General features: G+C 43.0%; 3 protein-coding genes across 3 annotated transcripts in view; all 3 read left to right on the top strand.

Annotated features, from left to right (window-relative positions):
* The first annotated feature begins 38,418 nt into the window (after window positions 1-38,418).
* On the top strand, window positions 38,419-86,584 carry uqcc1 (ubiquinol-cytochrome c reductase complex assembly factor 1). The gene is made up of 9 exons (XM_029695083.1): window positions 38,419-38,629; window positions 43,411-43,518; window positions 47,749-47,859; window positions 56,033-56,105; window positions 56,577-56,634; window positions 61,536-61,644; window positions 73,439-73,516; window positions 73,802-73,915; window positions 83,288-86,584. Exons 1-9 carry the CDS (start codon window positions 38,555-38,557, stop codon window positions 83,420-83,422), a joined length of 861 nt encoding a protein of 286 aa, XP_029550943.1. The 5' UTR covers window positions 38,419-38,554; the 3' UTR covers window positions 83,423-86,584.
* A 6,984-nt stretch (window positions 86,585-93,568) lies between these two features.
* On the top strand, window positions 93,569-101,310 carry fam83c (family with sequence similarity 83 member C). The gene is made up of 4 exons (XM_029695085.1): window positions 93,569-94,370; window positions 95,850-96,017; window positions 96,321-96,445; window positions 99,890-101,310. The coding sequence occupies exons 1-4, from the start codon at window positions 93,861-93,863 to the stop codon at window positions 100,872-100,874; spliced, it is 1,788 nt and encodes a 595-aa protein (XP_029550945.1). The 5' UTR covers window positions 93,569-93,860; the 3' UTR covers window positions 100,875-101,310.
* Window positions 101,311-134,346: 33,036 nt separating this feature from the next.
* Window positions 134,347-144,179, top strand: part of eif6 (eukaryotic translation initiation factor 6) — a 13,366-nt gene continuing 3,533 nt past the window's right edge. Inside the window, exons 1-6 of the mRNA XM_029695086.1 lie at window positions 134,347-134,438; window positions 135,482-135,618; window positions 136,686-136,771; window positions 137,040-137,215; window positions 142,444-142,620; window positions 142,885-143,066. Of these exons, the coding sequence (XP_029550946.1) occupies window positions 135,512-135,618; window positions 136,686-136,771; window positions 137,040-137,215; window positions 142,444-142,620; window positions 142,885-143,066 (728 nt within the window). The 5' untranslated portion in view covers window positions 134,347-134,438; window positions 135,482-135,511. The remainder of the gene's footprint in view (window positions 134,439-135,481; window positions 135,619-136,685; window positions 136,772-137,039; window positions 137,216-142,443; window positions 142,621-142,884; window positions 143,067-144,179) is intronic.

Consider the following 144,179-nt stretch of genomic DNA (forward strand, 5'->3'; position numbering starts at 1 on the left):
CAATTCCTATGGCTTCCACTAGATGTCAACAGACTTTATTTAAGGTTTCAGGCTTGTTTGAAGTCCTGTGTGAATTTAAGTATGCTCTCTCTAACTCTCTCTTTTCTTTCTTTCTTTCTTTCTTTCTTTCTTTCTTTCTTTCTTTCTTTCTCTCTCTCTCTCTCGGAGGACCTGAGCCCTAGGACCATTCCTCATGTCTCCTTGCTGTCCCCAGTCCACCTGGACATGCTGCTGCTCCAGTTTCAACTGTTCTGGCTGCGGCTATGGAACCCTGACCTGTTCAGCGGACATGCTACCTGTCCCAGACCTGCTGTTTTCAATTCTCTGGAGACAGCAGGAGCGGTAGAGATAATCTGAATGATCGGCTATGAAAAGCCAACTGACATTTACTCCTGAGGTGCTGAACTGTTGCACCCTCTACAACCACTGTGATTATTACTATTTGACCCTGCTGGTCTTCTATGAACATTTGAATTTTTTTGCCATGTTCTGTTATAATCTCCACCTGGCACAGCCAGCAGTCCACCCGGCACAGCCAGAAGAGGAATGGCCACCCCTCATAGCCTGGTTCCTCACATTTCTTCCTAGGTTCTGGCCTTTCTAGGGAGTTTTTCCTAGCCTCTCTGCTTCTACACTTGCATTGCTTGCTGTTTGGGGTTTTAGGCTGGGATTCTGTACAGCACTTTGTGACATCAGCTGATGTAAGAAGGGCTTTATAAATACATTTGATTGATTGATTGGTTCTGGGATTGATTTGCACTTTTCGCACCAATGTACATTCAACTGTAGGAGACAGAACGTGTCTCTTTCCTGAGCGGTATGACGGCTGAGTGGTCCCATGGTGTTTGTACTTGCGTACTATTGTTTGTACAGATGAACGTGGAACCTTCAGGTGTTTGGAAATTGCTCCCAAGGATGAACCAGACTTGTGGAGTTCAACAAGGTCTCTTGGCTGATTTCTTTTGATTTTCCCATGATGTCAAACAAAGAGGCACTGAGTCTGAAGGTAGACCTTGAAAGACATCCACAGGTAAACCTCCAATCAGAAGCTTCTAAAGCCATGACATCATTTTCTGGAATTTTCCAAGCTGTTTAAAGGCACAGTCAACTTATTATATGTACACTTCTGACCCACTGGAATTGTGATACAGTGAATTATAAGTTAAATAATCTATCTGTAAACAATTGTTGGAAAATTTACTTGTGTCATGCACAAAGTAGATGTCCTACCTGACTTGCCAAAACTATAGTTCGTTAACAAGAAATTTGTGGATTGGTTGAAAAACAAGTTTTAATGACTCCAACCTAAGTGTATGTAAACTTCTGACTTCAAATGTATATATCACATTTAGATAAGTATTTAGACCCTTTACTCAGTACTTTGTTGAAGCACCTTTGGCAGCGATTACAGCATCAAGTCTTCTTGGGTATGACACAACAAGCTTGGCACACCTGTATTTGGGGAGTTTCTCCCATTCTTCTCTGCAGATCCTCTCAATCTCTGTCAGATTGGATGGGGAGCGTCGATGCACAGCTATTTTCAGGTCTCTCCAGAGATGTTTGATCGGGTTCAAGTGCGGGCTCTGGTGGGGTCACTCAAAGCCATTCAGAAAAGCCACTCCTGCCTTGTCTTGGCTGTGTGCTTAGGCTCGTTGTCCTGTTGGAAGGTGAACCTGCGCCCCAGTCTGAGGCCCTGAGCACTCTGGAGCAGGTTTTCATCAAGGATCTCTCTACTTTGCTCCGTTTATCTTTCCTTCGATCCTGACTAGTGTCCCTGCCGCTGAAAAACATCCCCACAGCATGATGCTGCCACCACCATGATTAACCGTAGGGAATGTGCCAGGTTTCCTCCAGACGTGACGCTTGGCATTCAGGCCAAAGAGTTCAATCTTGGTTTCATCAGACCAGAGAATCTAGTTTCTTATGGTCTGAGAGTCTTTAGGTGCCTTTTAGCAAACTCAAAGCTGGCTGTCATGTGTCTTTTACTGAGGAGTGGCTTCCGTCTGAACACTCTACTATAAAGTCCTGATTGCTGGAGTGCTGCAGAGATGGCTGTTTTCCTGGAAGGTTCTCCCATCTCCACAGAGGAACTCTGGAGCTCTGTTAGAGCAGGGCTGGGGCAAATACATTGAGCACAACCCCAATAACTTCGCCACCGACAAGAGCAGCATGGATTTTGTTGTTTCTCTACTCACAGGCAAAGCCCTGGATTGGGCCACCGCCATATGGACTGCCGACAGCACAGAACTCAGATCCGAGACCCATTTCCACACCCTCTTCAAAGAGATATTCGATCACTCTCCTTCCGGTCATCCTATAGGAGACCTCCTCATAGAACTTCAACAAGGACTCAATTCAGCTGCCGAGTATGCCCTCGAGTTCCGCACCATGGCTGCAGGGAGTGGATGGAGTGAGGCTGCTTTACTTACCGTCAACCAAAGAGGGCTCAACAGGGAACTTCAAGCGGAGCTGGCCTGTAGAAGTGACCTTCAGGATTTAAATCAATACATTCATCTGTCCATCTCCCATCGACAACCTCATCGACCGACTGCCGAAGAACTCTGCCACCCAAGAACCCGAAACCTCTTTCCATGATTCTGTCATCCCATCCGAGTCTTCCAGAGCCCATGTAGTTGCGCCATGCTCCTCTCCCGTGTATCGAACGTCAAAGGCGGATCCAAGAAAGGCTCTGTCTATACTGTGGAGGGAAAGATCATCTACTCAGCCATTGCACTGTTCGCCCCCTACGGAGAGATGAGAAGGGTCCCTCCGCTGCCATGCAGATGGGCGTGTCCTTAATTCTAAATATCTCCCAGAAGCAATTCTCCTTCCCAGTATTGATAACCGCGAAGGGGGTTACTAAGCACATAGTGCTTGATAGATTCGGGAGCAGCAGATCATTTTATCGATCACCAGCTAGTACAAAAGCTTGACATTGATCTAACACCTGTCACCCCTCCCTTAACGATTAACACCCTGGACAGGCAGCCATTGGGGACAGGCTTCATTACGCACCTGACAACGAGCGTCACCCTCCAGATTGGAGTCTTCCACACTGAAACCATTCAACTAATGGAACACTCATCCCCCCAATAGCCACTCATCCTCGGACACCTTTGTCGTCGACAGCTTTGTCGTCACGACCCTGCCATCTCAAAACTCAACTTGCGAAGTGCATATAACCTTGTCCGTATACGTGAAGGCGATGAATGGAAGACTGCCTTTATCACAGCACGAAGGCACTACGAATCACTGGTCATGCCCTACGGCCTTACTAACGCCCCCGAAGTCTTCCAATCCTTTATGAACAAAGTTTTCCAGGATATGATCAACCGCTTTCTCATTGTCTACATTGATGACATTCTGATTTACTCCTACTCCCTGAACGATCACATACAGCATGTGCAAAAGGTTCTTCAACGGCTCCTTGACCATAACCTTTATGTGAAGACTGAAAATAGCACCTTCCATTTAACCTCTGTAAACTTCCTTGGTTTCGTACTGACACCTGGAGGGGTCAGCATGGATGAGAACACCGCTGTCAGTAACTGGCCCAAACCGACCAACGTTAACCTGTTTAGGATAGGGGGCAGTATTTTCACGGCCGGATAAAAAACGTACCCGATTTAATCTGGTTATTACTCCTGCCCAGAAACTAGAATATGCATATAATTGTTTGATTTGGATAGAAAACACTCTAAAGTTTCTAAAACTGTTTGAATGGTGTCTGTGAGTATAACAGAACTCATATGGCAGGCCAAAACCTGAGAAGATTCTATACAGGAAGTGCCCTCTCTGACCATTTCTTGGCCTTCTATAGCCTCTTTATCAAAAACAGAGGATCTCTGCTGTAACGTGACATTTTCTAAGGCTCCCATAGGCTCTCAGAAGGCGCCAGAATGGGGAATGATGACTCTGCAGTCCCTGGGCGAAAAACAGTAGCACATTTGGATAGTGGTCGATCTGAGAACAATGAGACGGGTGCGCGCATGCACATGAAGAGTCCATTTTACATTTTCAGTCTTTGAACGAAAACAACGTCTCCCGGTCAGAATATTATCGCTATTTTACGAGAAAAATCACATAAAAATTTATTTTAAACAGCGTTTGACATGCTTCGAAGTAAGGTAATGGAATATTTTGAAATTCTTTGTCACGATATGTGCCGGCGCGTCACCCTTCGGATAGTGTCTTGAACGCACGAACAAAACGCCGCTATTTGGATATAACTATGGATTATTTGGAACCAAACCAACATTTGTTGTTGAAGTAGAAGTCCTGGGAGTGCATTCTGACGAAGAACAGCAAAGGTAATCCAATTTTTCTTATAGTAAATCTGAGTTTGGTGAGTGCCAAACTTGGTGGGTGTCAAAATAGCTAGCCATGATGGCCGGGCTATCTACTCAGAATATTGCAAAATGTGCTTTCACCGAAAAGCTATTTTAAAATCTGACACCGCGATTGCATAAAGGAGTTCTGTATCTATAATTCTTAAAATAATTGTTATGTTTTTTGTGAACGTTTATCGTGAGTAATTTAGTAAATTCACCGGAAGTTTGCGGTGGGTATGCTAGTTCTGAACGTCACATGCTAATGTAAAAAGCTGGTTTTTGATATAAATATGAACTTGATTGAACAAAACATGCATGTATTGTATAACATAATGTCCTAGGAGTGTCATCTGATGAAGATCATCATAGGTTAGTGCTGCATTTAGCTGTGGTTTTGGTTTTTGTGACATTATATGCTAGCTTGAAAAATGGGTGTCTGATTATTTCTGGCTGGGTACTCTGCTGACATAATCTAATGTTTTGCTTTCGTTGTAAAGCCTTTTTGAAATCGGACAGTGTGGTTAGATTAACGAGAGTCTTGTCTTTAAATAGCTGTAAAATAGTCATATGTTTGAGAAATTGAAGTAATAGCATTTCAAAGGTATTTGAATATCGCACCACAGGATTCAACTGGCTATTACGTAGGTGGGACGAATTCGTCCCGCCGGTCCTAGAGAGGTTAACCTGTTGAGGACAGACGTTCCGCTAGCGTAAACCCGTTCCGCCTGCGGAACCCCTAGCCAACAGCCAATGGCATCGCACGGCACGAAATACAAAACCAACTAAAATACCACAATTCAATATTCTCAAACAATCAACTATTTTACACCATTTTAAAGATAAGACTCTCGTTAATCGAACCACATTGTCCGATTTCAAAAAGGCTTTACAGCAAAAGCCAAACATTAGATTATGTTAGGAGAGTACATAGACACAAATAATCACACAGCCATTTTCCAAGCAAGCATATATGTCACATAAACCCAAACCACAGCTAAATGCAGCACTAACCTTTGATGATCTTCATCAGATGACACTCTTAGGACATTATGTTATACAATACATGAATGTTTTATTCAATCAAGTTCATATTTATATCAAAAAACAGTTTTTTCCTTAGCATGTGATGTTCAGAACTAGCATACCCACCGAAAACTTCCGGTGAATTTACTAAATTACTCATGATAAACATTGACAAAATACATAACAATTATTTTAAGATGCAACAGAAGGACAACAAATTGTCAGACAGGGCACTTCCTGTATGGAATCTTCTCAGGTTTTGGCCTGCCATATGAGTTCTGTTATACTCACAGACACCATTCAAACAGTTTTAGAAACTTTAGAGTGTTTTCTATCCAAATCTACTAGGTATATGACATTCTAGTTTCTGGGCAGGAGTAGTAACCAGATTAAATCGGGTAAGTTTTTTATCCGGCCGTGAAAATACTGCCCCCTATCCCAAAGAAGTTAACGGAACACTAGTCACTTTAATAATGTTTAAATAATGCTTACATACTACTCATCTCATATGTACAGTTGAAGTCGGAAGTTTACATACACTTAGGTTGGAGTCATTAAAACTCGTTTTTCAACCACTCCACAAATTTCTTGTTAACAAACTACAGTTTTGGCAAGTCGGTTAGGACATCTACTTTGTGCATGACACAAGTAATTTTTCCAACAATTGATTACAGATAGATTATTTCACTTATAATTCACTGTATCACAATTCCAGTGGGTCAGAAGTTTAAATACACTAAATTGACAGTGCCTTTAAACAACTTGGAAAATTCCAGAAAATGATGTCATGGCTTTAGAAGCTTCTGATCGACTGATTGACATCATTTGAGTCAATTGGAGGTGTACCTGTGGATGTATTTCAAGGCCTACCTTCAAACTCATTGCCTCTTTGCTTGACATCATAGAGAAATCTAAAGGAATCAGCCAAGACGACAAAAAAATAATTGTACACCTCTCCACAAGTCTGGTTCATCATTGGGAGCAATTTCCAAATGCCTGAAGGTACCACGTTCATCTGTACAAAGAATAGTACGCAAGTATAAACACCATGGGACCACGCAGCCCTCATACCGTTGTTACGGCTTGGTAGAGCTCAGTTGGTAGAGCATGGTGTTTGCAACACCAGGGTTGTGGGTTCGATTCCCACGGGGGGCCAGCACAGGAAAAAAAAAAAAAAAAATGTATGAAATTGTATGAAATGTATGCATTCACTACTGTAAGTCGCTCTGGATAAGAGCGTCTGCTAAATGACTAAAATGTAAATGTAAATGTAGTCGTGGAGGAGGAATGAGGCGCAGGAAGCAGCGAACACAGGGTAGTGGTGTTTTTAATATACACTCACACAAAAAACAAATGTTCCCACACACAGGGGAGAAAGAACATACGGCGTCAAAACAACGTCGACACGAACATAAGCCGTCTGTCAAAGAAACAATCATTAATCCCGCACGAACAGGAGCGGGCAAGCTAAACTAAATAGCCCCTCTAATGGCTAATTGACCACAGGTGTCACAAAATAAAAAAAGGGAAAAGCAAAAGGGAATCGGTGGCAGCTAATAGGCCGGTGACGACGACCGCCGAGCGCCACCCGAGCAGGAGGGGGCGCCACCGTCGGTGGGAATCGTGACAGTACCCCCCTCCTGACGCGCGGCTCCCGCAGCGCGCCGACACCGGCCTCGAGGTCGACCCGGAGGGCGAGGCGCAGGGCGATCCGGACGGAGGTGGTGGAACTCCCTCAACATAGATGGGTCCAGGACGTCTGCCGCCGGCACCCAGCACCTCTCCTCCGGGCCGTACCCCTCCCAGTCAACGAGGTACTGTAGGCCCCTCGCCCGGCGTCTCGAGTCCAGTATGGCCCGTATGCTGTACGCTGGGGACCCCCCGATGTCCAGAGGGGGCGGAGGGACCTCCGGCACCTCATCTTCGTGAAGGGGAACAGCTACCACCGGCCTGAGGAGAGACACATGAAACGAGGGGTTAATACGGTAATAGGAAGGGAGTTGCAACCGATAACACACCTCGTTTATCCTCCTCAGGACTTTGAAGGGCCCCACACACTGCGGCCCCAGCTTCCGGCAGGGCACGCGGAGGGGCAGGTTCCGGGTCGAGAGCCAGACCCTGTCTCCCGGTGCGAACACGGGCGCCTCACTGCGGTGGCGGTCAGCACTCCTCTTCTGCCGCGCACTGGCCTCCTTTAGTGAGTCCTGGACGGCTCTCCAGGTCTCCTTGGAGTGCTGGACCCAGTCCTCCACCGCAGGAGCCTCGGTCTGACTCCGGTGCCATGGTGCCAGGACCGGCTGGTAACCTAACACACACTGAAAGGGTGATATGTTAGCAGAGGAGTGGCGAAGTGAGTTCTGGGCTAACTCAGCCCAGGGAATATACCTCGCCCACTCCCCTGGCCGGTCCTGGCAATACGACCTCAGGAACCTGCCCACCTCCTGGTTCACCCTCTCCGCCTGCCCATTGCTCTCGGGGTGATAACCGGAGGTCAAACTGACCGAGACCCCCAGCCACTCCATAAACGCTTTCCAGACCTTGGATGTGAATTGGGAACCTCGATCAGAGACAATGTCCTCCGGCACCCCGTAGTGCCGGAAGACGTGGGTAAATAGGGCCTCCGCAGTCTGCAGGGCCGTAGGGAGACCGGGCAATGGGAGGAGACGGCAGGACTTAGAGAACCGATCCACAACCACCAGAATCGCCGTGTTCCCCTGAGAGGGGGGAAGATCTGTCAGGAAGTCGATGGACAGGTGCGACCATGGTCGTTGTGGAACGGGGAGGGGCTGTAACTTCCCTCTTGGTAGATGCCTAGGAGCCTTACTCTGGGCACACACCGAACAGGAAGAGACATAGGACCTCACGTCCTTAGCTAAGGTGGGCCACCAGTACTTCCCCCTTAGACTCCGCACTGTCCTCGCCTCACCAGGATGACCCGCAGTGGGTAGCGTGTGCGCCCACCGAATCAAACGATCACGAACACCGAGCGGCACATACATGCGCCCCAAGGGCACCTGCGCAGGCGCAGGTTCTAACACCAATGCCCGCTCGATGTCCGCGTCCACCTCCCATACCACAGGGGCCACCAGCCTAGACGCTGGAATGATGGGAGTTGGATCAATGGGCCGGTCCTCCGTGTCATAGAGACAGGACAGCGCGTCGGCCCTAGTATTCAGGGAACCCGGTCTATAGGAGATGGTAAACCTAAACCGGGCGAAGAACATGGCCCACCTCGCCTGACGTGGATTCAGTCTCCTCGCTGCCCGGATGTACTCCAGGTTTCGGTGGTCGGTCCAGATGAGAAAGGGGTGTTTAGCCCCCTCAAGCCAGTGCCGCCACACCCTCAGAGCTTTAACCACTGCTAGCAACTCCCTGTCCCCCACATCGTAGTTACGCTCCGCCGAACTGAGCTTCTTCGAAAAGAAAGCGCAGGGGCGGAGTTTCAATGGCACACCCGAGCGCTGTGATAGCACGGCACCCACCCCAGCCTCGGACGCGTCCACCTCCACTACGAACGCTAAAGACGGGTCCGGGTGCGCCAACACGGGTGCGTCGGTGAACAGCGTCTTCAACTTCTTGAAGGCTCCGTCCGCCTCCGTCGACCATCGCAAACGCACCGGCCCCCCCTTCAGCAGTGAGGTAATGGGAGCCGCTACCTGGCCAAAACCCCGGATAAACCTCCGGTAGTAATTGGCAAAGCCTAAAAACCGCTGCACATCCTTCACCGTGGTTGGAGTCGGCCAATTACGCACGGCCTTAACGCGGTCACACTCCATCACCACCCCCGTGGTGGAAATGCGCTAACCCAGAAAGGAGACGGCTCGTTTGGAAAACTCACACTTCTCAGCCTTAACGTATAAGTCATGCTCCAGCAGTCTACCAAGCACCTTGCGCACCAGGGACACATGCGCGGAGCGGGTGGCGGAATATATCAGGATGTCATCGATATAGACTATCACGCCCTGCCCGTGCAGGTCCCTGAGAATCTCGTCAACAAAGGATTGAAAGACGGCTGGAGCATTTTTCAACCCATACGGCATGACGAGGTACTCATAATGGCCTGATGTGGTACTAAAGGCGGTTTTCCACTCGTCTCCCTTCTTGATACGCACCAGATTATACGCGCTCCTGAGATCCAGTTTTGTGAAGAACTGTGCTCCGTGAAATGATTCCACCGCCGTAGCGATGAGAGGTAGTGGGTAACTAAACCCCACCGTAATAGCGTTTAGACCTCGGTAATCAATGCACGGACGCAGACCTCCCTCCTTTTTCTTCACAAAAAAGAAACTCGAGGAAGCGGGTGAGATGGAGGGCCGAATGTACCCCTGTCCCAGGGATTCCGTGACATATGTCTCCATAGCCGCAGTCTCCTCCTGTGACAAGGGGTACACGTGACTCCTGGGAAGCGCAGCATCAACCTGGAGATCTATCGCACAATCCCCCTGTCGATGAGGTGGTAATTTAGTCGCCCTCTTTTTACAAAAAGCGATCGCCAAATCGGCGTATTCAGGGGAATGCGCACGGTGGACACCTGGTCTGGACTCTCCACCGACGTGGCACCTATGGAAACTCCTAGACACCTACCTGAACACTCCTCTGACCACCCCTGGAGAACCCCCTGTTTCCACAAAATACGGGGATTGTGACCAGCCAGCCAGGGGACCCCCAGCACCACCGGAAACGCAGGCGAATCAATAAGGAAAAAACTAATGCGTTCCTTATGATTCCCCTGCGTTACCATGTCCAGTGGCACCGTAGACTCCCTGACTAACCCTGACCCTAATGGCCGGCTATCTAGGGAGTGCACAGGGAAAGGGGAATCTATCGGCACCCGCGGAATGCCCAGCTTAATGGCAAGTCCACGGTCCATAAAATTCCCAGCTGCACCTGAATCGACTAGCGCCCTATGCTGGGAAGAGGGAAAAAATTTAGTAAACAAAACAGGTAAAAACACATGACCAACAGGGGGTTCTGGGTGAATCTGGTGCTGACTCACCTGAGGTGACCGAGAAGTGTTCTGCCTGCCATCTCGACTCCCAGACTGGCTCCTCCTGCACCGGTCGGCCGTGTGTCCTCTCCGACCACAGCGGGTGCAGGAGGAGCCACCTCCTCCGGTGCCCCTTTGCACGGCCCCCCCTACCTCCATAGGGGTAGGGGCGGGGGTGCACGGGGGTGGAACGGGCAGGACCCTCTCCGAACGCCCGCGGGCTGCCAGCAAATTGTCCAGTCGTATGGACATATCTATGAGCTCGTCCAGGGACAGAGCTGTGTCCCGACAGGCCAGCTCCCTGCGGACGTCCGCCCGGAGACTGCAGCGGTAGTGGTCTATGAGGGCCCTGTCGTTCCACCCCGCCCCAGCAGCCAAGGTCCTGAACTCCAGCGCGAAGTCCTGGGCACTCCTCGTCTCCTGCCTGAGGTGGAACAGCCGTTCACCCGCCGCTCTTCCTTCCGGAGGGTGGTCGAACACGGCCCGAAAGCGGCGGGTGAACTCTGGGTAGTGGTCCCTCGCCGAGTCTGGACCGTTCCAGACCGCATTAGCCCACTCCAGAGCTCGGCCCGTCAGGCAGGAAACGAGGGCACTCACGCTCTCCTCCCCCGTGGGAGCAGGTCTGACGGTGGCCAGGTACAGCTCAAGCTGGAGCAAAAATCCCTGGCACCCAGCCGCCGCCCCATCGTACTCCCTCGGGAGCGCCAAACGAAGCGCGCCAGAGCCAGACGTCATGGGGGGCGAAGATGGCTGTATCGGGGGAAGTGGAGGTGGAGAGAGGATACCACTTCTCTCCCATCGGTCCATCCTCTCCATCATCTGGTCCATTGCCGATCCGATGCGATGGAGGACTGTCGTGTGGTGGAGTACGCATTCCTCCATCGAGGGCAGAGGAGTGGCCGCTGCTCCCGCTGATTCCATGCCTTTTATCTCGGTGCGGGATTCTGTTACGGCTTGGTAGTCGTGGAGGAGGAATGAGGCGCAGGAAGCAGCGAACACAGGGTAGTGGTGTTTTTAATATACACTCACACAAAAAACAAATGTTCCCACACACAGGGGAGAAAGTACATACGGCGTCAAAACAACGTCGACACGAACATAAGCCGTCTGTCAAAGAAACAATCATTAATCCCGCACGAACAGGAGCGGGCAAGCTAAACTAAATAGCCCCTCTAATGGCTAATTGACCACAGGTGTCACAAAATAAAAAAAGGGAAAAGCAAAAGGGAATTGGTGGCAGCTAATAGGCTGGTGACGACGACCGCCGAGCGCCACCCGAGCAGGAGGGGGTGCCACCGTCGGTGGGAATCGTGACAACCGTTCAGGAAGGAGATGCGTTCTGTCTCCTAGAGATTAACGTACTTTGATGCGAGAAGTGCAAATCAATCCCAGAACAACAGCAAATGATATTGTGAAGATGCTGGAGGAACAGGTACAAAAGTATCTATATCCACAGTAAAACGAGTCTTATATCAACATAACCTGAAAGGCCGCTCAGCAAGGAAGAGGCCACTGCTATGAAACCGCCATAACAAAGCCAGACTACGGTTTGCAACTGCACATGGGGACAAAGATCGTACTTTTTGGAGAAATGTCCTCTGGTCTGATGAAACAAAAGTAGAACTGTTTGGTCATAATGACCATCGTTATGTTTGGAGGAAAAATGGAGCGGCTTGCATCCCGAAGAACACCATCCCAACCGTGAAGCATGGGGTGGCAGCATCATGTTGTGGGGGTGCTTGCTGCAGGAGGGACTGGTGCACTTCACAAAATAGATGGCATCATGAGGCATGAAAAGGATGTGAATATATTGAAGCAACATCTCATGACATCAGTCAGGAAGTTAAAGCTTCGTCGCAAATGGGTCTTCCAAATGGACAATGACCCAAAGCATACTTCCAAAGTTGTGGCAAAATGGTTTAAGCACAACAAAGTCAAGGTATTGGAGTGGCCATCACAACGCCCTGACCTCAATCCCATAGAAAATGTGTTGGCAGAACTGAAAAAGTATGTGCGAGCAAAGAAGCCTACAAACCTGACTCAGTTACATCAGCTCTGTCGGGAGGAATGGGCCAAAATTCACCCAACGTATTGTGGGAAGCTTGTGGAAGGCTACCCACAACGTTTGACCCAAGTTAAACACTTTAAAGGCAATGCTACCAAATACTAATTGAGTGTATGTAAACTTCTGACCCACTGGGAATGTGATGAAAGAAATCAAAGCTGAAATAAATCATTCACTCTACTATTATTCTGACATTTCACCTTCTTAAAATGAAGTGGTGATCCTAACTGACCTAAGACAGGGAATTTTTACTAAGATTAAATGTCAGAAATTGTGAAAAACTTAGTTAAAATGTATTTGGCTAAGGTGTATGTAAACTTCCGTCTTCAACTGTAGTGTATTCTTTTCTACTGTATTTTAGTCAGTGCAACGCCGACATTCCTCAAGCTAATATTTATATATTTCTTACATATTCCATTACTTTACTTTTAGATTAGTGTGTATTGTTGTGAACTGTTAGATACTACTGCACTGTTGGAGCTAGGAACACAAGCATTTCGATACACCTGTAATGACATCTCCTAAACATGTGTATTTGACCAATAAAATTATTGATTTAATGTGCTTAATTTTAAGAAGTTATTTGGCCACTTTAGTTGTGATACAAACCTTATCAAAACATACAGGCCTATGGGCTGGGCTACATGAAGTTTGCAACTCTGATACATAAAATAAGGCATTGTTTCTTGCCTTAAAACCTCCTTGGGCTAGGGGGCAGTATTTTCACGTCCGGATGAAAAGCGTGCCCAACGTAAACTGCCTGCTACTCAGGCCCAGAAGCTAGGATATGCATAGTATTAGTAGATTTGGATACAAAACACTCTGAAGTTCCTAAAACTTTTTGAATAATGTCTGTGAGTATAACAGAACTGATTTTGCAGTTAAAACCCCGAGCACAATCCATCCAGGGAAAACATTTTTTGAGCACAATCTGTTTTCCATTAGATTTCTATGGCAATCCCTTTTTAATAGAAATATGCTTGCAGTTCCTATGGCTTCCACTAGATGTCAACAGTCTTTAGAAATTGTTTGATGTTTTTCCTTTGAGAAATGAAGAAGTATCCCTTTCCTTTCTGAGTGTCAAGCCAAGTGTACTTTTCGCTCCACTTTAATTTTATCCGCTATTGAACATAGTATATTCCGTCTTAAATTTTAACGATTATTTACGTTTTAAAATACCTAAAGTTGGATTAGGAAGGTTGTTTGGACAAAGTTTACAGGTAACTTATTAGATACTTTGTAGCCATGTTGGGCGAGTTGGAACCGGTGTTTTTCTGAATCAAACGCACCAAATAAATGGACATTTTGGGGATATAAAGAAGGGATTTATCGAACAAAAGGACCATTTGTGATGTTTATGGGACATTTTGGAGTGCCAACAGAAGAAGATCATCAAAGGTAAGGCATGAATTATATCGTTATTTCTGACTTTTGTGTAGCACCTGCCTGGTTGAAATCTGATTGTCATGTGTTGGTATGCTGGGCGCTGTCCTCAAATAATCGCATGGTCTGCTTTCGCCGTAAAGCCTTTTTGAAATCTGACACTGTGGCTGGATTAACAAGAAGTTCGTCTTTAAACCGATGTATAACACTAGTATGTTTTATGAATTCTTATTATGAGTATTTCTGTTTTTGAATTTGGCGCACTGCAATTTCACTGGGTGTTGTCAAATCGATCCCACTAAAGGGATTGGCGCGCGAAGGGACTTAAGCTGGGCATCATTCACAAGTGATAATATGTAATTCACAAGTGATAAGCTATAGTCACCCATCAGACAGATCTTGTCTTTACATATACTAAATAATATATGTGTGAAATTCGTTTTGATTTAGAATGGACCATTATCATGCACCTGTCTCAAAACAGGGGCAGGGGAAAACATTTATTTAATCTCTGCACTTAAATAGCGAATGGAGTATGCTTTTCCTGTGGTTCATTTCATCAACGAATTTTCCTATTGTAAAGATAAGCAATGTGCTTAATATTTGCTTAATATTAGGAAAGTTCCGAAATAAATATAGTAGGCCTAGCCTATAGAAAGCTGACGGGATCCTCCTCTTTTTCATAGAGGCCATCCCTCTGTTTTCTCGCACAATTTTATAGCCTATAGAAATGTTGAGCAACATGAGCTCATGGAATTGTTTGTTTCGATTTTTGATTACATTTATATTGATGTAAATGAGTGATTAGAGGGACAATAGAGTGCTGTTAGAAAGTTTGGTAGGCTACTAATGACCATCAGCAGCATCAGAGCTTGGAGAAGCCTAATTACGGGTGGAATTTGACTGCCTTCATGACTTGTGACCGCCGGTGTGGCGGTAATATGGTCACTGCAACAGCCCTATGTTAGTGAGACCACCGGGTTCTTGGTCAACCATGGGTCATTATAGACAAGTGGGTTCCTTTTCAAATCTTGTCCAATCAATTTAATTTACCACATGTGGACTAAAAATCAAGTTGTAGAAACATCTGAAGGATGATCAATTGAAACAGGATGCCCCTGAGCTCAATTTCAAATCTCATAGCAAAGTGTCTGAATACTTATGTACTTATGTAAATAAGGTATTTCTGTTTATATTTTTTATACATTTGCAAAAAATTAGAACCTGTTTTCGCTTTGTCATTATGGGATATTGTGTGCAGATTGATGAGGGAAAAAATGAATTTAATACATTTTAGAATAAGGCTGCAACATAACAGAATTGAAAAAAGTCAAGGTGTCTGAATACTTTCCAAATGCACTGTATACTGAACAAAAATATGAACGCAACATGTAAAGTGTTGGTCTCCTGTTTCATGAGCTGAAATAAAAGATTCCAGAAATGTTCAATACGTACAAAAAGCTTATTTCTCACAACTTTTGTGTTCAAATTTGTTTACATCCCTCTTAGTGAGCATTTATCCTTTGGCAAGATAATCCATCCACCTGACAGGTGTGGCATATCAAGAAGCTGATTAAACAGCATGATCATTACACAGGTGCACCTTGTGCTGGGGACAATACAAGGCCACTTTAAAATGTGCAGTTTTGTCACACAACACAATGCCACAGACATCTCAAGTTTTGATGGAGCGTGCAATTGGCATGCTTACTGCAGGAATGTCCACCAGAGCTGTTGACAAAGAATTGAATGTTAATTTATCTACCATTAGCCGCCTCCAATGTAGTTTTAGAGAATTTGGCAGTACGTCCAACCGGCTTCACAACCGCAGACCACTTGTAACCACCAAAGCCCAGGACCTCCACATCTGGCTTCTTTACCTATGAGATCATCTGAGGGAGGGGGGGGATGGTGGGTGCTAGATTCTGAGGTGTATTTGTGTCTGTAATAAAGCACTTTTGTGGGGAAAAACTATGGGCCTGAAATCCATAGATTAGGGCTTAATGAATGTATTTCAATTGACTGATTTCCTCACATGAACTGTATCTCAGTAAAATTGTTGCGTATATATTTTTGTTCAGTTCATTTTGTGTTTAATGTGTATTTTATATTGTATTTCAAACTGCGTAGTTTGAGCCCTGAATTCTGACTGGCTGAAAGCCATGCTATATCAAACTGTATACCACAGGTATGACAAAACATTTAGTTTTACTGCTCTAATTACGTTGGTAACCAGTTTATAATAGCAATAAGGCTCCTCTGAGGTTTGTGATATATGGCCAATATACCACGGCTAAGGGCTGTATCCAGGCATCCGCATTGCGTTGTATGTAAGAACAGCCCTTAGCCGTGGTATATTGGCCATGGGGTGGCAGGTTGCCTACCAGGTGCGTTCATTTCCTGAGTGAGCTTTCGAGACTTAATGTTTGTTGTTTATTCAAGTGTACTATGATCCTGCGGCTACCGTTTCTCAGTAAAGTATTATGTTTATCCTTAACCACTGATTCCTAGTCTGCTCTCTTCTCTTCTCTGCACCTGGATCCAACATTACACCCTCAGCGAAGGAGAACGCTGATCTCATGATTACCCATGTCTTTCGACTACACAGACTTCCCCAGGACATCGTGGGACCCAGTTTGTCGTACGGTATTGGAAAGCCTTCTGCTCCCTGTTGGAGGCGTTGGTGAGTCTCTCCTCAGGATTCCACCCACAGTCGAATGGGCAAATGGAACGGGCCAACCAGGAGCTGGAGAAGTTCCTTCGCTGTTTCGTCTCCACCCAGTCCAGCAACTGGAGCAAGTTCCTCGTCTGGGCAGAGTATGCTCACAACACACAAGCTGAACTCATCCATTGGACTGTTATCGTTCTAGCTCAGTTCGGGTGGGGGTGCCATCAGCCGAGGCGTTCATTTAACGATGTCGGTGCACCTTGTTGAATAAAGAGAAACAATACCTTAAAAATGTACGCCTCGGCTGATAGCATCCCCGCTTCAGCCTTTATTGTGCAATTTATATAGTCTACATTGAGGTTTTTCATTCATTATTTTAGGCTATCTGGTATTAGTGCATAAACCTAAGCTTTAGGGCTTGACTGTACACGTGCCAAATTGCCTACACAGCCAATCACCAAATAATGCTTTAGGGAACGGGCGGAAAGGGTTAACATCAATCCAGGGAAGCAAAAAGGACATTGTCGAAGTTTAATTCAATAAGACAAAAGCTTTGAAAGAAGAGTTGAAAATAAAGAGAAGGGAGGGCCAGAAAAGTAATGTTTGGAAAATATTTTGTGAAGTGGTAAAAGAGGATGATGGCAGTGCTGGCTATGTTATGTGTGATGAGGCGCTATACAAATTTGACAGTCACAAAACGGGACTTCAAATAGGCCTATGGCATGTCAAGGGAACTGTATTCTACTTTTTAGATGGGTTAACTGGAAATCTGTACGTCTAACCAGAATAACCTACTGTTTTTTGGCAAACTCCAAAGTCCTATAATAATACTAGTCCCGTGCAAATTGATATCCCTGTGTTTTGAGAGAAATGTCTGAGTTTTTTACAGGTGTTGCTTGGAATTTGAGCAAGAAAACAATAACTGATTCGATAAATTGAACGAAGTGCTACACATAGCATATATATATATATATATGAAGGACTTACATTGTATCAACTTTCACAGTGAATGCTTTTGTTTATACGTTTTCCAGCTAGAAATGAGGAATCGACCCAGAAGCATCCCTCTTCCGGGGGGCCGGAACTGATTGAATCGGCCCGGAATCGGGTGTCAGACTCGGCCCGGAATCAAAATGAATGACTTCACAGAATCAGCCCAATTACATCGGGCCGATTCCGTCTACCAGAATTCAGCCGACTTTGCCGGCATCTTACCAGATTCCCCCCAGAAGCAGCCCGATGCAAATTTAAATAAATGTATCCAAAATTACCCAATTTAGTCATTTTAAATATTACTATTATACTTACAAATTATACCCATCCAAAGTTTAATGCTGATCAATTGTCTTGCACAACGTATCAAAATACTAAAATACCACTTAAACAGGAAAGACTCTTAAAGAATTTAATTTAAATGTTAATTTAATTTTTTATTCACAGAAACAATGAAGTAGTTTGATTCTATCTATTTAAGCTTTCTATTTAAGCTCTGGTAGGCATCCAGTTTTCTCCATCACTTCTCCAAGGTCCAATCACTCACTCGCTCTCTCCTTTTTTTGTCAGGGGCCAGCTTCATCCATTGTTTTATGTATCTCCACATCAGGAACTTCAGAAAGAGAGAAAATAGAACACTTATTGAAATACTCCCTGAAATATGACTCATAGTTTATGCAACTCTCCTATATCTACAAAATTGTTTTATCAAAGGCTTTTTGTAAAATATTTCCAGTTCATTATATTCTTCCTGCCTTGAATACTGTTGTAACAATGAACTTCCCTACTGACAAACAAATTGACATGCTGGCCTGTTTTATTTAATGAATCGCTTCTGTGACATTATGCCTCTCTGCCCCATGCAGTGGCCTTGAAAGCAAACTTACTGATAACAACACTTTTTAAGGCAAGAGGTTCAAAAGCCTGTTTCCCAAATATATGGTCTGAAAAACAAAAACTTGTATATAATGAATATAATACTAATTTGAAGAAAGCTGGAATGGTACTCTGGGTCAGATTGTGGCTTGGTTGATTACTTTTCAGCAACACATATAATGATACATTATCTTGTCATACCAGGTTATTTTTTTAAGTCTTGATCTGAAAGTTGGCCGTCAACTCTCCTCAAGTCTTCCAGCGAGGACATTGGAAGTTGAAGGTCTGTCAAATCTGGAACCTCATCCAGGTTTATCTGCTCGCCTGGAGCTTTTGCAATTATTTCTATAGAGGTTAAGATCTCACAAAGAAATGCTGCAAAAATACAAAACAGAACACAGTTGTTTTTTATCCCTCACATTCTTTCAGTAATTAAAGCTATAAAGGATAATACATATAAACAACAAAGTCAATGCAATCACATAATAGATCAGGAATGGGCAACGTTGATGTTGGTGGGGGCCACAATACGTACCTTACATGTAACACTTACGATCACACACTGGCTGCTGCTGTTGTTGAATGTTTGGCTCAATCCTTGTTGGCCTATCAGAATTCCCAGGTGTCTTTCTTCTGTCCTCTGGTAGGTCTGATAACTTCTGCAGGTGGCAAACCATTAGAGGTGTTTGACTGGCCCTTGTGTGGAAACTTTTCCTTTGGCTCCTCATCCTCACTTTTAGTATCACTGAATATTTGCATATTTGTGCCCCTGATGTTAAAAAATATGAGGATATTAAACTCATAAGAACGACCAGTGAAGTTAACATATGTTGGATATTTAGGCCATCCACTGAGAAATGTTTTTTTTTTTAATCATATTTGTTATAGTTGTTATACCTTCCTTTTCTATATGCGGGGAGGTCATCATCCTCCTCAGTCTGAAGATCAGATTGGACAACAGCCATAGGAAGCTTATGGCGAGCCTCTTCATGTGTCTGTAAGGGAATATTAATGTATTGTGTTTAGATTGCAGATACACATTGTTGTCTCAGGATGTTGATGTCAGTTATAAATAGTTGACTGCAAATATAACATTAACTCACCTCTAGTATACCTGATGTTCACATCAAACAAACAAACATGTTTCGACAGGTGCTTCTTGAAAAAAATTTAAAAATTATTTTATTTTATTTCACCTTTATTTAACCAGGTAGGCAAGTTGAGAACAAGTTCTCATTTACAATTGCGACCTGGCCAAGATAAAGCAAAGCAGTTCGACACATACAACAACACAGAGTTACACATGGAGTAAAACAAGCATATAGTCAATAATACAGTAGAAAAATAAGTCTATATACAATGTGAGGAAATGAGGTGAGATAAGGGAGGTAAAGGCAAAAAAGGCCATGGTGGCAAAGTAAATACAATATAGCAAGTAAAACACTGGAATGGTAGATTTGTAGTGGAAGAAATAGAAATAATGATGTGCAAAGGAGCAAAATAAATAAATAAATAAATACAGTAGGGGAAGAGGTAGTTGTTTGGGCTAAATTATAGATGGGCTATGTACAGGTGCAGTGATCTGTGAGCTGCTCTGACAGCTGGTGCTTAAAGCTAGTGAGAGAGATAAGTGTTTCCAGTTTCAGAGATTTTTGTAGTTCGTTCCAGTCATTGGCAGCAGAGAACTGGAAGGAGAGACGGCCAAAGGAGGAATTGGCTTTGGGGGTATACCAGCTGGAGCGTGTGCTACAGGTGGGTGCTGCTATAGTGACCAGTGAGTGGAGATAAGGGGGGACTTTACCTAGCAGGGTCTTGTTGATGACTTGGAGCCAGTGGGTTTGGCGACAAGTATGAAGCGAGGGCCAGCCAACGAGAGCGTACAGGTCGCGGTGGTGGGTAGTATATGGGGCTTTGGTGACAAAACGGATGGCATTGTGATAGACTGCATCCAGTTTATTGAGTAGGGTATTGGAGGCTATTTTGTAAAGGACATCGCCGAAGTCGAGGATGGGTAGGATGGTCAGTTTTACGAGGGTATGTTTGGCAGCATGAGTGAAGGAGGCTTTGTTGCGAAATAGGAAGCCATTTCTAGATTTAACTTTGGATTGGAGATGTTTGATGTGAGTCTGGAAGGAGAGTTTACAGTCTAACCAGACACCTAGGTATTTGTAGTTGTCCACATATTCTAAGTCAGAACCGTCCAGAGTAGTGATGCTGGACAGGCGGGCAGGTGCAGGCAGTGATCGGTTGAAGAGCATGCATTTAGTTTTACTTGTATTTAAGAGCAGTTGGAGGCCACGGAAGGAGAGTTGTATGGCATTGAAGCTCGTCTGGAGGGTTGTTAACACAGTGTCCAAAGAAGGGCCAGAAGTATACAGAATGGTGTCGTCTGCGTAGAGGTGGATCAGAGACTCACCAGCAGCAAGAGTGACATCATTGATGTATACAGAGAAAAGAGTTGGCCCAAGAATTGAACCCTGTGGCACCCCCATAGAGACTGCTAGAGGCCTGGACAACAGGCCATCCAATTTGGCACATTGAACTCTATCAGAGAAGTAGTTGGTAAACCAGGCGAGGCAATCATTTGAGAAACCAAACCTATTGAGTCTGCCGATGAGAATGTGGTGATTGACAAAGTCGAAAGCCTTGGCCAGGTCAATGAATAGGGCAGCACAGTATTGTTTCTAATCGATGGTGGTTACGATATCGTTTAGGACCTTGAGCATGGCTGAGGTGCACCCATGACCAGCTCTGAAACCAGATTGCATAGCGGAGAAGGTGCGGTGGGTTTCGAAATGGTCGGTAATCTGTTTGTTGACTTGGCTTTCGAAGACCTTAGAAAGGCAGTGTAGGATAGATATAGGTCCGTAGCAGTTTGGGTCAAGAGTGTCCCCCCCTTTGAAGAGGGGGATGACCGCAGCTGCTTTCCAATCTTTGGGAATCTCAGACGACACAAAAGAGAGGTTGAACAGGCTAGTAATCGAGGTTGCAACAATTTCGGCAGATCATTTTAGAAAGAGAGGGTCCAGATTGTCTAGGCCGGCTGATTTGTAGGGGTCCAGATTTTGCAGCTCTTTCAGAACATCAGCTGACTGGATTTGGGAGAAGGAGAAATGGGGGAATGCTTGGGCGAGTAGCTGTGGGGGGTGCAGTGCTGTTGACCGAGGTAGGGGTAGGCAGGTGGAAAGCATGGCCAGCTGTAGAAAAATGCTTATTGAAATTCTCAATTATAGTGGATTTATCAGTGGTGACAGAGTTAATGAAACATGCATGAGAGCATCAGCTGTTCCGGACGACTGTGTGATCAGGCTCTCCGCAGCCGATGTGAGTAAGACCTTTAAAAACGTCTTTGGGCTAGGGTCCTTTTTTCAGAATTTCCGCCTGACTGACGTGCCCAAAGTAAACTGCCAGTAAATCAGGCCCAGAAGCCAGGATATGCATATGCTGACCAACTGACAAGTCTGAAATGCCAACATGTTTCAAACAGTACAGCATAGTCCCTGTGCCCAAGAACACTAAGGTAACCTGCATAAATGACTACTGACCCGTAACACTCACGTCTGTAGCCATGAAGTGCTTTGAAAGGCTGGTTAAGGCTCACATCAACACCATTATCCCAGAAACACTAGACCCACTCCAATTTGCATACCACACCAACAGATCCACAGATGATGCAATCTCTACTGCACTCCACACTGCCCTTTCACACCTCGACAAAAGGAACACCTACAGTTGAAGTCGGAAGTTTACATACACCTTAGCCAAATACATTTAAACTCAGTTTTCACAATTCCTGACATTTAATCCTAGTAAAAATCGTAGTCTGGCTTTTTTTATGGCTGTTTTGGAGCAGTGGCTTCTTCCTTGCTGAGCGGCCTTTCAGCTTATGGCGATATAGGACTCGTTTTACTGTGGATATAGATACTTTTGTACCTTTTTCCTCCAGCATCTTCACAAGGTCCTTTGCTGTTGTTCTGGGATTGATTTGCACAAAAATCCAACCAGGAAGTGGGAAATCTGAGGTTTGTAGTTTTTCAAGTGATTGCCTATCCAATATACAGTGTACATTTGGTCAGATTGCACTTCCTAAGGCTTCCACTAGATGTCAACAGTCTTTAGAACGTTGTTTCAGGCTTCTATTGTGAAAGGGGACCGGATAAGACCAGTCACAGTAACTGCCTCAGCTGAAAGCCTTTAGTTGTTGATCGTGTGCGGCCGTGAGCGCGAGCTCCGTTCCCTTTCCTTTCTAAAGACAAAGGAATTGTCCGGTTGGAATATTATTGAAGATTTATGATAAAACATCCTAAAGATTGATTATATACATCGTTTGACATGTTTCTACGAACTGTAATGGAACTTTTTTGACTTTTCATCTGGACTTAGTGCCTCCGCCTTGTGCATTTGGAATAGTGAACTAAACGCGCGAACAAAAAGAAGATATTTGGACATGAAGATGAACTTTATCGAACAAAACAAACATTTATTGTGGAACTGGGATGCCTGGGAGTGCATTCTGATGAAGATCATCAAAGGTAAGTGAATATTTATAACACTATTTCTAACTTTTGTTGACTCCACAACATGGCGGGTATCTGTATGGCTTGTTTTGGTGGCTGAGCACTATACTCAGATTATCGCATGGTGTGCTTTCACCGTGAAGTTTTTTTGAAATCTGACACAGCGGTTGCATTAACCTCTCTGGGATATGTGACTAGCGTCCCACCTCGACAACAGCCAGGGAAATTGCAGGACGCCAAATTCAAAACAACAGAAATCTCATAATTAAAATTCCTCAAACATACAAGTTTGAGGAACACCATTTTAAAGCTTAACTTCTTGTTAATCCAGCCACAGTGTCTGATTTCAAAAAGGCTTTACGGCGAAAGCATACCATATGATTATGTTAGGTCAGCGCCTAGTCACAAAAAACCATACAGCCATTTTCCAGCCAAAGAGAGGTGTCACAAAAAGCAGAAATAGAGATAAAATGAATCACTAACCTTTGATGATCTTCATCAGATGGAACTCATAGGACTTCATGTTACACAATACATATATGCTTTGTTCGATAAAGTTCATATTTATATCCAAAAATCTCAGTTTACATTGGCGCGTTATGTTCAGTAATGTCTGCCTCTAAAACATCCAGTGATTTTGCAGGGAGCCACATCAATTTACAGAAATACTCATCATAAATGTTTATATACGATACAAGTGTTTTGTAATTTTGTAATGGGGTGAAGAGAAATAGAGACATTTTAAAATGCATTTTATCCAATTCTACAAATTTTACCATGGGGCAGAGAGAACAAAATGTGTCATTTTACAGCTAATTTCCTGTAATTCTACCCATTTTGCCATGGGTTAAAGATACATGTTTTGCAGTTTTAAACTAAGAGAGGAAATTCACTTTTTTTGCCAGCTTAATGACGATGCCCATGATATATTTGGGCTAGGGCTGTTAATGGTTATGCTTATTGGTCAATAGGTGAATTTGCATAATTTAGTGGAATTAAATTGGCACATGTATTTTCATTAGTTGTCATTAGAGCCTGACTGATTTATTGACTGATATTATTGCCGATATTAGCCTTTTATGGATGTATTTGCATCGGTGTTTAATCCACCTAAAAGGACTGATTTAGAATAGATATATAGAATAACTTTTTTGCATTTCATTATTTGTCCTGAAGAAACTTCTTCTCGGGCCTAACAACACCCATGCCAATATATCCTCCAAACACTGGATTCTCGAGCATTATCACTTAAGAGTGCATTGAATTTAAAATATTCTGCACACCCTAAAACATACACACATATGCGTACCTGCATCCTTCATTTCGCTTGTTCAAGTATCCGTGCCTATCTCCAAAGAGCGCCACTCATCTGGTTACGAAAGACGTGCTCCTCCAAACGTATTCAATTATTCAGTCCTATAATGCAGTATCAACGGTGGGACTAGGCTATATTTTGCTTAATGAGAACATGCCTCACACATACAATACAATTTACAGGCTCCTAGTGTTTTTTATTTTAGGAGAAGTGCCAGAATTTATTAAAATACTGATGGAGAGAATTGCTTCTCACTTTTAAAATGAAAAATGTAGGCTGTAGGAATCAAGAGCCTGATGAATGCTTTTCACACTCTAGTGGACAAAAGTGGTGACGACAGCTAAATATCTTTCAAATTTCAAATGATGTCTTCTTCTCCCTGGCACAAATGGTGAATAGTTCATATTTTTCTAGTGGTGTGATGAACTCAATATGATTCAACTCGTTTATTTTACTAGAAATTATTACGAAAGGTTCTGCACAGAGCACAGAACAACTGCCCCAGAGTGTCCTGGTGCAGGTTTGAATAAAGGTATTAGCAAGGACGTAGGAGCCGGGGAGACTGAGGCCTTTTTATTTTGAAAAGGCCTCTGCTGCTGGAACATGAGTCACTTCCCCCGCCTTCACTGACTGCTTCCTTCTCACTCTCGGTTGTTACAAGCAGTGGTGACAGTGTGTGAGTGAGAGAAAAAGCACTGTGCAGCACAAGCATCATTACTCACCACACAAGGTAAAGTTATTTTTGTTGGCAACAACATAGTACGTTTAAGTAAAAATGTATGAATGTGAATAAAGGTTGATATGTTAGAACGAACGTGAGCAACTATAAACTTTCTCCTGGCTAGTAGCTAGTTAGCTTTACATTTACAGTTTAGTCATTTTTAGCTGTGTCAGGTTTTATCTAACTAGCTAATGCTGGGTAGTTCTGGATGTGTGAAAAACTGATAGTGAATGTTTTGAAGCCAATAATACTTGCTAGCTACAGAATTACTTGCACAATCACTGTCTTAGTCGTCATCATATGGCAGCAAGTTAGCAATGGATGTGCCACCAGTCAGGAAGAGAGAATAAAAAAGCACATAAGAGTTTTATTTCAAATGATTGCAAAGGAGGTTCTTGGCCACTGACTCCACACCACCCCTGGCAAACTAGCTGGCAAATTTGAGCGCTTTCAGCTTAGATGAAGAAATTTAGACATGACATGGGCTCCCGAGTGGTGCAACTGTCTAAGGCACTGCATCCTAGTGCTAGAGGCATCACTACAGACCCTGGTTTGATTCCAAGCTGTTTTACAACCGGCTGTGATTGGGAGTCCCATAGGCCGGCGCACAATTGGCCCAGCGTCGTCTGGGTTAGGGTTTGGCCGGTGTAGGCCGTCATTGTAAATAAGAATTTGTTCTTAACTGATTTGCCTAGTTAGATAACGGTTCAATTATGGATTTGCCTACACCTAGCAACCTGTTTAAATTATATGAGCAAAAAATATAAAATTTTATTTGGAATGGCAAGCCAAACAAAATTATTATTGGATTATTCACTCATGAATGGCTTTGGATCAAAATAAATCAGTACCAACATTCTTTCTGATAGTCTTTAATAAATACATGTTTTGACTGTTTTGACCAGGTTCATCTGCTCATGTTGTGTGTGTTCAATTATTTGTGACGTGGCATTTAAAGCATATTGAAGATAGAAGCCGCCTCAATGTATTTGATGCTTATATACTCTAAAGTTTTACACAGTATCTGTTCATCAACATCTTTATGCTTCGTTAATAAAATAAAAAATACTTTAAAAATGCAGATGTTTATTTCAACTACTGTACAATACATCTCAGCTACATTTTAGTTGCACTTCCCCCGAGCTCCACGACCATGGGTAAAACCTTGCTGAGATGTTTTCAAATACTTGTTTTTCACAAGGGCTATTAGCAGGACAATAGACATGATGTGGTTCTAAAAACATTGAATGTCTCGCCAGCTTTGATCCATGCCTGGGCCTGCAGCACGCAAAGTTTTTTGTTTGTCAGATGAATCATTGGGTTGAAACTACAGAACAGTACAAAACAAGAGAACACACATGGTTAATGTTCTGGAAAAAATAAAATAATTATAATTATACACTACCGTTCAAAAGTTTGGGGTTACTTACAAATGTCCTTGTTTTCCATGAAAACATACATGAAATGAGTTGCAAAATGAATAGGAAATATAGTCAAGGCGTTGACAAGGTTATAAATAATGATTTTTAATTTAAATAATAATTGTCTCCTTCAAACTTTGATTTCGTCAAAGAATCATCCATTTGCAGCAATTACAGCCTTGAGGACATTCTAGTTGTCAATTGTTGAGGTTTTCTGAAGAGATTTTACCCCATGCTTCCTGAAGCACCTCCCACAAGTTGGATTGGCTTAATGGGCACTTCTTACGTACCATACGGTCAAGCTACTCCCACAACAGCTCAATAGGGTTGAGAGCCGGTGAATGTGCTGGCCACTCCATTATAGACAGAATACCAGCTGACAGCTTCTTCCCTAAATAGTTATAGCATAGTTTGGAGCTGTGCTTTGGGTCGTTGTCCTGTTGTTGGAGGAAATTGGCTCCAATTAAGCGCCATCCGAAGGGTATGGCATGGCGTTGCAAAATGGAGAGAAAGCCTTCGTTCTTCAAGATCCCTTTTACCCTATATACATCTCCCATTTTACCACCACCAAAGCACCCCCAGACCATCACATTGCCTCCACCGTTTCTGTATATCGCGAATGTTCTTCTTTGGGATCCGAACACATCAAACTTAGATTTGTCTGTCCATAATAGTTTTTTCCAATCTTCCTCTGTCCAGTGTCTGTGTTCTTTTGCCCATCTTAATCTTTTATTTTTATTGCCCAGTCTGAGATATGGCTTTTTCTTTGCAACTCTGCCTAGAAGGCCAGCATCCCAGAGTCGCCTCTTCACTGTTGACGTTGAGACTGGTGTTTTGCGGGTACTATTTAATGAAGCTGCCAGTTGAGGACGTGTGAGGTGTCTGTTTCTCAAACTAGACACTAATGTACTTGTCCTCTTGCTCAGTTGTGCACCGGAGCCTCCCACTCTTTCTATTCTGGTTAGAGCCAGTTTGCGCTGTTCTGTGAAGGGAGTAGTACACAGTGTTGTATGAGATCTTCAGTTTCTTGTCAAATTCTCGCATGGAATAGCCTTCATTTGTCAGAACAAGAATAGACTGACGAGTTTCAGAAGAAAGTTCTTTGTTTCTGGCCATTTTGAGTGTGTAATCGAACCCACATGCTGATGCTCCAGACACTCAACTAGTCTAAATGTGGTCAGTTTTATTGCTTCTTTAATTGGGGCAGCAGGTAGCCTAGTGGTTAGAGTGTTGGACTAGTAACCGCAAGGTTGCAAGATTGAATCCCTGAGCTGACAAAGTAAAAATCTGTCATTCTGCCCCTGAACAAGGCAGTTAACCCACTGTTCTTAGGCCGTCAGTGAAAATAAGAATTTGTTCTTAAGACTTGCCTAGCTAAATAAAGGCAAGTAATAATCAGCACAACAGTTTTCAGCTGTGCTAACATAATTGCAAAAGGGTTTTCTAATGATCAATTAGCCTTTTAAAATTATAAAGTTGGATTAGCTAACACAACGTGCCATTGGAACACAGGAGTGATGGTTGCTGATAATGGGCCTCTGTACGCCTATGTAAATATTCCATTAAAGATCTGCCATTTCCAGCTACAATAGTCATTTACAACATTAACAATGTCTACACTGTATTTCTGATCAATTTAATGATATTTTAATGGACAAAAAATGTGCTTTTCTTTCAAAAACAAGGACATGTCTAAGTGACCCTAAACTTTTGAATGGTAGTGTATATTCTATATTCTCCACAAGAACATGGAGGAATAGCTGATAGGCAGCGGAGAGGCCAGGTGCGTCATTGTGCATGACATACAGTCAAGACATGAGACACACAGCTCAAAAAGCTCCCTTAATGATCTTGTTTAGGCCATACAAATGTACTTTACAATATAATGGATGACCCTCTTCACATTTCTCAAAATAGTAAAACATATTTTTTTATAGTGATTCATTTAAAGGGAAATTTCACCCTGTCTCTGCCATGACATATACAGCTGAAGTGGGAAGTTTACATACACTTACGTTGGAGTCATTAAAACTAATTTTTCAACCACTCCACAAATTTCTTATTAACAAACTATAGTTTTGGCAAGTCGGTTAGTTGACATCATTTGATTCAATTGAAGGTGTACCTGCAGATGTATTTCAAGGCCAACCTTCAAACTCAGTGCCTCTTTGCTTGACATCATGGGGAAATCAAAAGAAATCAGCCAAGATCTCAGAAAAAGAATTGTAGACCTCCACAAGTCTGATTCATCCTTGGGAGCAATTCCAAAATGCCTGAAGGTACCACGTGTACTATTGTTTGTTCAGATGAACAACTATAAACACCATGGGAACACGCAGCCGTCATACCGCTCAGGAAGGAGATGTGTTCTGTCTCCTAGAGACGAACGTACTTTGGTGCGAAACGTGCAAATCAATCCCAGAACAACAGCAAAGGACCTTGTGAAGATGCTGGAGGAAACAGGTACAAAACGATCTATATCCACAGTAAAGTGAGTCCTATATCGACATACCCTGAAAGGCCGCTCAGCAAGGAAGAAGCCACTGCTCCAAAACCGCCATAAAAAATCAAGACTACGGTTTGCAACTGCACATGGGGACAAAGATTGTACTTTTTGGAGAAATGTCTGATGAAACAAAAATAGAACTGTTTGGCCATAATGACCATCGTTATGTTTGGAGGAAAAAGGGGGAGGCTTGCAAGCTTAACAACACCATCTGAACCGTGAAGCACAGGGGTGACAGCATTATGTTATGGGGGTGCTTTGTTGCAGGAGGGACTGGTGCACTTCACAAAACAGATGGCATCATGAGGAAGAAAATGATGTCGATATATTGAAGCAACATCACAAGACATCAGTCAGGAAGTTAAAGCTTGGTTGCAAATGGGTCTTCCAAATGGACAATGATCCCAAGCATACTTCCAAAGTTGTGGGAAAATGGCTTAAGGACAACAAAGTCAAGGTATTGGAGTGACCATCGCAAAGCCCTGACCTCAATCCTATAGAAAATCTGTGTGCAGAACTGAAAAAGCGTGTACAAGGAAGGAGGCCTACAAACCTGACTCATTTACACCAGCTCTGTCAGGAGGAATGGGCCAAAATTCACCAAACTTATTGTGGGAAACTTGTGGAAGGCTACCCGAAACGTTTGACTAAAGTTAATCAATTTAGCGGCAATGCTACCAAATACTAATTGAGTGTATTTGTGCCACAGTGTCTCCTGACCCCTCCTGTCTCATCCTCCAGTATTTATGCTGCAGTAGTTTATGTGTCGGGGGGCTAGGGTCAGTCTGTTACATCTGGAGTATTTATCTTATCTTATCCGGTGTCCTGTGTGAATTTCTCTCTAATTCTCTCTTTCTCTCTTTCTTTCTCTCTCTCTCAGAGGACCTGAGCCCTAGGACCATGCATCAGGACTACCTGGCATGATGACTCCTTGCTGTCCCCAGTCCACCTGGCCGTGCTGCTGCTCCAGTTTCAACTGTTCTGCCTGCGCCTATGGAACCCTGACCTGTTCACCGGACGTGCTACCTGTCCCAGACCTGCTGTTTTCAACTCTCTAGAGACAGCAGGAGCGGTAAAGATACTCTCAAAGATCGGCTATGAAAAAGCCAACTCACATTTACTCTTGAGTTGCTGACTTGTTGCACCCTCGACAACTACTATGATTATTATTATTTGACCATGCTGGTCATCTATGAACATTTGAACATCTTGGCCATGTTCTGTTATAATCTCCACCCGGCACAGCCAGAAGAGGACTGGCCACCCCTCATAGCCTGGTTCCTCTCTAGGTTTCTTCCTAGGTTTTGGCCTTTCTAGGGAGTTTTTCCTAGCCACCGTGCTTCTACACCTGCATTGCTTGCTGTTTGGGGTTTTAGGCTGGGTTTCTGTACAGCACTTTGAGGTATCCGCTTATGTAAGAAGGGCTTTATAAATACATTTGATTTGATTTTGATTTGAATTGATTTGATTTCTGCTATCAAGAATGATGCTTACAGTGAACAAAGATTATCAGAAGGATTTTCAGGCTGAACTGATGGGGAATCCATTTCGACGACATCTGAGAAATGACGCGATACCATAGATTTTTTCCTTCACAACAAAATGGAATATTCTTGATTAGAGGTAACCTAAAGTTAGCTGGCTTGCTAGCCTAGCTGTACTAGGTATGTTAATGTTACATTAATGTATTAAACTCTGAAAGCCATCAGCTAAATCCTATAGCTAGCTAGCTATCTTTTGGATACACACTTTTGGATATAAACTGCCTTCATTTTGCTGGACCCCAGGAAGAGTAGTAGGCAGCAGCTAATGTGTATCCATAATAAATACAAATACAAAAAATCTATTTTGCCTATGCCATGGTAGTCACTGCCTGACTGGTTGCTACATTTAGCAGAGTAAGCATGTTTGTTCATTCTATCTTTGACTAAAGTTAGTTAGTCCAGCAGCATACCACCCTGCATCCCATTGCTGGCTAGCCTCTGAAGCTAAGCAGGGTTGGTCCTGAATGGGAGGCCAGATGCTGCTGGAAGTTGTGTTGGAGGGCCAGTAGGTGGCACTCTTTACTCTGGTCTAAAATATATATATATATAAATATATATACACTGCTCAAAAAAATAAAGGGAACACTTAAACAACACAATGTAACTCCAAGTCAATCACACTTCTGTGAAATCAAACTGTCCACTTAGGAAGCAACACTGATTGACAATAGATTTCACATGCTGTTGTGCAAATGGAATAGACAACAGGTAGAAATTATAGGCAATTAGCAAGACACCCCCAATAAAGGAGTGGTTCTGCAGGTGGGGACCACAGACAACTTCTCAGTTCCTATGCTTCCTGGCTGATGTTTTGGTCACTTTTGAATGCTGGCGGTGCTGTCACTCTCGTGGTAGCATGAGACGGAGTCTACAACCCACACAAGTGGCTCAGGTAGTGCAGCTCATCCAGGATGGCACATCAATGCGAGCTACGGCAAGAAGGTTTGCTGTGTCTGTCAGCGTAGTGTCCAGAGCATGGAGGCGCTACCAGGAGACAGGCCAGTACATCAGGAGACGTGGAGGAGGCCGTAGGAGGGCAACAACCCAGCAGCGGGACCGCTACATCCGTCTTTGTGCAAGGAGGAGCAGGAGAAGCACTGCCAGAGCCCTGCAAAATGACCTCCAGGAGGCCACAAATGTGCATGTGTCTGCTCAAACGGTCAGAAACAGACTCCATGAGGGTGGTATGAGGGCCCGACGTCCACAGGTGGGGGCTGTGCTTACAGCCCAACACCGTGCAGGACGTTTGGCATTTGCCAGAGAACACCAAGATTGGCAAATTCGCCACTGGAGCCCTGTGCTCTTCACAGATGAAAGCAGGTTCACACTGAGCACATGTGACAGACGTGACAGTCTGGAGATGCCGTGGAGAACGTTCTGCTGCCTGCAACATCCTCCAGCATGACCGGTTTGGCGGTGGGTCAGTCATGGTGTGGGGTGGCATTTCTTTGGGGGGCCGCACAGCCCTCCATGTGCTCGCCAGAGGTAGCCTGACTGCCATTAGGTACCGAGATGAGATCCTCAGACCCCTTGTGAGACCATATGCTGGTGTGGTTGGCCCTGGGTTCCTCCTAATGCAAGACAATGCTAGACCTCATGTGGCTGGAGTGTGTCAGCAGTTCCTGCAAGAGGAAGGCATTGATGCTATGGACTGGCCCGCCCGTTCCCCAGACCTGAATCCAATTGAGCACATCTGGGACATCATGTCTCGCTCCATCCACCAACGCCACGTTGCACCACAGACTGTCCAGGAGTTGGCGGATGCTTTAGTCCAGGTGTGGGAGGAGATCCCTCAGGAGACCATCCGCCACCTCATTAGGAGCATGCCCAGGCGTTGTAGGGAGGTCATACAGGCACGTGGAGGCCACACACACTACTGAGCCTCATTTTGACTTGTTTTAAGGACATTACATCAAAGTTGGATCAGCCTGTAGTGTGTTTTTCCACTTTAATTTTGAGTGTGACTCCAAATCCAGACCTCCATGGGTTGATAAATTGGATTTCCATTGATTATTTTTGTGTGATTTTGTTGTCAGCACATTCAACTATGTAAAGAATAAAGTATTTAATAAGATTATTTATTTCATTCAGATCTAGGATGTGTTGTTTAAGTGTTCCCTTTATTTTTTTGAGCAGCGACATTACCCTCTGTAAGGTGCTGTCTTTTGGATGGGATGTTAAATGGATATCCTGACTCTCTGTGGTCACTAAAGATCTCATGGCACTTATTGTAAGAGTAGGGATGTTAACCTTGGTGTCCCGGCTAAATTCCCAATCTGGCCCTCATACCATCATGGCCACATAATCATCCCCAGCTTCCAATTGGCTCATTCATCCCCTGTAACTATTGGTAGCCATCTACTCCACCCTTGTCTGGAAAATACTCTGTTACATAAATTAGAATTTTTGAGCTAGTTCTGTGTTGGTATGAATGTGTATAAATCGGCTGTAGTTGGTTCTCAGTTGGCTAGAAATCTTGCTCCCAATGTAGCTGCCAATATTTAAGTAATATCTGCTTATTAGATATCTGGGATATGCTGGTTGCTCCTCATTACACACCACGGAACAACACATATTCTTTACATCAACAACATAGGAATCACTACAAACATAATGTATGTCCTCTGATACACTATATTAGGCCCAGCCTTTGGATCTTTGGTTTTCCTAGATATGGCTACTATATTGTGATCACTACATCTGATGGCTTTGATACTTTTCTAAAGCAAATTTCTGCACCATTAGTAAAGATGTAATCAATTCATGTTGATTTCATTCCTGTGCTGTTTGTAACTACCCTAGTAGGTTGACTGATAACCTGATCCAGGTTGCAGGCACTAGTTTCAGTTTGAAGCTTTTTGTGGGCAGTCTGATGAAAGCAAATCTATTTCAATTTCTCAGAAAATATACCAAACTTTTTTTTACTTTCATTTAACCGGGCAAGTCAGTTAAGAACAAATTCTTATCTTCAATGACTGCCTAGGAACAGTGGGTTAACTGCCTTGTTCAGGGGCAGAACAAGAGATCGGTGATCAATCTTGCAACCTTTAGGTTACTAGTCCTACGCTCTAACCACTAGGCTACCTGCCACCTGTTATAGATATCATATACAATTTCAAGTATTTCCAACATGTTATCCACATACTGACTGTTAGCACTTGGTGGTCTATAGCAACTTCCCACCAGAATGGGCTTTAGGTGAGGAAGATGAACCTGTAGCCATATTACTTCAACAGTATTTAACATGAAATCCTGTCTAAGCTTTACAGGAATGTGGTTCTGAATATAAACGGCAACACTTTAACCTTTGGCATTTCTGTATTTTCTGTTGATATTGTAATCATGTATTGCTACCACTGTATTAGCTAAGCGAGTTTCAGAGATATGAATGTCATCTGTTACTACCAAATGACTTATTTCATGAACCTTAAGGTTCTTAAGCTAACAGTCTAGAGTTTGGACACACCTACTCATTCAAGGGTTTTTTCTTTATTTTTACTATTTTCTACATTGTAGAATAATAATGACATCAAGACTATGAAATAACGCGTATGGAATAATGTAGTAATCAAAAACATGTTAAACATATCAAAATATATTTTATATTTGAGATTCTTCAAAGTAGCCACCCTTTGCGTTGACAGCTTTGCACACTCTTGGCATTCTCTCAAACAGCTTCATCTGGAATACTTCTCCAACAGTCTTGAAGGAGTTCCCACATATGCTGAGCACTTGTTGGCTGCTATTCCTTCACTCTGTGGTCCAACTCATTCCAGACCATCTCAATTGGATTGAGGTCATCTGATGCAGCACTCCATCATTCTCCTGCTTGGTCATCTAGGCCTTACACAGCCTGGAGGTGTGTTGTGTAATTGTCCTGTTAAAAAACAAATTATAGTGGGAATAAGAGCAAACCAGATGGGATGGCGTATCACTGCAGAATGCTATTGCAGCCATGCAGGTTGTGTGCCTTGAATTCTAAATAAATCCCTCACAGTATCACCACTAAAGTACCCCTACACCATCACACCTCCTCCATGCTTCACGGTGAGAACCACACATGCGGAGATCATCCATTCACCTACTCTGCATCTCACACGGCTGTTGGAACCAAAAATCTCAAATTTGGACTCATCAGACCGAAGGACAGATTTCCACTGGTCTAATGTCCCTTGCTTGTGTTTGTTGGCCCAAGCAAGTCTCTTCTTATTATTGGTGTCCTTTAGTAGTGTTTTCTTTGCAGCAATTCAACCATGATGGCCTGATTCACGCAGTCTCCTCTGAACAGTGGATGTTGAAATGTGTCTGTTACTTGAACTCTGTGAAGCAGAGGTGCAGTTAACGCGAATGAACTTATCCTCTGCATCAGAGGTAGCTCTGGGTCTTCCTTTCCTGTGGCAGTCCTCAGGAGAGCCTGTTTCATCATAGAAACTTTCAAAGTTCTTGACATTTTCAAGATTGGCTGACGTTCATGTCTTCAAGTAATGATGACTGTAATTTCTCTTTGCTTATTTGAGCTGTTCTTGCCATAATATGGACTTGGTCTTTTACCAAACAGGGCTATCTTCTGTATACCACCCCAACCTGTCACGTGTGCTCCCTTTCTGGCCTCTAGGTCACCAGGCTGCTTGTTATGGCGCACAACTGTCACCATTGTTACGCGCACCTGCACGTCATCAGACTCACCTGGACTCCATCACGTCCCTGATTACCTTCCCTATATATGTCACATCTTTTGGTTCCTTCCATAGGCATTATTGTTTCTGTTTCCTGTCTGTGTGTTGTTCATGTTCATTTGTTTATTAAATTATGCAATCCCTGTACTTGCTTCCTGACTCCCAGCTCACTCGTTACAGAATATCGCCTCACCAAAAGTAAGCATCAGGGGGTGTTTTTTATTTTAGTTTTTTTGTGGGAGGTGATGTCGGGTCTGGGTGTCCAAACCGGAGCTACCTGGGAGGCCTCAGCCAGTTTGTCGGGTTCCCCTGCCTCAGCTGGCTCGACGGGTTTCCATACCTCAGCGGGATCTATAGGTTCCTGTGCCTCAGCTGGCTCGATAGGCTCCCGTGCCTCGACTGAGGCAACCGGGGAGGTCTCAGCCTGCTCATCAGGCTCTCACGTCTCAGCCGGTTTGTCAGGTTTCAGTGTCTCAGCGGAGGTGACCAGTTCACTCCGGATACCCGGGATCATCCCTTTGGTTGGTGTCCTCTGGCTGGAGCCGAACGTGCCGGGAGGGGGGTATCGTCACGTATTCTCTCTCTCCGGCACTCTAGGTTGCCATGCTCCCACGTCTCAGCCGGATTGACAGGTTTCCCGTACCTCAGCAGAAGTGACCGGTCTGCTCCTGATCCCCGGGATCTTAATTTTGGTCGGTGGCTGGAGCCACAAGTCGGGGAGGTGGTACTGTCACGTGTTCTCCCTCTCTGGCCTCTAGGTCACCAGGCTGCTCGTTATGGCGAACAACTGTCACCATCGTTACGCGCACCTGCATGTCATCAAACTCACCTGGACTCCAGCACCTCCCGGATTACTTTCCCTATATATATATATATATATATAGAGTAGGACTATGTACTAGGTAGGGTTAAATAGCAGAATGGGTGGTGTGTTTTTTTTTTGTTGAGAGGGCTAATGGGTGGAAGGGTAATTTTCCTTTTCCCCAATTTTGTATTATTGTACAAAGCGAGAAAAAAGAGGCAAGAGAAGGCAATGGAAATGCAACCAATGGAATAGAAGACAGACTTTAAAGACCACAGTTGCAATGGAGACCTACCTACCAGGCAACACACCACCTCAGTCACCAGAAGACTTGCAGCCAGAACATGAGGCCAACATACCTACCCCTAACTTACCTGCCCCTGATGCAAGTCCTGATACCACTTCCTCATCGTCTGCAACAAGAATGAGAAGTCGAATACTTATTGGAAGGAAAAAGGTTGGAAGAGGTCGCTCAAAAACATACAGAGATCTTTGCATGAAAAATGCCAAACTTGATAAAGCTTTACGGAAAGCTGAGAAATACAAAAAAAGGTCAATTGATGAAGAAAATGGAGAGACAAGATTTGTCACGCCTGCTCCCGCTCCCCTTCCCTGGCACTCGAAGGCGCCAGGCTCCCCAGCATTATGCACTCCTGCCACCATCATTACGCACACCTGCCTCCCCCCCGTCACGCGCATCAGCGATTATTGGACTCACCTGGACTCAATCACCTCTGTCATTACCTCCCCTATATCTGGTTCTCCGCTCTGTTCCCTGCTTCAGAATTAATTGTCGTTTGCCGTTGTTTACCCGTGTGCTGTTCCTGTTTTGTTACCTGTCTGTTCCTGAATAAATGTTGACTCCCCTTACCTGCTTCTCATCTCCAGCGTCGGTCATTACAAGATTCTCCAAAGACAAAACAGCAAATAAAGGGAACTCCGAAGAACTTGAGAAGTATTTTATTGTATCAAAATGCCATCATTGCTGAAAAGTTTTTAAAAAATGTGCAGTGCCAAGGACAAACAAGTGACTTCAAAATTGTTCAGAGGCAACATCCTGAGAAAGTATTGCCTGGTCAAAGCCGCAAACAGAGAATTTGGATTTTCAGCAAAAGCAATGAGGGCAAATCAATACAGGCCAACAAGTCTTCAATACTCCAGGATAAAGCAGTGTAACAGAATTAGCATAGCCACATAAGAGAATATCACTAGATGATATGAACGTGATGACAACAATAGAGCAATAAAAGGGAAAAAGGATACACTAATGAGGAACGAGAAAAAAAAGCAGAAGCGCATCTTGAATGGCACAATTCAGAACCTTTTATCAGAAGTTTAGGAGGGAATATTGAGAGATTGAAATGTCTACTATGAATTCTGCAAAACACGGTCTTTTTTGTTTTGTCAACCCAGCAGTCCAGGATAGGGACACACCCTTTTGCAAATCCTACGCCAACCTCCAGGTCATAGAGGACAAACTAAAATACCACAAACCTTATTGAGTCTTTGTGCTGTGAGAAAAAACAGAAGAGAGAGAGAAGAAAAACAAAGAGGGAAACATGGTGAAGTTCACTGTACAGTAAAATAAAATGTGTGTGTGTGTGGCACACTGCATATTCTACTGGAGGACTTCTCCAAAGGATTGAAAGAGAAGTTGGGTCAACACGTGTACACCATTCGACACAAATACTCCAAACTGAGAGAATTAAAAGGCAGTTCACTTTGGTGATTCTCATAAGCAGGTGACCCTCCACACCTGTGTTGGATATACCACAAAGGATACTGTTTCACTTTGCTCACTGAGCTCTTCTATGCAGATGACCCCTCTACTATAGTATCTGGGCCCATCTCTCAAAAACACTGGCCTACTTCCTTGAGCGCTCTGACCCATCGGCTACTTTTGGAATCTTACTTTGTCTTATGTTAATTACATGTTTAAAAATGGTTGTTGTTCAAAATGTTCGTAATAAAATATTTTTTTCATATTTTTTAACATAGATGTCATTTCCACCAAACCTGGTCATTTCCACCACACCGATATTTTTGAGGTAAATTAGTATATAATTTACATTGATTGATTTGTTTTAGATAAGGAAATTATATGGTTGTTATTATAATCTCACAAAAAGTTAGGTGGAAATATTTTATTTCTCATGATAAATGTTTTCAGTCGTCACGAAGGCAAGTTTATACATTCAGGCATCGTGTTGAGTTATTAATATAAGGAAAACCTTAAAAATCACTTAAAATAATATTCATACACGTTCATGTACACATGTATAAGAAATGTGTTATAAATGAATTGTAAGATGATGTTTAATGCCTTGACAGAAATTACATTTGTCTATGGCTGTCTGAGAGAAATTTGCAAAAATATATACACACCTGAATAGTACGATCGCAGCCATTATCAGATATTGCTTCTAGACAAATCAAAGACAATTATAATACTTGTAAAATTGTGTTTCAATAAGTTTAATTTATGAAAGCCTGCAACGCCAAAGTGCCCGAAGTTGCAGTTACCCAGGTAGGCCGTGAATGGCCTCACACGCCAGTACATTAGGTGGCAGTGTATGCACCTAAAAGTTGGGTGCGATCCACCAACCAAATCCCAAAGAAGAAGGAGGGCCAGTGTTACAAAACGTGAAGATTTAATTGAAAAACAATATTTTTCCTGCTTCTTGGTTTCAATACGTAGGTTAAATATTGTAACTTTTGGCGGAGTCATGTATCGGCGACCATTGCAGTCCGCTGTGAGGAACATAATAAATACGTCAGCATCCAGAGTCACCTTCGGCAAGGTAATTTAAGGCTTGCTCACATGAAGGCTATAGCTAGCTAGCTTAGCTAACTGTCAAGTCGCAACATTTTCTGTATTGGTTGCCAAATAAGGTAACACCCGGGGTCAACCAAATTGTGCGCCCTTGTCGGGTTGGAACATGAATAATAGATCATAGCCTTACTCTATTGAATGTTCCAAAAACATAAGAAAAACATGAGCTAACGTTAGCCAATGTCAGCTAACATTACCTCCAACCCAGGTGAATTTGGGTGTCACTAACTTATTTCAATATTCTTCCTAAATTGTACTCTATCTCCTTGCCTTTCTGTGTAAAACTTCTAGAGATGTACTTGATTACACACTATGACGTGGTAGGCTGCTTCATCTTTTTGCTGCAGTTGAGAACAGTCCGCAGTAACTAACTCTTATACACTTCACAAAACCAGGGGCCAAGTTGGGGTTCTAAGATCACAACGACAGCAATACAAAATGTTATTGGTATACATGTAGCTTAGCTCTCGAGAATCAAATGTGTTGGAGTCAGAAAGGCAATCAGGTAGCCAGGGACGTCACTAGAGATTAATGTATGGGGTCTGGGCATACTCCCCCAGGATTTGTTTTAAAGCCCCCAAAACGTATTTTCATCATGTATTTTTAGAGTAACAACGGGTGTAAAATCGATCAAAATAAGGTTATTTTTCGTCAAGGTTGGCTAAAAGTATACCTGTCTCATAGTTTGTGTTAGACACTGATCTAATATGACTTAAATTCTATCCAAATAAAGAAATTAAAGTCCACTCTGTCCCCATCCATCCAACACCAACAAAAGGCACAAAAATGGCTGTACTATCTAGCCAAAATACTTTTTAGATGTTATTTTGAGAGAGAGAGAGAGAGAGAGAGAGGGAAAAATGTGAAGACATGCAGGTCATATTATACCATTGGAAAAATGTTGTTGCTCAACATTAACCCAATAATTCAGACACGTGGAACATCTTAAACAGTATCATCCACAATGGGGCAAAACTAAATTCAACTAATGAGCTAAATATGATTTTAAAAACTGAAAAATAATTAGGAATAAAATCTGATAAAGTAAGATCCCAAACAAATATTACAGAACTTCTCTCTTTTGATGCTTATTTTGTTGGCGGACACATCAAAGTATACCTCCTATTTTTAAAGGCAGCAGCGTAACCTAGTGTCATTGAAAATAAGAATTTGTTCTTAACTGACTTGCTTAGTAAATAAAATGTATATAACACTATTGTAGCTTAGTGGCCCAAGCACTAAGCTGCTCACAGGAATTGTGAGGGCAACCTGAATGATTTCCTTCAGAGAAGGAAACATATCATCATCCGGGAGGTTATGCACAGCAAGCATATCTTTGGGAGGACATCCAGACTGTTTTTTCCGGGCAAGGAAGTTTCTGGCCACCAACATCTCTTCTGTTTTAACATCAATACCGTAGTGCCTGGCAAACTCAGTTAAGCATGATGTACCTAGGAAGTTTTTTGAATTGGGGCTGCATGCCGGTATGCCTTTTGAGTAGACCTGCATCTACAGTTGAGAATCGCTGGTCAAGCTCACAAACCATCCTGTCCAAGCAGGGGAGCAACAACTCTGTTTTCATTGTATGGGAACATGACAATTCTGTGCCTAAACCCAAGGAGGTCTCCACCACAAAATCTTACATTTTCCTTTGTTTGCGCTTTCTTGCTGCATCTGCCTCTGGAATATTGTGAATTTCACAGGGTGCTTTGGTTCTGTCAATAAGTTCTGTGGCAAATGCATCTGTGTGTTTGCCTATCTGTGTGTCACATGCAGCTTGTTTGCTGAAACAAGCTTCTGCCAGGTTTACAGTCTCTTTCTGGAGGAACTTATGTAGTCCCTCAGTTACAGAAAGAAGGGTCTGACACATCCGTAGCAAATACACAGTGGAGAACTTATGAAGCTTTGCTCTCAGACCAACAGCCATGGGGGATCCAATGGTAGATAGACAATCAATAATAGCAGTTAGTGTCCAGGACTGCATTTATGGACCACAGCTGGCATGCCCAGCGAGTGTTTGAGAGCTGTACAAGTTCAGCTGATGCTATTCCAAGATTGGACTGAGCTTCTTTGAACTTGTGGTGGTTAGGGATTGGAGTGAAATTAGGGATGTACTGAAAAATGAATACGCATTCTCCAAGAAACTAAAAAACTCAGCAGCCTCCAAAACAGCCCTGCAAGTATGACACAACAGCAAATTAAGCTCATGAGCATAGGCAATTTATGTACATTGCTCTGGATGCAGCACTCTGAAATGTGCTTGTGCTCTTTTGGACCCACTCATGACAGCTGCATCATCATTGGTCTGTGCAACGCACTTTAGGCCTGCTACCCCTCTCATTTGTTGTTGCTGTTGCAACTCATTTGCTATCGATTGGACATCAAATGACTTGATTTCTGCTAGTGCTAGTAAACGCTCCTTAACTGTCCCCTCTGTCACATACCTAACACACAGAGCCAACTGTTCAGACTGCCCATCCCTGGCCTCATCTGCCATAATGGCATACATTCCAGATTTTGATATCTCAGAGACCATGGTGTCCATAATCTCTTGAGCACAGCATTCGATCATGTCATTCTGAGATTTTGTAGAGAGAGATGGTGCATTTGATGGAGTATTGTACCTTTGCAGGAAATGGTCAAACTCCTTCAAAAGCTCCATACATTCAAGAAAGTTCCCTCTATTTGTGCTCTCACTAGATTCATCATTGGCACGGAAAGAGTCCTTGTATTCCTAACATTGAGGTGACTGCAACAACTCTCCTCAAATACTCCCTTCTCTCTGCAATATCACTAGCTTGGGCAGATATTAAAATCTGAGCAATGTTCCCATGACTGCTAGTTGCCTGGTAGCTTTGCCATGCCACAAGACTGTCTCTGTGTGTTTGTGCCATTTCATGTTTACCGAAGATAAACAACGTTTTTTCCAATTTTTGCAGCCATTACTGACAAAATAATCAAATGTAATGTTTTTGCCAAAAACTCTACATGGAAAGCAGAAAGCTACGTTTTTGTGGACAGAGTACTTTACCCAATTTGTATTTCTCAAACCAGCAGTGCTGAAATGCCCTTTTCTGTGTACCAAAACTTTAGTGTGGGTAGCTATTCAGCTTCACTTGTCTGGGCCCAGTGTCTTTGTCACCTAAATTGCTCTCATTTCTGGAAGGAGTTGCTGCAGCGGCTTGATTACTTTCTTTCTCTGGATCTGTTTGTTGTCCCTGCCTCGCTGGATCTGTTTGTTGTCCCTCTTTCTCTGGGCATGCTTGCTCTCTCTCACTTATTGGTCTCTGCCTTGCATAGAAGCCTCTCTTTCTGCATGACCCTTTAAGTAAGACATATGCTGTACAAATTTAACTGAAAGCTTAAACATCTACTTGCTTCTTTTTTTTTATCACTAACCGTCATCAGACATGCTCCCTCAGCCCTGTCAGCCTCCAGCTTCTTTCTCTCATTTTTGTCTGCTGTGTTTTGACATGTATTGTTATTAAACTTATATTTACAATAACTGAAGGCTTAATAGGTTATTAATCAGTTTATTATTAATCAGTTTAAGTTTTAATTTGTTTGTTTGAACTGGTAAAATCTTCATTTCTCACCAGATTGGCCTTCGGCAGAGCTGGTGGCTGCCTCTCGAAGAATTTCCGTATATCCATCTAACGTTAGTCGTTAGCTAGCCTACAGTTGAGAAATTGAGGATAATACAATCACATTGTGATCAACAGTGTCACCTTTTCTACACATGACCTACTGATAATTGTTTTGCAATGGCCTACTGAATGAAAGCAATTGAGTATGAAAAGATATGTGCATGATGTTACGTCATCTGTCTCATTTATAGCCTGGCACAGATAGCAAAACTACATTAAATACAACGTTAACTAGATATCATCGCCACATAACTTATGTCGAATTTAAAAGACACCGTTACCGTTAGCTAGCTCGCAGCGTCTGGTACACTGTAACTTACAGGCAGCCTCACATAAAAACGTATTGGTTAACAAAGCTTTGATTATGACAAGTCTATAGTAGTGAATACACTCTCTCTCTCTCTCTCGCTCTCTCTCTCGCTCTCTCTCTCGCTCTCTCTCTCTCTCTCTCGCTCTCTCTCTCGCTCTCTCTCGCTCTCTCTCTCGCTCTCTCTCTCGCTCTCTCTCTCTCTCGCTCTCTCTCTCGCTCTCTCTCTCGCTCTCTCTCTCGCTCTCTCTCTCTCGCTCTCTCTCTCTCGCTCTCTCTCTCGCTCTCTCTCTCTCGCTCTCTCTCTCTCTCTCGCTCTCTCTCTCGCTCTCTCGCTCTCTCGCTCTCGCTCTCGCTCTCTCTCTCGCTCTCTCTGGTCTAACTTACCACAAATTCGCATCGTAGCCTATCTGCATGAATCCGTCCTGTCAGTTTACTGTTAGCTAGCAGTCTCAAGCCACAGCAGTAGCTAACGTTAACCAAAATGTTAGATACAAGTAGACCTAACTGTCACTAGCGCATGCAGCAGCCTCTCCAGCAGCAGCCTTCCCTGAAGCCCCCCTAAAATAGGCCTAGCGATGTCCCTGCAGGTAGCTATGATAGTTAAGCAAAACTTAAAAGCTTTGTGAGAACATTTAGCCTACCATGGACACATGCACATATTTTTCTTTATAAAATGTATATAATTGCATGGTACATCCACTCCCAATATGTTGGTCAGTAGGCCTAACTGCATCCGACAGTACCTTTTATTGGATTTTACCTAATGCCATATTTATTCTGTCATTCTTTTAGGCATTAGAGCAAGAGGCCTGTCTTGGAAGAGCTTTAATTGCTTGCCGGTTGTTAGCCGCAACCTCTCCGTCCCAGACACAATGCCGGACCCTTCACAGCACTTCACAGGTATGTGCTAACCACCATGACTCGCATCAAGGCTGGAACAACAGCAAATGTGCCTTCCCTGATCGTATTTTCAGTCTAGCCAAAGCCTAAGTTAGCCCAATATTGAACTAAAGGAGCCTAATGTAAGGTCCTTGGAATAAGGAGTAAGTCCCGTGTGGCTCAGTTGGTAGAGCATGGTGTTTGCAACGCCAGGGTTGTGGGTTCGATTCCCACGGGGGACCAGTACGGAAAAAATATATGAAATGTATGCATTCACTACTGTAAGTCACTCTGGATAAGAGCGTCTGCTAAATTACTAAAATGTAAATGAGTAACATGTTCTGTTTTAAAAGACGAATTGGCTCTGGGAGGCAAAACGGCCAATACTCCATAAAAACGTGAATCGATTCTCAATTGCGTTACTGTTCAAGAAACATAAATCCCTCTACTTGCATATCATAATCAGTTATTTCACAAAATACACACTACCTGTACACTGTTTTAACTAGGGATTGGAACTGGTTCGGGGAACCGAACTAATAAAAGTGATCCATACTATACTAAAACAGATGTTATTTTAAAAGCATGGGATCCGGTTAATGTTATTTTACGTTCCAGGCATTTTTGTTCTAGTCCCACAAAAAAAACGCAATAAAGCACCTATGCAAAGCCCTCTCTGCCACTCAGAAACATATTCTAGTGTCTGGCTGCAAGCTGAAATCTTTGCCAGCGTGTGTACGTGTTTAGTCTACCTGCCCCTCTTCCCTCCGAAGCATAGGCTACTGTACTGACATTACAAGTGTGATTCAGAAGATAGATTTTTTTTTTATTAACTAGAGAAGAATGGATGAACTTTTTCAATGCTAAACTCCCTTTTTCAGGACCCTGTCTTTCAAAGATAATTCGTAGAAATCCATAACTTCACAGATCTTAATTGTAAAGGGTTTAAACACTTTCCCATGCTTTATGGTTCAATGAACCATAAACAATTAATGAACATGCACCTGTGGAACGGTCGTTAAGACAGTAACAGCTTGCAGACGGTAGGTAATTAAGGTCACAGTTATGAAAAGGACACTAGGACACTAAAGAGGCCTTTCTACTGACTCTGAAAAACACCAAAAGACCAGGGTCCCTGCTCATCTGCGTGAACGTGCCTTAGACATGCTGCAAGGAGGCATGAGGACTGCAGATGTGGCCAGGGAAATAAATTCCAATGTCCTTATTGTGAGACGCCTAAGACAGCGCTACAGGGAGACAGGACGGACAGCTGATCGTCCTCGCAGTGGCAGACCATGGGTAACATCTGCACAGGATCGGTACATCCGAACATCACACCTGCAGGACAGGTACAGGATGGCAACAACAACTGCCTGAGTTACACCAGGAACGCACAATCCCTCCATCAGTTCTGACTGTCCGCAATAGGCTGAGAGAGGCTGGACTGAGGGCTTGTAGGCCTGTTGTAAGGCAGGTCCTCACCAGACATCACTGGCAACAACGTTGCCTATATGCACAAACCCACCGTCGCTGGATCAGACAGGACTGGCAAAAAGTGCTCTTCACTGACGAGTCGCGGTTTTGTCTCTCACCAGGGGTGATGGTCGGAATCGCGTTTATTGTCAAAGGAATGAGCGTTACACCGAGGCCTGTACTCTGGAGCGGGATCGATTTGGAGGTGGAGGGTTTGTCATGGTCTGGGGCGGTGTGTCACAGCATCATTGGACTGAGCTTGTTGTCATTGCAGGCAGGCAATCTCAACGCTGTGCGTTACAGGGAAGACATCCTCCTCCCTCATGTGGTACCCATCCTGCAGGCTCATCCTGACATGACCCTCCAGCATGACAATGCCACCAGCCATACTGCTTGTTCTGTGCGTGATTTCCTGCAAGACAGGAATGTCAGTGTTCTGCCATGGCCAGCGACGAGCCCAGATCTCAATCCCATTGAGCACGTCTGGGACCTGTTGGATTGGAGGGTGAGGGCTAGGGCCATTCCCCCCAGAAATGTCCGGAAACTTGCAGGTGCCTTGGTGGAAGAGTGGGGTAACACATCTTACAGCAAGAACTGGCAAATCTGGTCCATGAGGAGGAGATGCACTGCAGTGCTTAGTATCTGGTGTGGCCACCAGCTGCATTGACTGTTACTTTTGATTTTGACCCCCCCCCCCTTTATTTAGGGACACATTATTTAATTTCTGTTAGTCACATGTCTGTGGAACTTGTTCAGTATGTCTCAGTTGTTGAATCTTATGTTCATACAAATACACTGCTCAAAAAAATAAAGGGAACACTTAAACAACACAATGTAACTCCAAGTCAATCACACTTCTGTGAAATCAAACTGTCCACTTAGGAAGCAACACTGATTGACAATAAATTTCACATGCTGTTGTGCAAATGGAATAGACAACAGGTGGAAATTATAGGCAATTAGCAAGACACCCCCAATAAAGGAGTGGTTCTGCAGGTGGTGACCACAGACCACTTCTCAGTTCCTATGCTTCCTGGCTGATGTTTTGGTCACTTTTGAATGCTGGCGGTGCTTTCACTCTAGTGGTAGCATGAGACGGAGTCTACAACCCACACAAGTGGCTCAGGTAGTGCAGCTCATCCAGGATGGCACATCAATGCGAGCTGTGGCAAGAAGGCTTGCTGTGTCTGTCAGCGTAGTGTCCAGAGCATGGAGGCGCTACCAGGAGACAGGCCAGTACATCAGGAGACGTGGAGGAGGCCGTAGGAGGGCAACAACCCACCAGCAGGACTGCTACCTCTGCCTTTGTGCAAGGAGGAGCAGGAGGAGCACTGCCAGAGCCCTGCAAAATGACCTCCAGCAGGCCACAAATGTGCATGTGTCTGCTCAAACGGTCAGAAACAGACTCCATGAGGGTGGTATGAGGGCCCGACGTCCACAGGTGGGGGTTGTGCTTACAGCCCAACACCGTGCAGGACGTTTGGCATTTGCCAGAGAACACCAAGATTGGCAAATTCGCCACTGGCGCCCTGTGCTCTTCACAGATGAAAGCAGGTTCACACTGAGCACATGTGACAGACGTGACAGAGTCTGGAGACGCCGTGGAGAACGTTCTGCTGCCTGCAACATCCTCCAGCATGACCGGTTTGGCGGTGGGTCAGTCATGGTGTGGGGTGGCATTTCTTTGAGGGTCCGCACAGCCCTCCATGTGCTCGCCAGAGGTAGCCTGACTGCCATTAGGTACCGAGATGAGATCCTCAGACCCCTTGTGAGACCATATGCTGGTGCGGTTGGCCCTGGGTTCCTCCTAATGCAAGACAATGCTAGACCTCATGTGGCTGGAGTGTGTCAGCAGTTCCTGCAAGAGGAAGGCATTGATGCTATGGACTGGCCCGCCCGTTCCCCAGACCTGAATCCAATTGAGCACATCTGGGACATCATGTCTCGCTCCATCCACCAACGCCACGTTGCACCACAGACTGTCCAGGAGTTGGCGGATGCTTTAGTCCAGGTCTGGGAGGAGATCCCTCAGGAGACCATCCGCCACCTCATCAGGAGCATGCCCAGGCATTGTAGGGAGGTCATACAGGCTAGTGGAGGCCACACACACTACTGAGCCTAATTTTGACTTGTTTTAATGACATTACATCAAAGTTGGATCAGCCTGTAGTGTGGCTTTCCACTTTAATTTTGAGTGTGACTCCAAATCCAGACCTCCATGGGTTGATAAATTGGATTTCCATTGATTTATTTTTGTGTGATTTTTGTTGTCAGCACATTCAACTATGTAAAGAAAAAAGTATTTAATAAGATTATTTCATTCATTCAGATCTAGGATGTTTTATTTTAGTGTTCCCTTTATTTTTTTGAGCAGTGTATTTACATATGTTACATTTGCTGAAAATAAATGCTGTTGACAGTGAGGACTTTTTTTTTTGCTGAGTTCATTAGCAGGTTGGAAAAAGTAGCCTATCACTGGTTAGCTGTTAATGCTTAGCCTACATGCTAAAAAACAAGCCATTATTGTTGCATGTTTGACATTTTAAATGTGTTTCTGAGAAATATTTAATCGGTTGCATTTTGAATTTACATGTTGCGGGTCCCTTACTGTATCACGTCAAGACGGGCAGGTGCCGGATCAGTTCTTTTGATATTGCAGATGGTTGTGGTTTTGAAAACCGCTGATCCGCGCATCACTAGTCAGTGTCTGTAGTAGGCTTACTGGGCTACCTTTCAAGCTGATATCATGCGTCAAGGCTCTTCCCTCTCCATTCCCAGCTCTTTAATGTGAAAGAAACCCCACAGATGGCCATGGAAGAGGAGGTGGGGGCCTTCACCAAGCTCATCGAGGCCATGGGCTTCACAGGACCTCTCAAATACAACAAATGGGTAAGTGCCTCTAGCATTCACCAAACCACTCAAATGTCCATCCACTGCAGTTCTTCATACAGCATTACTGTAAGTCTCTCACAAGTAAGGTCTATGATTTATCAGCTCACACTTTAATCTATATGTAGGATGTCATGTTCAATGATCTATTGAGGTTCAGTTGTGAAGGACAGCGTTTCAACCAACATTTACACACAAGATGCATCCAAAAGTATGTGTCCCGAAATGGGAGTTATTGCAACTCTCTCGTTGTTTTAGACCTATCGTTAATTTAGTTCTGATTTTAAAAACAGTGTTGTTTAACAAATGCCTGTGTCACATTGAATGCACACATTCCCATCTCTAAAGACAGGCCTTGCACTTAATTGTCCATCCTGGTTACAGGGGGATATGAGGCTTATGAACCCCAGCAGGGGAGCATTAACCCTGTGGTGAACCAGGAATCTTCCCTGTGGACGAGCCAAGTACCTCCATGGGTTAGGGGTGACAATGCATTCTAAAACCACCCTCTCATGGGTTGGGCCCAGACCTGGGTTCAAATAGCCTACCATTTGAAATCATTATAAATACTTTAGCTGTGCTTGATTGAGCTTCCCTATTGCAATGGAACCGATAGAAAACGACAAACCCCGCCCATCTGGGACTAAAGAAAACACTCAAAATATGTGAAAGGTTTCAAATAAAGCTAGGTCTGGTTCCTAATGTTGTTAACTCTGGGCTGGGCCCTAGATTTTAAATGGGTCCCTGAGATGTTTTTCTGGCCAGGTTACAAGGACAGAAAAGCGTATCTGACTAGGTATAGCCTTAGCAATTAGAGGTCGACCGATTATGATTTTTCAACGCTGATACCGATTTTATTGGAGGACCAAAAAATGCCGATACCGATTAATCAGCCGTTTTTTAATTTTTTTAAAATTATTATTAATTTTTTTGTAATAATGACAATTACAACAATACTGAATGAACACTTATTTTAACTTAATATAATACATAAATACTATCAATTTAGCCTCAAATAAATAATGAAACATGTTCAATTTGGTTTAAATAATGCAAAAACAAAGTGTTGGAGAAGAAAGTAAAAGTGCAATATGTGCCATGTAAAAAAGGTAACGTTTAAGTTCCTTGCTCAGAACATATGAAAGCTGGTGGTTCCTTTTAACATGAGTCTTCAATATTCCCAGGTAAGAAGTTTTAGGTTGTAGTTATTATAGGACTATTTCTCTCTCTACGATTTGTATTTCATATACCTTTGACTATTGGATGTTCTTACAGGCACTTTAGTATTGCCAGTAGCTCGAACCAGGGACACATCGACAACAGCCACCCTCGAAGCAGCGTTACCCATGTAGAGCAAGGGGAACAACCACTCCCAAGTCTCAGAGCGAGTGACGTTTGAAACGCTATTAGCGCGCACCCGGCTAACTAGCTAGCCTTTTTCACATCGGTTACACAAGCCTAATCTCGGGGGTTGATAGGCTTGAAGTCATAAACAGCGCAATGCTTGAAGAATTGCGAAGAGCTGCTGGAAAACACGAAGGTGCTGTTTGAATGAATGCTTACGAGCCTGCTGCTGCCTACCATTGCTCAGTCAGACTGCTTTATCAAATATCAAATCATAGACTTAATTATAATATAATAACACACAGAAATACGAGCCTTTGGTTATTACTATGGTTGAATCCGGAAACTAGCATTTCGAAAACTAAACCTTTATTATTTCAGTGAAATACAGAACCGTTCCGTATTTTATCTAACGGGTGGCATCCCTAAGTCTAAATATTCCTGTTACATTACACAACCTTCAATGTTATGTCATAATTATGTACAATTCTGGCAAATTATTTACAGCCTTTGTTAGGAATAAATGGAGTTCGCAGTGAGCCAGGCGGCCCAAACTGCTGTATATACCCTGACTGCTTGCACGGAACGCAAGAGAAGTGACACAACTCCCCTAGTTATAAGAAATTCATGTTAGCAGGCAATATTAACTAAACATGCAGGTTTAAAAATATATACTTGTGTATTGATTTTAAAGAAAGGCATTGATGTTTATGGTTAGGTACATTGGTGCAACGACAGTGCTTTTTTCGCAAATGCGCTTGTTAAATCATCACCCGTTTGTCGAAGTAGGCTGTGATTCGATGAGAAATTAACAGGCACCGCATCGATTATATGCAACGCAGGACACGTTAGATAAACTAGTAATTTCATCAACCAAGTGTAGTTAACTAGTGATTGTTAAGATTGATCGTTTTTTATAAGATAAGTTTAATGCTAGCTAGCAACTTACCTTGGCTTCTTGCTGCCCTCGCGTAACAGGTAGTCAGCCTGCCACGCAGGCTCCTCGTGGAGTGCAATGTAAGGCAGGTGGTTAGAGCATTGGACTAGTAACCGGAAGGTTGCAAAAACGAATCTCCGAGGTGACGAGGTAAAAATCTGTTGTTCTGCCCCTGAACAAGGCCGTTAACCCCCGTTCCTAGGCCGTCATTGAAAATAAGAATGTGTTCTTAATCTGACTTGCCTAGTTAAATAAAGGTGTAAAAAAAAAAAAAAAAAGTCTTCAAATCGGTGGCCAGAAATACCGATTGTTATGAACACTTGAAATCGGCCCTAATTAATCGGCCATTCCGATTAATCGGTCGACCTCTATTAGCAATATGGTAATAGCCCCACCTTGCCCTCTGAAGTTTTGTCATATTACACCTATCCAATCCACTCAGATTTCTACAAGTGTGTAGGGAGTATCAGAGGATGGTGTTTTAAAGTGGTAATAAACAGTTGAAACAAGAAGAAAGCGCCCTCCCCTCCCCTGTTCGGGGTGAAACACTGAGGGATGGGGCTGGAGAAATGTAAATTCATAGAACTATGGATACAAACTGACCTGCCATGATATGAACATTTATATTTTTAACCAGGGGCTGGAACCCAAGTTTATTTTTCAATTGTTTCATTCTGAACAGAAACACTTTTTTTGTGTGTTCCACTGTTCCGACCAGCAAAATTAAAGTTCTAGGAGGAGCTTCTTCTATGGAGGAACTTTGACTGTCCTTTGAGCTAGCTACAGTGAGGGGGAAAAAGTATTTGATCCCTTGCTGATTTTGTACGTTTGCCCACTGACAAAGAAATTATCAGTCTATAATTTTAATGGTAGGTTTATTTGAACAGTGAGAGACAGAATAACAAAAAAATCCAGAAAAACACGTAAAAAATGTTATAAATTGATTTGCATTTTAATGAGGGAAATAAGTATTTGACCCCCTCTCAATCAGAACGATTTCTGGCTCCCAGGTGTCTTTTATACAGGTAACGAGCTGAGATTAGGAGCACACTCTTAAAGGGAGTGCTCCTAATCTCAGCTTGTTACCTGTATAAAAGACACCTATCCACAGAAGCAAGAAATCAGATTCCGAACTCTCCACCATGGCCAAGACCAAAGAGCTCTCCAAGGATGTCAGGGACAAGATTGTAGACCTACACAAGGCTGGAATGGGCTACAAGACCATCGCCAAGCAGCTTGGTGAGAAGGTGACAACAGTTGGTGCGATTATTCGCAAATAGAAGAAACACAAAAGAGCTGTCAATCTCCCTCGGCCTGGGGCTCCATGCAAGATCTCACCTCATGGAGTTGCAATGATCATGAGAACGGTGAGGAATCAGCCCAGAACTACACTGGAGGATCTTGTCAATGATCTCAAGGCAGCTGGGACCATAGTCACCAAGAAAACAATTGGTAACGCACTACGCCGTGAAGGACTGCAATCCTTCAGTACCCGCAAGGTCCCCCTGCTCAAGAAAGCACATATACATGCCCGTCAGAAGTTTGCCAATGAACATCTGAATGATTCAGAGGACAACTGGTGAAAGTGTTGTGGTCAGATGAGACAAATGGAGCTCTTTGGCATCAACTCAACTCGCCGTGTTTGGAGGAGGAGGAATGCTGCCTATGACCCCAAGAACACCATCTCCACCGTCAAACATGGAGGTGGAAACATTATGCTTTGGGGGTGTTTTTCTGCTAAGGGGACAGGACAAATTCACCGCATCAAAGGGACGATGGACGGGGCTATGTACCATCAAATCTTGGGTGAGAACCTCCTTCCCTCAGCCAGGGCATTGGGTCGTGGATGGGTATTCCAGCATGACAATGACCCAAATCACACGGCCAAGACAACAAAGGAGTGGCTCAAGAAGAAGCACATTAAGGTCCTGGATTGGCCTAGCCAGTCTCCAAACCTTAATCCCATAGAAAATCTGTGGAGGGAGCTGAAGGTTCGAGTTGCCAAACGTCAGCCTCGAAACCTTAATGACTTGGAGAAGATCTGCAAAGAGGAGTGGGACAAAATTCCTCCTGAAATGTGTGCAAACCTGGTGGCCAACTACAAGAAACATCTGACCTCTGTGATTGCCAACAAGGGTTTTGCCACCAAGTACTAAGTCATGTTTTGCAGATGGGTCAAATACTTATTTCCCTCATTAAAATGCAAATAAATGTATAAATTTTTTGACATGTGTTTTTCTGGATTTTTTTGTTGTTATTCTGCCTCACAATAAACCTACCATTAAAATTATAGACCGATCATTTCTTTGTCAGTGGGCAAACGTACAAAATCAGCAGGGGATCAAATACTTTTTTCGCTTACTGTAGCTAACAAGCTTATTTGTTTAGAGCGGCACCAGAATTAAAAACACATCTTACCTTTTTGTAGTTAATAAATCCAACGTGAAATGTGATAACTAGGCCTATAGTATCGTTAACTAGCATTGAAAAAGTTAAACCATTCCTCTCTAGCTAATAAAAATCTCTCTCCCCATCTTCTGAATCATGATTGTAACGTCAGTTTAGTAGCCTAGGCTTAGGAGGGGCAGGTAGCCTAAATACGCATACACGCTGGCAAAGATTTTCAGCTTGCAGGCAGACACTGAAATAAGTTTCTGATTGACAGAGTTATGCCTTTGCATAAGACACATTGTTGTGTTTTGTTTTGTGGGTCTAGATAAAAATAAAAATACAAGTGTTATACATCGGTTTAAAGACTAACTTCTTGTTAATCCAACCACGGTGTCAGATTTCAAAAAGACTTTACGGCGAAAGCAAACCATGCGATTATCTGAGAACAGCGCCCAGCAGACAAATCATTACAAACCGTAACCAGCCAAGTAGACGAGTAACAAAAGTCAGAAATAGCGATAAAATTAATCACTTACCATTGATCTTCATATGGTTGCACTCCGAAGACTCCATGTTACACAAATGTTCATTTTGTTCGATAATGTCCCTCTTTATGTCCAAAAACCTCAGTTTTGTTCATTAACCTCTTGACGTTACCCTAGGATACGGGGCGCCACAGCGCATTTTGGATTTTTTTTTTGCCAATTTTCAATGGCCTACTAATCAAACTCAGAAGCTAGGATATGCATATAATTAATACCTGTGGATAGAAAACACCTTAAAGTTTCTAAAACTGTTTGAATGGTGTCTGTGAGTATGGCAGTCAAAACCCCGAGACCGATTGAAACAGGAAGTGGAATTCTGAATTGTGGACTCGACTAAACATCTTTACCTATTATTCACACCGTGAGCTATCGTTCATTGAGCACTTTCTATTGCTTCCACTAGATGTCCCCAGTCTTTACAAAGTGTTTTGAGCCTTCTACTGTCAAAACTGAATGAATGAGACGCTGTGGAAATTGGTCACAGTAGGAGGGCCATCACCATTGTGACGTCGGCGGCCCTGTCTACCCCTTCCTTTGGAAACGTTTTGAAACACAATACAATCGTCCCCCTCGAATCTTATTGGCTCTCTTGTTGAAACAGGCCCTGAAGAATAATGTTATACAACGTTTGACATGTTTGAACGAACCTAAATGAGGGGAAAAATGTTATTTTTCGAAAATGCTGTCCCGCGCCCGACGGAGCAGTTGGATATAGCCTTCAGACGCGCTAACAACAGCAAGCTAATGGAACATAAAGGATGGACTTTTTCGACCGAAAATACATTTGTTCAGGACCTGGGATTCCTGGAAGTGCTTTCTGATGAAGACAACTAAAGGTAAGGGATTATTGACAATAGTATACAAGATTAGATGTGATATGCGATTGTTCCAAGATGGCGCCGAGCTAGGTTTACCAGCTAATTTTCTGAGTATCGCATCCCCTTTTATCGCAAAGTGTGATTACCCAGTAAAGTTATTTTTAAATCTGGTATGACAGGTGCTTTCAAGAGATATTCATCTATAAATCTTAGAATGACAATATTACATTTTAAAAATGTTTTCGAATAGTAATTTAGTAAATTGTAGCGCTGTTTCATCTGATGCATTTGAGGGAAAATAGTTAGTCAACGTCAGGTGCCGATGTAAAATGCTGTTTTTATATATAAATATGAACTTTATTGAACAAAAGAATGCATGCATTGTGTAACATGATGTCCTAGGTGTGTCATCTGATGAAGTTTGTAAAAGGTTAGTGCTGCATTTAGCTGTTTTTTGGTTATTTGTGATGCATGTGGTTGGTCGGAAAATTGCTATGTTGCTACTTTTACCATGTACTCTAACATAATCTAATGTTTTGTTTTTCCTGTAAAACCTTTTTGAAATCGGACGACGTGGGTCGAATTAGGAGAGGTGTATCTATAAAACGATATGAGACAGTCCTATATTTGAAAAAAAATATATATTAAATTTCGTTATGCTAATGTCGCTAGGAGTTTTTCGCTGGATGTTGATCCCGCTTGCTGGATGAGACGCTCAAGAGGATAATCCATTAGAACAAAGCGCGGTCACAACAGACAGACAAAATCTGTTCATAGAAACATGTCAAACGATGTTTAAAATCAATCCTCAGGTTGTTTTTGTCATAAATAATCAATAATATTTCAACCGGACAAAAGCTTCGTCAATAGAAAAGGAGAAACAAGAAAGGTACGCTCCCGGTCACGCGCTGGACTTATGTCTGGAAATTTCCACTGGCCTCTCATTGAAAGTGCTGTTTCTCCCTCATTTTTCAGGGTAAAAGCCTGAAACAATGCCTAAAGACTGGCCACATGTAGAGGAAGCCATAGAGATCGTGAACTGGGCTCTAAGTCTTTGTATGGTGGATAGGCTTTCATTGGAAAAACAGGCATTTCAAAATAAAAGCACTTCCTGGATGGATTTTCCTCAGGTTTTCGCCTGCCATATCAGTTCTGTTATACTCACAGACATTTATTTTAACAGTTTTGGAAACTTTAGTGTTTTCTATCCAAATCTACCAATAATATGCATATCCTAACTTCTGGGCCTGAGTAGCAGGCAGTTTACTTTGGGCACGCTTTTCATCCAAAATTCCGAATGCTGCCCCCTACCCTAGTGAGGTTAACTGGTACTCATGCTTTTAAAATAACGGGTCTGTTCCAGAACAGTATGGCTCTTCGGTACCAACCCTCGGTTTTAACAATGTTTTGAGGCTATATAGTGTTTATTTACATTGACTTTGTTTACAAAAATTGGAGTAAAACAAGCTTATATTTTGGGTTCTCATGGAGTGTGACAGTTGAACTAAGCTCATGAGGCATTTATAACTTATATTCTTCAAGAATCAATGGGTATATATCATTAATTTATAAGTCTGAAAATGGATGTAGCAACTGCAGATTGCCCCTTTTTTTAAGTCAGAGCTGTCATTTACCTCTTGTCTGCACTACTGCTCAATTTGCACATGGACTTTGTCACCACTGCTACAAGGTCTTAGAACAGCAAAAGGTAGCTTAATTTAGATCAGCTTGAAAAGCCTTCCTCTGAACCGTGTCTTACGGTTTAAGTTGGTATGCCTTTGCATTTAACACCAAACCAACTCCAAACCATAGCCTGTGCTGTGAGTGGGTAGCAGCAGAGTTCCTAAATGAACGTTGACTTGCGTGCACAGCAGCTGAGGCTGCGCTCAAAGAGGGCCTCCCATGCCAGCGCCAAGCCTACCCAGAATGCCCGGACGGAGAGAGATTTACCCATGATTCACAATCCACTCTTCTTATGCCACCACCCACCTTGGGCCAAAGCCCTCTGCTTTTATTATGTGTGAACTTTGGTTTTATATTTTGGAGAAGTTAAAAGGAAAGTGGAATGTGTTAAGGTGTGGGATACTCTTTAGGTCTTTGTTGTCTTATCAACTTATTGCTACGGTCTGTTTTTGCAGAAAATCAAGATTGCTGCCTTGCGCATGTACACATGCTGTGTGGAGAGAATCAACTATGACGAATTTTTTGAAAGTAAGTATTTACCTGTATAGATTCAGATTCCTTCTATGTAGTTAATTCCTTCTATAGAGTTCATCACCTGAGGTAGCCTATTATTCCAGCCAGATGCCAACAGGTCTTTGTTGATAATTAATTGAACATAAGCAATTGATTTAATAAGTCATTGACAGGTTAGAAATCTATGACTGAGATGTAGTTGTGCTAGTCTTTGAGTACATTTCCATAGCGTTGAGAACAATGGCCGCGTGGACCTTACCAGTCCCATGGATGGAGGGAAGGGCTGCTTGGGCTTATCGACCCAAACTCCCAGAGTAACTTCACATCAACACGACACCCCAAGTGCCTAAAGGGACCCTTTCATCGGCATCCTGAAAGATTCATGTGACACTTTACAGGCTGGTTAGGCTGTTTTCTTTAGCGGGTGGGGGGATGGAATGTAAGCCGGTCTTGGCTGACACGCCCCTCTGATCTCTCCGTCCACAGAATGCTCCCTCCCCGACACGCTCAACTCCTGGTTCCTGGTGGCACAGCTCCATGTCTGGTGAGTACCTCTGTTACACCCCCTCTACAGGCCCTCCTCAGGCCAGGTTTACTTAGCTTTTGCCACCCTCTGTTAAATTTGAAACACTTTTGGGAACTTCAAGTTCCCATGACGAAGCTGTGACTGTGCCTTTATTTTCTACTTCGACCTCAATTCTGTGTTCTTTCAGTTTGGCTGTTTGTCTCCCATCTGCTATTCCTTTGAAGTCAAATCTAGACTTTCAATTGGTATTAAGATTTTGTATTTTCTGATAAAAGGATTTGACATAGGAGACATTCTAGGCATGAGCGCCAATGACGTCTAAATCAAATTGTATTTGTCACATACACGTATTTAGCAGATGTTATTGCAAGTGTAGCAAAATGCTTGTGTTCCTAGCTCCAACAGTGGAGTAGTATCTAACAATACACACATCTAAAAGTAAAAGAATGGAATTAAGAACTATATAAATATTAGGACGAGCAATGTTGCCGTGGCTTTGACTAAAATACAGTAGAATAGAATACAATATATACATATGAAATGAGTAAAGCAGTATATAAACATTATTAAAGAGACTAGTGTTCCATTATTTAAGTGGCCAGTGATTCCATGTATATGTATACGATCTACTACTGCAGTACATAGAAATGAAAGAACAAAAGTAACGGCAGGGGTTGTAACGGTAAATAGGATGGGGGGGGGGGGGGGGGGGGGGGGCAGGTCCCAATTCAAATCCCTTTAAGATGCAGGGTGGTAGCCGGCTAGTGATGACTATTTTAACAGTCTGATGGCCTTGAGATGGAAGCTGTTTTTCAGTCTTTCGGTCCCAGCTTTGATGCACCTGTACTGACCTCGCCTTCTGGATGATAGCGGAGTGAACAGGCCGTGGCTCAGGTGGTTGATCTTTTTGGCCTTCCTGTGACATCGGGTGCTGTAGGTGTCCTGCAGGGCAGGCAGTGTGCCCCCTGTGATGCATTGGGAGACCGCACCACCTCTGGAGAGCCCTGCCGGGCGGTAATACAGCACAACAGGGTGCTCTCAATTGTGCATCTGTAAATGTTTGTGAGGGTCTTAGGGGCCAAGCCAAATTTCTTCAGCCTTCTGATGTTGAAGAGACACTGTTGCGCCTTCTTCACCACACTGTCAGTGTGGACAATTTCAGATTGTCAGTGATGTGTACACTGAAGAACTTGAAGCTTTCCACCTACTCCACTGGGCAGACCGCACCACCGATGCGGATAGGGGCGTGCTCCCTCTGCTGTTTCCTGAAGTCCACGATCAGCACCTTCATTTTGTTGACGTTGAGGGAGAGGTTATTTTCCTGGTACCACTCCACCAGGGCCCTGACCAGCTCCCTGTCTATGTATAGAGTGCAGTGGTAAGGGCTTAATTGTTTAGGTATGTTTCTATTTGGATAAGAATTGTTTAGAGATAAATCTTGCCATCTTGATTTTCCAAGAGAAAAATCTAACTGGGTGTCATCCATATACTCTTATTTTAGAATAACCTAACCTCACCACCCTTTTTGCATCTGTACTCTCAAGCCCCAGGTAGTTCAGGTTACACGCCTTGAGTTAACACATGCCTTGGTATTTGATCCAGGCCTGGGAAAGAAAGGTATGCATGCATGAGCTCATCAGAGTTTGGTGATAAATTGCGCTGCCATGAACCTCTTCATCAAACATGCCCACCACTCCTCTGACTTCCTGTCAAAGCTACTTTCCTGCCACTAATTCTGTTGACTTTGGCATGCGGGATGACATAAGCTCCAAAAGCCAGGCCTGGACTCAATCAAAACTGCTGTGCGCATGAGGCTAACCAATCTTCACGCTATTAAAATGGTGTCATGATGTGGGAATAATGCACACGAATGCAGATTCATACTCTCTCTGGTTTAGGTTATTTGCATTTGGATCCAAGAACCAGTGAGTGAAAATGTAGAACAACCACAGATTCAGTTCTATTGACTTAATCAGCTTCCCGTTTCAGAAATTGCACAGTACTAGTCAGAATAAAGCCCATTAAGAAAAGGGTTGTGTGTGTGTGTGATCCCAACACAGCAGAATCAACATGAACCACTTAAAAGTAGCATTGTTACAATGACAAATTGTAACTTGATACAAGCATGTGTGACTTGAACATAAATAAATCATGCATTGATGTCAGAGGATTTCCTAGGTATGGTCATGTACACTACATGAGCAACAGTATGTGGACACCTGCTCATTCAAAAATCATGGGCATTAATATGGAGTTTGTTCCTCCTCTGCTGCTATAACAGCCTCCACTCTTCTTGGAAGGCTTTCCACTAGGTGTTGGAACATTGCTGCGGGGACTTGCTTCCATTCAGCCACAAGCATTAGTGAGGTTGTGCGATTAGGCCTGGATCGCAGTCTGTTCCATTTCATCCAAAAGATGTTTGGTTGAGGTCAGGGCTCTGTGCAGGCCAGTCAAGTTCTTCCATGCCGATCTCGACAAACCATTTCTGTATGGACCTCGCTTTGTGCAGGAAAGGGCCTTCCCCAAACTGTTGCAACCACAGAATCGTCTAGAATGTTATTATATGCTGTAGTGTTAAGATTTCCCTTCACTGGAACGAAGGGGCCTAGCCCGAACCATGAAAAACAGCCCAAGACCATTAATCCTCCTCCACCAAACTTTACAGTTGACACTATGCGTTGGGGGCAGGTAGCTTTCTCCTGGCATCCGCCAAACTCATTTGTCCGTCCGCCTGCCAGATCGGAAAGTATGATTCATCACTCCAGAGAACACGTTCCAGTGTCCAATGGTGGCGAGCTTTACACCACCAGCCAAAGCTTGGCATTGCGTATTGTGATCTTAGGCTTGTCAGCCATGGAAACCCATCTCATGAAGCTCCCGACTAATAGTTCTTATGCTGACTTTGCTTCTAGAAGCAGTTTGGAGCTCGGTAGTGAGTGTTGCAACTGAGGACAGACGATTTTTATGCGCTACGCACTTCGGCACTTGGCGGTCCCGTTCTGTGAGCTTGTGTGGCCTACCACTTCACAGCTGAGTTGACCGGGGCATTACTAGCAAGGGAGAAATTAATAGGGGAGAAATTTGAGGAAGTGAGGTGGCATCCTATGATGGTGCCACGTTGAAAATCACTGAGCTCTTCTGTCAGGCCATTCTACTGCCAATGTTTGTCTATGCCGATTACATGGATGTGTGCTCGATTTTTATACCCGTCAGCGACAGGTGTGGCTGAATTATCCAAATCCACTAATTTGAAGGGGGGTCCACATACTTTTGTGTATTTACAGTGCACTCGGAAAGTATTCAGACCCCTTGACTTTTTCCACATTTTGTTACGTTACAGCCTTATTCTAAAATGGATGAAATGTTTTTTTCCCCTCATCAATCTACACATAATACCCCGTAGTGACAAAGCAATAACAGGTTTTTAGACATTTTTGCAAATGTATATAACATGTAACTGAAATATATCATAAATGTGTATTCAGACCCTTTACTCAGTACTTTGTTGAAGCACCTTTGGCAGCGATTACAGCCTTGGGTATGACGCTACAAGCTTGGCACTCCTGTATTTGGGGACTTTCTCTCGTTCTTCTCTGCAGATCCACGCAAGCTCTGTCAGGTTGGATGGGGAACGTTGCTGCACAGCTATTTTCAGGTCTCTCCAGAGACGTTCGATCGGGTTCAAGTCCGGGCTCTGGCTGGGCTACTCAAGGACATTCAGAGACTTGTCCCGAAGCCACTCCTGCGTCGTCTTGGCTGTGTGCTTAGGGTTGTTGTCCTGTTGGAAGGTGAACCTTCGCCCCAGTCTGAGGTCCTGAGAGCTCTGGAGCAGGTTTTCAAGGATCTCTCTCTACTTTGCTCCATTCATGTTTCCCTCGATCTTGACTACCCTGCTGCTGAAAAACATCCCCACAGCATGTTGATGCCACCACCATGTTTCACCATAGGTTTCCTCCAGACGTGGCACTTGGCATTCAGGCCAAAGAGTTCAATCTTGGTTTCATCAAACCAGATAATCTTGTTTCTCGTGGTCTGAGTCCTATAGGTGCCTTTTGGCAGGCTGTCATATGCCTTACTGGGGCATGCTTTCCATCTGGCCAATCTACCATAAAGGCCTGATTGGTGGAGTGCTGCAGAGATGGCTGTCTTTCTAGAAGGTTCTCCCATCTCCACAGAGGAACTCTGGAGCTCTGTCAGTGACCATCAGGTTCTTGGTCACCTCCCTGACCCTTCTCTCCCGATTGCTTAGTTTGGCTGGGCGGCCAGCTCTAGGAAGAGTCTTTGTGGTTCCAAACTTCTTCCATTTTAAGAATGATGGAGGTCACTGTGTTCTTGGGGACCTTCAATGCTGCAAAAATGTTTTGGTACCCTTCCCCAGATCTGTGCCTCGACACAATCCTGTCTCTGAGCTCTACGGACAATTCCTTAGATCTCAAGGCTTGGTTTTTGCTCTGACATGGGCTGTCAACTGTGAGACCTTTATATAGACAGGTGTGCATTTCCAAATCATGTCAAATCAATTTAATATACCACAGATGGACTCCGATCAAGTTGTGAAAACATCTCAAGGATGGTTATTGGAAACCGGATGCACCGGAGCTCAATTTCGAGTCTCATAGCAAAGTGTCTGAATACTTATGTAAATAAGGTATTAATGGGTTTTTTTGGGGGGGGGGCTAAAATTTCCAAGAAACTGTCTTCGCTTTGTCATTGTGATTGTTTGTAGATTGAGGAGGAATAAAATTGATTTAATACATTTTAGAATATGGCTGTAATGTAACAAAATGTGGAAAAGGGGAAGGGGTCTGAATACTTTCCGAATGCACTGTATAGTGTATCTCAAGTTGGGTATTGGCCCTTTAGGGTAAGAGGCTGTCCTTCCCTGTCAGATAAGGTGTTAACTCTGTTCTCCCCTGTAGGATGTGTCTGGTGAGGATTAGGCAAGAAGGCCGTGAGGGGAAGTACATGTGCCGCTACATCGTCCACTCAATGTGGGAGGACGTGGAGCAGAGGAGCAAGATCATGGGGGTAAGTCCCTCAAATTTCAACCTCATGTCTTTTCCAGTCTAAAACCTGGGACCACATCTATCAAGCATTTGAAAGAAGTAGTGCTGGTCTAGGATTAGGTTCCCTCTGCCCGTGTAATCTTTTTCATAATGACTTAAAAGGCAAAACTGATCCTATGATCAGACAGCTGATAATGGCTCAACTTAACCTTCTGATAGGATGGATGGGGTTTCTACCATTTTGCTTTCTCAATACCCATTCAGTAATTTCAGGTCAAGATTACATGATGTTTTTAGTAGCAGAGAATTATTTATTACATACTGGACATCTCCATTGAATCAGTGTGCCCAAAAGGTACCACTGGGAGGGACAGAGAGGGAAACTTCAGCGTATTGCTTTTAATGTGCATCATGCATCTTGTAGAATACACTGACATCTGTTGCAATCATAAAGCATCCTGTATTATCTTTAGGCAGAGACGGGGAACTGCCAAAATAATGGGAACACTTGAGTAAATTAGGGATACAAAGTATATTAAAAGCAGGTGCTTCCACGCAGGTTGTGGTTCCTGAGGTAATTAACTTCCCATCATGCTTAGGTAACAGTATAAAAATGCTGGGCAGGCCAAAATTATTTTGGCTACCATGGCTGTACCCCCATAGGATGACAACGCCCCCTTCCACAGGGTAATGAGTGGTCACTGAATGGTTTGATGAGCATGAAAACAATATGCAATGGCCTTCTGTCACCAGATCTCAACTCAATTATTGAACACTTATGAGTATCTGTAGTGGCCCCTGAATGGTGTTGCATCCCTCCAATAGAGTTCCAGACACTTTGTCTCACCAATTGGTGAGATATTGTGTAGATTGATTAAATCTTTTTCCTTCTTAATCTTAGAACAAGGCTGTAACGTAACAAAATGTGGAAAAAGTAAAAGTGTCTGAATACTTTCCAAATGCACTGTATGCCTAGGTGCATCAACTGTTCTGGCTCTATACCTTTTCTTCTTCTTTCCGCTGGTACAGCCACTTTCTTTCACTCTAAATGTCAAGCTTCTGCCTAGGAAACTATTTTCCACCTCCTCCCTCCCTCTCTGTGGATGACTTTGTGAACCACTTTGAAAAGGTTGAAATCTGCTCCTCATTCACTGCCTATTGAGTCCACTGGTCCCACTCACAAAGAAAGAACATACGCCTTGACCTCTTTCCCCCCTCTCTCTCCAGATTAAATCCTGCAACTAGTGAGGTCCGGCCGCCCGAGAACCTGCCCGCTTGATCCCATTCCCTTTTCCAGATCATCTCTGGAGACCTCTCATTCCTTATCAACTCATTACTGGCTGCATCCCCTCAAGAATCCAACACTCGACCCTTCTGAAGTCATAACTACAGACCCACTGCTGAGTGGCTTAGCAGTCTAAGGCACTGCATTGCAGTGCTTGAGGCTTCACTACAGACTTGGGTTCAATCCTGGCAGTGACCAGGAGACCCATGAAGCCGCGCACAATTTGCCCAGTGTCGTCCGGGTTAGGGGAGGATTTGGCTGGACGAAATTTCCTTGTCCCATCGCACTCTAGCGACTCATTGTGGCGGGCCGGGTACCTGCAAGCTGACTTCAGTCGCCAGTTGGACTGTGTTTCCTCCGACACATTGGTGCGGCTGGCTTCCGGGTTAAGTGAGCAGTGTCTCAAGAAGCAGTGCAGCTTGGTAGGATCGTGTTTCTGAGGATGCATGGCTCTCAACATTCGCCTTTCCGAGTCCGTAGGGGAGTTGCAGCGATTAAACAAGACTAACTACCAATTGGATGTCACGAAATTTGGGAGAAAGGGCGCCGGAGATGGCACACCGTTTTACGGTCTCCTAACCAATTGTGCTATTATGTTTTTTTTTCGAGATATTTGAAAATGTTGTACATAATGTTTCTGCAACCGTATCTTACGGCAGAAAAGAGCTTCTATATATCAGGACAGCGATCACTCACCTCGAATTAGACGAAGATTGTTTCAACAACAACAATAACAGCAGCAAGCAGGACTCGCACGATATTCTCCAGACATCCCAATTATTCGCAAAAGAAAGCGACGCTGAGGAAGAAGAGCCGTTTGCCTCGTCCGGACCCGCAGAAGGCAACTAGGAAAGCTGCCGTTACCGTCAATATTACTCGCCAACGTGCATTCATTGGACAATAAACTAGACGAGGTACGATCACGAATATCCTACCAACGGGACATCAAAAATTGTAATATCCTATGTTTCACGGAATCGTGGCTGAATGACGACATGGATATTCAGCTAGCGGGATACACGCTGCACCGGCAGGATAGAACAGCACACTCCGGTAAGACGGTGGGGGGGGGGGGGGGGGGGGGGCGGTCTGTGCATATTTGTAAACAACAGCTGGTGCACGAAATCTAAGGAAGTCTCTAGATTTTGCTCGCCTGAAATAGAGTATATTGTGATAAATTGCAGACCACACTACTTGCCAAGAGAGATCTCAGCAATACTTTTTGTGGCTGTTTATTTACCACCAGAGACAGATGCCGGCACTAAGACCGCACTCAACCAGCTGTATAAGGAAATAAGCAAACAGGAAACCACTCACCCAGAGGCGGCGCTCCTAGTGGCTGGAGACTTTAATGCAGGGAAACTTAAATCAGTTTTCCCAAATTTCTATCAACATGTTAAATGTGCAACCAGAGGGAAAACATTCTAGATCACCTGTACTCCACACACAGAGACGTGTACAAAGCTCTCCCTCGCCCTCCATTTGGTAAATCCGACCACAACTCTATCCTCCTGATTCCTGCTTACAAGCAAAAATTAAAGCAGGAAGCACCAGTGAATCGGTCTTTAAAAAAATGGTCAGATGAAGCAGATGCTAAACTACAGGACTGTTTTGCTATCACAGACTGGAACATGTTCCGGGATTCTTCCGATGACATTGAGGAATACACCACATCAGTCACTGGCTTTATCAATAAGTGCATTGAGGACGTCCCCCCCACAGTGACTGTATATACATACCCCAACCAGAAGCCATGGATTACAGGCAACATTCGCACTGAGCTAAAGGGTAGAGCTGCCGCTTTCAAGGTGCGGAACTCTAACCCGGAAGCTTACAAGAAATCCAGCTATGCCCTGCAACGAACCATCAAACAGGCAAAGCGTCAATACAGGGATAAGATTGAATCATACTACACCGGCTCTGACGCTCGTCTGATGTTTTGCAAACTATTACAGACTACAAAGGGAAGCACAGCCGCGAGCTGCCCAGTGACACGAGCCTACCAGACGAGCTAAATCACTTCTATGCTCGCTTCGAGGCAAGCATCACTGAGGCATGCATGAGAGCATCAGCTGTTCCGGACGACTGTGTGATCACGCTCTCCATAGCCGACATGAGTAAGACCTTTAAACAGGTCAACATTCACAAGGCTGCGGGGCCAGGTGGATTACCATGACGTGTGCTCCGGGCATGTGCTGACCAACTGGCAGGTGTCTTCACTGACATTTTCAACATGTCCCTGATTGAGTCTGAAATACCAACATGTTTCAAGCAGACCACCATAGTCCCTGTGCCCAAGAACACAAAGGCGACCTGCCTAAATGACTACAGACCCATAGCACTCACGTCCGTAGCCATGACGTGCTTTGAAAGGCTGGTAATGGCTCACATCAACACCATTATCCTAGAAACCCTTGACCCACTCCAATTTGCATACCGCCCAAACAGATCCACATATGATGCAATCTCTATTGCACTCCACACTGTCCTTTCCCACCTGGACAAAAGGAACACCTATGTGAGAATGCTATTCATTGACTACAGCTCAGCATTCAGTACCCTCAAAGCTCATCACTAAGCTAAGGAACCTGGGACTAAACACCTCTCTCTGAAACTGGATCCTGGACTTCCTGACGGGTCGTCCCCAGGTGGTGAGGGTAGGTAGTAACACATCTGCCACGCTGATCCTCAACACTGGAGCTCCACAGGGGTGCGTGCTCAGTCCCCTCCTGTACTCCCTGTTCACCCACGACTGCATGGCCAGGCACGACTCCAACACCATTAAGTTTGCTGACGACACAACAGTGGTAGGCCTGATCAACGACGAGACAGCCTATAGGGAGGAGGTCAGAGACCTGGCCGGGTGGTGCCAGAATAACAACCTATCCCTCAACGTAACCAAGACTAAGGAGAGGATTGTGGACTACAGGAAAGGGAGCACCGAGCACGTCCGCATTCTCATCGACGGGGCTGTAGTGGAGCAGGTTGAGAGCTTCAAATTCCTTGGTGTCCACATCAACAACAAACTAAAATGGTCCAAACACACCAAGACAGTTGTGAAGAGGGCACGACAAAGCCTATTCCCCCTCAGGATACTAAAAATATTTGGCATGGGTCCTGAGATCCTCAAAAGGTTGTATAGTTGCAACATCGAGAGCATCCTGACCGGTTGCATCACTGCCTGGTACGGCAATTGCTCGGCCTCCGACCACAAGGCACTTCAAAGGGTAGTGCGTACGGCCCAGTGCATGGCAAGCAGTACTGGAGTGCCATGTCTAGGACAAAAAGGCTTCTCAACAGTTTTTACCCCCAAGCCATAAGACTCCTGAACAGGTAACCAAATGGTTACACGGACTATTTGCATTGTGTGCCCCCCCAACCCCCCATCCCCTCTTTTACGCTGCTGCTACTCTCTGTTTATCTTATATGCATAGTCACTTTAACTATACATTCATGTACATACTACCTCAATTGGCCCGACCAACCAGTGCTCCCGCACATTGGCTAACCGGGCTATCTGCATTGTGGTCCACCACCTGCCAACCCCTCTTTTTACGCTACTGCTACTCTCTGTTCATCATATTTGCAAAGTCACTTTAACCATACCCATACATGTACATGTAACTCAATAAGCCTGACTAACCGGTGTCTGTATATAGCCTTGCTACTCTTATTTTCCAAATGTCTTTTTACTGTTTTATTTCTTTACTTACCTACACACACACACACACACACACACCTTTTTTTTGCACTATTGGTTAGAGCCTATAAGTAAGCATTTCACTGAAAGGTCTACACCTGTTGTATTCGGCGCACGTGACAAATAAACTTTGATTTGAAAAGTACTGCAAAAAAAACTACAGACCCTTTTTTTTTTTCCGAAATACTAGGGTGTGCTGACTTTTACCAACTCTCTCTCAGAATGATCTTCAACCTAACCGGTCAGGCTTCAAGACGGGTCACTCAACCGAGACTGCTGTCCTCTGTGTCACGGAGGCACTCCGTACTGCCAAAGCTGACTCTCTCTTCTCTGTTCTCATCCTCCTAGATGTATCCGCTGCCAATTAGATCCTTTTCTCCACCCTCTCAGGGCTGGGCGTCTCAAGCTTTGCACACTCTTGGATTGCATCCTACCTTGCAGGCTGCTCCTACCAGATAATGTGGAGAGGATCTGTGTCTGCAGCATGTACCCTCACTACTGGTGTCCCTCCGGGCTCAGTTCTAGGTCCTCTTCTCTCTCTACACTAAGTCACTCGGCTCTGTCATGTCCTCACATAGTCTCTCCTATCATTGCTATGCGGATGACTCTCAACTACTTTTCTACTCCCCTCCCCCCCTTTCTGACACCCAGGTGGCGACACGCATCTCTCCGTCGTGCCTGCAAATATCTCTGCCCACCACCTCAAGCTCAACCTTGACAAGACTGAGCTGCTCTTCCTCCTGGAGAAAGCCTGCCCTCTCTATGACCTCTCCATCATGGTGACTACTCCAGTGTCCACTTCCCAGAGTGCAAAGAACATTGGTGTGACCCTGGACAACATCCTGACATTCTCTGCAAACATCAAAGCAGTGACTTGCTCCTGAAGTTTCATACTCTACAACATCTCCTATCGCACATAGGAAGCGGTGCAGGTCCTAATCCAGGCATTTGTCATCTCCTGCCTGGACTACTGCAACTTGTTGTTGACTGGGCTCCCTGCTTGTGTCATCAAACCCCTGCAACTTACCCAAAATGCCGCGGCCCGACTGGTGTTCAACCTTCCCAAGTTCTCCCATGTCACCCCGCTCCTCCGCATACTCCACTGGCTTCCAGTTGAAGCTTGCATCCACTACAACACCATGGTACTTGCCTAAGGAGCAGTGAGAGGAACTTCCCCTCCCTACCTTCAGGCTATGCTCAAACCCTACACTCCAACCCGAGTACTCTGTTCTGTAATTTCTGGTCTCTCTTACCCATACAGGAGGGCAGCTCCTACTCAGCCCAGTCAAAGCCCCAATGGTGGAACCAGCTGAAGCCAGGCCGGCAGAGTCCCTGCAAATCTTCTGAAAACATCCCCCCCCCCCCAGGACTGACTTTACTGATAGCTAATTTAAAGCCAGCAGCATGCCACCCTGCATCCCACTGCTGGCTTGCTTCAAGCTAAGCAGGGTTGGTCCTGGTCAGTCCCTGGATGGGAGACCAGATGCTGCTGGAAGTGGTGTTGGAGGGCCAGTAGGAGGCACCATTTTCCTCTGGTCTAAAAACATATCCCAATGCCCCAGGGCAGTGATTGGGGACATTGCCCTGTGTAGGGTGCTGTCTTTCGGATGGGACGTTAAACGGGTGTTCTGACTCTCTGTGGTCACTAAAGATCTCATGGCACTTATTGTAGGAGTAGGGGTGTTAATCCCGTTGTCCTGGCTAAATTCCCAATCTGGCCTTCACACCATGTTGGCCACCTAATCATTCCCAGTTTACAGAAAAATATAAACGCAACATGTAAAGTGTTAGTCCCAAGTTTGACGAGCAAAACTAAAAGATCCCAGAAATGTTCCATAAGCAAAAGTGTTCTCTCATTGTGTGCACAAATTTGTTTACATCCCTGTTAGTGAGCATTTCTCGCTTGCCAAGATAATCAAGCCACCTAACAGGTGTGGCATATCAAGAAGCTGATTAAACAGCATTTTCATCCCCCCCCCCTCTCCCCTGTAACTATTCCCCAGGTTGTTGCTGTAAATGTGTTCTCAGTCAACTTACCTGGTAAAATAAGGCTTTAAATAAAATAATTTGAGGAAAAATGATCTTAAGATGAATGCACTGTAAATTGCTCTGGATAAGATTGTCTGCTAAATTACTAAAATGTAATGTGGTGGCCCAATGCCATATTCAAGCACTTTGTGTTTCCTTTATTTTGGCAGTTACCTATACATGTGGCTGTCAATCATGTCAACATGTACAGAGTTGGATGCTGGCCAACCATTTTCACCAGCTATATGCACAGTAGGAAAGTCAAATGTTCTGTCCCCCATCGTCTATTCGTTGTAAGGAATGATTTGCCTGGTTATCAAGTCAAGATTCCCCCTTGGAGCTTTAAGTAATACTTTTCTATAACTTTCATGTTGAAGTCTTCAAAATTGATTTATGGTTAACTTGTAATAGAGAAAGATGTCTGACAAATGAATACCTTGTAAAACAAATGTAAATTTCTCCATTTTCAAAGGCCATGCCCTCGTATATCTTTTACTGCGCTCACACTAACGTCTGAGGCCGCCGCGATCTTCGCCCATTTTCATGTTTTACTTGCCCATCCAGACAGCTTTTCCATGCGGTAACACCGCTCCTTCTGAGCAGACTGTAAATCAAGAAGGAAAGGTTTCAGCATTGGATTTTTATAAGAAAAGCCTCACATTTTCAGGTGTCTGTCTAGGGAAAATGTATTCGGTCATTATCAGTATTATTTAGCCCAACTGAGGCGGGCGAGCTGCTGCCAGCTATTCGGAGTAATCCTCTGTGAGTGGGCCAGCTTTTACAGGGCCCTGAATAATCACCACGACATACTGTAACCTCCACTATTAAATAGTTGGAATCAGCTGATAGAGCCATCCCGAAACATGAAGCATCTTTGTGTGTCCTGTGTATAGGCCTACAATATTGTACATTGTAGTTCCATACCACGCCAGGAACACCTGAAGTCAAAGGTCGCTGCTCTCCATGCTCCAGTCACCCAAACATGCCTCGTTTTAAAGCCTGTTTTCCATGGAGGATTTGGGCATCCGTTGGCGTGACTTCATTCTCGACAGTGGCGGGGGAATGAGAACCCGAGCTGTAAAGATTGATAATGACTGCAGTAGCGGGGCCCTCGCTGTAAGCTCAGTCGTATACCTTCTCCCAAAGCTTAACCACTCCTATGCCCTGGCAGCTCAAGCCCCACTTGGCACTGCCTCAACCTGGCCTCATTTTCCTGCTCCTCCACCCAACTGGCCTGAGGGCACCACCGGGGCAAGCCCATGTAACTCCAGAGGAGAGGGTTACTAAAATGAAGGGACCCCTTGTTCCCCACAGTGTTAACGTGGCACTGAGCAGATGGCTCTGCGAGTGCATATTCTGTCTTTACCTGGACAATGGAGCTACAGACTAGTACAAGGCTGACATACACGGGCTGTTTCATTAAATAGTACCCGCAAAACACCAGTCTCAACGTCAACAATGAAGAAGCGACTCCAGGATGCTGGCCTTCTAGGCAGAGTTCCTCTGTCCAGTGTCCTTATGCCCATCTTAATCTTTTATTTTTATTGGCCAGTCTGAGATATGGCTTTTTTTTGCAACTCTGCCTAGAAGGCCAGCATCCCGGAGTCGTCTCTTCACTGTTGACATTGAGACTGGTGTTTTGCGGGTACTATTTAATGAAACTGTCAGTTGAGGACTTGTGAGGCGTCTGGTTCTCAAACTAGACATTCTAATGTACTTGTCCTCTTGCTCAGTTGTGCGCCGGGGCCTCCCACTCTTTCTATTCTGGATAGTACCAGTTTGCGCTGTTCTGTGAAGGGAGTAGTACACAGCATTGTACGAGATCTTCAGTTTCTTGGCAATTTCTCGCATGGAATAGCCTTAATTTCTCAGAACAAGAATAGACTGACAAGTTTTTCAGAAGAAAGTTATTGGTTTCTGGCCATTTTGAGCCGGTAATCGAACCAACAAATGCTGATGCTCCAACTAGTCTAACGAAGGCCAGTTGTATTGCTTCTTTAATCAGGACAACAGTTTTTTGCTGTGTAAAAGGGTTTTCTAATGACCAATTAGCCTTTTTAAAAGGATAAACTTGGATTGGCTAACACAACGTGCCATTGAAACACACGAGTGATGGTTGCTGATAATGGGCCTCTGTACGCCTATGTAGCTATTTCATAGAAAAAAGCAAAGTCTACACTGTGTTTCTGATCAATTTGATGTTATTTTAATGGACAAAAAATGTCATTTTCTTTCAAAAACATGGACATTTCTAAGTGACCCCAAACTTTTGAACGGGTGTGTGTTTTAAGCTCCCGTCCCCGCAGGAGGTCTTTTGGTAGGCCGTCATTGTAAATAAGAATTTGTTCTTAACTGACTTGCCTAGTTAAATAAAAAAATCTGCAAATAAAGTAGCTTAAGTTTCAGATGAGGCATAAGGAAGGTCGTTGGTATATAAACTCAGCAAAAAAAGAAACGTTCCTTTTTCAGGACCCTGTCTTTCAAAGATAATTCGTAAAAATCCAAATAACTTCACAGATCTTCATTCTAAAGGGTTTAAACACTGTTTCCCATGCTTGTTCAATGAACCATAAACAATTAATGAACATGCACCTGTGGAACAGTCATTAAGACACTAACATCTTAAAGACGGTAGGCAATTAAGGTCACAGTTACGAAAACTTAGGACACTAAGGAGGCCTTTCTACTGACTGAAAAACACCAAAAGAAAGATGCCCAGGGTCCCTCATCAGTGTGAACGTGCCTTAGGCATGCTGCAAGGAGGCATGAGGACGGCAGATAAATAAATTACAATGTCCGTACTGGGAGACGCCTAAGACGGCGCTACAGGGAGACAGGACGGACAGCTGATCATCCTCGCAGTGGCAGACCACGTTTAACAACACCTGCACAGGATTGGTACATCTGAACATCACACCTGCAGGACAGGTACAGGATGGCAACGACAACTGCCCGAGTTACACCAGGAACGCACAATCCCTCTATCAGTGCTCAGACTGTCCGTGAGAGGCTGGACTGAGGGCTTGTAGGCCTGTTGTAAGGCAGGTCCTCACCAGACCGGCAACAATGTCGCCTATGGGCACAAACCCACTGTCGCTGGACCAGACAGAACTGGCAAAAAGTGCTCTTCACTGACGAGTCACAGTTTTGTCTCACCAAGGGGGATGGTCGGATTCGAGTTTATCGTCAAAGGAATGAGCGTTACACCGAGGCCTGTACTCTGGCGCGGGATCGATTTGGAGGTGGAGGGTCCGTCATGGTCTGGGGCGGTGTGTCACAGCATCATCGGACGGAACTTGTTGTCATTGCAGGCAATCTCAACACTGTGTGTTACAGGGAAGACATCCCCCTCCCTCATGTGGTACCCTTCCTGCAGGCTCATCCTGACATGACCCTCTAGCATGGCAATGCCACCACGCACAAAACAAGCAGTATGGCTGATTTCCTGAAAGACAGGAATGTCAATGTTCTGCCATGGCCAGCAAAGAGCCCGGATCTCAATCCCATTGAGCACGTCTGGGACCTGTTGGATTGGAGGGTGAGGGCTAGGGCCATTCCCCCCAGAAATGTCCGGGAACTTACAGGTTCCTTGGTGGAAGAGTGGGGTAACATCTCACAGCAAGAACTGGCAAATCTGGTGCAGTCCATGAGGAGGAGATGCACTGCAGTACTTAATGCAGCTGGTGGCCACACCAGATACTGACTGTTACTTTTGATTTTGACCCCCCCCCCCCCCTCTTTGTTCAGGGACACATTATTCAATTTCTGTTAGCCACATGTCTGTGGAACTTGTTCAGTTTATGTATCAGTTGTTGAGTCTTATGTTCATACAAATATTTAGGAACAAGTTTGCTGAAAATAAACGCAGTTGGCAGTGAGAGGACGTTTCTTTTTTTGCTGAGTTTATTAAGTGAAGAAGTGGCCCAAGGCCGCTGCCCTGCAGTATTCCACAGTTTAAAGCATGAGGGGAAGAAAATGTGGAAGCCCTTAAACTGATTTTTAATAAATGAGATCACTTTTTTAAAATGAATCCAAAAACACCAGAGATTGCAGCATGTATGTTACTGTGGAGAATTGAACAGAGCAGAGGTTAAGGGACTCATACTTGTCTTTTAGGCCTTGTTGTAATTGTTCTAAGTAAGAGTTCTACTCCTGTCTTATCACGCCTGCTCCAAATTGACCTATTTTCAATGCGTGTCTCATCACACCTGAAATGTGAAATTGGGCATGTTGAACCGGTAAAACTAGGTCCTCATCTATTGAGTTCTCAAACCGCTTCCAGGTTACCGTTTTTCAAGCTGCTGAGTTTGTATGGAAGATTCCTCGAGGCGACCTCTGATTTCATTCTTGTCATAGCCTATTGAGTTCTGTGTTTTACTCCCCTAGTCTATTACAATGCATTCATTATCTAAACCCCCTGAGTATTATTAGTGTCCTTGGTGTACCTAATACAGTACTGTATGTAAGTATGAGTGCTGTACCTGTGTATTTATGTAAGGATAGTTTACTCCACCTTCTGGACACACTCAGTGAGTGGCCACAAAGATCCCCTACTCTCAACCTAGTCCAGCACTATAAACTGGCTCCAACAGCTCAAGGAAAAGGTTATTTATATTTCAGGAGGGGAAAGTGTGTGTGCGTGCGCTTGATGTGGAAAATGTGACCAAATTTGAGGAACTCAAGCAAAGCAGTAGCATTGGGACTGTTTACCCAAAATAATGTTAATACCAACGTAGGTCCTTGCTCTGCAGCTGGCTAACCCATGTCCCTCCATCCTCCTTCCCCTCTCTTTCGCCCATCTAGATTGATGCCATTCACCGGAAGGAAAGCATGAGGGCTATGACAGAGACTTTCTATGCTGCTATTTTTGGATATGATGAGGTAAGACCCGGCTTTGACCATTAGGGTTATCTTTGCCTCAGCTGTGGCAGATAGTATAAAACACAACACACACTGGAAATGATGACTGGGAATGGAAGGGCCCCAGAGACCAAGCCTGCTTGGGAACAGATCAGCAGCTAGCATGTCGTGGTGCTGTTCTAGGCCTGACTGGCGCAACAGTCCTGCAGGAGCCACTGTGTTCGGTCTGGTCCAGTCCTCAGTGCTATTTGACAACAGTGAAGACGACAACCATGATTCACCTCCTCTGTGTTGTTGCATTTGAAGGGAATCCTTTCGGACGATGGGGTGCTGGCGGCCGCCCTGTGGAGGAACATGTTCAACCGCCAGTGCGAGGACCCCAAGCAGCTGGAGCTCATGGTGGAGTACGTCCGTAAACAGGTGAGAAAGGAAGATGACCCTCCATATCACCACAGATGGGATACGAGGAACCTAGTCCTCAGTGGTTCCCCAAATAAAGAAAACCAATGTTTTTGGCCTCAGTTTTCAGCCTGCACCCAAAAAGAATCTTCCCCGACTTCAGGTTTGGAAAGACCTGAGGGACGTGGGGACCCCCAGACGTTTCACAATTTTGTTGTAGCCCTGAACTAGTTCACCTAATTCACCTATTCAAGGGTTTGATGATTAGTTGACAAGTTAAATCAGGTGTGCTAGTTCTGGAATAGTTCAAATACATGGAATGGCTGGGATTCCTGAGGAAATATTTGAAAAGGGCACTCTGGAGAGCCTAGTTTATATTCATTTTAGTTATTTAAACTGAATGTTTAAATAACTAAAAATAATGAAAACTAGGCTCTCCAGAGTGGAATTTGAAGACAATTGTTCACAAAAAAAGATTAACATTTCGTCATGTTAAAACTGACACTGGCATGTTCCACACCTTATGCCAGGTTCGGCAATTTACCTGTCTAACATCAGCTCGCTTGTGCTGAGGTGGGAGGGATGTAAATATAGGTGTGTCCTTAAAAACATGAGCCAAAAGCAGGTTTATGGGGAACGCGATTGGTTATGGCATTTATTTTGACAGCAGAGAGGCACACAGTACTGTAGCCTTATGTAGGCTTACATCACTAATGTCAACAGATATTCCAAATCTTTTTATTTACATTTGATATTATTTTGCACAGCTTCTGTGAAAAGTTTGGACTTATGTGCAATGCACATTTCATGAAGCGTGTCAGTGACTGTAGGAAGCCTGTTTCGGAACATCAAGTTATTTTAATATAAATGTTTTCTTTTTAATTTTGTCCAAAAATGCATCTTCCACTTTCCTCTGTTGGACCTAACTGTTAAATATCAGGAATTCCATAACAAAATCACTACTGGCTATATCAACAGAAATTGTGGGATATTTATTTATTTATTTATTTATTTATTTGGGAGCTGTTATGGTGAGTGGACATTCCCCCTTCAGGTCCTGTGAAAAGTTTGGATGTCCGTAAGACACTCCATAGTCTACATTGTCTTAGGCCTAATATTATATGCTCACGGGCAGCAATTATTCTGGCTGTAACTGTATTTTGACACAGCCTATTTTAAAACAAGTTGTTTTATTAGAATTTACAGTAGGCTTATATCAGTGCAAAATTGTGAATGCTATGTTTCCATATTGAAGCCATGCAATGTTCAACATATTTAGCAAATATGGGATAGGCCTACATTTTATTTTGTTTCTGTAGGCTATTTAACAAACTAGGCTATAACAGACTAAGATTCTAATTGGAGTTGATGATAACGCAATCAGGGTTGGGTAGGTTACTTTCGAAATGTAATCCGTGACAGTTGCCATGGAAAATACTGATATCTTCCCAGCCCTAGTTACTATACAAAAATATAAATGCAACATGTTGTGTTGGTCCCATGTTCCATCAACTGAAATAAAAGATCCCAGAAATTTCCCATGCGCACAAAAAGCTTATTTCTGTCAGATTTTGTGCAGAAACTTGTTTACATCCCTGTTGGTGAGCATTTTTCCTTTGCCAAGATAATCCATCCACCTGACAGGTGTGGCATAGAAGAAGCTGATTTAAACAGTGTGATCTTTACACAGGTGCACCTTGTGTTGGGGACAATAAAAGGCCACTCTAAAATGTGCAGTTTTGTCACACAACATCATTCCACAGATGTCTCAAGTTTTGAGGGAGCATGCAATTGGAATGCTGACTGCAGGAATGTCCACCAGAGCTGTTGCCAGATCATTTTATGTTAATTTCTCTACCACAAGTCACCTCCAACCTCATTTTAGAGAATTTGGAAGTATGTCCAACTGGCCTCAACTGCAGATCATGTGTAACCACGCCAGCCCAGGACCTCCACACCTGGCTTCTTCACCTGCGGGATGGTCTGAGATGAGCCACCTGGACAGCTGATAACTGGGTTTGCACAACCAAAGAATAACTGCTCAAACTGTCAGAAACCATCTCAGGGAACCTAATCTGCGTGCTCGTCGTCCTCACCAGGGTCTTGACCTGACTGCAGTTTGGCGTTGTAACCAACTTCAGTGGGAAAATTCTCACCTTGGATGGCCACTGGCATGCTGGAGAAGTGTGCTTGCTCTTCATGGATGAATCCTGGTTTCAACTGTACCGGCAGGTGGCAGACAGCCATGGCGTCGTGTGGGCGAGCAGTTTGGTGTGCCCCATGGTGGTGGGGTTATGGTATGGGCAGGCATAAGCTACAGACAATGAACACAATTGCAATTTAATCAATGGCAAATTGAATGCACAGATACCGTGTTGAGATCCTGAGGCTCATTGTCGTGCCATTCATCCACCACCATCACCTCCTGTTTCAGCATGATAATGCATGGCCCAAGGATCTGTACACAATTCCTGGAAGCTGAAAATGTCCCAGTTCTTCCATGACCTGCATTGATTATGTTTGGGATGCTCTGAATCAGCGTGTACGACAGCGTGTTCCAGTTCCCGCCAGTACCCAGAAACTTCGCACAGCCATTAGTGAGACAATATTCCACAGGCCACAATCAACCGCCTGATCAACTCTATGAGAAGGAGATGTATCAAGCTGCATGAGGCAAATAGTGGTCACACCCGACACTGGTTATTTTAAAAAAAAATGTTAAGGTGTCTGTGACCAACAGTCATGTGAAATCCATAGATTAGGGCCTAATGAATTTATATAAATTGACAGATTTTCCTTATTAACTGTAACTCAATAAAATCTGTGAAATTGTTGCATTTGTTTTTGTTCAGTGTCATTTATTTAACTATTATGATAAGTAATGTCATTATCGTTAGTAGGTTTAGTGTTCAGTGGTTCCTCCTTTAAAAGTTGCAAGCTTATGCCATGGGACTTAGAGGTAATTTGTGGTTTAGTACGGTACCCTGTATCACCACTTCATTGCTCCAGACCAGCGCAAGGGGGAGTTAGTAGGACCCAAAAGCATAATCGGTGCTCTAACAATGAATGGGCTACATAAACCTAAATAGAAACTGATAATTGTGCACGACTTCAGTATTACTTACTAAAACTGTTGTTACACTCAGGTTTTTATTTTATTTTGTTAGGATTATTATTATTTTGCTCTTACTGTAGGCCACTCTGACCTGTCACGTTGTACAGCGCCTGAGTGGCACAAAGGTCTAAGACACCATAGCAGTGCAAGATGTGTTGCTACAGATGCTGGTTCAATACCCATGTCGGCCTCGACTGGGAGACCCAGGAGATGACAAGGTTTTTTTCCCTCTAAAAACAAATTAGTAACAATGTCTCACCCCATGTTCAAGAATGGCCTTTTTCTCGCTCATGTTACATTATTTGAAAACAAAATAATCTCAAATATTTAAGGGCATTGCACTAATAATGGCGTTGACTAGGGAAATGTTCTTAGTGTCAGTCTGCAGGTTCAAACTAAAACAATGTAACTAATAATGGCATCTTTATGCTTTCATTAATAAAATAATGATAAAAATACTCTTTCGAAATGCAGATGTTGATTTAGTTATGGATCCATAATGAATTACTATGGGAATAAATATCACTGAATTACAGAAATATCCTCCAATCCTCTATATGTAATTATTGGCGGAGAGTCACATCATATTTTTCGATATACTGTAGGCCTACCGTAGGCGACATGAGTCTCACTGGTGTTGAGTAATGTGCTGTTACAAGTGGTGTAGGTCTTATTTAATTAAAGAGCATATTGAAGTTAGTAGCAATAGGATTTGAAGCAAAAGCCTACAACTATTTTAGCACAGTTTTGCACTGCTCTGAGACAAGCATGGGGGCTGGTCTTGATAAATCAATGAGATTTTTATTTTCACTTAATCTCCGTTTGGGTATTGGTTAGACTAGAATAAAAAAATGTGGGTTCAGAAATGTTATGCTCTTTGTGTAATCTTTTATTTAACTAGGCAAGTCAGTTAAACAAATTCTAATTTACAAGGACAGCCTACTACTTCCTTCCCGTCGGGGAATTGAACACCGGTCTCCCGCGTGCCCTGCCCACACGACATGGGGAATCTTTGGCTAAATAGCTCAGTGCTGTACTGCCGACCGTCACGTTGTACAGCGCCATATATTTTTTATACACACACACACACACACACACACACACACACACTCAGCAAAAAAAGAAACGTCATCTCACTGTCAACTGCGTTTATTTTCAGCAAACTTAACATGTGTAAATATTTGTATGAACATGACAATACTCAACAACTGAGACAAACTGAACAAGTTCCACAGACATTTGACTAATAGAAATGGAATAATGTGTCCCTGAACAAAGGGGGGGTCAAAATCAAAAGTAACAGTCAGTATCTGGTGTGGCCACCAACTGCATTAAGTACTGCAGTGCATCTCCTCCTCATAGACTGCACCAGATTTGCCAGTTCTTGCTGTGAGATATTACCCCACTCATCCACCAAGGCACCTGCAAGTTCCCGGACATTTCTGGGGGTAATGGTCCTAGCCCTCACCCTCCGATCCAACAGGTCCCAGACGTGCTCAATGCGACTGAGATCCGGGCTCTTTGCTGGCCATGGCAGAACATGGACATTCCTGTCTTTCAGGAAATCACACACAGAATGAGCAGTATGGCTGGTGGCATTGTCATGCTGGAGGGTCATGTCAGGATGAGCCTACAGGAAGGGTACCACATGAGGGAGGAGGATGTCTTCCCTGTAATGCACAGCATTGAGATTGCCTGCAATGACAACAAGCTCAGTCTGATGATGCTGTGACACACTGCCCCAGACCATGACGGACCCTCCACCTCTAAAATCGATCTCGCTCCAGAGTACAGGCCAAGTCTATATTATGGCAAGAACACCTCAAATAAGCAAATAGAAACTATCATTGACTGACCATGTCTAAAAGTAATCTGGAAACATGTCAAATGCAGTCGCAAAAACTATCAAGCGCTATGATGAAACTGGCTCTCATGAAGACTGCCACAGGAAAGGAAGACCCAGAGTCACATCTGCTGCAGAGGATAAGTTCAGTTACCAGCCTCAGAAATTGCAGCCCAAATAAATGCTTCACAGAGTTCAAGTAACAGACACATCTCAACATCAACTGTTAAAGAGGAGATTGCGTGAATCAGGCCTTCATGGTCGAATTGCTGCAAAGAAACCACTACTAAAAGGACACCAATATGAAGAAGAGACTTGCTTGCGCCAAGAAACATGAGCAATGGACATTAGACCGGTGGAAATCTGTCCTTTGATCTGATGAGTCCAAATTTGAGATTTTTGGTTCCAACCGCCGTTTCTTTGTGAGACGCAGAGTAGGTGAACGGATGATCTCCGCATGTGTGGTTCCCACCGTGAAGTATGGAGGACGTGGTGCAGGGGTGCTTTGCTGGTGACACTGTCTGATTTTATTTAGAATTCAAGGCACACTTAACCAGCATGTCTACCACAGCATTCTGCAGCGATACGCCATCCCATCTGGTTTGCGCTTAGTCCCACTATATAATTTGTTTCTCAACAGGACAATGACCCAAAACACACCTCCATGCTGTGTAAGGGCTATTTGACCAAGGAGAGTGATGGAGTACTGCATCAGACGACCTGGCCTCAAATCACCCAACCTCAACCCAATTGAGATGGTTTGGGATGAGTTGGACTGCAGAGTGAAGGAAAATCAGCCAACAAGTACTCAGCATATGTGGGAACTCCTTCAAGACTGTTGGGAAAGCATTCCAGGTGAAGCTGGTTAAGAGAATGCCAAGTGTGTGCAAAGGGTGGCTACTTTGAAGAATCTCACATTTCTTGTTATTTCATAGTTTTGAAGTATTAAATATTATTCTACAATGTAGAAAATAGTAAAAGTGAAGAAAAACCCTTGACTGGTACTATAGCTGATTTGGTTAAAACATATAGCATGTCTCTATATATGGGGAAAAAACATATTTAAAATGTTCAATCGATTGGTCGAGAGAACAGACAAGTCTCTGTTGACCAAGATTTATTTTTTTTGTCGGGCATCCCTAGTGGCAACTTGGAGACACCATGTTAGACCTCACTCAAACCTTTTTTCCTATCTTGCACCTACTCCAAAATGTTATTTTCAGATTTCGTTATTGACAAATGCTGTGGAAACTACAGTAAATGTAAAATACAGTGGTGTAACATAAGTTAAAAAAATACTTTGAAGTTCTACTTAAATTGTGTTTTGGGGTATCTACAGTACTATTTATATTTTTGACAACTTTTACCCTTCTACGTTCCTAAAGAAAATGAACTTTTTATTCCCATACATTTTCCCTGGCACCCATTTTCCCTGACACATTTCGAATGCTTAGCAAGACAGGGAAAATGTCCAATTCACGCACTTATCAAAGAACGCAGTCATCACTACTGCCTTTGATGCTTCATTTGTAAATGATGTCTGAGTGTTGGAGTGTGCCCCTAGCTACCTGTGAATAAAACAAATCAGTGTTGCTTAAGATAAGGAATTTGTAATTATTTCTAGCATTTTTTATGCTTAAGTATATTTAAAACCCAATACTTTTACTCAAGTAGTATTTTACTGGGTGACTTTTACTTGTCATTTTCTTTTAAGATATCTTTATTTTACTTGGGTACTTTTTCCACCACTGGTAAAATGCACAAAATCAAGTCTGTTTGGATTCAAGTCTTGTCAGGTGAGCTTTTGTCCTCACCTTTTGATCTAACAATCTCCTAAATGTTCTCTTTCAATTGCTACTATGGTCATACATAATGCTTTTTATAGTTATTCTGTTAGAAACATTACATTTGACCATATCCATATAGGCCTATTTCTACGAGTGTAAAGGGTTAAAGGTGTCAGATTTACAGTCAAACTAAATCAAGCGTTTGACTGTTTCCTCAACCCAAGCCGGCATGGCGACAGTGAAACTGATGTTAGTACGAAAACATGTGAAAGTGACGTTGGGAACATGTGACTGCGGTGACGGCCACTCCACTGGCACCCCCCCTTGGTCCTGTAGTCCTGAGTTATTGGTGTGTACGTTGTCCAGGGCCTGACCCACTCCTGCCTGCTTGCATTAAAGGTGTCCTCGCATCACTGCACACAGAGACAGGGCCCTGCCCTAGGGCCATGCCACAGGTTGCAGTTAGCTAGCCTACATTACAGGCACTGCCAGGAATTTATGAGACAAGGGGGGGACATTTCAAGAGGGGGAAAAAAGATACTGTTTCTCTGAGCTCGCAGGGATTTCAAGAGCGTAGTCGAGCTCTTGAAAGGTAGAGGAAATGAGAGACTGGGAGAAAAGGCAGTGCAAAGAAAACAGGTTTGTTAATCAAGTGGGCCAGAGCTGTTAAATCACAGGTGCAGCACATAAAACCTGGCCATGCCTGATGACAGACAAGAGGAGAGGTAATCGCAGGCCCTCGGCCCCTTCCCCAGCGACGAAGTCACGTACAATGGTGGCTCACTGCACTGGCATTGCCACTGCATCGTTACACACACTAGTTACTTTCATCAAATGCTCCTTCCATGAGCTCAAGCCACTTAATTAAAGATGCGATATGTAACTTTTTGGGTGTAAGTTCTGTGTATGTGCGATTTCTATACTTCCCATTTAAGTTTTATTTTTGCGTCTTTTACTTTCAGTTTGAAAATAAAATATTTCTGGTTATTGAAAAGGTATTTCATAGCGGTTTGGATGGGGGAAATTAGGTAAAATCATGAAGTCAGTGATCTTCAGGTCAGAAAGTCGGAGCTCTAGAAAGAGGCCAGTGATTCCGAGTTGGATGACCCTACAAATGTACTTTTCCCAGTCAGAGCTCGTTAATGGTATGCTAATTACAGGAAATAGCTTACGGTTGTGAGTGTGACGAAATAAAAGCAGGGCATTCTACCTGAGAATTGTTGTACTTGGACTGTCTCGTTTGCCTATAGTTATCATTTGACTTTTGTGCAGGTCATGTTGTTCTTCACATTATCGTCTCTGGTAAACACACACTATATCAAATAAAATCAAAGTTTATTTGTCACATGCACAGGATACAGAAGGTGTAAACGGTTCAGTGAAATGGTTACTTGCATAGTGGAGTCATTTTTTTAGACATGTTGCTAGCTAGCTTAACAATTAGCCATAATACCAACTCATAACATTAGTACCATGCATGAATCTGTAGGTAGCTAAAGCTAACCAACTAGGTTCAATGTTAGCTAGCAATGCAAATGTATTTCTGAGATAGAAATAATATTACTACACAGATCATACACAACATTAGCTAGCTAGCTAACAGTATGCTTTAACTGGCACTGAAAACAATTTTCTGACAAAATTTGAAACATATATCTGAAAATGTAGCTTGCTAAACTCTTACCCGTATACATGGATGAACGCTTCTCCTTCTGTCATGGATGGCATAGTTGCTGTTAGTTTGAAGATGTAATCCGGAGACAGGTGTTTTATACAACAGCCTTCTGACTCTTTTCAACTCCCTCGGTTGAAAAATTATTCCGTGACAACATGCCGTTTCTTCCCCATCACTGTCATCAGAAGACTCTACAATGTCTGGTTCACTTAAAATGTCAGGGATTTCCTCATCTGATTCATTTGCAGTGTCCGAGAGAGTCAGCATGGCACGATTGTCCTACAGAAAGTAATCATCACAACATTTTTCCCTCTGATCTTGACTTTGTCGATAACACGTAAAATTCAGGGCAGCAACATTGAGAGCAGTAGCAACACTTTTGCAGTTCTTCAAATCTTTCTAAAGCTGTGGTAGAAAGGATTATCGACATACTGAGCAGCTCATGTTATAGACTGACGCGTGGTACACCAATCTGAACTCATCTCTCTCGGCATGTCCAGGCCATCCATTATCTCAGCCAATCATGTCCAGCGGGAAGATTCTTGCCATTTTTCGTGGCTAAACCATCTAGGCTTGTAATTTAACAATTGTATTTGTATTTACAGATGGCATACTAGTTTGTTATTAAGGCACATGAAAGTTCACATGTTCCGGAAGACATTTCTGCAAAAAAAACATATTTTGATTAAAATAATAAAATGCCTCTCCTGTGAAGTAGTGACGTGCGACATATGCCTAGCTTCTTGAAACGGGTCACAATTTACAGCACTTGAGTTTTCGTCCAACACAAAATACTATGTTGAGAAAAATACTTGAGTAGGTTGCTTTGGTTTGGTTCACCATTTCAATGTTGCACAAACTATCATTGACTATTCAGTACATAATAAAAATATGAAGCATCAGTTTGCCTCTGTAATGATGTCCTTGTGCCAGTCTTAATGGTGCTTTCTTTATCTGTGCTTGTTCCACACAGATGCAGTTTATCGATGCTCTGGACGGGGAGGACCTCCTACTGACTGGGGAGGTCAATTGGCGCCCCCTTCTGGAGGATAATGCACAGAGCATCCTGAAGGTCCCCACGCCCACCTACAACGACGCTGGGCTCTAAGACGCCCACCCCCATCACCCTGCTCCACCTCCTTCTCTACCCATACTCCTATGTGTCCAGAAACACTGTACTCTAGGCAGGATAGCCATGCAGGGACTCTCACACCTGATCTACACAACATACACCCTCTCTCTCCCTTCACCTCCCATACCCACCCTCCAAAACAACCCCCTAACCAGTGTCCCATCAACCAACCAACTGACTGGCAGGGAATACCATCCACCGCCATTTCCTATAAGTTTTGAGAGTAAGAAGATGCCCGCTTGTTGCACTTCATTTAAAAAATGATACAGAAATCCTTTCTAGTTAACTATTTTTTTCTGATGCCATAATATTTATAAGCGTTCTTTTATAGCCTTTGCGGTTACATGCCCCGCTGTCTAAGTTTTTCTGGTGCAGCGGTTCCGTCTTCCAGTGCTCTCAGAACGTTATGGGAAACATATACATGTTGCCTGGCGAGTCATCAATGTATAAAATGGGACTTTTGCCCTAATTGAAATAAGTCTCAAAGGAACCTTTGTTTTTCTTTTTGTTTGTATGAATCCTCCTTCAAAATAAATCTGTAAACCAGTAATGAAATGCCTGATGAATGTAGCCCAGTTTTGCATAACAGGTGTGCTAGTTGATACATGTTTGTCAGTTGCTCTCAGCCAATTGCTTTAGGTCTTTGACAGTGAATGGAGGCTTCTCCATGGAAACGGTGGTGTTGGGTTTCCCTCTGACTGACAGATCACTGTCTCATTGGTCCACAAGGGGCTCTGGGAGAGGGAAAGAGTCTACTGGGGGCTGTGTGTGTGAGAACAGGTCTAAAAGGTGTTTAAGAAAGGGATGTTTTGTGCTCTGGTCTGGAGAAGAGACATCGATAGACTCCTCTCAGGAATAACAGTTGTCCAATTGCAAATGAATTACAGAGGCCCCACCATGAGGCCCTTTTTTTGTTAAATTCATCTGAAAGAATTTGAAATGTACAGCTCCAGAAAATATGTACCGTTTCCTTTTTTACACCTTTGGTTTGGAATTGGGTATGTGTGTGAGTGTCTGGCCATCCGTGTGGCTGTTCAGCTAACTGTCTGTGACTGAGGGAGGGAGTGGGCCCTTTTAGGTCCCACCTCCTGCATTTGTTTTAGGGCTTCTCTCAGTTCTCTCATTCAGTGAAATCACCCCATCCATACAGTCTTTCACCTATGCTTCGAACACTCATATGGGAGATGTATGTCACATTTCCCATGAAAGTTTAGAAAACGCATCTAATGAAAGACAACATTCCAAAACTAACGATGGGGGCATAAACATGCTATTGGTCATTTTATGATGCTTGGAAGTGATATAAACAAAGATGGAGTCACCATTGTTCACTTAAGCCACAGGTCTATATAAAAAGGACTTTATATACGGTTGTTAGTGGTTAGTACTACATAGTCATATGATCCTGTTTGGTGTACCTTTCTAGGCCATGTCTATTTGCTCTGCGGGCAGCCAGGCGCTGACCTATGCTGCTAACACAGAGAGATCATGTGCAGGTTTACAGCACGGTGGTTTTAGAGCAGTCATCAGGACAGCAGTAAAACTAACGCAGTCTTCCTGTGTGAAATTATCCTTCAGGTCTGTCACCTGGTGTTTACTTACTACACCATGACCCACACAGCCTGCTCACATGACCAGGCAGGATTCAGTGTGCCACTTCTGTTGTTACGTCTTCCAGTACTGTGACCCTTTTGCGTTCAGATCATTGTCACCCCATTTCCTCTACTTGTTTGTGTTCAGATCAGTCACCCCATTTCCTCTACTTGTTTGTGTTCAGATCAGTCACCCCATTTCCTCTACTTGTTTGTGTTCAGATCGGTGCTCCACCTTTGGTACAAAGATTATTTTGTGATCTGAATAGTGCTGCGGTAATCTTATCAAAGATGACCTTTGAGTTTTCTTGACCTTGTGATTCAACCAGGAAAAACTCAGGCTCTAACCAACACCACTATATTTCCAGTTTGGGTAAAAGTTGAGGGAAGCCTTAGTGAATATTCCCAGTGAATTGTTGGATGAGAGTTATTCTCCTGTTGTGAAACAAATGTGGTATTTGCCCATAGTTGAAGTAAAGTAGTCTCATCTATGTCTCAGAGATATACAGTGTAACGCCCAACCTTCCCCCAAACTATATTTAACAACCTACCCAAAATATTAAATCTCAAACAGACTTTAAACAGGAAATGGCAAACTCAAGTCGGCTTAGTCAGTGTTCCCATGGTACTAAACTGTAAATGTCCCGAGGCCTAGACCAGAGAGTGACAAACAGCGTCTTGGAAAAGGTTGACGTTAAGCTGTTGAGAGCAATGTTGTCAGGCTGCAATTTATTACCATGAGCTGGATGGAGGCCCTGGCACCGCACCAGGGAGTCAACTGGTTCAAACACTGCACTGTTTTTTCCTATTTGTTTTCTTCATGAGAGTCCTGGAGGAGCACTCACCCTCCTGCTGTGTTAAGGGAGTGTTTAGTGCATGCATATGGGTGGAGGAGGTTTGACGTCACAAACCCAGTAGTATCACGGCTAAGCTCGCTTCAGGTGACATGCATAATCTCTAGGTGTAAGCAGTACTGTCAGTAACTTGAATGCAGAACTTGTTTCCTCCCTAAGGAGATAATGTGGTATGTTGATTTAGCTTAGCTCGGAAAACATGAGGGTTGTGGCCCACGTTGATTTCAGAGAAATTGTTTTAATTGGGATGTCATATAATCAATCAAAAATGACACTCCAAAGTGCTCAGTGAAAATCTGAGATGGCCCTTCCAATTTTAATTTACTTATGCTCTCAATTTTGCAGGGATAAACATCTGTATGGCCTTTCCATTGTATTAATGAAATTAGGTCATTTTAAGCATTTGTACTCTTAAGTCTCTACCCGGTACAGCCAGAAGAGGACTGGCCACCCATCGGAGCCTGGTTCCTCTAGGTTTTTTCCTAGGTTCCTGCCTTCTTGGGAGTTTTCCCCTACAGCAACCTTTCAGTTACTGGCTACCCCTTGGCTACCTGCCGCCCCTCTTTGTGACAACTGCTAATGAAAAAAAGGCTTTATAAAATGTGTTGGATTGATTTGCCATAAATATATCATCTAGATATGTTAAGTTTGTAGACTGCCTCTGTCAATAAATACTTTTTTCCCCCTCACTGTATTTGATCCCCTGCTGATTTTGTACGTTTGCCCACTGACAAAGAAATTATCAGTCCATAATTTTAATGGTAGGTTTATTTGAACAAAAAAATCCAGAAAAACGCATGTCAAAAAATGTTATAAAATTATTAGCATTTTAATGAGGGAAATAAGTATTTGACCCCCTCTCAATCAGAAAGATTTCTGGCTCACAGGTGTCTTTTTTTATACAGGTAACAAGCTGAGATTAGGAGCACACTCTTAAAGGGAGTGCTCCTAATCTCAGCTTGTTACCTGTATAAAAGACACCTGTCCACAGAAGCAAGAAATCAGATTCCAAACTCTCCACCATGGCCAAGACCAAAGAGCTCTCCAAGGATGTCAGGGACAAGATAAACCTACACAAGGCTGGAATGGGCTACAAGACCATCGCCAAGCAGCTTGGTGAGAAGGTGACAACAGTTGGTGCGATTATTCGCAAATGGAAGAAACACAAAAGAACTGTGAATCTCCCTCGGCCTGGGGCTCCATGCAAGATCTCACCTCGTGGAGTTGCAATGATCATGAGAACTGTGAGGAATCAGCCCAGCACTACACGGGATGATCTTGTCAATGATCTCAAGGCAGCTGGGACCATAGTCACCAAGAAAACAATTGGTAACACACTACGCCATGAAGGACTGAAATCCTGCAGCACCCGCAAGGTCCCCCTGCTCAAGAAAGCACATATACATGCCCGTCTGAAGTTTGCCAATGAACATCTGATTCAAAGGACAACTGGGTGAATGTGTTGTGGTCAGATGAGACCAAAATGGAGGTCTTTGACATCAACTCAACTCGCCGTGTTTGGAGGAGGAGGAATGCTGCCTATGACCCCAAGAACACCATCCCCACCGTCAAGCATGGAGGTGGAAACATTACGCTTTCGGGGTGTTTTTCTGCTAAGGGGACAGGACAACTTCACCGCAACAAAGGGACGATGGACGGGGCCATGTACCGTCAAATCTTTGGTGAGAACCTCCTTCCCTCATCCAGGGCATTGAAAATGGGTCGTGGATGGGTATTCCAGCATGACAATGACCCTAAACACACGGCCAAGGCAATAAAGGAGTGGCTCAAGAAGAAGCACATTAAGGTCCTGGTGTGGCCTAGCCAGTCTCCAGACCTTAATCCCATAGAACATCTGTGGAGGGAGCTGAAGGTTCGAGTTGCTAAACGTCAGCCTCGAAACCTTTAATGACTTGAAGAAGATCTGCAAAGAGGAGTGGGACAAAATCCCTCCTGAGATGTGTGCAAACCTGGTGGCCAACTACAAGAAACATCTGACCTCTGTGATTGCCAACAAGGGTTTTGCCACCAAGTACTAAGTCATGTTTTGCAGAGGGGTCAAATACTTATTTCTCTCATTAAAATGCAAATAATTTTATAACATTTTTGACATGCGTTTTTCTGGATTTTTTTGTTATTCCGTCTCTCAATGTTCAAATAAACCTACCATTAAAATTATAGACTGATCATTTCTTTGTCAGTGGGCAAACGTACAAAATCAGCAGGGGATCAAATACTTTTTTTTCCCTCACTAACTTTGTACATGTGAGGCTATCATGAAAAGGACTACAGAGTAAGCCAAGCACTTCTTAATTGTTGTGCTATATCCTTTCATTTAAGAACCCGTTCCTCTAACTACACTTTATTCAGCCAGTCTTTACAGGCAATTCCCAGGAGGTTAAACATGATCTAGGAGAACTGGATTAGCAGTGTGAGAGCAGCTAGCTTAGAAGGTTATCTGATGAAACGTTCCATGTTAGAGTAAATTTTTTTAGATCCAATACTTAGTCAAGACTACAGTAGGATTGTAGCATAACCTAGACCTGTCTTGTGAGCCCTAAACGCATGCACGTGAATGCAGCTTGGTTTGATAAATAGACAGGGAAATAAGTGCTAAGTTGTTTTTTTTCTGACTGAATCAAGTCGGAATGTTTTCCCTAGCTGAGAGAAGAAGAAAAAAAAATAAGAAAAAATGCTTAGGACTGACACATCTTACCGAATATGTATAGTATGCAAACCCTACAGCATGTGCTACAGTACCCTTATATGTTTGATGGTTTTATTAGCAAAAGTATTTCTCCACAGAGAATGAATTCATTAGGAGAGTGTAGGCCTTGTGTCAGATGGGGCATCCTTGACTTGTATCAACTTTTGCTGAGTGGTTGCTGGGACAAGTTCTTTTTAATCAAATCGAATTTTGCAAATTTGTACTTGCCCTCCCTGCAGGGCTGTGGCTGTCATTTCCATTTAGAATGTAACTCCTGTTATTTAAGCATTACTTCAGCACCTCTTAGCACCACCCTTCACAAACAATCAGATCAAAACCATTATTTGAGTTCTCCATCCTGAAACATCAGAAAAGCTAAGGAAGAAGGTGCCAAAGATGCCAGATGTCTGGGTAGTTCAACAATTCAATGGCAGCGAACATGATCTTTTTCTGTTTATTGGACCTTCTTTTTGTCCAGCTCCTGTTATTATTGTGGATGTGCGTAAAACCCCCTCCATTCATTATTTCTATATCTGTTAAAATAATGTGCTATTCACAACACAAGTGTTTGCTGTTGTATCACGATGAGCTGTGCCACCACTATGGGCAGCGGTGTAGCTTCCTCATTGTCTAAATATATTTTATATAACACAATTGATGAACACTATAGACACTGAAATTACAGCCTGAAGCTATTACATAAGTCAGTCAGGAACTCCTGTATCATTGCTTTTTGCACATTATGGAATACTTTATGTAGCCGTTTTCCTGGAGAATAATGTTAAGGTTCTCAACATGTTTCCCTTTGCTCCACCTGAGTTGAAAGAAAACTGGTTAAACCTGATTTGTTAGTTTTGTAAAGAACAGACTAGTTGCAGTGGTAATAGTAGTGCAAACTTATGGCAAATCCTGTCTCGTGATAATGGGTGGCTAGAGAACCTCTAAGCTGTTTTGACAGCTTTTAGATTAGCAGATATGTGATCAACAAGAATAACCCAACTTGTACTGTTAACACTTCAGTGACTGACGATTAGTTGATTCGGAGATAAGTTATTGTAGATAAGGGCTTGATGTCAGGCATTGCATGTATGACGTCAACCAGGTATAATATTGCTTAACATGAAATAGTAACTACAACCATGGGTATTGATTACCTCTACACCCTGCGCATCACTTCATAATGGAGTACCCCATCCTGTGCCTTCAATTACTAGTTTTGAGCTTTTGTGGGAAGAAAGTTTCCACCATGGGTGGCCCTACATCTGTCTTACCGCTGTAAGGATCTCTTCAGTGAATGTGATCAAAAGTATTAACCGCTGATCAGTTTAATTTTTAAATATCCTTCTTTTGAAATAGAACCTTACATTATGGAAAATTCAATCATAATTTTTTTATCAATCAATTTGACCTGAAAAATAAAGGAAATACAAAGCAAAAGACAAAAATAAAATATCTGAACCTTAGATGCGAAGATGTAGGCTACTTATTTCCTTCCTGTTGAGGACTTTTAATTTGAGTGTGGATGCTTTTTTATATAATTTGCCTTGTGGCCTTTTATATGCAAGATGACATGTAAATTACATTCTACAATGTCATGCACTCTTCCCTAGTTCGTATATTTACTATTCAGTCAGTGGCAGTGCAGCCATAGCCAAACTGGTATGATATGAGTGCCTGATCAAGCAAGCCTATTAGATCTAAATGCTTACATTGCTAGAAGGCAAAATACTAGATGTAACATAGTAAAGGTAAATCCGAGACACTCAAATTAGTATGATATGTTGTATTTGGTATGGTTATATAAGTCAAAAGTAGGGTGGGTGGAGCTCATCTTGGTCAACTTTAGCATTTTAGATAATTAGCATATTTTCAACTACTTAATACTTTTTACCTACTTTGCAACTACTTAGCATGTTGCCTAATCCTTCTCCTAACCTTAACCTTGTTAGCTAACCCTTCCCCTAACCTAACGTTAACCCTTTTAGCTAAAACATCCCCTAACCATAACCCTTTAACCTAACTCCTAACCGTAACCCTAGCCTAGCTAATGTTAGCCAGCTATCTAACGTTAGCCACCTAACTAGAATTCGTAATGTATCATACGTTTTGCAAATTCGTAACGTATCATACGAAATGAGTGATGGCATCCACAAATGAATACATCCAGAATAATATGAAATGCTCTGAGACCAGGTTGAAAATAGAGGTAAATTACTACCAGATAGGCTTGTCTTGTGGACCTGTTTGTCAAATTTAGGTGGACACACAACTCAGAAGCCATATCTTTGACACTGCTTGAGACCCATTTGCCTATTACATACAAAATTGGGTAGGCCTATAAACAATGTATAATAGGCCTACATTGCCTACTTATAACCTATGTAATAAAATAAAGGTGACATCAGGTATAGGTTTGTAACAGCATACTAGGAGAAGTTGCAGCCATGCATTCGTTTGTTGTATGCAGACTACAAAAAAACAAAAAAAACAATGGAGTGCTAATCCTACATTGTCACTTAATAACTTTATCCCACTCACGGGGAGGGTTGGAATTGAGAGAGCTCTCAGCCGAATTGAGGTGGAACATTAGACTGTGTAGAGCCCTTAATCTAACGTAGCAGGCATAAAGGCCTCCCTGAAACGCAATACCACCAATGTTACATATATATACACTACCGTTCAAAAGTTTGGGGTCACTTAGAAATGTCCTTGTTTTTGAAAGAAAAGCAATTTTTTGTCCGTGTAAAATAGCGTTTAAATTGATCAGAAATACTGTGTAGACATTGTTAATGTTGTAAATGACTATTGTAGCTGGAAACAGCAGATGATTTTTTTTATTTTTATGGAATATCTACATAGGCGTACAGAGGCCCATTATCAACAACCATCACTCGTGTTCCAATGGCACTTTGTTAGCTAATCCAAGTTTATCATTTTAAAAGGCTAATTGATCATTAGAAACCCCTTTTGCAAAAAAAATAGTACCCGCAAAACACCAGTCTCAACGTCAACAGTGAAGAGGCGACTCTGGGATGCTGGCCTTCTAGGCAGAGTTGCAAAGAAAAAGCCAAATCTCAGACTGGCCAATAAAAAGAAAAGATTAAGATGGGCAAAAGAACACAGACACTGGACAGAGGAATTCTGCCTAGAAGGCCAGCATCCTGGAGTCGCCTCTTCACTGTTGACATTGAGACTGGTGTTTTGCGGGTACTATTTTTTTGCAAAAGGGTTTTCTAAAAGGGCCCCCCCCCCTCCATCTTCATCAATCTACACACAATACCCCATAATGACAAAGAAAAAACCTGTTTTTCATAATTTGGGGAAAAAGTATTAAAAATAATAAACTGACATCACATTTACATATGTGTTAAGACCCTGTACTCAGTACTTTCTTGAAGCACCTTTGGCAGCAATTACAGCCTCGAGTCTTCTTGGGTATGACCCTACAGAGCAGCTCACAGATCACTGCACCTGTACATAGCCCATCTATAAATAGCCCAAACTACCACCTCATCCCCTACTGCATTTATTTATTTTATTTATTTATCTTGCTCCTTTGCACCCCAGTATTTCTACTTTGCACATTCATCTACTGCAAATCGACCATTCCAGTGTTTTAATTGCTATATTGTATTTACTTTGCCACCATGGCCTATTTATTGCCCTACCTCCCTTCTCACCTCATTTGCTCACATTGTATATAGACTTGTTTTTCTACTGTATTATTGACTGTATGTTTGTTTACTCCATGTGTAACTCTGTGTTGTTGTATGTGTCGAACTGCTTTGCTTTATCTTGGCCAGGTCGCAGTTGTAAATGAGAACTTGTTCTCAACTTGCCTACCTGGTTAAATAAAGGTGAAATTAAAATAAAATTAAATAAAAAGCTTGGAACACCTGTATTTGGGGAGTGTCTCACATTCTCCTCTGCAGATCCTCTCAAGCTCTGTCAGGTTGCTGCAGAGCTATTTTCAGGTCTCTCTAAAGATGTTAGATCGGGTTCAAGTCCGGGCTCTGGCTGGGCCACTCAAGGACATTGAGAGACTTGTCCCGAAGCCACTCCTGCGTTGACTTGGCTGTGTGCTTAGGGTCATTGTCCTGTTGGAAGGTGAACCTTTGCCCCCAGTCTGAGGTCCTGACTGCTCTGGAGCAGGTTTTCATCAAGGACCTCTCTGTACTTGCTCCATTCATCTTTGCCTCGATCCTGACTAGTCTCCCTGTCCTTGCCGCTGAAAAACATCCTACAGCATGATGCTGCTACCACCATACTTCACTGTAGGTATGGTGCCAGGTTCCCTACAGACGTGATGCTTAGCATTCAGGCAAAATAGTTCAATCTTGGTTTCATCGGACCAGATAATCTTGTTTCTCATGGTCTGAGAGTCTTTAGGCGCCTTTTGGCAAACTCCAAGTGGGCTGTCATGTGCCTTTTTACTGAGGAGTGGCTTCCGTCTGGTCACTCTACCATAAAGGCCTGATTGGTGGAGTGCTGCAGAAATGTTTTGATACCGACACAATCCTGTCTACGCACAATTCCTTCAAACTCATGGCTTGGTTTTTGCACTGACATGCACTGTCAACTATGGGACCTAATATAGACAGTTGTGTACCTTTCCAAATCATGTCCAATCAATTGAATTTACCACAGGTCGACTCCAAGTTGTAGAAACATCTCAAGGTCTCATAGTGTCTGAATAGTTATGTAAATAAGGTATTTTTTTATATATTTTTTAAAATAATTTAGCAAAATGTGGAAAAAGTCCAGGGGTCTGAATACTTTCCAAATGCACTGTATGAAGGCTACCATAAAGAGACGCTGGGGATAGGTTTTCAATTTCATATCATGTGAGCGAGAGGTGGAGCCAGATGACGTTGGGGTGTATTCATTACACTGATTCTGTTGCAAAACTTTTTGTAAACGGAACAAAACGGAAAAAGGACGAGACCTACCTGAACGTGTCCAATAGAAACTCTTGTTTTCGTTGCAAAACGCAACTTTTTGGACTAATGATTACACCCCGGTGAGCAAGAGGCGGTGTGCTTCTGAACATACTATTAGACCAACAATACGAAAGGCCCCGCGGGAATAGCCTACAGTCGCTGTCATGATCGGCAACTAGAGAAGTCCAGTCCATTTCAGCGCAGGCCGTTTTCATAAAGAGACTACTAGTTTTTAGAGATTACATTTGCTATATGCCTGTAAGAGTACTGTAGTGCACGAGAGTACACCGCCATCTGTTACCTTAGTGCTGCGTAGGCACAATGATGAGCTCCGACGCGCTCCGGCCGACACAGAACTCCGGGCGCAAAGCGCTTGGCAAACTCGCCAACAGGTTAGAAGAAGTGAAGAACCCATGGCGACAAGGCTCGACGCTCGAACTCAGCCACAACGAGGCGGCCAGGTTGGCAACAGATGCTCTGTTGGAGTCTGGGGAGAAGGAATACAGACGAGTTCTGAAAGAGGAAAGGGAATTAAATTTTCTCTCGCCGCTTGAGATTCATTATATTACGGAGAATGCAGCCAAGAACTGTAGCTCCGACAACAGCTCAAATGGCACTGAGGGGGACATTGGGGAGGGGGATACGGTGTCGGAGCTTACCTCGGGGACCTATTTCCCAATGATGTCCGACGAAGAGCCACCTATTCTGGAACTAGGGTGGCCAGAAAACCCCCAACGATGCGAACCCTCAGAAACACAGATCTATTTCCAAAGGGACAAGACTCACAATGTGAAAGACCTCATTCGGTCATTAATTAATAAAGCAAAAAGGGTAAGTCATTGAATTTTAAATATATATATACACACACACACACACAGTAACGGCCAATGGCTAATGTCCCCTAAAAGACACTTGGGTTATTTTCCTACCTCTGTCCACTCCTGTGGCATGGCTATAGGCTTATTTTGCTTTAATACAAACAATTGAACTATTTGACATGTCTATGTTTTACAATCTTATCTGGAAAAGCTGTGTGTTGTCGCTAAAACACACATTCATTTACCTCCATTTATTTTAAAGGAAACGGGGGGGACATACAAGCCTTTAAGGTTTCGTTTTGGAGCAAGAGGCCTCCCCATACAGTAGCCCATAGGCCTAGGCTATAATTTTCTTAGGGTCCTCAATGTTTCATACATTCATTTCAGCCTGTAATATGTAATGTGTGTGTCATATTCATTTGAAGAAAAGGTAGCCTATTGCGATAGCAATACTTTTTACTACAGTATGTACCGAGGCATACAGGCCTTCAGCTCATGCCTAGTTAGCCTTGTCAAAAAGCCATGTAGACTTGTGTTAGATAAAATTGTTAACACTTCCTAAGAATACCCTCTGCATAATGCATTATTAATGCACATCATATGTGTCTTAATCATATATTACTACATTCATATAGCATTATGACCAATACTATATAATACCTTACAAAGCAAAGCGTTATAATGCCATATATGTAAACCTCATTAAGAGAGAATTATATTGTGCTCATCAAGGGGTGCTTCTCTCTTTTCCTCTTTTTCCAATAGGCTAAAAAAGGGTATTCCCATTCTCCTGCACACCCTCTAATACAGTGTTTCTCAAACCTCTCCTCAGGGACCCCCAGACGTTTCACAATTTTGTTGTAGCCCTGAACTAGCTCGCCTGATTGGCTTAGTCAAAGGCTTGATGATCAGTTGACAAGTTGAATCAGGTGTGCTAGCTCTGGAATATATCAAATACGTAGAACGGCTGGGGGTCCCCAATGAGAGGTTTGAGAACCACTGCTTTAATACACCTAGCCGTCTTGCACACCAAACATGATTGCAGAATCACTCTTGACAAAATTTCCCAATGAGCATTTCATATAGGCATTATAACACTTAGCTTAACACTTAGCCTGCTTATAATGCTTTATGTAGATGTTAATGAGCAGCTAGAAGCACCTTTTGTTGTGCATTATGCATTGCTCATAAGGCTTATAAATGTGCATCGGCTGCATTATGGGAGTACATTCATAGGAAGTGTTAGCAAATTATTTCACCAGGTCAAATTCCTGGTACATGTAAATGTACTCGGTGATTCTGATTCTAAAATTGTATGATCGTTTTAATTATCGTTCATACTTGGCTGGTACAAAATACAGATGTGATAAACATAATTATTATTATAGGCCTATAGATAAAATTACCAAATAGAAAATAACAGAATTGCACCCTGTTGTCCATCCCATAAAATTACATTTTTGCATTTATCAACTTTTCCCTGTGTGTGCAGGTCATAGCGTTGGTCATGGACCTCTTCACAGACGTTGATCTGCTGTGTGACTTGATGGAGGCCTCGAACAAACGCAAGGTCCCTGTGTACATTCTCCTGGATGAGAAGAATCTCAACTACTTTGTTGACATGTGTGCAGCACTGGACATCCAGAACTCTCACCTGGGTGTAAGTATGGGATGTGGTGGGTGCATGGGTTGATGGATTGCTGAATAGAATGTACTATTTATACTCTGTGTATTTCGCTCCCTCTTTTCTCCCCCCCCCCACTCTCTCTCGCTGTATTTCTGCTTCTCTCTTTCTCTCTTATTCTGTGTGTGTGTGCACGCATGTGCATGCATTCATTATACACGGAAGATGGGTTGTTACCATTTATTACCTTCAAACATACATCATGATTAATTAGACATTGTTAATCTTATTGGTGTTATTATTTCCACAAAATTTGTGACATTTTCATTACCTTTCCAGAACATGAGAATCCGCAGTGTGTGTGGAGATACGTACTGCACTAAAAGTGGGAAAAAATTCACCGGGCAGGTCCAGGAAAAGTTTATGATTATAGACTGTGAGGAAGTCATTGCTGGGTCATACAGGTAAGGATTGTACTCATGTGTCTTGGGAAAATACATATCAGTTATTTATCTATTCATTTGCAGTAAATCTAAAGCATAATAAGCGTGAACTGAGAATTCCTATATTGCACGGTATGCTGCTTCAGCTAAACTCTAGCCTTGCTCTGGACATTGTCTACCAACATTGGGTGGCACTCTGAATTAATCTAGTAAGGTGACTCAGGCAAACATAGCTGTAATTTTAGTCATTAGGTAAACATCCCATTCCTAAGTGCTTTGTGCTCTCCCTCAGTTGAGCCTTGGTACCTTGTACCGGGATCCAGAAGCCAATTGGTCAAACTCTTTGGAGAGTGGATGGGATAGGTCCTCTAGGAGGAAGGTCACCTTGTGCAGCAAGTGTTTGTCGTGTCAGGCAAGGCTGGGTAGCTGTGATCCCATTAGATGGAGAGCAGACTTTGATGGTTGTCTATAAGCAGTTTTTACAGATAAATGGTTTAATAACGAAAACGTTATCACAACGGATTCAGGGGGACTCTAGAGGCAAAAAAGAATATGTTCCGCTATTTAATAGTTATAACAGCTAAATAACCACTGCATTAAGCTCTATCTTTGATGTCGATTAAATGTCTCCCAAAGCTAGTGGCCTACGGTGCTTTTATTTGAATTTTTGGGAAAACATTTTTTGGGGGGGGTAGATCAGCTTTAATATTGCAGATAGATTGTAGCTTCCATTAATGTAATTGTCTGCATCATTTCCAGTCATATACTCATTCCAAGGTTTTTCTTTATTTGTATTATTTTCTACATTGTAGAATAATAGTGAAGACATCAAAAGTATGAAATAACACATATGGAATTAAGTGTTAAACAAATCAAGATATATTTTATTTTAGATTCTTCAACGTAGCCACCCTTTGCCTTGATGACAGCTTTGCACACTCTTGGCATTCTCTCAAAAACAATTTGGTTACTACATGATTCCATATGTGTTATTTCATACTTTTGATGTCTTCGCTATTATTGTACAATGTAGAAAATAGTGAAAAATAAAGAAAAACCCTTGAATGAGTAGGTGTGTCCAAACTTTTGACTGGTACTGTATATACTTAAAAATGTACATATATTTTCCTTTATTTTCCCCTAACCATACCACCCCTCCCCTAATTGGAGTAAACAGTGCTTTTCTTGTACCATTGATAGAAGTGGAAGCATTTGAAACAAGCAAATAATACTTGACCATGATAGGAGTGGTTATAAAATGAGTCCCAGTAAGTGTGTCAAACAATTGAAGAAGTGCATACATGCACTTATTAACTACACTGTATTGCTCTTGTCACTTAATCTCATGCAAAACATTCGTACACCCTCCATTTTGAAAAGCAATGTGTTGGCAGTTTTGTCAACTGCCAACAAAACTTGTATCAGTTGAACAAACGTGTTCTTGAGAGCCCTCGGGCGTTTTATGGGCTTGATGAAGACTAGAGGAAGGTGTGTAGAGGAAGTTGATTAGAATGTGTACTTTTCTTCCTTGTCTCACTTCACTTTATGGGGAATATGTAGCTTGTATGTTTAGATTTTGCCTTCATGTTCAGACAGGAAGATAGAAGTGTCAGCTGATGATGATTCATTACTGGGTAGGGAGCAGGTAGGACGGTCTACAAGGGTTTAACTTGTGGGTGAGTGTGCAAACAATGAGGTTTGTACGCATGTGCCAAGCCCTCAGTCAATGCAAAAGCATTTACCTGTAGAGTTTACTGGAAATATATCTGTAGTTCCATTTTATGTTTATCTTGAAATTCAAACAAAACACCTTATATTTGGAAGTGGTAGCTATTTTGACTATCAAGCACATCCGTATGACAGGCTTTACACCAATGAAAGGGAAATCAGTAGTACTTCAAACAAAAACAATTGCTCACATACAGAGGAACACTGAGATGCTATGTACCCAAGTTCTTCTTCTGGTTCAGTATTCAAATTTAATTCAAAGTTGGCCTGTTCATATTTGTTTGGTCTTGAAAACGTGCTTCCCCTATGAAACTGTTCATAACACAGGTATTATTATACAGGCATTACGTACTATGTGGTCATAGTGCATTCTAAGTAGGGACCTCACAATATATTATCACAATACTTAAGTGCCAATACGATATGTATTGCAATTCTCATGGTTCTCACGATTCTATATTTATTGCAATTCATTACTGAGATGTTATTGTGATTTGTCCCAAACATATTGCTCACTATATGTCTGCTGCGGAGAGACGCAATTTTTTTTTGATCAGTCATGGAAATAAAACTTTAACTTTAAGTATCAGCTGTCAGAGCAGCTTACAGATCATTGCACCTGTATATAGCCCATCTGTAAATAGCCCACCCAACTACCCCATATTGTTATTTATTTATTTTTGCTCCTTTGCACCCCAGTATTTCTACTTGTACATTCATCTTCTGCACATCTATCACTCCAGTGTTTAATTACTAAATTGAAATTATTTTGCAACTATGGCCTATTTATTTTCATACTTCATTTAAAGCACTGTATATAGACTTTTCTATTGTGTTATTGACTGTATGTTTGTTTATTCCATGTGTAACTCTGTTGTTTGTGTCGTACTGCTTTGCTTTATCTTGGCCAGGTCGCAGTTGTAAATGAGAACTTGTTCTCTACTGGCCTACCTGGTTAAATAAAGGTGAAATAAAAAGAAAAAAGTGCAAAAAACATGTTAGCTCACTATTTAAAAAGAAGATGGAGAATAGGATGAAAAACACCAGAGTTTTGGCGCAGGTACAGCCGACTAACGCAAGCTAACCCTACCTAGCAAATAAACAAATACATATATTTTTTATATATTTTTTAAATCGATACTTGGAGTCAAAGTATCAATATAATATCATCCAAAATAATATTGCGATATGTAACCATCTCTTTTTTCCCACATCACTAATTATAAGACTTGTCATAAGTATCTTTGAACTACTTATAATGTGTAAGTGTCATGTTATAATGAATCGGACCTGTCAGTCATTTTTGCCTGTTGGAAATTGCCACATAGAAAGACGACATTAAGTTGATTTATAAAACTTTATAAGGCCTCATACATGCTTAAAACAAATGTTTTATAACTATACGCCCTAATTAAAGTGTTACCAAACTGTCATATTGCTTGCTGCATGTCGTCTAAAGCTGTTAAAAAGATATGTCTCACCAGAATTAGTTACCATTTGCACAGGATGTACTTATCTTTTTCTGAAGGTTTATAAATAGTGTGCAAACCATTTGTGAGTTTAAAAAGCTATGCACTACAGGTAATTTGTTTTTAAGTAGAACATTACTGGGTAGGGATGTATTTGCTGTATGGCATATTTAGCCCATTATGTACTGTGTACATTTGTGTGTACATACTGTACAACTACTTGTTGTTGAAGATGTCATTGTTTTCGATCATGTTCCCTTTCCTGTAGTTTCAGCTGGCTCTCAGCGCAGGTCCACAGCAACATGGTGATGCACTTCTCTGGGCAGATCACTGACAGCTTCGACCGAGAATTCCGCTGCCTGTACGCTGACTCTCAGATCATTGACTGTTTCCATAACCCAGATGAGGAGGGTCTCCCTTACTACCCCTACCCTGTTACTGCGCCCAACATGGGGCTAGACTTCTTCCCCGAGAGGTCACGGGATAGGGAGAGGGTTCTGAGTTCAGAGAACTCCAGCAGCCAATCCAGTTGCAGCATGTCCAGCATCAAGGCAGCACCCGGCATGACCAATACGGTTTACAAGGTCACTCCATGTCAAGACAAGAAAAAGACCAGCAACTCTCACCTGAGCCCTGAGAGGAGAGGAGGGGCACTAACTCCCTCCCTTCATAATCAGACTGCCGAAGGCAGGAGAGGCTCCCCCAATGGGACCAATCACAGCCCAGTTACAGAGCACCCTTCCTCTGGGATCGGCCAATCGGTCGGGATAGAGTGGTCCAAGTCCATCCCCACAGAGTTCCGCCAACCAAACGTTGGCGGAACAACATCCAAGTTTCAGGCTCTTGGTTTATACGATCAGAAGTCGAGCCTCTTCAACAGTAGCCCCAAGACACAATCTCCAATGCCGGACAGCAAACTCTCTGCCAAGCAGAGGATTACCTCCAACTCCGTCATCAACAAGCTCACCGACCTCTTCCTCCCCCCAACTGAGAAGGACTTCCTCCCCCCAACTGAGAAGGACACCTACATCTTCAGGAGGTCTCCTCCTCACAGCACAGCCTTTGGGGGGCCAGACCTCTCCCAGACAGAGCCGGAGAGCAAGCAGACTCCCCCGCCACCGCCCCACATGATAGACCGGAAGGACCAGAAACGCATGACCTTAGGCCACAGCAAACTAGACCTGGTCAACCACTACAACAAGATGAAGTCCAAACAGGTGTACAGCAGGTTTGAGTTAAAGAATAACAACTGAGGCTCTGCTGAGAAAGTACTTTACCTCCCTTACCCCCATCGCACTGGACCTCCAGGAAGCAGAGCACACTCTTTTGCCTTTTGTAGAGAACATTATAGCGGAGTGGCATTTTGTACCTTAATGCCACTATAGGAGTATAGAGGAGGGTACAGTACAGCCTGAATTAGCCTGTTTACACTGAGTTGTAGTGATAGCTTTTTAGCATTTGCATGTAGACATTGAAGCTGTGGCGGCCCTGCCAATAAGTGACATGACAAATCTTGCTTAGGGCCCCCAAAAGGCTTGGGCCGGCCCTTCATTCAATGACTGTGTATTGTGTTCTTATTTCTGTGAGTGTCTTTCACTAGCCAGTATGGTTTTAATGATTAATACTGTATGAAATGAGTTGAAAATGGAGTTTTACTGTTTTTTAAGATGTGTTTTTACTTTTGATCACTACTCATTCCAGGGTTGTTCTTTATTTTTTACTATTTTCTACATTGTAGAATAATAATGAAGACATCAAAACTATGAAATAACACACATGGAATCATGTAGTAACCAAAAAAGTGTTAAACAAATCAAAATAGATTTTATATTTGAGATTCTTCAAAGTAGCCACTCGTTGCCTTGATGACAGCTTTGCAAACTCTTGGTATTCTCTCAACCAGCTTCATGAGGCAGTCACCTGGAATGCATTTCATTTAACGGGTGTGCCTTGTTAAAAGTTCATTTGTGGAATTTCTTTCCTCCTTAATGCGTTTGAGTCAATCAGTTGTGTTGTGACAATGTAGAGATGGTATACAGAAGATGGCCCTATTTGGTAAAAGACCAAGTCCATATTATGGCAAGAACAGCTCAAATAAGTAAAGAGAAATGACTGTCCATCATTACTTTAAGACATGAAGGTCAGTCAATGCAGAACATTTCAATAACTTTGAAAGTTTCACCAAGTGCAGTCGCAAAAACCATCAAGCGCCATGATGAAACTGGATCTCATGAGGACCAGCACAGGATAGGAAGACCCAGAGTTACTTCTGCTGCAGGGGAGAAGTTCATTAGAGTTACCAGGCTCAGAAATTGCAGCCCAAATAAATGCTTAACGGAGTTCAAGTAACAGACCCATCTTAACATCAACTGTTCAGAGGAGACTGTGTGATTCAGGCCTTCATGGTCGAATTGCTGCAAAGAAACCACTACTAAAGGACACCAATAAGAAGAAGAGACTTGCTTGGGCCAAGAAACACGAGCAATGGACATTAGACCGGTGGAAATCTGTCCTTTGGTCTGATGAGTCCAAATTTGAGATTCTTGGTTCCAACTGCTGTGTCTTTGTGAGACGTATAGTAGGTGAACAGAACATCTCCGCATGTGTGGTTCCCACCGTGAAGCATGGAGGTGTGATGGTGTGGGGGTGCTTTGCTGGTGACACTCAGTGATTTTATTCAGAATTCAAGCAACTCTTAACCATCATGGCTACCACAGCATTCTGCAGTGATACACCATCCCATCTGATTTGCGCTTAGTGGGACTAAACATTTTTTTCCAACAGGACAATGATCCAACCCACCTCCAGGCTGTGTAGGGGCTATTTGACCTAGAAGGAGAGTGATAGAGTGCTGCATCAGATGACCTGGCCTCCACAATCACCCAATCTCAACCCAATTGAGATGGTTTGGGATGAGTTGGACTGTAGAGTGAAGGAAAAGCAGCCAATAAGTGCTCAGCATATGTGGGAACACCTTCAAGACTGTTGGTAAAACATTCCTCATGAAGCTGGTTGAGAGAATGCCAAGAGTGTGTAAAGGGTGGCTACTTTGAAGAATCTTAAATCTAAAATACATTTTGATTTGTGTAACACTTTTTTGCTTACTACATGATTCCATATGTTTTATTTAATAGTTTTGAAGTCTTCTCTATTATTTTACAATGTAGAAAATAAAGAAAAAACGAGTAGGTGTGTCCAAACTTTTGACTGGTACTGTATCTATACGTTTACATTACTGTCATTTTTTTTTACTTTAGGATGATTTGGTGTGAAAATGAAAAGAGGGACTTCATCAAAGTGAGATATTAATAGTGAGATGTGCAATGACATTTTGTTTCAATATTTTATTTATTTAATTAAAATAATATACCTAGACTTGATTGAGAAAATGAATACCGTTTTAGACAGGGTAGCCCTACAATAAAGTATAACAACTGTTTCCATTCAGAATCATTTGACAATATTTTTTTAACTGGTTCTGATGTAGTTGTTGAGCACAATGTGAACTTTAGTTTTAACCATCGATCATGTGTAAAAAGTAGAATAGCATGTTTTTGTGATGTGCCGGGCATACACTACACGACTTTCCAACATTGCTGAGCCGCACACATTAAACAACCGTCCTTCCTCTAGTTTTCTATCTTGCCAACGTAATGTTACGCACACTAAACGATGTGGGACAGACGGTGGGGGGGGGGGGTCACACACTACAATATTCTTCACTTGCCACGCTGTCTCGTGAAAACAATGATGTGATTAGATTGTTAACGTAACTAGAACGAGCTGTGGCTCAAAGCAGCCTCAACTCATTTTCAGTCAGATATTCAGGCTTGCCATACAAGTTCAAATATCTAGCCAATACATTTTAAATTGATTTACATTGTCTGTGAACTTCAGAGCTATAACGATTTGACACTAACTTTGTTTAAAGGTAAGTATAAACGCATACTAGTAGTAGTCATCACTCCTGCTCGAGAGTACACATTCTGGTTAACGCGACACGTCTTCATCTCACTGGCTTCTCTGGCAAGCTCTCATTGGCTATTGCTGATCACTGTTCTCAAAACTTGTCATTGCACATCTCACACTACAAGAGCATTGCAGATTTTGTGCGAATAAAATTAAACGTTTGAAAATATCGGGATGGCTCAAAGACGGGACCGGTATCAGTAGCCCTCAGACGGCCGTGCTCCCCGAGTCGGCAACGACATGGGGATTTTGTCTCCGATCTCAAAAACTTGTCTTGGACATCTAAATCGCACCACAATAATGTAGTGTACGCCCAGCTTTAAAGGTGCATATGCAAAAATCTCTGCAATTTTCTGACTGTTAAACTGAAATTAGGCAAACTATTAGAATTGTATGTGACAAAACAAGCAATCCATAGTGTAGAGAATCATTGTACCATCTAAACCACTGTGAAATATATTTTCAATAACCAAATATATTGTATTTTCAGCACTTTGAAGCTGGTGAACTGTAAGTGTAGAAATAGCGCACATAGAGCAGATCTACCGCTTCTTAGACTTGCTTTCAATGAGAATGACAGATCTATAACGCACCTTTCTATGTGAATTTGGTCGGGTTGCCCAAAAAGTTATATATTGCAGCTTAAAGAGATGAGTTTGCAAATGAAATGTGTGAACTAGAGTTATAACTGTTACAAGGGCTAAGATGAACTGATTACAGTGTTACTAAAAATAACAATTTGCAATAAAGATGTTTTTGATTGGGGTTCTAATCTAATTCTGTGTATGCCACCAAATATAAATACTGACGATGTAGGGTGGCCCCAGCCCACAAAGTGACCCTTATCAACTGTATGCAAGGATTCCTCTATGTTGTCTTAGAAATCCTGCATTATTTCGCCAACCTCCATTCTGTCACACCTCAGGGTAGCAGAGGTTCTATTGTAATAACATCCTGTAGGTCTGATATCTGAGTGGAAGTTAACTCAACAGTAATGCAATTGGTCAACCACTCAGATTTAGAATCCAACTAACTCAGATGCTTATAAAACAGTCTTAGATTCATTGTCTCTCTCTCTTCTATGCTCCTGACCTGCGCTGTTGAGATACTCTCTCACTCCCATGAGCTATGGTCCATGGCTCCTTCGTTTTTCTCTCCCTATCTGATCATCCCTAGAATAATGCCTTGCAATGCTTGTTAATGTTTTCTAACTTAAGCATAATGTAATCATTCATTTCACAATGTAATTAAATCTATTTGCCTTTGGCAGACAATTCTTATTCCTGTACATTTTTACATTTTCGTCAGTTAGCAGACACTCTTATCCAGAGCGACTTACATTGAGTGAATACATTTTTGTACTTTTTCATACTGATCCCACATGGGAATCAAACCCACAACTCTAACATTGCAAGCGCCATGCTCTACCAACTGTGCCACACCGGAGGATCTGTAACTCAACTAGACTCTCTTGCATATTGCATATTGCTGAATCTTTATGGAGTCAGATAAACATTTTAACAGGCTTTGTTAATATACAAATTGCATAGTCTTATCACGGGTCACATGTGAGGTGTATATATAATATATACTTAGGCTATATGATAAATATTACCCCACTATGATGGTAATGACGATGACAGGATACTCTCAGGAAAACATTTATTGCTCACATATAGATTGTGCCCCACTTCTCTGCCCTTTTCTTAAAGTGTGCACTTGTACATTTCCCATCATCGATTTTAACAATGTGCCACATAAAGATCCACAATGGCCCTGGAGTTGGATAGGGTACCCTCTGATGCACGATTGACATGAGCCAGAAATAGAATTTGACCAAGCCGTGTGCCCTGACATATAATTACAGTATGTCCTTGTTACCCATGAATTTGCTGGCTTGCATACCAATTGGCAAGCTGTCCAGGAGTTACCCCGTCACTATCAGTCAGGGGATTACTCTAGTTTTGGGGGAAGATGTGAAATCTTTGACCTGGTTCAGTGGTCCTTTGTAGGGCAGAATGGGTAACTATCTCTACTGGTCGTGTTTCAGACCTGACTGTCATTCTTTAAGGTTTCACAACGTCAATTAAATAAGTGGACCACTGTGACTGTACACCAACAGGTGTACATTTTGACCCCAAGGAGTAAAAATAAATCTTTTTTTTTTTTAAATATACAGTTGAAGTCGGAAGTTTACATACACTTAGGTTGGAGTCATTAAAACTCGTTTTTCAACCACTCCACAAATTTCTTTCTTTCTACTTTAGTTTTGGCAAGTCGGTTAGGACATCTACTTTGTGCATGTGTAACCGATGTGAAATGGCTAGTTAGTTAGTGGTGGTGCGCACTAATAGCGTTTCAATCAGTGACGTCACTCGCTCTGAGACCTGAAGTGGTTGTTCCCCTTGCGTTGCAAGGGCCGCGGCTTTTGTGGCGCGATGGGTAACGATGCTTCGTGGGTGTCAGTTGTTGATGTGTGCAAGGGACCCTGGTTCGAGCCCAGGTTGGGGCGAGGAGAGGGACGGAAGCTAGACTGTTACATTGATGCTGTTGACCCGGATCATTGGTTGCTGCGGAAAAGGAGGAGGTCAAAAGGGGGGTGAGTGTAACCGATGTGAAATGGCTAGTTAGTTAGCGGTGGTGCGCACTAATAGCGTTTCAATCAGTGACGTCACTCGCTCTGAGACCTGAAGTGGTTGTTCCCCTTGCGTTGCAAGGGCCGCGGCTTTTGTGGCGCGATGGGTAACGATGCTTCGTGGGTGTCAGTTGTTGATGTGTGCAAGGGTCCCTGGTTTGAGCCCAGGTTGGGGCGAAGAGAGGGACGGAACCTACACTGTTACACATGACACAAGTACATTTTCCAGTTAGGATCACCACTTTATTTGAAGAATGTGAAATGTCAGAATAATAGTTGAGTGATTTATTTCAGCTTTTATCTCTGTCATCACATTCACAGTGGGTCAGAAGTTTACATACACTCAATTAGTATTTGGTAGCATTGCCTTTAGATTGTTTAACTTGGGTCAAACGTTTCAGGTAGCCTTCCACAAGCGTCCCACAATAAGTTGGGTGAATTTGGCCCTTTCCTCCTGATAGAGCTGGTGTAACGGAGTCAGGATTGTAGGCCTCCTTGCTCGCACACGTTTTTTTTTAGTTCTACCCACAAATTTTCTATGGAATTGAGATCAGGCTTTGTGATGGCCACTCCAATACCTTGACTTTGTTGTCTTTAAGCCATTTTGCCACAACTTTGGAAGTTTGGCGTTTGGAAATTGCTCCCAAGGATGAACCAGACTTGTGGAGGTCTCCAATTTTTTCTGAGGTCTTGGCTGATTTCTTTTGATTTTCCCATGATGTCAAGTAAAGAGGCACTGAGTTTGAAGGTAGGCCTTGAAATACATCCACAGGTACACCTCCAATTGACTCAGATTATGTCTATTAGCCTATCAGAAGCTTCTAAAGCCATGACATCATTTTCTGGAATTTTCCAAGCTGTTTAAAGGCACAGTCAACTTAGCGTATGTAAACTTCTGACGCACTGGAATTGTGATACAGTGAATTATAAGTGAAATAATCTGTCTGTACACAATTGTTGGAAAAATGACTTGTGTCATGCACAAAGTAGATGTCCTAACTGACTTGCCAAAACTACAGTTTGATAACAAGAAATTTGTGGAGTGGTTGAAAATGAGTTTTAATGACTCCAAGCTAAGTGTATGTAAACTTCTGACTTCAACTGTATATATATATGTGTGTGTGTGTGTGTGTGTGTGTGTGTGTGTGTGTGTATGTATGTATGTATGTATGTATGTATGTATATATATATATATATATATATACATACTGCTCAAAAAAATAAAGGGAACACTTAAACAACACAATGTAACTCCAAGTCAATCACACTTCTGTGAAATCAAACTGTCCACTTAGGAAGCAACACTAATTGACAATAAATGTCACATGCTGTTGTGCAAATGGAATAGACAACAGGTGGAAATTATAGGCAATTAGCAAGACACCCCCAATAAAGGAGTGGTTCTGCAGGTGGTAACCACGACCACTTCTCAGTTCCTATGCTTCCTGGCTGATGTTTTGGTCACTTTTGAATGCTGGCGGTGCTTTCACTCCAGTGGTAACATGAGACGGAGTCTACAACCCACACAAGTGGCTCAGGTAGTGCAGCTCATCCAGGATGGCACATCAATGCGAGCTGTGGCAAGAAGGTTTGCTGTGTCTGTCAGCGTAGTGTTCAGAGCATGGAGGCGCTACCAGGAGACAGGCCAGTACATCAGGAGACGTGGAGGAGGCCGTAGGAGGGCAACAACCCAGCAGCAGGACCGCTACCTCCGCCTTTGTGCAAGGAGGAGCACTGCCAGAGCCCTGCAAAATGACCTCCAGCAGGCCACAAATGTGCATGTGTCTGCTCAAACGGTCAGAAACAGACTCCATGAGGGTGGTATGAAGGCCCGACGTCCACAGGTGGGGGTTGTGCTTACAGCCCAACACCGTGCAGAACGTTTGGCATTTGCCAGAGAACACCAAGATTGGCAAATTCGCCACTGGCGCCCTGTGCTCTTCACAGATGAAAGCAGGTTCACACTGAGCACATGTGACAGATGTGACAGAGTCTGGAGACGCCGTGGAGAACGTTCTGCTGCCTGCAACATCCTCCAGCATGACCAGTTTGGCGGTGGGTCAGTCATGGTGTGGGGTGGCATTTCTTTGTGGGGCCGCACAGCCCTCCATGTGCTCGCCAGAGGTAGCCTGACTGCCATTAGGTACCGAGATGAGATCCTCAGACCCCTTGTGAGACCATATGCTGGTGCGGTTGGCCCTGGGTTCCTCCTAATGCAAGACAATGCTAGACCTCATGTGGCTGGAGTGTGTCAGCAGTTCCTGCAAGAGGAAGGCATTGATGCTATGGACTGGCCCGCCTGTTCCCCAGACCTGAATCCAATTGAGCACATCTGGGACATCATGTCTCGCTCCATCCACCAACGCCACGTTGCACCACAGACTGTCCAGGAGTTGGCGGATGCTTTAGTCCAGGTCTGGGAGGAGATCCCTCAGGAGACCATCCGCCACCTCATCAGGAGCATGCCCAGGCGTTGTAGGGAGGTCATACAGGCACGTGGAGGCCACACACACTACTGAGCCTCATTTTGACTTGTTTTAAGGACATTACATCAAAGTTGGATCAGCCTGTAGTGTGGTTTTCCACTGTAATTTGAGTGTGACTCCAAATCCAGACCTCCATGGGTTGATAAATTGGATTTCCATTGATTATTTTTGTGTGATTTTGTTGTCAGCACATTGAACTATGTAAAGATAAAAGTATTTAATAAGATTATTTCATTCATTCAGATCTAGGATGTGTTATTTTAGTGTTCCCTTTATTTTTTTGAGCAGTGTATATGGACCCACCCCAGATTTGGCCCCTGGGGCATGGCATCAACTATAACTCAAAAATGTAAATACATTTAGCTTCTAGTCAATGTTTCTTCACCAAGTCAAGAGTATCATCATTCAGATGCAATTTGAACATTGCGTTCAAAAGTTAGAGAAAAAAAAAATCTGATGGCACCGGTGCCCATATCTACTAAATCGTACCGGTATGTCAGATTAGCTCAATCGCCAATTTCTCAGCCTCTGAGTGTCACAGAAACACAAAACTTTGAATAACAAACAAATGTTCATAAGTGGCTATGGTTGAAATTAATCTGTTCAAAACATAAAATATAACTATAAATGTCTGAACATTTTAAAATATATGCTTATTTTGGGGAATGTAAACCCTTGTGTAAAAAAGGTAAATAAAATAAAATAAGTGCTACTGTTTGACAGTGTATCTTTGCCGTTTCCAATTTTTGGGAAATGATGGGGTTGAAATATGTTGCCGCTTTTAGGGTTAAGGATGCAGGCAGGGGACTTCCTGGATAGTTACTGTTCTATTTTCTCCTCTATGCACTGAAATCTGTTGAATTTTACTTACCAGAACAGCCTTGTCCATCCTAATCTGGATTTGGGTGTCTTTGTCTCAACTGTGTAGGCCTGGGCTAACCATGGCTTTTGTTTGTTCAATACACAGGGATAAGTAGGCTAATCTGTTGTAGTTATTCACCAAGATTCTGTTGACAATCAGAGAGGAAGATATAACATTGTTGTGTGTTTTTTTAGTTTTTTTTACGGAACATCTTGAAGGCAGCAATGAGCAATGACTACCCGGCAATTCTCTGGTTATAAATTCCTGACATTCGTCATACCTGCAGTTTAAGCCTAGTTTCAGTCAGCAGGCTAGTGGTTTCACTGTCTCCCAGCTGTAGAGTGTGACAGAGCCACAGCATGGGTTTTAGCAACAGTATTCCACTCTGTACAAAACCAGTTCTGTTCCAGTTATGTTCTATCAGGTTGTGTTTTGATAATCAATTTCTTCTCTCAACCTCATCCATTTCAAAACGTATGCATTGCTGAGTGATGTGTCATTCACAACGCACGCACAGGAGGGTTCTTTTTTTTTAACCCAGTGGATCTAAAGTCTTACACCTCTAAGGTTTATTAAGCCTAAATGTTTCTAACTTTATATAGTCACCCATCTATAATTCAAATCGCAAAGATACTGTCAAGAGTAAAACCATTAGGGGTTAGATGCATCTTCTTTAGACCACCAACTGACTGTAAACAAAACAGTATTGTATAGCTTCTAATGTAGAGCTGTAAAATCAAGCTCAATCTGATATTTTAGAAGACTTAGTGAGCATGGGGAATACAAGTGTAAATGTATGGTTGAACGCTTTCATATCAGTAAATGGCAGATGCGTCATTGATTTAGCACATTTACACAGGAGAACAACAACACAATGCCCCATACACACTCTTTCAAGTGGGTGGTTTTAAGAGGAACTGAGGCACATGACTTATATCGCTATGTCAATATTGATCTGTGTCAGAGATAATAGAGCATGAATCACCCAAGTATTTTCAGTTCCTGATCTTTAACTCTGCTCATCAGAGAAGAGACACAGGGGAATGAGTCATACTGTAGTTAACCTACTGCTGCCACTGCTACCGAATCCATAGGCAAAGTTCATACTACCAACGTCCTTACTGGGAGATGACAGACGGTCTATTTATGTTGTTCTTTGGTTGTTTAGGGGTAATGAGTAAACTAGATATGTGGTAGTAGAGTAGGGGCCTGAGGGCACACAATATGTTGTGAAATTTGTTGTAAATGTATTGTAATGTTTTTCAAAATGTATAACTGCCTTAATTTTGCTGGACACCAGGAAGAGTAGGTGCTGCCTTGGCAGCAGCTAATCGGGATCCATATTAAATACAAATACATAATATATATTTTTTTAAATGTATGATTAACTACACAGGCTTTTGAATGGACACAAATGTACATTTACATTTGACATAATTTTATGTGATATAGACAAACAAGCCTTAAACAGACGGTGTTGACATCTGAATGATAGGTGAACCTCCCATAATTAATTGAAATGGTTTACTGATAATATGCAACTAAACCTGTTAAGCACTTGCACGCTGGGGTGGCTACCATTTAGGAGCTTTGACGTCTTCGCACATTGTGTTTCACCTGAAAGGCTCATAGAGGAGGACTCTGTTCCTGTGTCGAACTTGAGCTAATGAAATTTGTGCAGACAAATACAACAAATATGAGTTGTAACACAACTGTTGTGTGATATGCGTTGTTTATACAGCCTGAGTGTCTTGGTTGTAGACAGTTGGTACAGTTTTACTTGATTGATCAGTTCTTCTAAGTATTCTTATTATTTACACTATTGTTCTTTGACAATGTGCATGTCTGACAAATGTTCCTTCTATATACTAAGGTACTTTTTCATTCATATCGATAGAATCCCAGTGCTCAGGATAATTTCTGTACTGCAAATCTTATCCAGATGATAGTGGTAGAGAGTGAAAGAGGTATGAGGCATTATCATCAAGAAATGAGCCAACAGGCCTTTTTAAATGCAAATATTGGAATGCCATTTAATCATGTCCTCCTCAGCTCTCTTTTAGTTGTCTCTTGTTCAGCAGTGGATATGTGGATCCTAAGGCGAATGTCAGCATTCACATTTGATGAGCTGAGAATAACAACTTATCTTATTTAACCTTTATTTAAGTAGGCAAGTTATTTAAGAACAAATTCTTATTTTACAATGACGGCCTACCCCGGCCAAACCCTCCCCTAACCCGGACGACTCTGAGCCAATTGTGTGCCACCCTATGGGACTCCCAATCACCGCCGGTTGTGATACAGATGGGATCGAACCAAGGTCTGTAGTGACGCTTCTAGCACTAACATGCAGTGCCTTCGACCACTGCGCCACTCAGGAGCCCTTAAAACCTTGGCTCACACTTTACTTGAAGCACCTTTTAATTAAGTGCTATATTGCCATACGAACATACTCGTAACACCTTATAGATGCAGTTTTAGAGCATTATTAATCTATGATATATTCACAATACAACAAAGCCTCTTCGGCCTTATTGCTTTAGTACAGTGTTACAGTGCTCTATTACTGCATCTATAAGATGTAGGCAATATAACACTAGGTAAAAAGCAGTGGCATGTATTCATGGATACCAAGGGAAGCCAGGCTTCCCACAAAAATTGACAGAGGAAAAAACATATAAAATAATGTGTCTTTCATCGCTCTGTGTTCAAATTAGTGGATTCGGCTATTTCAGCCACACCTGTTGCTGCCACACCTGTATAAAATTGAGCACACCGCCATGCAATCTCCATAGACAAACATTGGCAGTAGAATGCCTCAATGAAGAGCTCAGTAACTTTCAAGGTGGCGCCATCCATAGGATGCCACCTTTCCAACAATTCAGTTCGTAAAATTTCTGCCCTGCTAGAGCTACCCCGGTCAACTGTAAGTGCTGTTATTGTGAAGTGGAAATGTCTAGGAGTCACAACGGCTCATCCGCGAAGTGGTAGGCTACACAAGCTCACAGAACGTGACAGCCGAGTGCTGAAACGCGTAGCGTGTAAAAACCGTCTGTCCTTGGCTGCAACACTCCCTACTGAGTTCCAAACTGCCTCTGGAAGCAACGTCAGCACAATAACTGTTTGTCGGGAGATTCATGAAATGGGTTTCCATGGCCGAGCAGCCGCACACAAGCCAAAGATTACCATGCAAAATGCCAAACGTTGGCTGGAGTGGTGTAAAGCTTGCTGCCATTGGACTCTGGAGCAGTGGAAACTGGAGTGATAAATCACTTTTCACCATCTGGCAGTCTGACGGATTAATCTGGGTTTGGTGGATGACAGGAGAACGTTACCTTTCTGAATGGATAGTGCCAACTGTAAAGTTTGGTGGAGGAGGATTTATGGTCTGGGGCTGTTTTTCATGAGTCCCTTCGTTCCAGTGAAGGGAAATCTTAACACTACAGCATATAATGCCATTCTAGACAATTCTGTGCTTCCAACTTTGTGGCAACAGTTTCAGCATGACAATGCCCCCGTCGAGATCGGTGTGGAAGAACTTGACTTGCCTGCACAGAGCCCTGACATCAACCCCATGGAACACCTTTGGGAGGAATTGGAACGCCGACTGTAAGCCAGGCGTAATTGCCCAACATCAGTGCCCGACCTAATGCTCTTGTAGCTGAATGGAAGCAAGTGCCTGCAGCAATGTTCCAACATCTAGTCGAAAGCCTTCCCAAAAGTGTGGAGGCTGTTATAGCAGCAAAGCCTTCCCAAAAGAGTGGAGGCTGTTATAGCAACAAAGTGTGGACCAACTCCATATTAATGCCCATCATTTTTGAATGAGATGTTTGACAAGCAGGTGTCCACATACTTTTGGTCCTGAATTGCATTTCATGGAGAAAGCATTTGAGCATGCGAAACAGCACCCCTCTGTTTCTATATGTGTAGGCCATCTATCTGATGCTGTCTGGTCATAAAGAGTATAACATTGTTGCCGCCCGTAGCATTGCATTCAAGGGAAGCCAGCGAGCATTTGGCCTCTCTTGATTAAAAAAAACATAAAATAATAGCTGATCAGCGTTGAGCTAAACTGAGTGAGTTCAACTGTGAATGGTCTTAGTGCACAAAAAGAAAAATGTGGATTTGGCTTCACTCCGATCACATCGCTTCAAGAGAAATACATAATTGACAAAAACACCTTGAATTGTTGCATCTTGTTGTGTTGTTTCCCTCCGGTGGCTAAAATTGGCCTTTTCCTAAATTAGCAATGGATGGAGATGGGGATTTGGACTTATGGTTTTACTTAATTCTCCTTACTGGCCAATGATTATAACAGCGATTCTGATCCAACCATAAATTCATACGTGGACTGCGAGGATGGAAGTTCAATAGTTATGTAGCTAGATGTAGAAGGCTAATGTTGCCATGAAAGGAAGTTAAGCTAGCGAGCAACAATTTTAGCCAGGTAGCCTAGGACAACAAAAAATAAAAGCCTGTACTGTATGTCAGAGTCATAGACCGTTTCGTTAACATGAAAGAGAGGAGGATGGCATTGGCATTTCTCTACAAGTAGGGTGAGTCAACATGTTTTTCTACTTGCATGCACGCACACACACACACAAACAAATCAGAACCATGGACAACCACATAATACTTAGCTTACATTGATAGGATTAAATTGTTTTTGATATCTTTTAGTTGTCACTGTATTAGACTAAGCACAGGGGATTTGATGATGTTGAAATGGTGCTGTAATAGTGGAGGCAGCTCCTGTTTTCTTTGTGACTTGAGGTAACTCTCTGTGGTTCTAAATCAATAGTTGTTCAGTAGTCTGAAAATGTCTGAAACATTAACTTGCTTGACCATGTTGAAGATCATGTAACTGTTTGTTACATACAATATACTTTGTGGACTTCAATGGACAGAGATTGCTCTCTGGTTTTGTGATGAAACAAAGGTGTGGTTTAATTTATTCTGCCACTGTCTTCTTGTTGTCTCGACCTTAGGCCTATATACTAACAGGCATATGAACTAGGCAAGGCATATGAACAAATAGATTATAAAGCAAACAATTGTCACGTCGTGACCAGTAATAGGGGTTATTTGTTATTATAGTTTGGTCAGGACGTGGCAGGGGGTGTTTGTTTCATGTGGTTTGGACTATGTATTTAGGTAGAGGGGTATTTGTTTTATATGGTTCGGGGTGTGTGTGTGTATGTAGAGGGGTGTTGGATTTATGTGTTCCGGGGTTTTTGGTTTATGTTCTTGTTTTGTATTCTAGGGTTTCTATGTTGTGTATTTCTTTGTTGGCCAGGTGTGGCTCTCAATCAGGAACAGCTGTACATCGTTGTTTCTGATTGAGAGTCATACTTAGGGAGCCTGTTTTCCACCTGTCCCTTTGTGGGAGATTGTTTTTGCACTGCTGTGTATAGCCTGCGAAACTGTCGTTCTTTGTTAATAGTTTTTTCGTGTTCACCTATAAATAAAATAATGATGAGCACGCAACCTGCTGCACCTTGGTCTAATCCCTTCGACTATCGTGACAGAATCTCCCACCACAAATGGACCAAGCAGCGGGGTAAGGAGCACAAGGAAGAAGGATGGACATGGGCGGAGATGAGGATGAGCATTTCCAGGGCTATGGAGGAGTTAAGGGAGCCTGAGAGGCAGTCCCAATAATTTTTTTTGGGGGGGCACACGGGTAATTTGGCTGCGCGAGTATTAAGCCCCAAGCCAAATCCCCGTGCTTTTTTTAGGCAACATATGACTGGACAGGTCCTGTGCTTAGACGTAATGCGTACTGTGGCGAGGCCAAGTATTTTCAGGCCAGTGTGCGCAGTGCCAGCGCCCCGCATTTGCCAGGGGGAAGTGGGCACTCAGCCAGTACGGGCGGTGCCAGTTCTGCGCTCGAGACCGCCAGTGCGCCTCTACGATCCAGTGTTTCCCGCTCCTCGCACTAGCCTTGAAGTGCGTGTCCCCAGTCTGGTACCTCCTCTACCAGCCCCACGCACTAGGCTTGAAGTGCGTCAGCCCAGTCCAACTCAGCCTGTTCCTGCTCCCCGCACTAGCCCTGAGGTGCGTGTCCCCAGTCTGGTACCTCCACTACCAGCCCCACGCATTAGGCTTCCAGTGCGTCAGCCCAGTCCAGAGTGTCCGGCAACAGTACCTCGTCCAGAGTGTCCGGCAACAGTACCTCGTCCAGAGTGTCCGGCAACAGTACCTCGTCCAGAGTGTCCGGCAACAGTACCTCGTCCAGAGTGTCCGGCACCGAGTGAGACGGCCTACAGTCCAGAGCTCCCAGAGCCCAGTCCAGGGTCTTCAGTGACTGGCCTCAGGCAGAGGTATGCAGTGGGGGTGGTTTGGTCCGGTAGGGGATTAAGGCCTGAGCCTAAGCCACCTCCACTGTAGGAGGTTTGGGGAGGGGGGGTGTAGCACAGGAGCCGTCGGAGATGGCAGCCACCCTCCCTTCCCTCCCTTTAGATTTGGGATTTATTTTTTGGGGGTAATTTTTGGTTATTTGTGTGAGGTGCATCCGGGGTCTGCACCTTTGGGGGGGTGGTACTGTCACGTCCTGACCAGTAATAGGGGTTATTTGTTATTATAGTTTGGTCAGGACGTGGCAGGGGGTGTTTGTTTCATGTGGTTTGGGCTATGTATTTAGGTAGAGGGGTATTTGTTTTATATGGTTCGGGGTGTGTGTGTATGTAGAGGGGTGTTGGATTTATGTGTTCCGGGGTTTTTGGTTTATGTTCTTGTTTTGTATTCTAGGGTTTCTATGTTGTGTATTTCTTTGTTGGCCAGGTGTGGCTCTCAATCAGGAACAGCTGTACATCGTTGTTTCTGATTGAGAGTCATACTTAGGGAGCCTGTTTTCCACCTGTCCCTTTGTGGGAGATTGTTTTTGCGCTGCTGTGTATAGCCTGCGAAACTGTCGTTCTTTGTTTATTGTATTTCCGTGTTCACCTATAAATAAAATAATGATGAGCACGCAACCCGCTGCGCCTTGGTCTTTAACCTACGAAATCCGTGACAACAATACAATTATCACAACACAGGTTGTAATATGGCTTTTTTTCTGGCTGGCTTCCCCAGTGATTTTACCCACGTACCGCTACTGGTAAAAAGGTGCTTCAAGTAAAGTGTAACCCAACATTGTTCTTTCCTCTGTTTGAACTGTAGTTGTATAGAGGTTGCACAGAAAACATGTTCACTTGTAGCAACTTCTAGAGGCCTCAGTACAAAAACATCTTTGCACCTTAGAAGATTCTGTCCAGATGTTTTTTTAATTTTATTTCACCTTTATTTAACCAGACAGGCTAGTTGAGAACAAGTTCTCATTTGCAACTGCGACCTGGCCAAGATAAAGTGTAGCAATTCGGCACATACAACAACACAGAGTTACACATGGAATAAACAAAACATACAGTAAATAATACAGTAGAACAAAAGAAAACAAAAAGTCTATATACAGTGAGTGCAAATGAAGTAAGTTAAGGCAATAAATATGCCGTGGTGGCGAAGTAATTACAATATAGCAATTTAACACTGGAATGGTAGATGTGCAGAAGATGAATGTGCAAGTAGAGATACTGGGGTGCAAAGGAGCAGGATAAATAAATGCAGTATGGGGATGAGGTAGGTAGGTAGATGGGCTGTTTACAGATGGGCTATGTACAGGTGCAGTGATCTGTGAGCTGCTCTGACAGCTGGTGCTTTAAGCTAGTGAGGGAGATATAAGTCTCCAGCTTCAGAGATTTTTGCAGTTCGTTCCAGTCATTGGCAGCAGAGAACTGGAAGGAAAGGCGGCCAAAGGAAGCTTTGGGGGTGACCAGTGAGATATACCTGCTGGAGCGCATGCTACGAGTGGGTGCTGCTATGGTGACCAGTGAGCTTTACGAGGCTTTACCTAGCAGAGACTTGTAGATAACATGTAGCCAGTGGGTTTGGCGACGAGTATGAAGCGAGTGCCAACCAACGAGAGCGTACAGGTCACAATGGTGGGTAGTGTATGGGGCTTTGGTGACAAAATGTATGGCACTGTGATAGACTGCATGCAGTTTGTTGAGTAGAGTGTTGGAGGCTATTTTATAGACGACATCACCGAAGTCGAGGATTGGTAGGATGGTCAGTTTTACGAGGGTGTGTTTGGCAGCATGAGTGAAGGATGCTTTGTTGTGATGTAGGAAGCCGATTCTAGATTTAATTTTGGATTGGAGATGCCTAATGTGAGTCTGGAAGGAGACCTTACAGTCTAACCAGACACCCAGGTATTTGTAGTTGTCCACGTATTCTAAGTCAGAGCCGTCCAGAGTAGTGATGCTGGACGGGCGAGCAGGTACGGGCAGTGATCGATTGAATAGCATGCATTTAGTTTTACTTGCATTTAAGAGCAGCTGGAGGCCACGGAGGAGAGTTGTATGGCATTGAAGCTCGTCTGGAGGTTAGTTAACACAGTATCTAAAGAGGGACCAGAAGTATACAGAATGGTGTCGTCTGCGTAGCGGTGGATCAGAGAATCACCAGCAGCAAGAGCAACATCATTGATGTATACAGCGAAGAGAGTCGGCCCGAGATTTGAACCCTGTGGCACCCCCATAGAGACTGCCAGAGGTCCGGACAACAGGCCCTCCAATTTGACACACTGAACTCTATCAGAGAAGTAGTTGGTAAACCAGGCGAGGCAATCATTTGAGAAACCAAGGCTGTCGAGTCTGCCAATAAGAATGTGGTGATTGACAGAGTCAAGCCTTGGCCAGGTCGATGAATACGGCTGCACAGTAATGTCTGTTATCGATGGCGGTTATGATGTCGTTTAGGACCTTGAGCATGGCTGAGGTGTACCCATGACCAGCTCTGAAACCAGATTGCATAGCGGAGAAGGTACGGTGGCATTCGAAATGGTCGATAATCTGTTTGTTAACTTGGCTTTCGAAGACCTTAGAAAGGCAGGGTAGGATAGATATAGGTCTGTAGCAGTTTGGGTCTAGAGTGTCACCCCCTTTGAAGAGGGGAATGACTGCGGTAGCTTTCCAATCTTTGGGAATCTCAGACGATACGAAAGAGAGGTTGAACAGGCTAGTAATAGGGGTTGCAACAATTTCGGCAGATCATTTTAGAAAGAGAGGGTCCAGATTGTCTAGCCCGGCGGATTTATATGGGTCCAGATTTTGCAGCTCTTTCAGAACATCAGCTATGTCAATGTGAGATATGGGGATTGAGGTATTATCAGAAACTCAGGTTTCAGGTTGAAGTGGTTTGGAAAGCATCCCAGTGGCATGAAGATATCTAGAGTGCTGCAGACAATAAAGGGACATGCCCTCTGCAAAGTATAAACATTAAGGTGGCTTAATTCAAAGTCATCCTTGTGTAAATGTGAGAGTTTGGTATACAGTTGTTCTGAGTTTGAGTGGCTATATGCTTCCATGTGAACATATAGCCCACATGGTTATACAGTAGATTAACCTAATAGAGCTGTCAATTAGAGGATGTGGTAACATTCAAGTTACCTTTAAGGTTGAAACCTCCAATAGATGCTATTGTAGCCATCATGAATGTTTATTATCGGATGTATCATCGGATGGGGCCACAGTGTCTTCTGATCCCTCCTGTCTCAGCCTCCAGTATTTATGCTGCAGTATTTTATGTGTCGGGGGGCTAGGGTCAGTCTGTTACATCTGGAGTATTTCTCTTGTCTTATCCGGTGTCCTGTGTGAATTTAAATATGCTCTCTCTAATTCTCTCTTTCTCTCTATCTTTCTTTCTCTCGGATGACCTGAGCCCTAGGACCATGCCTCAGGACTACCTGGCATGATGACTCCTTGCTGTCCCCAGTCCACCTGGCCATGCTGCTGCTCCAGTTTCAACTGTTCTGCCTGCGGCTATGGAACCCTGACCTGTTCACCGGACGTGCTTGTTGCACCCTCGACAACTACTATGATTATTATTATTTGACCATGCTGGTCATTTATGAACATTTTAACATCTTGACCATGTTCTGTTATAATATCCACCCGGCACAGCCAGAAGAGGACTGGCCACCCCTCATAGCCTGGTTTCTTCCTAGGTTTTTGGCCTTTCTAGGGAGTTTTTCCTAGCCACCATGCTTCTTTCGCATGCATTGCTTGCTGTTTGGGGTTTTAGGCTGGGTTTCTGTACAGCACTCTGAGATTTCAGCTGATGTACCAAGGGCTATATAAATAAATTTGATTTGATTTGATTAAATGTAATTGTTTTGTTTATGAACCGGAATACTGTCAACAATGGAAGTTACTGTTTTCATCTTTACATATTGCACCACCTCATCTTATGTATCGGGCATGACGTATTCTCCTTAAATATTTTACTTTACTGTAATACATTTGTTAGATACTGTATATTTGCTATACTGAACACTTAAACTTACTTCTGATAGCACTGTGGGAAAAGCTTTCAACAAGCACAGAGAACTATTTTTGGCCTGACAGCAGTGACCTCCTGTGGTGTAATGTGTGAAAGAAGGTTTAATGGATGGAAGTATTCATGGGAAATGGAGTCATTTACAGGTCAGTGTTACAAGCACTGGGATATGTCGCTCATGAAATGAGTGGGGTTTAACATGGGGGGGATAAATAGGGTGACAGGATGATGTTGGGCGTTGCATAGCCTTGAGGGGTGGGCCAGTATAGAACACTGTTCGGGTCTTTACGTGTCAAACATTTACACATCAAACAATACTCTTTGATATGTCAAATAACACCTCAAATAAGCTTTTTAATTTGACGCGCCAATTAACAAAATTATATTATAGAATGTTTTGTGCTCTAAATTTGCATTCGCAAGCCAAGCGTCACCACTACGGTCAGTAGCACTGTCAAAGCTGGATTTTTTTAATAAAAAGGCTGCAAACGGCCCCGACAATGTGTTTACAATACCGTGCTGGTAATATTCCACCATTTGTTCGACCGAACAATACACATAAAAATATAGAACACACTGTGTATTTACTGATGGTGTTTAATTAGGTTTTCTGGACATAAAGGGCATCCCACAGGGATCGTTTCTCAGTCAAATTATTTTATCTATGTACATCTACAATAGTGGTTTATCTGCAAAAAAAAGATATATATATACGTTTATCTGTATGCAGGTGACACTGTGATGTATGCTATTGCTCCCACAGCTGACCAGGCTCTGTCAGAGATTCAATCTGCCTTTATTGCCCTGCAGAAATACTTTGTTGACTGAAATTGGTACTTAATGCAGATTGGATACTTTGGATGGTGCACTCAATGACTGTGTCCCTGCTTATAAATATCTGGCCATCTGGATTGAGAGCTTCTATCTTTCCAAAACATGTGAATGACTGAATTGTGGCATTTAACATTGAGGTAAACCTCTAGACCTCAGATTGTCCCTCTCAGGCACCAGGCCCCAGGACTTCGCGTGCCGAACCTGCCCGTGCGCCTGGGCCTCGGGTCCCTGGGCAACGGGAGTTGCCACTGATCCCCGCCTAAAGGTGAATGATTTCCTCGAACCAAGCATGTCTGAGCCGACAGGGAGCCACAAGAATCAATGATAAACCCTCTTGGTACACCTTCTCCAACATGGGCTGAATCAGAACCCCTGCCACAAATGCATAAAGGAGCGTCCGAGGCCACTGGTGCGCCAGAGCAACCATTCCCAACTAGGCTATCGGGTCCTTAATTGAGAAAAATAGACAACACTGTGTGTTTTCTTGCGATGTGTAAAGATCTACGTTGGCCCTGCTGAACCTCTCCCATATCTGGGCAACCACCCAGGGGTGTAGCCTCCACTCCTGAGGACGAGGGCCCCCGTTGCATAGTAGATTTGCAACCAAGTTGAGACAACCGGGGACATGCATAGACTGAAGTGAGAGCAACTGCTCACTGCTACACAGCAACAGGGAGTGAGCCAAGGTGAGAAGGGGAGGGACCGAATCCCCCCTGCCTGTAGATGTATGACACCGTTGTCGGATCTGACTGGCACAAACACGGGAGGAGGTGCCTGAGCATTAAGTACACCGTCACAAGTTCCAGGTAATTGATATGCCGAGCAAATCAAATTACATTTTATTTGTCGCATGCGCTGAATACAACAGGAATACAACAGACCTTACAGTGAAATGCTTACTTACAAGCCCTTAACCAACAATGCAGTTTTAAGTGTTAAGTAAAAAAAAATTGGTGAGTAAAAAATAAAAGTAATTAAAGAGCAGCAGTAAAATAACAATAGCGAGGCTATATACAGGGGATACCAGTACAGAGTCAATGTGCGGGGGCACTGGTTAGTCAAGGTAATTGAGGTAATATGTGCATGTAGGTAGAGTTAAAGTGACTATGAATAGATAATAAACCAAGAGTAGCAGCAGCATAAAAGAGGGGGGGGGGGCAATGCAAATAGTCTGGGTAGCCATTTGAATAGCTGTTCAGGAGTCTTACGGCTTTGGGTTAGTAGCTGTTAACAAACATTTTGGACCTAGACTTGACGCTCTTGCACCGCTTGCCGTGCGGTAGCAGAGAAAACAGTCTATGACTAGGGTGGTTGGAGTCTCATAATTTTTAAGGCCTTCCTCTGACACCACCTGGTATAGAGGTCCTGGATGGCAGGAAGCTTGGCCCCAGTTATGTACTGGGCTGTACGCACTACTCTCTGTAGTGCCTTGCAGCCAAGCAGTTGCCATACCAGGCAGTGATGCAACCCGTCAGGATGCTCTCAATGGTGCAGCTGTAGAACCTTTTGAGGATCTGAGGACCCATGCCAAATCTTTTCAGTCTCCTGAGGGGGGAATAGGTTTTGTCGTGCCATCTTCACGATTGTCTTGGTGTGCTTGGACCATGTTAGTTTGTTGGGGATGTGGACACCAAGGAACTTGAATCTTTATCACTAAGCTAAGGTCCCTGTGACTAAACACCTCCCTCTGCAACTGGATCCTGGACTTCCTGACAGTCATGAGTGAACAGAGAGTACAGGAGGGGACTGAGCATGCACCCCTGAAGGGCCCCCGTGTTGAGGATCAGCATGGCGGATGTGTTGCTACCTACCCTTCCCACCTGGGGGGCGGCTCGTCAGGAAGTCCAGGATCCAGTTGCAGATGGACGTGTTTAGTTCCAGGGACCTTAGCTTCGTGATGAGCTTTGAGGGCACTATGGTGTTGAATGCTGTCTTTGGCATCATTAAAGTGTAGACTGTTATTTTATCAAATCCCTTCTGTAATTATTATTACGTGATTAAACTAATCATGTAAATGTAATTAACTAGGAAGTCGGGACACCAAGGAAAATCTTCAGATTACAAAGTTATACATTTCCTAATATAACTACCGTACTTTCAGGACTATTGAGCGTACCTGAATATAAGCCGCACCCACTGAATTTAAAAAATAATAATATTTTGAACATAAATAAGCCGCACATGTCTATAGGCCGCAGGTGTCTACCGGTACATTGAAACAAATTAACTTTACACAGGCTTTAACGAAACACAGCTTGTAACAAAAATAAATAGGCTTTAACGAAACACGGCTTGTAACAAAAATAAATAGGCTTTAACGAAACACGGCTTGTAACAAAAAATAAAAAATGAGCAGTAAGCTTTAGTTGTCTTTTTGCACTGAGTCAATTCCTCACGCTGCTGTTTCCAACGTCTTATCATCGACTCATTAAGACCAAGCTCCCGTGCAGCAGCTCTATTTCCTTTTCCAACAGCCAGATCAATCGCCTTCAACTTGAAAGCTGCATCATATGCATTTCTCCGTGTCTTTGCCATGATGAGGGTGACAAAATGACTACCGTAATCAGAATGATGGGAAGTTTGAGAGCGCTCGATTTAATCTAAACAGTAAACAAAAAAGTTGTTTGACCTTAACTCAATTTCATTGGTCTAATGAAAGCTTCATGCCGCTGGGACATATTCCAGTCTGTGCTAGCAAAACAGTCCTGTAGCTTAGCATCTGCTTCATTTGACCACTTTTTTATTGACCGAGTCACTGGTGCTTCCTACTTAAATTTTTGCTTGTTAGCAGGAATCAGGAGGATATAATTATGGTCAGATTTGCCAAATGGAGGGCGAGGAGGAGCTTTGTAAGCGTCTGTGGAGTAAAGGTGGTCTAGAGTTTTTTTTCCTTCTGGTTGCACATTTAACATGCTGGTAGAAATTAGGTAAAACTGATTTAAGTTTCCCAGCGTTAAAGTCCCCGGCCACTAGGAGCGCCCCTTCTGGATGAGCGTTTTCCTGTTTGCTTACGGCCGTATACAGCTCATTGAGTGCGGTCTTAGTGCCAGCATCGGTTTCTGGTGGTAAATAGACAGCTACCGAAGATTATAGATGAAAACTCTCTAGGTAGATAGTGTGGTCTACAGCTTATCATGAGATACTCTAACTCAGGCGAGCAAAACTTTGAGACTTCCTTAGATATTGTGCACCAGCTGTTGTCTACAAATATACATAGACCGCCACTCTTTGTCTTACCAGAGGCTGCTGTTCTATCCTGCCGATACAGTGTATAACCTGCCAGCTGTATGTTATTCATGTCGTCGTTCAGCCACGACTCTGTGAATCATAAGATATTAAAAATGTTTATGTCCCGTTGGTAGAATATACGTCCCTTTATTATCCAGTGATTGTACGTTGGCCAATAGTACCAATGGCAAAGGCAGATTAGCCACTTGTCGCCGGATCCTCAGAAGGCACCCCATTCTCCTTCCGTGAAACCTCAGTCTCTTTCTCCTGAGAATGAGGAGGATGAGGGCCTGTTTGGGTGTCTGGAGTAAATCCCTCTCGTCCAACTCATTAAAGAAAAATTATTCACCCAGTTCAAGGTGAGTAATTGCTGTTCTGATGTCCAGAAGCTCTTTTCGGTCATAAGAGATGGTAACAACAACATTATGTACAAAATAAGTTACAAATGTGAAAAAACAAACAAAATAGCACACTTGGTTAAGAGCCCATAAAACAACAGCCATCCCCTCCGGCGCCATCTTTAGAGTTATTAATGTGACTTTAGTTGTTCTACAAACGTTGGGCTATATGTTTTGATTTTTTTTATACATTGTAAGGCTGCATGATAGGACTCTAATGCGTCTGTCTTCACTTGTAGCCTGTGCGAAAAACCCAATCACGTGATTGAGAGCAATGTGAGTGAGAGGTGATTAGGAGCACGCTGGAGAAGGTCACAACGGCCACTGGCTGCAAAAGGCATGGATTTTGTTAGGGTGCATTACGGCCACACAAAGGGGATGCCATCGTTAAATTCTACGTGTGCTTGTCAAATTGTGAATGAGAGTGTGTACCGCCTGCGCAAAAAACAAAGCATAGCTCATGCTTTTCAAGTGAATTTGTTTTTGAATTATTTTTTATTTTTTTGCCCAACGTTTGTAGAACAACTAAAGTTACATTAATATATCTAAATTAAGCATATTCAGTTTTGTTCAATTGTATTCTTCATACTATAAAATAATGCCACGGGATTCTAAGCAAATCTTGTCCGCTAAATGAACTAGTGTAGCCCACAACCATTTGGCATAGTGAAAAGGGTTAAACCAAGGCCTCGTAACTTTTAAAGGGTTAATAAATTGTGTTATGATAAACTGTAAGGTCTCCTCTTCAGGAGATCTCTGTGTGTGTGTGTGTGTTAACCTGTTTTGAGTGTTGTGCCCTTCAGACACTATCAGAAGATGGAAACCGTCTACAGTACATACTCCTCCTGTCTGGGCCCAACCTGGCTATCTGAGGTTCTGAGAAATGCGACTGGTTTTCTGAGAAGACAAGGCTACCGCAGGCCTGATGAAAATTACCACCTGTCAGAAGATGCTTGGACGAGTTCACCTTGTTATGACTCTATACTTGTGATGAAAGGTCAAGTTGCGGTCAAACCCACTTCTGAGCTTTTAATTGCTGATGAGATGGTTGCTGCTGTCAGGGGGAGGTTAGATTTATTAAAATGTTGTGGCCAGGGAAACTCATGCAAGGAGGACTGGGAGACGCTTTATGAGTTACAGGATGTCTTAGACATTTTGCAGAACCTGGGGAGAGCTGTTATGCACTGTACTCTGCACCAACTTCTGCCTACAATTGTATTACTAAATGAGTATTTTAAAACTTAAACAAAGAGTCTTTGTTTCCTTTCCATTACTAAGGTATGTTTGATAGTTATATAGACCTGATAATTTGTTGAAGAAATTGACCAACAATAGCCAGATCAGGACCTAACATAAGGACAACTCAGAGGATGCTATTCTGTTCTTCTGAAAGAGACTATATTTTCTTCATATCATGCTTCTTTAGACCTGTCCAAAATAAATAATGGATTTATTGTGATGGAGTAGGCTACAAAACATGGATTAATTAGAGTTTTTAAAATGTAGATGCAAGGTCTACATCAGTGGCTTGTAGGCTATGTGTGGAGATAGGAGAGATGCTAAATGTGTTTGTTAATTAACGTTCAATTTACCGTGAGACCGACAGTTATTTGCTTGACAATCTCCGGCTGATGAAGTTTCGTGACCACCACAGTCCTAGTCCTAATCATTTCAGGGAACTGAACTGGCTTCCAGTTGATCTCCGGTTGGTGCAGATCAAAATGTTGATGGTTTTAAAATTAGACATGAACTGGCCCCAGTTACTTGTCTCATAGCCATCACACCAGAGCCAGGGTTGCCAATATCAGACCACTGCACTATAGGAGCATGGCTGGAAAAAGCTATTTCCTTAAGACTGGTGCAGAGGAATGGAATGGTGTTCCAAACAATATGAAATCCTTCACTACGCTAGGTAGTTTTAAGATAAACCTTAAGAAATGGTTTATGGGCAAAATGCTTTAAAACGGCAAAGGCTTAAAGAAGGTATGATTGTATTGAATGAACGTTACATGGTAATCAAATCACATCTTATTGGTCACCTACACATTTTTAGAAGATATTATTGCGGGTGTAGCAAAATGTTTGTGTTCCTAGCTCCAACAGTGCAGTAGTATCTAGTAATTCACAACAATACACACAAATCTAAAAGTAAAAGAATGGAATTAAGAAACATATAAATATTAAGTTGCATTGACTAAAATATAGTAGAATACAGTATATACATATGAAATTAGTAAAACAGTATGTAAACATTATTAAAGTGACTAGTGTTCCATTATTAAAGGGACCAGTGATTCCATGTCTATGTATATAGGGCAGCAGCCTCTAAGGTGCAGGGTTGAGTAACTGGGTGGTAGCCGGCTAGTGATGGCTATTTAACAGTCTGATGGCTTTGAGATAGATACTGAAAAACAGCTTCTCAGTCCCAGCTGTGATGCACCTGTACTGACATCGCCTTGTATTTGTATATGTTCTGGATGATTCCTGATTCTACCTGGAGAGGCTTCCATTAAAGAACACCCTCTGTGTTCTGTTAGACAGGTAACTCTTAATCCACAATAGAACAGGGGGTGTAAAGCCATAACATACTTTCTTCCAGCAGCAGACTATGATTGATAATGTCAAGAGCTGCATTGGTCTAACAAAACAGCTCCCACAATCTTTTTATCATCAATTTCTCTCAGCCAAACATCAGTAATTTGTGTGGTTGTTGATTGTCCTTCCCAATAAGCGTGCTGAAAGCCTGTTTACTGTAAAATAGCATTGTATCTGGTCAAACACCATTTTTTTCCAAAACTTTACTAAGGGTTGGTAACAGGCTGATTGGTCAGTTACTTGAGCCAGTAAAGGGGGCTTTACTATTCATAGGTAGCGGAATGACTTTTTCTTCTTTCCAGGCCTGAGGGCACACACTTTCTAGTAGGCTAAAATTGAAGATATGGCAAATAGGAGTGGCAATATCATCCGCTATTATCCTCAGTAATTTTCCATCCAAGCTGTCAGATCCCGGTGGCTTGTAGTTGTTGATAGACAACAATAATTTTTTCACCTCTTCCACACTCACTTTACAGAATTCAAAATTACAATTCTTGTCTCTCAAAATGTGCTAAGATATACTTGGATGTGTAGTGTCAGCGTTTGTTGCTGGCATGTCATGCCTAAATTTGCTAACTTTGCCAATGAAATAATCATTAAAGTAGTTGGCAATATCAGTGGGTTTTGTAATGAATGAGCCATCAGATTCAATGAATGATGGAACAGTTTGCCTTTTTTCCCAACATTTCATTGAAGGTGCTCTAAAGCTTTTACTATCATTCATCTTTGTTACATAGTGTAGTTTCTTCTTCTTTTCATTCAGTTTAGTCGCATGATTGCTCAATTTGCATCCAGGTTTATTTGCCATTCCTTTTCCTCATCCCTCTCAACCATAACATTTTTCAATTCCTCATCAATCTGTCAATTAGTCATTTTCTTAATGGGTGCATGCTTATTAGTAACTGGGATAAGCAATTTCATAAATGTGTCCAGTGCAAAGTCCGTTTTCTCCTTTACACTACGGACCAACAACTATTCTTTACATCAACAACATAGGAATCACTACAAAACTTATTGTATGACCTCTTATACACTATATTAGACCAAGCCTTTGGAACTTTGGTTTTCCTAGATATGGCTATTATATTGTGATCACTACATCCTATTGATTTGGATACTGCTTTCAAGGAAATTTCTGCAGCATTATTAAAGATGTGATCAATACATGTTAATGATTTCATTCCTGTGCTGTTTGTAAATACCTTGGTAGGTTGACTGATAACCTGAACCAGGTTGCAGGCACTAGTTACAGTTTGAAGCTTTTTCTTGAGTGGGCAGCTTGATGAAAGCCAGTTAATATTTAAATCACCCAGAAAATATACCTCTCTGTTGATATCACATACATTATAAAAAATGTCACACATGCTGGCCTTCTAGGCAGAGTTCCTCTGTCCAGTGTCTTTATTCTTTTGCCCATCTTAATCTTTTATTTTTATTGGCCAGTCTGAGATATGGCTTTTTCTTTGCAACTCTGCCTAGAAGGCCAGCATCCCGTAGTCGCCTCTTCACTGTTGACGCTGAGACTGGTGTTTTGCGGGTACTATTTCATGAAACTGGCAGTTGAGGACTTGTGAGGCGTCTGGTTCTCAAACTAGGCACTCTAATGTACTTGTCCTCTTGCTCAGTTGTGTACCGGGGCCTCCCACTCACCTTTCTATTCTGGTTAGAGCCCGTTTGCGCTGTTCTGTGAAAGGAGTAGTACACCGCGTTGTATGAGATCTTCAGTTTCTTGTCAATTTCTTGCATGGAATAGGCTTCATTTCTCAGAACAAGAATAGACTGACAAGTTTCAGAAGAAGGTTATTTGTTTCTGCCCATTTTGAGCCTGTAATCGAACCCACAAATGCTGATGCTCCAGATACTCAACTAGTCTAAAGAAGGCCAGTTTTATTGCTTCTTTAATCAGAACAACAGTTTCAGCTGTGCTAACATAATTGCAAAAGGGTTTTCTAATGATTAATTTGCCTTTTAAAGTTATATACTTGGATTAGCTAACACAACATGCCATTGGAACACAGGAGTGATGGTTGCTGATAATTGGCCTCTGTACACCTATGTAAATATTCCATAAAAAAATCAGCCGTTTCCAACTAAAATAGTAATTTACAACATTAACGATGTCTCCACTCTATTTCTGATCAATTTGATGTTATTTTAATGGACAAAAATGTGCTTTTCTTTCAAAAACAAAGACATTTCTAAGTGAACCCAAACTTTTGAACGGTAGTGTATGTTAACATGGGCTATTTTTAGCACTTTTCTGGGGTGCTTGCTTGTTTCCATTGCTTTACTGGGAAGCTTAGCAGAAGTAGATATTCTCATGTTATTTATGTTAGTGCAGGGTGAGCTGCACACAGTGGACTTCCTACTAGGGCACACCGCCTCAGTGCTAACACCATAAATCTGGTTCATAGACACATGATTGCATACAATAGCTGTCGGATCAGGGCAGTTAGAGGGACATAAATTAGGTTACTTATATTGTGTCTACCAATGCCCCTGGTATAATGTACATTTGCTAAAGCATTATGATGACTCAGCGACACAATGGTAGGGATTAACTGAGAAGGGCTTAGTTCATTGATAAATTATTGTTTCAACACAAAGTGGCCACAGGGCCAGATATGATCGGTATTTTAATAGTGTCTACCAGTTTCAACTGGTCAGCGCTGCCCTTCATAATGTCATTAAAACCCACATGGATTATGATATAATCAATGTCCATGTCCTGGCGTAGTACATTCGGGAGCAAGTTAGTAATGTAATTTACTCGAGCTCCAGGATAGGACATTGTTTTTGCACCAGGAATAGTCATATTTCTTACCATGGAGCTGCCCACAATCAGACCTCTGACAGATGGAGAAGCCCCGCTCAATCTAGAGCAGGGACGGAAGGTTGCCGACGTTGACTTCGAAATCGTAGGGGAAGGAGTAGGAGTAGGCTCAGCGGCCGCAGACACAGGTACCCCCAGCGACGAAGGTGCAGGAAGATTAGGCTCTAGAGATCATCTGGGACTAACTTCGTTAGCTTGATGGCTAGCGTTAGCAGCTTACCTAGTTTAACGGCTCTTTCAAGCAGACTTTAACCTGTCAGTTAGGCAGGATTACGGGACAAGAAATAGCATTCTTAGCTGTTAAAAGCTAACCGCGTCACGGAATCACTGCAAAAACAAGTTAGGTATTTATGTTAAACAAAGATTGGTAATGTTTTAGTTAAAAACAAATCAAGTGTTTCCAGTATACAGTGTTCAGCTGCCCATTCTGATGATGTCAGATATTAATCAGTCTTTTCCCTGTGCCTTCTGGATGATAGCGGGGTGAACAGGCCTTGGCTCGGCTAGTTGATGTCCTTGGTAATCTTTTTGGCCTTCCTGTGACATCGGTGATGCAGGTGTTCTGGAGGGCAGGTAGTGTGCCCCCAGTGATGCGTTGGGCAGATCGCACCAGCCTCTGGAGAGCCCTGCGATTGTGGGTGGTGCAGTTGCCGTACCAGGTGGTAATACAGCCCGGCAGATGCTCAATTGTGCATCTGTAAGTTTGTGAGGGTCTCAGGGGCCAAGCCGAATTTCTTCAGCCTCCTGAAGTTGAAGATGCGCTGTTGCGTCTTCTTCACCACACTGTCTGTGTGGGTGGACCATTTCAGATTGTCAGTGATGTGTACACCGAGGAACTTGAAGCTTTTCACCTTCTCCACTGCAGTTCCGTTGATGTGTGCTTAGGGCAGTGGCGGTCACAAAATTTAATCAGCCGGTGATGGTTAAGGAAATAACTGCCGGTCTCACGGAAATTGACCGTTAATTAACATGAACACATATAGCATCTTCTGGCTTCAATACATAGCCTACAAGCCACTGATGCAGACCTTTAGAACATCTACATTTTAAAAAGTAATAAATCCATGTAATATAGCCTACTCCTTCACAATAAATCCATTAACTATTTTAGACAGGTCTAAAGAAACATGATAGGAAGAAAATGTAGTCTATTTCAGAAGATCAGAATAGCATACTCTGAATTATCCTTATGTTAAATTATGCCATATTGCTGTGGGCTCCATAAATGTATTTAGCAGACAAGATTTGCCTATAATTCCGTGCCATTATTTTATAGTATACAGAATACAATTTAACGAAGCTGAATAAAATTGAAAGGATATTTTCTCCAAACGATTTGAGGGAGTACGCACATGCGGCTATTCTGTGCGAGTGGTTAACAAAGAAATAGCTACTCCAATGCTTAATTTAAAGTTATTAATGTAACTTTAGTTGTTCTAAAAACGTTGGGCTATATGTTTTGATTTTTAATACATTGTAAGGCTGCATGATGCGACTAATGATCATTTGAAAAAAGTCGCTTGAAAAGCATGAGCTCTGCGCAGGCTGTACACACTTCATCAGTCTCTCATTCACAATTTGACAAGCACTTTGTAATGCCTCGAATTTCCTGAAGGCATCCCCTTTGTGTGGCTGCAATGCCCCCTAAAAAAATCCATACCTTTTGCAGCCAGGGGCTAAATATTATAATTATAATTCCCTTCTCCCTGAGTGCTGTGTGCTCCGAAGCACCTCTCACTCAGATGGCTCAGCATTATGTGATCGGGTATTTCTCACAGGCTAGAAGTGAAGACTGACACATCGGGGGTGAAACTGTGCGCATCCTTATCCAATTCTGAGGTGCATATTGAAGATATTGGAAGAACTGTCCACATTTACTTTTCGTCAACAAGATGAGTAGGCCTAATGAACAGCAAAAGCACTAACCTATGTCAATCTACCATCCCCCAATGCTAGAAATAAATATCCCAAACATCATCTGGGACAGTTGTGGGATGTGATAGATCCCAAATTAATACAACCACTAGCATCAAAAATACTTTTATGCAATGAGGCTGACACAACAGATCAGAACGTTTAGCTTAAAATGTTGATAAACTATTAGGCTATTTCTTCACATTATAAGTGCAGCAATGCGCACACGGCAGTAGGCTATAAGCGTGAATGTTCCATTTGCGGGAAAACACCATAATGAAAAGTAACCACAAATGTGATTATGCATGTAATACTTTTATTATGAGAGTGCATTTTTATGGTGAAAATTATCTTCCCAAAACTTGAAACTCACGCGCTGCTTATGTGTGCCAGTTAGGCTCTACACCCCTTGTAAAGCTGATTAATTTTAAGTAGTTATTTGGACACTTTAATTGTGATACAAAACTTATCAAAACATAAAGGCCTATCGGCTAGGCTACATGAGGTGTGCAACTATGATTAGAAAAAGTCACGAAAAAAATTGCATTATTTCTTGCCTTACGCTGGGCATTATTCACAAGTAATAATATATAATTCACAAGTGATAGGCTAATATTGTCACCCATCAGACTATTCTTGATTTAATCTTGTCTTCACATATACTAAATAATATATATGTGAAATTTGTTTTGATTTAGAATGGACCATTATCATGCACCTGTCTCGAAACAGTGGAAGGGGAAAAAATGTATCTATGCACTTAAATAGCGAATGGAGGACGCCTTTCCCGTGGTTCATTTTTATGCCGACCAGGTAGGCTATGCTTCTATTGTAAAGAGAAGCAATGTGCTTAATATTAGGAAAGTTGATAAATAAATATAGTAGGCCTAGCCTATAGAAAGCTGATGGGATTCTCTTCTTTTTAATAGAGGCCATCACTCTGTTTTCTCACGCAATTGCATAGCATATAGAAAAGCTACGCAAAATGAGCTCATGGGCTCTCATGAAGTGCTTGATTAGATTTTAATTTGCATTGATATCTGAGTGATTAGAGGGACAATAGAGTGCTGAGTATCAGGCAGTTAGCACGTTTGGTAGGCTACTAATGACCATCAGCAGCATCAGAGCTTGGAGAAGCCTAATTACCATGACTAATTGGTCAAATGGAATTTGACTGCCTTCATGACTCGTGACCCTAAGTATGCTCCCTCGGCTGTCTCCGGAAGTCTACGATCAGCTCCTTCGTTTTGTTGATGTTGAGTGAGAGGTTATTTTCCTGGCACCACTCCGCCAGGGCCCTCACCTTCTCCCTGTAGGCTCTATTCATTGTTGGTAATCAGGCCTACTACTGTTGTGTCGTCTGCAAACTTGATGATTGAGTTGGAGGCGTGCATGGCCACGCAGTCATTGGTGAACAGGGAGTACAGGAGGGGGCTGAGCATGCACCCTTGTGGGGCCCCTGTGTTGAGGATCAACGTAGAGGAGGAGTTGTTTTCTACCTTCACCACCTGGGGGCAGCCCGTCAGGAAGTCCATGACCCTGTTACACAGGGCGGGGTTCAGACACAGGGCTCCGAGCTTAATCATGAGCTTGGAGGGTACTAGGGTGTTGAAGGCTGAGCTATAGTCAATGAACAGCATTCTTACATAGGTATTCCTCTTGTCCAGATGGGATAGGGCAGTGTGCAGTGGGATTGCATCGTCTGTGGATCTATTGGGGCGGTATGCAAATTGAGTGGGTCTAGGGTGTCAGGTAAGGTGCAGGTGATATGATCCTTATCTAGCCTCTCAAAGCACTTCATGATGACAGAAGTGAGTGCTACGGAGCGATAGTCATTCAGTTCAGTTACCTTTGCTTTCTTGGGTACGGGAACAATGGTGGACATCTTGAAGCAAGTGGGGACAGCAGACTTGGATATGGAGAGATTGAATATGTCTGTAAACACTCCAGACAGCTGGTCTGCCATGCTCTGAAGACGTGGCTAGGGATGCCGTGTGGGCCGGCAGCCTTACGAGGGTTAACATGCTTAAATGTCTTACTCACTTCGGCCACAGAGAACGAGAGCACACAGTCCTTAGGAGCGGGCCGCGTCGGTGACACTGTGTTATCCTCAAAGCGGGCGAAGAAGGTGTTTAGCTTGTCCGGAAGCAAGACCTTGGGAGCAAGATGTAAGTAATCTATTTTATTCCTTTTACAATTTCCTCCCTATTGATGAGATTCATTTTGCTTTCATGTTAAATCTTGTGTATATTTTGTTTTCATGTATTTTTACAAGGACCACAATGGAAATGTGTTTTTTAACTTTCTTGTGTCTTCCACAATGATTTTAATGGCATTTTACTGGGTGGTTGTATTGTGTTTTAAAATGGTCAATAAATCAAGTCATGACTTCAGTGATCTTCAGGTCAGAAAGTCAGAGCTCTGGGGAGAGGCCCGAGTTTCCGACTTGGAATTCCCACTTGGATAACCGTTCAAAACTATTTTTTTTCAGTCGAAACAAATTTTTCCGAGTTTCCGGTTGTCTTGAACTTACTGAAGTCGGGAGATTTCCGAGTTCCCAGTCGTTCTGAATACGGCATTGAAAGGGCCAAACACATGGCTTGCGTCGGGTGTTGGGGGTTTACGTCATGACGTTGACGAGGAAGTGAACACGTGTGAGGAAAAATAAGAAGTCTACAAACCTTGAGTAAGCGAAATTATTATTATTTGCATAGCTAATCCGATATGTCAAACAGATCTGGTAAACATTCAAACGTAGCTCAATAACTATAGTGTGTATGGGAACCAGCCCGTGGTCTTGGATTTTCTTGAAAATGTGTTCAGTTAACGTTACTCAACTTGTAAACTTGAGGCAATTTCCACTCCTCTAGCTAGATTGCTAACGTTAGCCATATGCATTGCGTCTTAATTTATTTCAATTATGGGGTGGTAGTTGTCATGTGTTTGTAGCTGTTGTATAATCTTTGGATACTCTACAGTACATAGTATAATCAGCAAATTGGGCTAACTGAGATGAGATAGTTAACTAAATTAGGAGCCTGCAGATTGCACAGAACAAAGCAGCAAGGATTGTTTTAAGGTGGAGATATGGTTCTTCTGTTGCAGTCATGCGCAATGTTCTTGGTTGGTCATCAATCGACAAGATCATTGAAAAAAACATGCTTATTTTATTTCATAATATACATCATTTAAAACGGCCAAGTTCTATTCACAATGGTATACAGTTGGTAAGAGACAGACATTCCGTAAATACTAGGAATAGATTGTCCACCATCTATGCGTTATCCAGACAGAAAAGAGAAATAGGCAAAAGAACATTTCAATTTAGAGCAATAAAGACATTGAATAAATTAACTGAGCAAACCAGAAACCTTTCAATATATAAATTCAAACATTATTTTAAAACGATTTAAATATAATACATAGAAATGTTGTGGGACTATAGTAGATGAAGAATCAATATTTTTTAGATTGAGTATTTATTGGGTCATTATGTTAGTATATTATGTATGTTTGTAATCATGTGTTATATGTGAAAATGTGTTCATATTATAAATTGTATTTTAATGTTTAAGGACACTTGGAAGATTAGTCCAAATGGGGACTAAAAGAGATCCAAATCAAATCAACTGAGTAGTTAGGTTTGGCTAGAAGTAACTAATAAATAGTCAGCTAACGGTAGCTAGGTAGGAATTGTGTAATATTGACGGGTATTTTAATTTGTTTCAGGAAAGTTCTTCCTCAACTGTGAACTTCAACATGGCTGTCAGGGCATCTTTTGAGAAGAACAACGAAATTGGCTGCTTCGCCAAATTAACAAACACATATTGCCTAGTTGCAATTGGTGGGTCAGAGAACTTCTATAGGTAAGATATGTGGCATCTTTTCCAGACGTTGCTTGCTAGCTAACATTAGCTGATCAGATCGAAACACCAGCGGCATAGCTAACTAGCTTGAGATGGTACATTTATTTTCAACCAACCTTGACGAGCCTAACCTAATTTTCGAATAGAAAGGCAACAGTATTTGTATTTATTAGGGATCCCCATTAGCTACTTTTCCTGGGGTCCAAACATATTAAAGCACTTACATTTCATATATATATTTTTAAATGTAACCTTTATTTAACTAGGCAAGTCAGTTAAGAACAAATTCTTATTTACAAAGACGGCTTACCGGGGAACAGTGTGTTAACTGCCTCGTTCAGGGGCAGAAGGACAGATTTTATATCGCTCATCCATATATTTATATGTATATATTCTTATTCTATCCCTTTACTTAGATTTGTGTGTTAGATATTACTGCACTGTCGCAACTAGAAGCACAAGCATTTCACTACACTCGCAATAACATCTGCTAACCATGTGTATGTGACCAATAAAATTTGATTTGAGTTGGGTGTCTTTCAAAGCACACTTAATTTCTGAGTCAAGCTCATGAAGCAGCACTTTGCGGTGGACACTGTCTTGATCAAGAGGACAGAGCATAAGAGTAAATTCCATAACAAATGGACAAGTAAAATTGTATTGAAAGCTTACATACAGTATTGTCAGCTTTCTCCAGGGAATGTTGATGTAAATGAGCATAGAGTACCACAGTATGAGTCACAATACCCTAGTGGTCAATCAGGGAAATGGTTCCAATTGTCAAGGCAAAAGGTAAGAATTTCTGTATGAAATATCTAATGTTAGTTAAAGGTAAAAGTGAACTTGTCCGAGAGAGATTTACATGGTTATCAAAACGTCACGCCAGGGTAAGCCTATACGAAACACAGCCCTTATTTGAAGTTTCTAAAATCCCGTATGGGGAAAAAAACGAATGGTGAAAAATTATTTGAACCATTTCCCTGTTTGACCGCTAGGTTTTATGAGTATTGACACCTCCACTGTGGGGCTCTATTGCTGTCATGGTAACATGAAATCTATGATTACAGTGTCTTTGAAGGCGAGTTGTCAGAAACCATCCCAGTTGTACATGCCTCAATAGCAGGATGTCGGATAATTGGAAGAATGTGTGTGGGTGAGTATAGCTCTGTAGCAGATTAACATTGAAGGTCAAACAGCTAGGCTTTGTGCAAGTGCACAAAGAAACACAAAGCAATGTGATCAGTTCAACAGGAGAATAGAATACTCAATTATGCTTTATGTAAGACCAATACTGCACTTTCTATTTTCTGAAAATAATTTGGATAATTGACTGTCACAATGAATGTGCTAAACTTCAAACAATTTTGCACTTAGCCCAGCTAACCCTGCTCAACTACTTCCACACTAAATTTGCTATTCAGGGAATCGTCATGGACTCCTGGTGCCCAACAACACTACTGACCAGGAGCTGCAGCACATTAGGAATTGTCTTCCAGGCACGGTGAAGATCCAGAGGGTCGAGGAGCGGCTCTCGGCACTGGGGAATGTCATAGCCTGTAATGACTATGTGGCCCTGGTGCATCCTGATCTGGACAGGGTGAGAAAAAACAACTCTTGCCTCATACCTCTTATGTTTGTCATGCATGATTGCAGTGCTGCCATCTCTCACGCATTGGGCGTGAGGGAAAACTTTCAACTGTGCCTCCAAATCGCTTTGAAATGGAAGCATATTGCGCCTTCAATTCTACATCATAAGCGTTGTAACCTCGGAAGCTTCACCCGGGAGATCCACCACACTGTGAACCGCGGCAGATTGAAGCTTGTGATTTTGTTAAGGGCCTGGGACCAAAGCGATTGGATGCGCGTTCGTAAAGAAACATCCCTCAAGATTAGAGTGGCGAAGGCAGCCTGGACAGGCACGTTTGTTCTCCGCTGAACAAAGTTCATGAACTCAATGGTCAAAAGAGCAGCACAGGAAACTTGTAGCACTGTTTTGCAAACATAATTGTCAACACATGAATTTTCTGTCACTTCTGTCGCAGAATGCTTCCTTTTGACAGCATGTGATAATATAGCCTGGTACTAGTCATGCAATCCTCCACTTGCATGAGCCTAGATCCATAGGCTACATTATTCACCATTGGCAATTTAGCACTAGGTTCATTAGGCTGTAACATCAAAGAAGGCAGCATTCAACAGGACATTTGGTACGGTTACCTGATTTGTCGAACTGTATTATGAACATTATTTTGCACAATCGGATTGTGAACCCAAATGTCTAACTGATTCTAGTGGGGGGACAATACACTGAAAGATAATTTAGGTTGGGTGTAGGGGCATATTTTGGCTGGCTGTAAGTTGCTCTCGATAAGAGCGTCTGCTAAATGACTAAAATGTAAATGTTATTCCTCATACTTATGATTGAACTTCTTACCATTTTTGCCCATGTAATTAGGCTATTTGAAATCTGATATGCCAATTTGTGTCTTTAATTTTAGATTTTTATTCAATGAGATTATTTTTATAAGCCTTTATGGACAGTGTTGAGTGTAGGCTAAGTCAGTGGTTCCCAAACTGGGGCGCGCTACTAATAATTACAGTATAAATTGCGTTTAAAAAGGAAACCCTGATACATTTTAAACTTTGTTTGACAAGTGGTCATGAAATTACCTTTTAAATTATGTATAATATAACCAACTTTGAAAACAACAGCTAGCTACAACAATTGTTTAAAAATCGCATATATAGAGAGATTGCAATGGCGTCTTTTTGTAAGCACTAACTCCGCCATGGTTAGTTGGACAAAGCCTATAGAGAGAATTGAGTGCTGTTTTTGGATAAACGCCAAAAATAAGGTCTGTGTTGAACACAGGCTTAGGAGATTTTGCCATTCATTTTTCCCATAGGGATGGCTGAATGAACAAGAGGTAACTAATTTCCGGGTTTTATGACTACAAGCTGTTGAGCTCTCTTGTGCCATTGTCATTAGAATGTTGGAAGCTTACCCATAGAATTCAATGTAATGGAGCAGCTTTGTTTTTGGATTGTAACTGGTATTAGAGGTACCAAATTGCATAAAGAGATGGAACAGGGTTTTATAAAGATTTGTAAATACATTTGTAAATACAGGATCATAGAATTCACACATTAACCCCACAGAAGCCTTTTTCCGGTAGGGTCGCCAAACAACTCAATGTGGTCTTATTGGAAAATTTTGCATTACCATACCTGTGTGAAATGTAATTGTAGTATGCCCAGAAATATATTAAAATGTTCATACTGATGTAGAATACTCAACCAAATGAGCCAGATGTATAAATATGTTAAATTATTCACTGAATTTTAAGAATTTGCCCAAAAGCTGTCCGGATTGCTGATTTCTGAAGATTCTGTCAATTGCACAATAAGGGCGATTGGTTATATTATATATATATTGGTTATATTATATGTGAGTTGGTTATTATATATAATTTGAAAGGTAATTTCATGACCTTTCAGACCCATTTGTTCAACCAGGTTTAAAATGTATCAGGTTTCCCTTTAAAAGCAATTTATACAGGTAATTCTGATATGTATACTGGAAGTCAAAGTTCTGAACATTACGAAAATGTGTATGATGGATCGAAGCTTTCCAATGATTTATGTTTAAAGGATGAGCAACAATTTGTTGTATATTGACATTGTTTGTCTTTTTAATTTTTATATTATTTTACCCCTTTTTCTCCCCAATTACGTGGTATCCAATTGGTAGTAGTTACTGTCTTGTCTCATCGCTGCAACTCCCGTACGGACTCGGGAGAGGCGAAGGTCGAGAGCCATGCATCCTCCGAAACACAACCCCACCAAGCCGCACTGCTTCTTGACACAATGCACATCCAACCCGCACCAATGTGTCGGAGGAAACACCATACACCTAGCGACCTGGTCAGCGTGCACTGCGCCCGGCCCGCCACAGGAGTCGCTAGTGCGCGATGAGACAAGGATATACCTGCCGGCCAAACCCTCCCTAACCCGGATGATGCTGGGCCAATTGTACGTTGCCCCATGAGCCTCCCAGTTGCGGCCCGCTGCGGCAGTGCCTGGGCTCGAACCCAGAATCTCGGGTTGCACAGCTAGCACTGCGATGCAGTGCCTTAGACCACTGCGCCACCCGGGAGGCGACATTGTTTGTCATAATGGGATGGAGAGATGAAATAAAGAGTGATTAAACACAGAAAGCTACCATTGATGCACTTCTGTCAGACATTTTCCAACTCCAGGGACATAGACCCCTCCCTCCCGGCTAATTGACTGTAGGTCATAAAATGCGAATAGGCTATATTGAAATGCCCATTGCCTCAAATATCTTGCATTTTAGTATTGTGCACAAGCTGCTATGCAGAAATGGTAGGCATAAATGCAAAATATCTTGCCTATATAGAGTAAGATGATGGTTTACTTACCTCAATTTCGACTTCGACCCATCTGCCCTGGGCTCTTTCTGTAATTACGACCCAATTTTCAGTCACTTGATAATAAGATGGGTGACCTCCGATCGTGGATTTACTACCAACGGGACTCTCGAAACTGCAATATTCTCTGCTTTTATGAAACATGGCTCTCGGACAAGATACACCCCATGGCTATCCAACTCGATGGATGCTTTATTCACGCTTTATTCACCGTGTGGACAGGACAGTGGAGTTAGGGAAATCGAGGGGGAGGAGTTCATCAACAACTGATGTGCTGACTTGAGTGCGGTGGAAGAGCCGACGCCTTGTTCACCAACTTGGAATACATGTTCAAGACACGTGATGTCCAACTTCCATCAACACGTCTCCCTCGGCACTAGGGGCAATAAAGTCCTAGATCACTGTTATTCTACCCTCAAGCAAGCATACAAGGCCCTACCTCGTCCCCTATTCGGCAAATTAGATCATGACTCTGTACTCATGGTTCCTGTTTACAAGCAGACGTTCAAACAGGAAGTACCCTAGATCAGGGTTTCCAAAACTCGGTCCTCGGGACCCCAAGGGGTGCACGTTTTTTTTTTTTGCACTAGCACTACATAGCTGATTTTGTGCACAATTGTTTACATCCCTGTTAGTGAGCATTTCTCCTTTTCCCTTGATAATCCTTCCACCCGACAGGTGTGGCATATCAAGAAGCTGATTAAAACAGCATGATCATTACACAGGTGTACCTTGTGCTGTGGACAATAAAAGCCGCTTACAAATGCGCAGCTTTGTCACAACACAATGCCACAGATGTCTCAAGTTTTGCGGGAGCATGCAATTGGAATGCTGACTGCAGGAATGTCCACCAGAGCTCTTGATAGAGAATTGAATGTTCATTTCTCTACCATAAGCCACCTCCAACATCGTTTTAGAGAATTTGGCAGTACGTCCAACCGGCCTCAACCGCAGACCATGTGTAACCACGCCAGCCCAGGACCACCACCTTCACCTGCGGTATCGTCTGAGACCAGCCAACCAGACAGCTGATGAAACTGGGGGTTTGCACAACCAAACAATTTCTGCGCAAACTGTCAGAAGCCATCTTAAGGAAGCTCATCTGCGTGCTTGCCGTTCCTCACCAGGGTCTTGACCTGACTGCAGTTCGGGGTCATAACCGACTTCAGTGGGCAAATGCTTACCTTCGATGGCCACTGGCATGCTGGAGAAGTGTACTCTTCGTGGATGAACCCTGGTTTCAACTGTACTGGGCAGATGGCAGACAGCGTGTGTGGGCGAGCGGTTTCTGACGTCAACGTTGTGAACCATGTGCCCCGTGGTGGTGCGGTTATTGTATGGGCAGGCATAAGCCACGGACAATGAACACTATTGGCATTTATCGATGGATTTTTGAATGCACAGAGATACCGTGACGATCCTGAGACTCATTGTCGTGCCATTCATCCGCCGCCATCGCCTCATGTTTCAGCGTGATAATGCACAGCCCCATGTTGCAAGGATCTGTACACAATTTGTGGATGCTGAAAATATCCCAGTTCTTCCATGTGCCTGCATGCATACACACCAGACATATTACCCATTGAGCATTTTTGGGATGCTCTGGATCGACGTGTACAACAGCGTGTTCCAGTTCCCGCCAATATCCAGCAACTTCGCACAGCCATTGAAGAGGAGTGGGACAGCAGGCCACAATCAACAGCCTGATCAACCATGCAAAGATGTATCACACCAGATACTGACTGGTTTTCTGATCCACGCCCCTAGCTTTGTTGTTTTTGATTAGTTGTATTTTTTTAAATCATTTTTACCCACTTTTTTTTTCTCCCCAATTTTGTGATTACGATCTTGTCTCATCGCTGCAACTCCCCAATGGGCTCGGTAGAGGTGAAGGTCAAGTCATGCGTCCTCCGAAACATGACCCGCCAAGCCGCGCTTCTTAACAAGCGCTTGCTTAACCCGGAAGCCAGCTGCACCGTTCAACTGACGACCGTAATCAGCCTGCAAGCGCACTGGCCCGCAACAAGGAGTCACTAGAGTGCGATGAGCCAAGTAAAGCCACCCCGGCCAAACCCTCCCCTAACACGGATGACGCTGGGCCAATTTTGCAACTCGCTGTCGGACTCCTGGTAACGACACAGCCTGGGATCGAACCCTTATCGCAATGTTGCGGCATTACTCCAGCCTGGGATCGAACCCCAGGCTGTAGTAATGCCGCAACATTGCGATGCAGTACCTTAGACCGTGCCTTAGTCCATAGATAAGGGCGTAATGCATTTCAATTGACTGATTTCCTTACAGTATTTCTTTCATGCTCATCCCTAGTACGTTGTCTGATGTAGGAGATGTTAACACACATCCCATGTTTGTTTAGGAGACTGAGGAGATCCTGGCGGACAGTCTGAAGGTGGAGGTGTTCCGTCAGACAGTAGCAGAGCAAGTTCTAGTGGGGAGCTACTGTGCCTTCAGCAATCAGGGGGGACTGGTACACCCCAAAACCTCCATAGAAGACCAGGATGAGCTCTCCTCCCTACTCCAAGTACCTCTGGTGGTGAGCGGTAGTTGTCATAGTGGTGCTTATGCTCATTTCTACATCGTCCCTAGCCCCGACTGCAAGGCTCATGTAGATCTGAATCAATATAAGCAATGTGGTAATAGATGTACCTTGCCCTCTGATAGGCTAAGTGGAAATTTCTCCATATTGTTTACATTTTTGTTTTTGGATCTACTTAAGTGCCCAGGGGGGCACATTGCATCAAGTTGTTGCTGAGTTTTTGAGTTGTTGCCAAATCTCCCCCTCTCTGGCACTCCACAGGCTGGAACAGTGAACCGTGGTAGCGAGGTCATCGCCGCAGGGATGGTGGTAAATGACTGGTGTGCCTTCACTGGGCTGGACACCACCAGCACAGAGCTGTCCGTCATCGAGAGTGTGTTCAGACTGAGCGAGGCGCAGCCCAGTGCCATCGCTACCACGATGAGAGACTCTCTAATTGACAGGTGAGTGATCACTTCTGACACCATGAGAAACTCACAAATTTTAGGCATCATCTAGAGGTTGCTTCATTTCCTTTTTCCACAAAAAAAAATCTATGTATGACCGGAAAGGCAGGGTTAAGATTGAGCCCGAGCAACAGGCATAGCCACTCCATCCTTTTGTAATGCAAAGTCGTCTTATGTCACAGCGCGTGGCTTTTTGTTTTTGAAGCAGCATTTGGCCCATGGGGCTGTATGTTTGAGGCCCCTGCTTTCATCCGTTTAGAGATCCGACTTTCATAAAACCATGAGCAATTTGCTCACGTTCAGCTGTGTTCAACACTAGACTGAATCTATTTTCTGACTAGGCTATTAAAGTTGCCATACAGCATCCTTTTCACCTCTTTCATCATGTGATTTACCTGACAACGAGGGCATTCGACTTGTTAGGCTAATGCAGCCAACTAAACAAAAGTATATGAGTGAAGTCGGGGGAGGTGCATCTGCGACAACTTAGTCGGCCACTGTTGTGTTTTTCAAACGGCAAGGCTCAGATCAACATGGCAGTGTCAAAGTAGTGCCATTGTTTTCTAAAAGTTTAATTATATAAAAGTATATAGCTCTAACGTCCATACCACAGACTAACAAACTGAAATCATATGTGCGTATCCTACATTGTAAAATTTCTATATTCATTGTATACACGAATTGCGGCAAAGTTGTTTCCTGTTTCAGTCACATCTTTGGTCACGTTCGTGTGGGTAAAACAAAAACACCCTAATGATTGGTTGACAATAGAGGCGATGGTTGCACTTTGAAGTTGTTGAGGAGCTGCAGAAACCTGCGGTCAACTTCATGACCTTTGATCACATTAACATTTTCTGATATCAAAATGGGGTTGTAGGCCAAACATTTTTGGGTTGCGGCTGACGACGTAACAAATCACCTTTGTTGGTTTTTGGGAATGTATTTTTAGAATGCACAGAAGTCTTAAGAAAAACGATTGATCTTTTTTTACACTTAAAGAGGACTGTCACCGTTTTTAGCACTATTAAATCATATTAAAATTATTCATATAAACAGACATACTCCCAGGTGGACCCGTGGTACAGATCCGGATCCAAAATGGGGTCAATG

The sequence above is a fragment of the Salmo trutta genome, chromosome 16 (assembly GCF_901001165.1).
Source record: "Salmo trutta chromosome 16, fSalTru1.1, whole genome shotgun sequence".
Taxonomy (NCBI): Eukaryota; Metazoa; Chordata; class Actinopteri; order Salmoniformes; family Salmonidae; genus Salmo; species Salmo trutta.

Bases quoted from the DNA above. Each gene is read 5' to 3' on its own strand.
- uqcc1 (XM_029695083.1), top strand. From the start codon at position 38,555: ATGTATCGGCGACCATTGCAGTCCGCTGTGAGGAACATAATAAATACG. The intron at 43,519-47,748 runs GTATGTGCTAAC...CTCCATTCCCAG, and splicing joins CCCTTCACAGCACTTCACAG to CTCTTTAATGTGAAAGAAAC. The intron at 73,916-83,287 runs GTGAGAAAGGAA...TGTTCCACACAG, and splicing joins TGGAGTACGTCCGTAAACAG to ATGCAGTTTATCGATGCTCT.
- fam83c (XM_029695085.1), top strand. From the start codon at position 93,861: ATGATGAGCTCCGACGCGCTCCGGCCGACACAGAACTCCGGGCGCAAA. The intron at 94,371-95,849 runs GTAAGTCATTGA...CTGTGTGTGCAG, and splicing joins TAATTAATAAAGCAAAAAGG to GTCATAGCGTTGGTCATGGA. The intron at 96,018-96,320 runs GTAAGTATGGGA...TTACCTTTCCAG, and splicing joins TCCAGAACTCTCACCTGGGT to AACATGAGAATCCGCAGTGT.